We start from the raw sequence: 144,179 nt of genomic DNA, 5'->3' as shown, positions 1-144,179 counted from the left end.
ATATCAGGTCCATCACCACACTCAATACTCTCCTCCTTTTGCCCAGTTACCACAGAAGAAGTTGATAAACTCCTCTCCATGGCCCACCTCACTACATGTCCCCTGGACCCTGTCCCCTCTCAATTACTGCGACCACCTTCCCACTCTATCCTCAACTCCCTAACCCACATCTTCAACCTCTCCCTCTCCTCCGGCACCTTTCCTTCCCTGCTCAAACATGCACTGGTTACCCCCATACTCAAAAAACCCTCACTAGACCCCACCTGTTTGAATAACTTAAGACCCATCTCCCTGCTCCCGTTTGCCTCCAAGCTCATCGAACGCCTTGTTCATGACCAAATGAGTCACTACCTCACGGACAACAACCTTCTCGACCCCCTACAGTCTGGCTTCCGCCTACAACATTCTACTGAAACTGCCCTACTAAAACTCACCAATGACCTAATAACTGCCAAAACCAATGGCCACTACTCCATACTCATACTTTTAGACCTCTCTGCTGCCTTTGACACAGTTGACCACCTGCTGCTCCTCAGCAAATTACACTCCCTTGGCCTCCGTGATTCTGCATTATCCTGGTTCTCCTCAAACCTATCTCAGCGCACTTTCAGTGTCACTTACAACTCCATCTCCTCCGCTCCCCTTCCTCTTTCTGTTGGGGTACCCCAAGGCTCCGTCCTTGGGCCTCTCCTTTTCTCACTCTATACCTCTTCCCTGGACCAGTTGATAACCTCCCATGGCTTCCAATACCACCTCTATGCCGATGACACACAGATCTATCTCTTCACTCCTCAACTCACCCCCTCTATCTCCTCACGGATCTCAAACTTTCTGAATGACATATCGGTATGGATGTCACACCACTTCCTCAAACTTAATCTTTCTAAAACTGAGCTTGTTATATTTCCTCCTTCACGGTCCCCCTCCTGTTACTTCACCATTAATATCAACAACACAACCATTGGTCCCTCCACACATGCCAGGGTCCTGGGTGTAATCCTTGACTCTGACCTCTCCTTCAGCCCCCATATCCAATCACTGGCTACATCCTGCCTCCTTAACCTCCGCAACATCTCCAGAATTCGACCCTTCCTGACTAATGACACCACAAAGCAACTTATTCACTCCTTGATTATTTCCCGCCTCGACTACTGCAACTCTCTCCTTAATGGCCTACCTTTATGCAGGCTATCCCCCTTCAGTCTATTATAAATGCTGCTGCTAGACTAATACACCTCACTAATCGATCCGTGACTGCTGCTCCTCTCTGCCAATCCCTTCACTGGCTTCCCCTACCCCACCGTGTAAAATTCAAAATGCTAACCATAACATACAAGGCCATTCACAACATCGCCCCCATCTACATCATCAACCTCATCTGCAGATATCGCCAAAATCGCCCCCTCCGCTCCTCCCAGGACATCCTGCTCTCTAGCTCCCTTGTTACCTCCTCCCATGCTCGCCTTCAGGACTTCTCCAGAGCCTCTCCCATCCTCTGGAATTCCCTGCCCCAGTATGTCCAATCAGCCCCTAACCTGTCCACCTTTAGGAGATCCCTGAAAACTCATTTATTCAGGGAAGCCTATCCCACACCCACATACCTGTCCCTGAGCCACCCCCCATCAAATCATTCTTTGCAGCTATTACCTTTTGTACCACCACCCCCTCCCTTTAGAATGTAAGCTCTACGAGCGGGGCCCTCCTGTACCTTTTGTATTGTACTGTAATTGTGTTGTCCCCCTTATACATTGTAAAGCACTGCGTAAACTGTTGGCGCTATATAAATCTTGTATAATAATATAAACAAAAAAAGGCAGAACATTTTGAAAAAGAAACCAATATTTTTTACTTGCTGCTATAAAACATATCCAATAAAAAATGAAAAAAAAATTACATTTCTTCAAACATTTATGCCAAAATGGGTAAAAAAAAAACAATAAGTGTATAAAAAACCCCAATAAGTGTACATTGATTGGTTTGAATGAAAGTTATAGCGTCTACAAACTATGGTACATACAGTATACTGGAATTTTTATTTCTTTTTTTTTATACTAGTAATCATGGTGATCAGCGACTTATAGTGGGACTGTGATAGTGCGGCAAGCAATCTGACACTAACTGACGCTGGCTGGGGACTAACTGACACTGACATCCCCAGTGACACCAGGTGCCTGAATTACAGCGGCGGGGGTGTTTTTTTGAAGCACCGGATTAGAGCCATAATCTCTAATAGGCTTCAAAATAGGTTGGGCTCGGAGCGCAGAGCATTGCGCCATAAGCCCACCCAGGTGTTACAACAGCGAATGAATATTGTAACCCCCCCCCCCAAAAAAAAAAAAAAAATTACCACCGCCCACCACTGCAGTGATCAGTGCTAATACTATACACTGTCACTGTACTAATGATACTGGCTGGGAAGGGGTTAAACATCTAGGGGTAATCAAGAGGTTAACTGTGTGCCTAACAATGTGTAATGTGTATATTATGTGCTGCTTTTAGCCCTGATTCACTCCAGCGCGGCTTTGAAGTTGTGCTACTTCAGTGCGACTTCAAAGACGACTATCAGTGCGATTTTATGTGCGGCTTGCTGATATCTGTGCAACTTCATTGAATAGATGTCAATGCAAATCGTACTGAAATCGCACAGAATTAGTGCAGGATCCCTTTTCAAAGTCGGTGCGAAAGACTTTGAACGCTTCCATCGTCGCAAATGGGGTGCGACTTATCATGTGACTTTGAACTGACATGTCACACTGGTGTGAACCAGGGCTTACTGATAGATGCGGCTGACATTTGTAAGGAGAAAAAATCAGCCACATTTCCGCTCTGTGTACAGAGCCTGGTGTTGTTAGTAAACACCGGGCTCTGTACTGTGATTCGCTAAACAGATTTGCTGATCTTCTTCTGCTTTACCAAATCACAGCACAGACGGGGCCCCGGCCGTGTGCCCCCCTCATGAAAATGTTGGATCACGTAAGTGTCACCATATATGTGCATGGAGCGGTCCGCACGTGGTTAATAGAGTAGGAGATGGTAAAAATCTCTGTAGGACATTTTTTCTGTCTGTTTGGCTTTGGGGACACTTCTCTTCACTTCCTGTTCCAGAGTCAAAACAGGAAGTGAAAGATAATCTCCTCAGGGTGAGAAATATCTGCTTTTAGTTGTGTGTAGAGCAGCTGTCCCCACAGAAAGCTTTCCCCTTACCACCAGTTGAGGTGATAACTGTAATGCCCCGTACACACGGTCGGACTTTGTTCGGACATTCCGACAACAAAATCCTAGGATTTTTTCCAACGGATGTTGGCTCAAACTTGTCTTGCATACACACGGTCACACAAAGTTGTCGGAAAATCCGATCGTTCTAAACGCGGTGACGTAAAACACGTACGTCGGGACTATAAACGGGGCAGTGGCCAATAGCTTTCATCTCTTTATTTATTCTGAGCATGCGTGGCACTTTGTCCGTCGGATTTGTGTACACGCGATCGGAATTTCCGACAATGGATTTTGTTGTCGGAAAATTTTATCTCCTGCTCTCCAACTTTGTGTGTCGGAAAATCCGATGGAAAATGTCCGATGGAGCCTACACACGGTCGGAATTTCCGACAACACGCTCCGATCGGACATTTTCCATCGGAAAATCCGACCATGTGTACGGGGCATTACATGTAGCATTTCCCAACTCGCTGTGTCACCAGGACAAATTGAGAAGGTGAATATCTCCCACTGAGACACCGACGCTACTGTATATGAACCTGCCATAGATTCCAACCTTGACTTTGGGTTTACTTTAAGTTTATTACCCCAAGTAATTTACTAGTCCTTACAAACTGCCAGGGGCCATATTTGGGTTAACATCAAATTCCTCAAACCAGTCCCCAACCGTGCTTGTTTTAGGTAACCTCACATATATGCTAATAGAATATTTAGTTTTTAGGCCAGCCATTCTTAACCAGGGGTCTTTGGGACCCTAGGGTTCCTCCAGAGGTGGCTTGAGGGTTCCTTGATCTGTGACTGATTGACCTTCCATTTGATGGTGCCTGCACAGTTCTGAGGTCAATGCTACTTGGCAAGGCCAGCTGCATGACAACAATGATCTTTTTAGCTATCTGTAAGGGGGGCATTCTTCCCACTGACCACCAATCTAGAGAGCATTCCTCCCACTGACCACCAATGCAAGGGACATTCTTCCCACTGACCACCAATGTAAGGGACATTCTTCCCACTGACCACCAATCTAAAGAGCATTCCTCCCACTGACCACAAATGTAAGGGACATTCTTCCCACTGACCACCAATATAAGGGACATTCTTCCCACTGACCACCAATGTACGGACCATTTTTCCCACTGACCACCAATGTAAGGGATTTTCTTCCCAATGATCACCAATTTAAGGAACATTCTTCCATCTGACCACACAATGTAAGAAACATTTTTTCAACTGACCACCAATGTAAGGGACATTCTTCCCACTGACCACCAATGTAAGGGACATTCTTCCCACTGACCACCAATGTAAGGACCATTTTTCCCACGGACCACCAATGTAAGGGATTTTCTTCCCAATGATCACCAATGTAAGGAACATTCTTCCATCTGACCACACAATGTAAGGAACATTCTTCCCACTGACCACCAATGTAAGGGACATTCTTCCCACTGACCACCAATGTAAGGGACATTCTTCCCACTGACCACCAATGTAAGGACCATTTTTCCCACGGACCACCAATGTAAGGGATTTTCTTCCCAATGATCACCAATGTAAGGAACATTCTTCCATCTGACCACACAATGTAAGGAACATTCTTCCCACTGACCACCAATGTAAGGAACATTTTACCCTCTGACAACCAATGTAAAGGACATCTTTCCCTCTGACCACCAATGTAAGGAACATTCTTCCCTCTGACCACCAATGTAAAGAACATTTTTCCCACTGGCCACCAATGTAAGGGACATTCTTCCCACTGACTACCAATGTAAGGAACATTTTACCCTCTGACAACCAATGTAAAGAACATTCTTCCCTCTGGCCACCAATGTAAGGAACATTCTTCCCTCTGACCACCAATGTAATGAGCATTCCTCCCCTCCAAATGACCACCAATGTAAGGAACATTCTTACCACCAACCACCAGTTTTTTCCCCCATTGACCATTGGCAAAATGGTTTAATTAGGGGGTTCTCTGAGATCTTAAAATGTATTTTAATTGTTCCTCTAGGAACAGGTTGAGAAAGGCTGGTTTAGGCCATATCATTTATCTACTTATGTGAATAGTCACAAAATCATAAACTGCAGGCACGACCTGGGGATAGGTTTGGGAAAAAAGATGCCTCCAATCCCTGCACCATGTTATCAGAGGCTAGGACCATACTACCAGAGATAAGGTCATCCTATGTCTTCAATCTACGCCTCTCTACACTGTGTCCTGTTGGGGACTGTTTTCCACAATGCTGGTTTCCTCCTGATCTCTGCATCTCCTTCCTCTACAGACCTGTCAGAAGGGAGGGTGGCAGAGTATGTGGGCTGGGGAGGTACAAGGGTCACACACAGATTTTTTTGCTATTAGTCATCATATTATAAATGCAAATCTGAAATTCCTTATTCACGTGCTATAGGTGTGAATGACAGCTGCATGATACATGAACATTCATGAGGTTCATAATCCCGACTGTACCACAGACACAAGCTTTAAGGAAGTCACCTTGTGCCTTAATTATTCCCACCTCCCTATGTGCAGCCCACCTGGTAACACACTTACCTACCTCCTCGATCCAGCAATATTCGCTATGCAGCTCTGCCTGGCAGGGCCGCCGGGCCTATCACCATGCAGCCTTTGCTCCAGAACCTCCAGCTGCCTTCTCATCCTGCTATGCATTGTGCTGCAGCCTAATTAATTCCAATGGGACTGCTCTACTTATGGTGGCCTACAGCTGTTCTGCAGAGTATAGCTTTCCCCAAGCAATGAATGGGTAAAGGGCGTGCATGCGCAACACGAAGAGAAGCCAGTTGGAGTTTTTTTTGTGTGGTAGGCAGAGTCACACACTGAACATCCCAGGTATAAGGAGGAAGCTAAGTACGTCACCAGGTGGGCTGTCCTCAGGAGGAGAGAAATTCATTTATGAACATGTTCCTCAAAGGTCCAATGCATTCAATGCCACCAATGTAAGGCTTACATTACTGGCAGCATCAGCTTTTAAACACACTTTTGGCTGCCATGTATTCCGGCCTCCACTATCTCTCCTGCGGGACCAGGACAGGCATGGCAGGTGTTGGTGTGTAGACATGGGCGTAGCATCAGGGGTCTCAGGGGTCACAATTGTGACCCCGTCCTTAGCTCTAGGGGGCCCACAGCTCTGCTCCCTGCTGTGATATTACGTTTGATTTCCTCTACAAAATCACAGAGCCGGAGTCCAGCTCCAATCTGCCTTGTGTCCCCCAGTGCCCCAGCCAAGTTCTATAATCCAGTAATCAGCTTCCAGTTGTTTGCGCTCTCCTCAGTCCACACCCTTCCTCTTAGGGTTGCCACCTTTTCTTCAAGTCAAACACTTTAGCGGCGCACAACAATTTTTTTAAATAATATAAACTATACATATACTTTGCTTTAAATAACATTTCTAATCATATGATGTTAATCACAAGAGTCCCCCTTTACATCTGAAGCCACAGAGTCCCCCTTTACATCTGAAGCCACAGAGTCCCTCTTTACATCTGAATCTGCAGAGTCCCCCTTTACATCTGAACTTGCAGATTTCCCTTACACTGTAAAGGGGGACTCTACAGACTCTGATGTAAGGGAAAACTCTGGGGACTCTAACATAAGGGGTGCTCTGGGAACCCTGATTTAAGGGGGAACACTGAGAACTCTGATGTTTGGAGAGGACTCTGATGTAAGGGGTGCTCCGAGAACCCTGATTCACCTTCACTCACTCAGAGGGAGGAGAAAGAATGGGGGAGAGGGGAGACTTCAGTCATAAACAGGGATGGATGGTGAGCTCACTTGCCCTTTGGCAGTCACCACCTCCCATCCAGATGTATCTGTGGCTGCTGGGCTTCAAATTTACGGCCCCCACTTTCCTTTTCTGAGGCACAGCGCCATGGATTGGAGTGTGGGCAGACAGAGAGGGGTAGGAGCGGGAGGAAGAGGAGCAGATCAAGTCCTCTCTTCTCTTCCCTCTGTGTGTAAGGGGGGGGGGGGTTGTTAGTGCTGGCTTTGGGAGTGTAACAGACACTTCCGGCTTAGACAACTGCAGCCAGCAACCCTTCTGGGAAGTCATAGTCCAGTGTGAATAATGTGTCCGGGTTTCAGACAGTGTGAAACCCGGACGCATGATTTCAAACCTGAACTGTCCGGGTGAATCCTGGACAGGTGGCAACCCTACTTCCTCTGCTCTCATTGGCTGGGGACATGTGATTACTAGGATGGGGGGGGGTCATGTCATTACTAGGATGGAGGGGAGAGATAAGGTCATGTCCTTACTAGGATAGGGGAAAGGGGGCAAGGTCATGTGATTACTAGGATGGTTTCTACAAAATATTTTGAATTACCCTCTCAATATGTACATAAATCTCTGAAATAACTCTTTAGCCACTTGGAGCATCTTGGCGCGTAATTGGAGTATCTTGGCATGCAGTGGAAGGGGCGGGTAGTAGTGGGGGGCCGCAGGACAACTTTTGCATTGGGGCCCACAAGCTTCAAGCTACACCTCTGTAGAGTAGAGGAAGATCAGCACCCGACCTTTCTCTGATCTGCCCTCCAGTAAATGAACCCAGAAGCGACTAGCATTGTGTTACTTTCGGGTTCAGCGCTGTTATTCCCTGGCAGTGCTTGCTGGGTAAGAAGTTAATCAAGCGTGTTTTGTGCTTGATCAGCTTCAGTGGGACCCAGAGGTGACATTAGGGGTCTAAAAGACCCCAGATGTCTTCTTAAAGGGGACCTGTCTATTCAATTAATACCGTCACATAGGGGGCTATTTACTCACCTCTTGTTTCTCTGGAACTGGAAGTAAGATTAACAGACAGAAAAAATCCCTGGCTTTATTCTAAAAAAAATGTTTTAAGTTTTTACTAGTCATACACTTTAATTTATTTTATTATTCATTTATTTTTATTATTATTAGTAAGTGCTAATTTGGACAAAAAAAAAAATAACATGTTACAGTATGTGTGATGTTGTGTTGTATAAAATGTTTTTCTATTAAAATGGGAAAAGTGTTAAAAATGGATCTGAAAATCAGAAGCCTTCTAGTTTGTTGTTAAAGCAGCTTACCAATCTTTTTTTTTTTTTTTTATATCAGATCCTTTTTTATTTTTATATGCAAACAACATTAAGATAATACAAATAAATTGTACAAACAAAATCACATTAAACCAAACACAACCCCAAAAAAAGAGAAGGAAAATAAATAAATAAATAAATAAATGAACCCCAGACCACCCCACCCCAAGCTTACCAATCCTTAGATCTGATGGCTGCATTCATTTTTGTTACATTTTTTTCACGTAATTTTCATCTGGTTATCTGGCCAGTAAGTCTATCATTTTTCAAACGTCCTTTAGGAGACCAAGCTGTCCAAACAAAGCAGTTGTAGTAATAGTAATAGTAGTAGGGAATGAGACCAACCATATAACTATAACAGGGGTGCTTACAATGATCGACTTTTATTTATGTATGTAAAACCTTTATCCCAAAAGGGAAAAAAAACTGTTGCTGTGACTGCTTCAAAAGTGTCAGTTGGAGTTTGGCTTTGATTTGTTAGTCGAGTCCAACAAAATTTGCTAGTCCATCTGACACTACCCACTCTCCAGCCTGACAATGCTGCTGTCCAAAGGTGACTCTGTTGCTCCTCCATCCAGAGCGGAGACACCCTAAGGCCCCTTTCATACGATCGGTCCTATCGGGTCCGCCTGTCCATTTTTTAGACAGACCTGATCGTACTCTCTATTCATCCCATTCCCCTTCGTCTGGGAAGATTGGATCAGAAAGCAGTCGGGTGTCAAAGGACACGAGTCCATTTACATCCTTTCCTTACAGTCTTTTCACCTCATTAGTCTTTATACAGCAGTGCTTCAGTATTTTCACATCCATTTACATCTGCCGCTCCATAGAGATGAATTGAGGGTCCGATTGGGTCCGTCTGAAAAACAGATAGGCGGACCCAATCGATTCGAAGTCCATTTACATCCGACTGCCCATACAGCAGAGTGGGCTGTGTCCGGTTTGCATAAGTGGAGAGGACATGGACCTGTCATCCGCCCGCTCCGCTTAACGGGGGATCAGCGGCCAGATCCCCTGCTAAGCAAGCTGAGTCCACTCAGGTGTGAAAGGGGCCTAAGACAGTTATGCTGCGTGCACATGATCGTATTTTCCGATGGGAAATGTTGGATGTGAGCTTGTTGGCGGTAAGTCCAACTGTGTGTACGCTCCATCGGACATTTGTTCTCGGACTTTCCGCCAACAAATGTTGGATAGCAGGTTCTTAAATTTTCCGCCAACAAATGTGTGTTGTCGGACTTTCCGATCCTGTGTACACAAGTCCGTCAGACAAAAGTCCAAAGTACAAACACACATGCTCGGAATCAAGGACGAGCCGGAAGCGTTCGGTCTTGTAAAACTAGGGTTCATATTGGAGACATCACGTATGTCTTGTACGTCACTACGTTCGTAATTGTTGGCCAACATTTGTGTGACCGTGTGTATGCAAGACAAGTTGGAGCCAACATCCTTCGAACAAAATTCCACGGTTTTGTTGTCGGAAAGTCCGATCGTGTGTACGGGGCATAAGTGTGCCACTTGCCAGATCACCAGGGGGAAATAAAAGGAAAAAAAGGCTTAAAAAAAAAAAACGAATTGAGCCACTACATTTCACTATTGGTCAGCTGCAATATACTATATATTTGTTTTTTGGGTTTTCTACCACTTTAGGACTCACATTATTGTGTTTTTCTGAGCTTGCATTTAAATGTCCACCCAAGTTTAGCAGTGGAACAATTCACACTTCAGAGTTGGTGCTAAACTGTATTCTGCTGTATGCCACAGTTTGTGTGCACTGTACATACAGTGAGGGGAAAAAAGTATTTGATCCCCTGCTGATCTTATATGTTTTCTCACTGACAAAGAAATGATCAGTCTATAATTTTAATGGTAGGTTTATTTTAACAGTGAGAGACAAAAATATCCAGAAAAATGCATTTCAAAAAAGTTATAAATTGATTTGCATTTTATTGAGTGAAATAAGTATTGGACCCCTTCGCAAAACATGACTTAGTACTTGGTGGCAAAACCCTTGTTGGCAATCACAGAGGTCAGACGTTTCTTATAGCTGGTCACCAGGTTTGCTCACATCTCAGGAGGGATTTTGTCCCACTCCTCTTTGCAGATCCTCATAATGTTTCCACCTCCATGTTTGACGGTGGGGATGGTGTTCTTGGGGTCATAGGTAGCATTCCTCCTCCTCTGAACAGCGAGTTGAGTTGATGCCAAATAGCTTGATTTTGGTCTCATCTGACCACAGCACTTTCACCCAGTTCTCCTCTGAATCATTCAGATGTTCATTAGCAAACTTCAGACGGGCCTGTACATGTGCTTTCTTGAGCAGGGGGACCTTGGGAGTGCTGCAGGATTTCAGTCCTTTACGGCATATTGTGTTACCAGGGGAGTTGCTAGGTGGCAAAAAGACCAGGGGCTTCAGCCCAAAGTCCAGTGCCCTTACATACACTGACCTTCCTGACATACACACACACACTGACCCCTACCTAACCAGGAGACAGACTTCATGTGTCCTGCAGCAGCAGCTCAGCTCAGCCATGATGTGCGAGGCAGCCAGAGGAGAGGAGGAGAGCCGCCCGAGCGCCAAGCAGGGATCGATGTGGCGCGGCAGCCGCATTGTAATTCCGGCCTTCTGGAGCCTGCAGCGCCTATGATGGACATCACACGTCCCGCGGTCACACCATTGGGAAGTCCATCATAGGCGCTGCAGGGTCCAGAAGGCAGGACCTGCTGTGTGACTCGGCCGCACTTGGGATCAGATCGTTCCCCACTCAGCGGCGCTCGGGGCTAACAATAGAACAGTGCCCACCCGAGACCCAGGGCTTTTAGGGGACCCACTTGGGGCTTCAGCCACTGTCAGCCCCCCCCCCCCCTGCCGACGCCACTGTGTGTTACCAATTGTTTTCTTGGTGACTATGGTCCCAGCTGCCTTGAGATCTCCCGTGTAGTTCTGGGCTGATTCCTCACCGTTCTCATGATCATTGAAACTCCACGAGGTGAGATCTTGACTGGAGCCCCAGACCGAGGGAGATTGACAGTTATTTTGTGTTTCTTCCATTTGCGAATAATCGCACCAACTGTTGTCACCCTCTCACCAAGCTGCTTGGTGATGGTCTTGTAGCCCATCCCAGCCTTGTGTAGGTCTACAATCTTGTCCCTAACATCCTTGGACAGGTCTTAGCCATGGTGGAGAGATTGGAATCTGATTGATTGCTTCTGTGCACAGGTGTCTTTTATACAGGTAACAAGCTGAGATTAGGAACACTCCCTTTAAGCAAGTGCTCTTAATCTCAGCTCCTTACCTGTATAGAAGACACCTGGGAGCCAGAAATCTTGCTGATTGATAGGGGGATCAAATACTGTATTTATTGCCGTATAACATGCACTTTTTCACCCTGAAAATCGGGTGCAAATAGCGTGTGCGTGTTATACGCCAATACTTCAATTTTAGCTGCCTCGGAGGGGACAGGGAGGGGGGTGGGACGAGCGCCGTCAGATTACACACAGTGAGAATCTCCTGTTTAATTGGTGGCCTCTGTAATAGGAAGTTCTGTCTCCTGGGCCGCCATTGGACCACTGTTCTGTCTATCATAGGAAATTCTCACTGTATGTAATCTTTCGGCGCTCGTCCCGCCCCCCTCCCTGTCCCCTCTAGGCTGCAGATGAGCATTGATCAGGCTGCACTGATAGCAGTGATGAGGCTGCTGCATTGAAGGCAATGGTGAGGCTGCTGCATTGATGGCAATGGTGAGGCTGCTGCATTGATGGCAATGGTGAGGCTGCTGCATTGATGGCAATAGTGAGGCTGCTGCATTGATGGCAATGGTGAGGCTGCTGCATTGATGGCAATGGTGGGGCTGCTGCATTAATGGCACTTGTGAGGCTGCATTGATGTGAACTGATGTGGCTGCATTGATGGCACTTGTGAGGCTGCAGATGGGCATTGACCCTTATTTTGCTTCAAAGTTCCTTATTTAAAATTTAAGTTTTTTGCCTGAAACTTCCCCCTTAAAAAGAATGTGTGTGTTATATGTCAATAAATACGGTACTTGTTTCACTCATTCACTCAGGCTGCACTGATAGCAGTGATGAGGCTGCTGCATTGAAGGCATTGGTGAGGCTGTTGCATTAATGGCACTTGTGAGGCAGCATTGATGTGAACTGATGAGGCTGCATTGATGGCACTTGTGAGGCTGCAGATGGGCATTGACCCTTATTTTGCTTCAAAGTTCCTTATTTAAAATGTAAGGTTTTTGCCTGAAACTTCCCCCTTAAAAAGAATGTGCGTGTTATACGTCGATAAATACGGTACTATATTTCACTCTTTAAGATGCAAATCAATTTATAACTTTTTTGAAATGGGTTTTTCTGGATATTTTTGTTGTTATTCTGTCTCTCACTGTTAAAATGAATCTACCAATTAAATTATAGATTGCTAATTTCTTTGCCAGTGGGCAAATGTACAAAATCAGCAGGGGATCAAATACTTTTTCCCCTCACTGTAGAGGGCCGTGACAACCATCAACCCAGGACTCTTTATTATCACAATGAAACTGCAAGTCTTCTCACCCATGGTTTTAAGTACAAAAAATACAAAGAATCTGAATGATGACGTATAATCCTTGTAGGGTGGCATGTGATTAATTTTTATTTAGTTTTTTTTTTTTTTTTAGATGTCACGCAAATCATTTAGTGGCATTTGATCCTTTCCTCCACTAGATGTCACCATCTGCCTAGACCTTTTATGAGCTGTAGCGTTCAGGAGAAAGTAAAACAACAATACACAAAAGAAAAAAAATGTTTGTTGTAACTGCTTAAAAAGTGTGAGCTGGAGTTTGGCTTCAATTTGTTAAAATCCAACACTTCCTTCCCCCCAGACTAAGAGCCGGTTCACACAGGGGCGGCACGACTTGCAGGTCAACTCACCGAGGCGACCTGCACACCACTTCAGCAGCGACTTGCAAAACGACTTCTGTATAGAAGTCAATGCAAGTCGCCTGAAGTCGCCCCAAAAATACTACAGGAACCTTTTTCTAAGTCGGAGTGACTTGCGTCGCTCCTATTAGAACGGTTCCGTAGTACAGAACGGGACGCGACTTGTCAGGCGGCTAGGTCGCCTGACAAGTCGCCCCTGTGTGAGCCGGCACTGACAACGCTGCTGTTCAAAAGTGTCTCTGTTGTTCCTTCGTCTACAGTGTAGGCACCTAAGTCTACATCCACACCTGGGTGTTTTGAATCGTAGGCCGTGATTCTGCCCACGATTTGAGCAAGATAAATCAGGCTGCAATCGAGGCAAACCACATTGCATGAAACTTGTCCCCCAAAAGAAGCTCCTGATCCTTTTTTGGGTGACAAGCTTCCTGCGATGCAGTTTGCCACGATTGCAGCGTGATTTATCTTGCGATGAATCCAGCATGTCTTTGGAATGTGGGAGGAAACCCACACAGGCACAGGGAGAACATGCAAACTCCATGCAGTTAGTGTCGTGGTTGGGATTTGAACCAGTGACCCTTTTTACTGCTAGGCGAGAGTGCTAACCACTACACCACTGTGCCGCCCCACTACACCACTGTGCCGCCCACTACACCACAGTGCCGCCCCACTACACCACTGTGCCGCCTACTACACCACTGTGCCGCCCCACTACACCACTGTGCCGCCTACTACACCACTGTGCCGCCCACTACACCACTGTGCCGCCCCACTACACCACTGTGCGGCCCACTACACCACTGTGCCGCCCGGCTACACCACTGTGCGGCCTACTACACCACTGTGCCGCCCCACTACACCACTGTGCGGCCCACTACACCACTGTGCCGCCCACTACACCACTGTGCCCGCCCACTACACCACTGTGCCCACCCTACTTTAGTATCACTTTAAAGGTGAAAAACCTTGAGGCTTTAGGCTCCTTTCACAGAAAGTCGCACGATTTTGCTGCGATTTTTACAGCGACTTTGTTGCGATTTTGATGCGACTTGAAGCAATGCCTGTGTCTATGGACCTCATGTCGGACCAAAGTAGTGCGGGGACTACTTTGAAGTTGCACCGATATGAATGGTGCTCATTGGAACTTGAGGGGTACGACTTGTCATGCGACTTTGAAGTCCCGAGTCGCAGGACAAGTCTCACAAGTGTGAAAGGGGCCTTAGAACCACTTTAAGTAATTAAAAGGTTCTATATTTTTGCATTCTATTTGTATTTATTGTTTGTGGTATACATATCCTTTTGTGAGGTGTCAGAGTTCCGATATGTTAGTTGTATGTTGTAATGGACATAGAGAGGCACACGTGTTCAGTAGCGGTGTGTTCTGAGGAGAACACGTGGTCACATCACATCACCACTTCCTCCTATACCAGCACTTTCACCTTCACCGCTCTCTCCCTTATGTGCCAATACACAGGAGGCAGACAGGCAGGGGGAAGGTATTTCCTGCTGCACACACTGCTATACGGAGCGGTGTCACACATTGGATTCCTCCTGAGAGTGATGGATCATACAACACAGTGGCGTTGCTATGGGGGTGCGGGGGGGGGGTGGCCCGCACCAGGTGACACCCACCAGAGGGGTGACACCGGGCCGCCGCTAAACACTGTACTGTATTGCTTTGTATTACTGTATTGTAGTGGAGCGGTGCAAGCACGGCATCCAGCCGTGCGGGGTAGGCTGCCTGTAACACTCCTCACTCAGTCTAATATCCCCAAGTGAGCCGAAGTTGGTGGGCGGAGCTGGGGGTGTGGCTGCCTCCTCCACTCCTCCCACAGACTCCTTCACTATGGCTGATCCTGCAGCTGAAGCACATAGAGGACACAGCAGCCCCGCCTGAGTCTTCATCTGCAGGCATGAGGCATGCTATGTACAGTAAGTTACTCAGCACACTGCACAGTGTCACTACATATAACCTGCCCTATACCACCCCAGCCTGCCCTGTACCACCCCGGCCTGCCCTGTACCACCCCTGCCTGCCCTGTACCACCCCAACCTGCCCTGTACCACCCCGGCCTGCCCTGTACCACCCCGGCTTGCCCTGTACCGCCCGGCCTGCCCTGTACCACCCCATCCTGCCCTGTACCACCCCGGCTTGCCCTGTACCACCCCAGCTTGCCCTGTACCACCCCAGCCTGCCCTGTACCACCCCAGCTTGCCCTGTACCACCCCAGCCTGCCCTATACCACCCCAGCCCACCCTGTGCCACCCCAACCTGCCCTATATCATCCTAACTTGCCCTGTACCATCCCAACCTGCCCTGTGCCACCCCAACCTGCCCTGTACTAGCCCAACATGCCCTATACCACCTTAACCTGCCCTGTCCCACCCCAACCTGCCCTATACCACCCCAACCTGCCCTGTACCACCCCAACCTGACCTGTACCACCCCAACCTGCCCTGTGCCACCCCAACCTGCCCAATACCCTCCCAACCTGCCCTGTGCCACCCCAACCTGCCCTGTACTACCCCAACATGCCCTATACCACCTTAACCTGCCCTGTACCACTCCAGCCTGCCCTGTGCCACCCCAACCTGCCCTATACCACCCCAACCTGCCCTGTGCCATCCCAACCTGCCCTGTGCCACCCCAACCTGCCCTGTACTACCCCAACATGCCCTATACCACCTTAACCTGCCCTGTAACATTCTAACCTGTCATATACTACCTCAACCTGCTCTATACCACCCCCAACCTGCCACTATACCACCCTATACTATCATTTACAGGGACTGGTTTGGGGTGCGCTCCATGACCGTGCTCTGCCTGCATGGTGCTGGACAGCCTAGACAGGAGGGGGGGGGTGACACCATGTTTTACTGCACCAGGTGACACCAACCCTAGTGACACCACTGATACAACATACACTTAGTTATGAGGACTTGATCAGGGTTTCTTCTACTTGTTATCACTGACAAAGCAAAGACTTTATTATAAAAAAGGGGGCGGGGTTGTGTGAGAAGACGTTGTGGTGATTTACATGACACGGGGAAGTTGGGATGTTCTGAGGTTTTTTTGTCGGGATAGCGATTTAATGGTGAATTGTGTGTCTCCGCCCCTCCAGGTGATCTCTTGTCCCATACACTGTGTGTCTCCGCCCCTCTAGGTGATCTCTTGTCCCATACACTGTGTGTCTCCGCCCCTCTAGGTGATCTCTTGTCCCGTACATTGTGTGTCTCCGCCCCTCTAGGTGATCTCTTGTCCCGTACATTGTGTGTCTCTGCCCCTCTAGGTGATCTCTTGCCCCGTACATTGTGTGTCTCCGCCCCTCTAGGTGATCTCTTGCCCCATACATTGTGTCTCCGCCCCCTAGGTGATCTCTTGTCCCATACATTGTGTGTCTCCGCCACTCTAGGTGATCTCTTGCCCCATACATTGTGTCTCCGCCCCTCTAGGTGATCTCTTGTCCCATACATTGTGTGTCTCCACCCCTCCAGGTGATCTCTTGCCCCATACATTGTGTGTCTCCGCCCCTCTAGGTGATCTCTTGTCCCGTACATTGTCTGTCTCCGCCCCCCCAGGTGATCTCTTGTCCCATACATTGTGTGTCTCCGCCCCTCCAGGTGATCTCTTGGCCCTTACACTGTGTGTCTCCGCCCCTCCATGATGACGTCTCATCTAAAGTTTCTCTTTCTCTTCTCTTCTCTCCTGCAGGTGGTAAACTTGCAGTACAGTGAAGTCCAGGACCGGGTCATGCTCACCGGCCATCACATGGTGCGGGACGTCAGCTGCAAAAACTGCAACAGCAAGCTGGGCTGGATCTACGAATTTGCCACGGAGGACAGCCAGCGCTACAAAGAGGGGCGTGTCATCCTGGAGCACGCTCTGGTGCGGGAGAGCGAAGGCTTCGAGGAACACGTCCCGTCCGACAATTCCTGAACTCCATCATTCCATTTCCACGTCAAACTCTCTACGACGTCTTTGCATACAATGTTACCTTTGTCTCCGAGTTGCATTGATAAGATGGAGGAACTGAGAAAGGCCTGCTCAATTATTTCACGTTTTAAGTTATCTGCCACCTCCAGCAAATCTTTCTACGAATGCTGACAGTTTGATTTCACCCCAATAACCCCCCCCCCATTCTCTACAAATCTGGCAAGTGCCTTATATTATCGATTGTTTGCTCTGATTCTGTACACTCCGTAATTCAGAAACATTAGGGGTGCACCAAATGGAAATTTGAGTGCCGAAACTGAAAATGACATATTTTTAAAAAAATATTCATATTTTTATATACAATTGTATTATATTTGAATTATTACATTTAATTGAGGATATTAATTAATATGAATTTATTGTTGGCCATTATTGGCACCTTTTAGTGCAAAAAAAGCTCAGGAAAAATGCAGTCTCATGTCCTCACTCTCTGACCGTCTCTTGTATCATGTCCTCAGTCTCTGACCCTCTCTTGTATCATGTCCTCAGTCTCTGACCCTCTCTTGTATCATGTCCTCAGTCTCTGACCCTCTCTTGTAACATGTCCTCAGTCTCTGACCGCCTCTTGTATCATGTCCTCACTCTCTGACCGTCTCTTGTATCATGTCCTCACTCTCTGACCATCTCTTGTATCATGTCCTCACTCTGTGAACGTCTCTTGTATCACGTCCTCACGCTCTGACCGTCTCTTGTATCATGTCCTCACTCTGTGACCGTCTCTTGTATCATGTCCTCACGCTCTGACCGTCTCTTGTATCATGTCCTCGGTCTCTGACCGTCTCTTGTATCATGTCCTTGATCTCTGACCGTCTCTTGCATCATGTCCTCACTCTGACCGTCTCTTGTATCATGTCCTCACGCTCTGACAGTCTCTTGTATCATGTCCTCACGCTCTGACCGTCTCTTGTATCATGTCCTCACTCTGTGACCTTCTCTTGTATCATGTCCTCACGCTCACGATATATATAGATCACTCCAATAATCATAATAATATATATATATATATATATATATATATATATATATATATATATATATATATATATATATATATATTATTATGATTATTGGAGTGATCTATATATATATATATATATATATATATATATATATATATATATATATATATATATATTATTGGGGTGATATTGATGAGATATTAGTTATGAATGTGCAATCATTGTGTTTTGGGGGAGATAACTGATCAGTATGACTCCTCCCCCTCCCCTCCCCCATTAATAAAAAGCTATTTTTGTTGCAGTGGACAAGAAATCCAAATAAAAAATAAAATAAAGAAATGTTCTCTTTGTGGGGTGCAGAGGTGACATTTGGGGGAAGTCTTTAGACAGGAAGGAATGGATGATATTATTATGGGATGGAAATATTACCATAGAAACGTCACATACACAATCAGACTGTGATAGAGATCGGAGGGAGAAGGAAGGAGTTTTGTATTCTTTGCAGTTTTGCTCATTATTTGATAATATAATAATGGGGATGATTTGGATAAAGAATGTTTATCAGATACGGAATCTTCTGAACACCAACAAAGAAGGAAATGTATTTGTTATACTGGGAGTCTGGATCTTCCAGCACCTGAAATTGCCACCGAGCTTCGCTATTGGTTATTTATATATATATAAATATCACTAATGTGTGGGGGGGAGGGGGTGACATGCGTTGTGATATATGTATGTGTGTATATTATATATATATATGTGTGGGGGGGAGGGGGTGACATGCATTGTGATATATATAATATATACACACATACATATATCACATGTGTGTGGGGGGGAGGGGGTGACATGCGTTGTGATATATGTATGTGTGTATATTATATATAAATATGTGTGGGGGGGAGGGGGTGACATGCATTGTGATATATATAATATATACACACATACATATATCACATGTGTGGGGGGGGAGGGGGTGACATGCGTTGTGATATATGTATGTGTGTATATTATATATAAATATGTGTGGGGGGGAGGGGGTGACATGCATTGTGATATATATAATATATACACACATACATATATCACATGTGTGTGTGTGGGGGGGTGACATGCGTTGTGATATATATAATATACACACACATACATATATCACAATGCATGTCACCCCCCCACACACACACACACACATATATATATATAATATACACACACCAGGGCTGCAACTAACGATTATATTCATAATCGATTAGTTGGCTGATTATTGTTTAGATTAATCGATTAATGACCTTAAAAAGGAGTGATATATAATTTAGTTAATATGTAAGGTTTTATAAAAAAGGCCATTTATTCTGAAATCTCTGTATATAATGATAAATATAAAGAACCGATACAGGAGATCTCCGGGATACAAACGGAAGGAGACAACAGGAAGTGAGAGAAATCCTCCCAAAGTGACATCATCCCTGGGTGTCACCAGAACTAGTGTCCCCATTGGAGGATTTCCCCTTTAATTCCTGTTCTGGTGACAACCCAAAATCTGGAATGTTTCTTTCACTTTTGTTGGTAAATAGAGAGAATGAAGCTCCCTAAAGGGGGCGCAGACAGCAATAAAAACCTGACAGGGGTTCTAATCCCCCTCCACTCCATCTAACACCAACAATAAAAACATTTTCCTTTATTTATAATGTAACATATGGGGGAGAAATGAAAAAAAAATGATTTGGCAGTGAAAGTGGCAGTTAAAATGTGTGTGTGTGTGTGTGTAGGGGGAGGGGAGGGGGAGGGGTTACTTGGTTTGACAGTTAAAGGGTTGAAACAAATGAACAATATAGTTTGGTGGTGAAAGGGTTAAAAACTGAAAGAATTTGGCAATTGAAGAGAATGAATCTTCCTAAAGGGGGCGCAGACAGCAATAAAAACCTGACAGGGGTTCTAATCCCTCTCCACTCCATCCAACACTATCAATAAACAAGTTTTCCTTTAGTGATAATTTTACATTTGGGCAAGAAATGTAAAAAACACATTTTGGTTTTGTCGGTAAAAGGGTTAAAAATGGGGGGAGGGGAGGGTATAAAAAAAAGAAAAGAAGTTGGTTTGGCGCTGAAAGGATTAAAAATAAAAATAAAACTTACAAAAATCTGTGTTTTGAAAGGGTTAAAAATGAAAAAAATTATGATTTTGTAGTGCAAGGGTTAAAAACAAAAGGGGAGGGGAATTGGTTTCATAAATGAAAGGGAAAACATTTGATTTGGCAGTGAAAGGGTTAAAAATGGAGAAATAATTGGTGTGTAATGATGATAAAATAAAAGAAAAGATTTGATGGAGGATTTCTAAGGCTCCATTCACAATGTTATCATAAGAATAGAGATCTTTATTTCAGCCATGGGACTGTAAGGGTTAAATCTCATTCACAATAACATGTTCTTCCAGGAGCCGTATATCCCTATTAGATCCGTATACTGATCCTACAGGCTGAATTCCCAAAGCTCACAAATAAGGACGTGGCTCCTTTAAGAAAAATCGTCAGTTATTTTTCAAAAAAAAAAAAAAGGTCACCTGACTTGCACTGCGATCTGATTGGTCCATCTGCCTATGATGTCATCAGCTGAGTCTCTATATAGCCAGACGCAGGTCAGTGATCTCTCAGAAGCTGAGATCACTGACCAGTGAACACGTGCTTCTTCTTATCTCTCCTGAGATATTTCTTGCGATTTTATTGGATTTGATTTTGTTCGATTCAATTTCATTGCGATTTCTATTGTCATACATTTAAAGCGAGTTTCTTTATTCCTAATAATGAACCGATTTAAATGTAATCGGCTTCTTTCTCTGAAAAACACCAAAGAGAAAGCCAGCAAAGGAGGGGCAATGGTAGGAGGTATCAGTGACCAGCCTGCAGATACGCCAACCAAAAAGCCCCCCAAAATGAAGAGGATTGTGCGCGGCTGTTTCAGAGCCGTTGTTGGATGCTTCGGTTCCGGTTGTAAAGCCAATAGACATCACCGAGACACAGACATCGAAATTGGTAAGTGTTATGGATAGTGATAGATACAAAAAGTACTCTGGATAAGTCACCTACACTCATCGATCAAATTATTGATTATTTGTTTTCATAGAATCATAGAACAGAAGGAGATATTAAAGTGATTGATAAGCCACAATCTGATCTTTATATCATCTCCTCTGTCAGATAAAAATCTGCATCCTCATGTCTGTGCGTTATTTATAGATAAAACATTTTCTACTTGTATTAAAGAGGAAGGAATCCCATCGATTTAACACTTTCAAAAAAAATTTCTATTTCTGGCATGTCGGGAATGCTGTCACATTGGTTGTGCTCTCAACCAAACTGTCAAACCATCCAACGGCTGCTGTCATAATAAATCACATGTGCAGCATTATGGCAGTTGAAGATTCACCACTTCAATACAGGCACTTCCCCCCCTTCCTGACCAGGACAATTTTCAGCTTTCAGCGCTGTCCCACTTTGAATGACAATTACGCGGTCATACAACACTACACCCAAACTACATTTTTATCATTTTCTTTCCACAAATAGAGCTTTCTTTTGCTGGTATTTCATCACCTCGGGGTCTAAAAGAAACAAAAGTGCGGCGCTATATATCACATCCACAGCCGTGTGTATTACAATAAAGACATATATAAATGGTGAATACTACCAAAAAATGTATGACCATAATATGGATAGTGTCAATTAATCAGTGTTGATCACATATAAGGTAAATAAACAATAATACTTAGTTATCAGATGTGCCAGTGATTAGTAGAAACCCGTGCTGGTTCCATGAGCCAAACACCAAACATAAAAAAAATCATAAAACTTAACAGTCCATAAAAAATGTGTAGAAAAATAGTGAAGAAAACATCAGCAGAGTTCAAAGGGGGTGATGCATGGCCAGATGGTATTCACAGAAGTATAGTCACACCAAATCTGGCGAGTGGGCAGAAGGGAGACCACAAGTGTGCATAGATTGTACATCAGTGCCGGGGCCAACACCAGAAGTAGAGGAGGCTTACCGGAAAAAATTGTCCTGAAATGGCGTATGCCAGACAAGTCAAAAAAGCATAATAACCACTGGTTCTGAGAGATGCGTCTTGTCAGATGTCATCAACAGATGGTGGGAAGAAAAGGGGGTGCCTGCACGGCTTCCTCTCCCATAGGTAATCCAGTATAAGCCAAACGTGTAGTTTCATATGCCATGCAAGGAGCAAACAAAACTCACATAGCGTAATAACGTTTTAAAACACTAGTTTATTAAAATAATAAAAAACAGACTCACATTTTGGAAGAACGAAACAGAGCTCAAATATCAAATAGCGGCGATCGTGAGGGGTCCACCCGACATGTTTCAGCTAAGGAGCCGTCATCTGGGGTATGGACCACCCTCACCTCACCGCTCTATAAACAAAAGATGACCCCCACTGGGAGTGTCTACAAACCGGAAGTGCAACAAGTGAGAATCACTTCCGGTTTTCAGGGTCATAGGATGACTAATGGGATAGCTATATTAAGAACAATTGATGAAGCAGAGAACCATGTATCTCATGTTTCAAAAATTAAGAAATTAAAAATGGGAGATAAATACAAAAAAACGATAAGCTGCGTCCTGACTGCGTCCATCTAACAGGAACTGGTCAGAGCGCTAGCCAAGCCTCACTCTCAGTATCAGGAGGCGCTTCCCGTGCAAACATATCAGTACACATCCTATCTGGAAGGACGTCGTGACGTCATTCCGCTCGGCGTGGCGGCGTCGGCGTCGGCGTCAGCCAGCCTGCTCCTCAAGCCTCTCTCTCATATGTGATGCACTTCCCATCACACAGAGAGGATACAATACCGCTGCACTTCACAGGGAGGAAACCAAGCCTCGATCTGAGGCAAAGTGTCAGCAGAGAGGAGAAATAAGTCGGTGCACTAGAAAAGGGCATTAATATTAAAATGAAAACAAATTAAAAAAGAAAAAAAGGGGAGATAAAAATGATTACACAAGGCTAATGCTCACAATAACATTACCTTATAAAGATGATACAAGGACATTCTGCTAAGGTTAATTAGTGTTCAATATTAAAATCATGGACCATAATGTTAAAGGGACACTGCCAATGGGGGGGCATCGATAGCGTACATATCAAAAATTGCATTCTGAATTAAGCCATAATTGTCCCGGACTCCATAACATAAATTAAAACAACCAATAATCATCTTGTGTAGTAAAGAAACAACAATATTCTTTGTTATTTAGACAATAAAAGAGATCATATTCATATTTACGCTTGGTTAATAAAAGAGTTGATGTCCCACTCCACGTTGATACCCTGTGGATTGATGGTGGTGTTTAAGGGTGTTCCATCTCTCCGGAATAGGTTAGCACCTAATGTCATCAACCCACCAGAGAGACCATCCTTTTTCCATAATTTGATTGGATTTTATCCCTGTAAAAAGTGCTTGGTCTGTAAATTCAATACCTGTGGCAGAAGGGCTAGTCATATCTTTTCTTCCACCGTAACCGGCCGTACTTACAAAATTAAACATTTCTGCACGTGTGCCACCACGGGAATAGTTTATGTTTTAACTTGCCCTTGTGGCAAGCAATATGTCGGCCAGACCATCAGATCTTTTACTACACGGGTTTCGGAACACATCAATCTCATTAAAGCGGGCAGTACTAAACACACTGTCCCTAGACACTACAGGGAGGTTCACGATCGGAACCCAGTGGGCACTCAATTCCTCAATATAGATAGGTACGTGCCCCCCTGGCGGGGTGGGTCGATTCTTAGAGGTGTCTCGCGGTTAGAGACCTACTGGGTATATGAGTTGGGGTCCCATTTTCCACAGGGTATCAACGTGGAGTGGGACATGAACTCTTTTATTGTCTAAATAACAAAGAATATTATTGTTTCTTTACTATACAAGATGATTATTGGTTGTTTTAATTTATGTTATGGAGTCCGGGACAATTATGGCTTAATTCAGAATGCAATTTTTGATATGTACGCTATCGATGCCCCCCATTGGCAGTGTCCCTTTAACATTATGGTCCATGATTTTAATATTGAACACTAATTAACCTTAGCAGAATGTCCTTGTATCATCTTTATAAGGTAATGTTATTGTGAGCATTAGCCTTGTGTAATAATTTTTATCCCCCCTTTTTTTCTTTTTTAATTTGTTTTCATTTTAATATTAATGCCCTTTTCCAGTGCACCGACTTATTTCTCCTCTCTGCTGACACTTTGCCTCAGATCGAGGCTTGGTTTCTTCCCTGTGGAGCGCAGCGGTATTGTATCCTCTCTGTGTGATGGGAAGTGCATCACATATGAGAGAGAGGCTTGAGGAGCAGGCTGGCTGACGCCGACACCGCCACGCCGAACTGAGAGTGAGGCTTGGCTAGCGCTCTGACCAGTTCCTGTTAGATGGACTGAGTCAGGACGCAGCTTATCGGTTTTTTTGTATTTATCTCCCATTTTTAATTTCTTAATTTCTGAAACATGAGATACATGGTTCTCTGCTTCATCAATTGTTCTTAATATAGCTATCCCATTAGTCATCCTATGACCCTGAAAAACCGGAAGTGATTCTCACTTGTTGCACTTCCGGTTTGTAGACACTCCCAGTGGGGGTCATCTTTTGTTTATAGAGCGGTGAGATGAGGGTGGTCCATACCCCAGATGACGGCTCCTTAGCTGAAACATGTCGGGTGGACCCCTCACGATCGCCGCTATTTGATATTTGAGCTCTGTTTCGTTCTTCCAAAATGTGAGTCTGTTTTTTATTATTTTAATAAACTAGTGTTTTAAAACGTTATTACGCTATGTGAGTTTTGTTTGCTCCTTGCATGGCATATGAAACTACATGTTTGGCTTATACTGGATTACCTATGGGAGAGGAAGCCGTGCGGGCACCCCCTTTTCTTCCCACCATCTGTTGATGACATCTGACAAGACGCATCTCTCAGAACCAGTGGTTATTATGCTTTTTTGACTTGTCTGGCGTACGCCATTTCAGGTCAATTTTTTCCGGTAAGCCTCCTCTACTTCTGGTGTTGGCCCCGGCACTGATGTACAATCTATGCACACTTGTGGTCTCCCTTCTGCCCACTCGCCAGATTTGGTGTGACTATACTTCTGTGAATACTATCTGGCCATGCATCACCCCCTTTGAACTCTGCTGATGTTTTCTTCACTATTTTTCTACACATTTTTTTTGGACTGTTAAGTTTTATGATTTTTTTATGTTTGGTGTTTGGCTCATGGAACCAGCACGGGTTTCTACTAATCACTGGCACATCTGATAACTAAGTATTATTGTTTATTTACCTTATATGTGATCAACACTGATTAATTGACACTATCCATATTATGGTCATACATTTTTTGGTAGTATTCACCATTTATATATGTCTTTATTGTAATACACACGGCTGTGGATGTGATATATAGCGCCACACTTTTGTTTCTTTTGATTTTTTTTTGCCTTGAGTCTATAGGTGTGTTGGCTGCTTCTTCACTTTTTTTTAAACGTAGCGCTGTACTCAATTTTTTATTTTTTATTATCACCTCGGGGTCTAAAAAAGACCCAATTTTTGAACAAAAAAACTTTTTTCTTATTTTGTCATAAAATGTTGTTTTCTCCTTCACTGATGAGTTGGCACTGATATGCAGCACTGATGGGCACTTATAGGCAGCACTGATGGGCACTGATTGGCACTGTGGTGGGGACTGTGATGGGCACTGATGGGCACTGTGGTGGGCACTGACTGGCACTGTGGTGGGCACTGAGAGACTTTGAGGGGGCACTGCTGGCAGTTGTTGGGCACCTCTCATGGGGGCTGCACTGATAATCAATGTGCTGATTATCAGCACAGACCCCCCCTCTGACAGAGAGAGCTGCCGATTGGCTCTCCCTGTCAGCGCGAACCGAGGAATGCCGTTTCCCGGCACTTCCAGGTTCACGCGATGATCACGTGGTAAGAAGCCTCTGTCAGGACTCCGGTGTCAGGACTCTGCAGCGCTGATACATGGGAGTCAGCGCAAAGGGGGAAGGGTAGAAACTGGTAGGATCAGCCAGCTATTTCATACACAGCACAAGCACTGTGCTCTATAACAGGCTTTAAATGAACAGGATCTTCTTTAATGGTGCAAAAAAACACACAAAAATATATTTTTTTATAAAAACATCGTTATTGGAGTCCAAAGTTTTAAAAGAAACGGGGGGACAATGAATGTTGTCCACATTTCATAAAGACAATTCAGTGCACATGTACAATATACACATAAAGTAGTTACTGTAACCAGCGTGATGCTTGTTGCTTGACATGTTTCACTTTTCAGCTTCTTCAGGAGCTTATAAAGCAATATGTAGCTACAAAAAGACAAATACAATCAAAATAAAAAATAAAGAACAATAATTCCAAAAATTTGCATAAAGAATTTTTAGTAAGTATGCATGTCCGTAAATTAACATTTCTGTTATCAAAGTAAATGTGTATCAAAAAGATATAACAACATAAATATGTTCAATGAATATTAGGGATGCAACGGATCGTCACTGATCAACCTCCGCGGATCGGGACACCCGCGATCCGCAGAGCGCTCTGTGGCCTCGACCATAGGAAAGGCCGCAGCTTCGGCCTAGCTCCGGAGCAGCAGCCATCTTGGTACACCTGGCGGCCGTTTACCACGTGATCGCTCCGTCAAATGACGGAGCGATCACTTGTAACAAACCGGCGTTATGTCATGACGCCGGTTCCTCTCTCCCCTCTGTGTACTGATCTGTACAGTGGAGGGGAGAGTTCGGATGGCAGCAGTGCCAATACTCTGCAATGCCCTGACAATACTCTGCAATGCCCTGACAATACTCTGCAATGCCCTGCCAATGCCCTGACAATACTCTGCAATGCCCTGACAATACTCTGCAATGCCCTGACAATACTCTGCCATACCCTGCCAATACTCTGCCATACCCTGCCAATACTCTGCCATACTCTTCCATACCCTGCCAATACTCTGCCAATACCCGCCAATACCCTGCCAATACCCGGCAATACCCGGCAATGCTCTGCCATACCCTGCTAATATATTACAGTGGGGGAGATTGTAGATATTACAGTGGGGGAGATTTTTTTTTGTTGATCCGAACCGTGACTCCTGCCAATACTCTGCAATGCCCTGACAATACTCTGCAATGCCCTGAGAATACTCTGCAATGCCCTGAGAATACTCTGCAATGCCCTGCCAATACTCTGCAATGCCCTGACAATATTTTGCAATGCCCTGACAATACTTTGCAATGCCCTGACAATACTCTGCAATGCCCTGACAATACTCTGCAATGCCCTGCCAATACTCTGCCATACCCTGCCAATACTCTGCCATACCCTGCCAATACTCTGCCATACCCTGCCAATACTCTGCCATACCCTGCCAATACTCTTCCATACCCTGCCAATACTCTGCCATACTCTGCCAATACCCTGCCAATACTCTTCCATACCCTGCCAATACTCTTCCATACCCTGCCAATACTCTGCCAATATACCCGCCAATACCCTGCCAATACCCTGAAATACTCTGCCATACCCTGCTAATATATTACATTAGATACGGTGAGTTTTGAGTATACGCATGGTAGGTTTGATCTTCAGGCCCTTCTTATGTGTATGTTGGTCATGCTGATGGGTGTATGATCTCTATTTGTTATCAGATGGGACACTGTAGGTGTCCTGGGGGATGCTATTTATTAAATATGTCCGCTTTCATCATCACGGGTGTTTAATAATAAGAAACAGAAGCACTGCAGATTACTCCACCGCACCCGAAAGTGAAGAATCAGACCCCTTTTTCATTTTAGTGGGTCGGCATAACTGCCAGGCAACCAAAATTTTCATATGAAGGCCATTAGTCATCCCTGTGTCCCTGTCATGTTGGGATTATTTATTGTCCCTTGCACTGGAATTTTGAACTTTTCTCTCCATAATTTTATGTTGTGTGTGTATATATATATATATATATATATATATATATATATATATATATATATATAATGTAGGTGAAGGTGCTAAGTCTGAATCGTCTTTTTTATTGCAGATGTACGCGGTATTTACTGCAGACACAGCTCACAAGGCAGGACTACCCCAGTGAGCGAGACAAAATATGAAAGCTACATTGAGTCTCCACCAGCATGTGACGTTCACAAGGAGTCCCCACCAGCATGTGACGTTCACATGGAGACACCACCAGCATGTGACGTTCACATGGAGACGCCACCAGCATGTGACATTCACACGGAGACGCCACCAGCATGTGACGTTCACACAAAGACACCATCAGCATGTGACGTTAACGTTAACACGGAGACTTCACCAGCATGGGATGTTCACATGGAGATTCCACTAGCATGTGACGTTCACACGGAGACACCACCAGCATGTGACGTTCAAACGGAGACACCACCAGCTTGTGATGTTCACACGGAGCCTCCACCAGCATGTGTAGTTCACACGGAGACTCCACCAGCATGTGACGTTCACACAGATACTCCACCAGCATGTGACGTTAACACGGAGACTTCACCAGCATGGGATGTTCACATGGAGATTCCACCAGCATGTGACGTTCACACTGAGACACCACCAGCATGTGACGTTCAAACGGAGACACCACCAGCATGTGACGTTCACACGGAGCCTCCACCAGCATGTGCAGTTCACACGGAGACTCCACCAGCATGTGACGTTCACAAGGATACTCCACCAGCATGTGACATTCACACGAATACTCCACCAGCATGTGACATTCACATTGAGACACCACCTGAATGTCACATTCATGTTGAGACTACAGCACAATGTGAGGTTCATGTTGAGAACCCACCAAAATACCAGGGCAGCCATTTGAATATCTCCTCCCATGAAGATGAGGGCAAGCTTAAAGAAAAGGATAGGCAGATCCTGGTAATAGGGGACTCTGTTATTAGAGGGACAGAGAGGGCAATCTGTCAGAATGACCGCGATCAACGAACAGTATATTGTTTCCCAGTCGCACGAGTTCGGGACATTGCAGATCGGATGGACGGATTGTTGGATGGGGCTGGGGAGGATCCAGTTGTCATGGTACATATTGGAACCAATGACAACATTAGAAGAAAATGGAGCACCCTACAAAATGATTTCAGGGACTTAGGGGCTATATTGAAGAAAAGGACCTCCAAGGCAGCATTTTCAGAAATACTGCCTGTACCTCGAGCCACACCAAGGAGGCAACAGGAGCTTAGGGAGCTTAGCAAGTGGCTGAAGAACTGGTGCAGGAAGGAGGGGTTTGGCTTCATGGAGACCTGGACTGACTTTTCAATTGGTCACTTGCTCTACAGCAGGGATGGACTGCACTTAAATGAGCAGGGTGCAGCTCTGTTGGGAAAGAAAATAACCAAAAGGGTGGAAAAAATGTTAAATCCACCACAAGCATGTGGGGTTCACACGGAGACGCCACCAGCATGTGACGTTCACACGAAGACTCCATCAGCATGTGACGTTAACATGGAGACTTCACCGGCATGAGATGTTCACATGGAGATTCCACTAGCATGTGACGTTCACACGGAGCCTCCACCAGCATGTGCAGTTCACACGGAGACTCCACCAGCATGTGACGTTCACAAGGATACTCCACCAGCATGTGACATTCACACGGATACTCCACCAGCATGTGACATTCACATTGAGACACCACCTGAATGTCACATTCATGTTGAGACTACAGCACAATGTGAGGTTCATGTTGAGAACCCACCAAAATACCAGGGCAGCCATTTGAATATCTCCTCCCATGAAGATGAGGGCAAGCTTAAAGAAAAGGATAGGCAGATCCTGGTAATAGGGGACTCTGTTATTAGAGGGACAGAGAGGGCAATCTGTCAGAATGACCGCGATCAACGAACAGTATATTGTTTCCCAGTCGCACGAGTTCGGGACATTGCAGATCGGATGGACGGATTGTTGGATGGGGCTGGGGAGGATCCAGTTGTCATGGTACATATTGGAACCAATGACAACATAAGAAGAAAATGGAGCACCCTACAAAATGATTTCAGGGACTTAGGGGCTATATTGAAGAAAAGGACCTCCAAGGCAGCATTTTCAGAAATACTGCCTGTACCTCGAGCCACACCAAGGAGGCAACAGGAGCTTAGGGAGCTTAGCAAGTGGCTGAAGAACTGGTGCAGGAAGGAGGGGTTTGGCTTCATGGAGACCTGGACTAACTTTTCAATTGGTCACTTGCTCTACAGCAGGGATGGACTGCACTTAAATGAGCAGGGTGCAGCTCTGTTGGGAAAGAAAATAACCAAAAGGGTGGAAAAAATGTTAAATCCACCACAAGCATGTGGCGTTCACACGGAGACGCCACCAGCATGTGATGTTCACACGAAGACTCCATCAGCATGTGACGTTAACATGGAGACTTCACCAGCATGGGATGTTCACATGGAGATTCCACTAGCATGTGACGTTCACACGGAGACACCACCAGCATGTGACGTTCAAACGGAGACACCACCAGCTTGTGATGTTCACATGGAGCCTCCACCAGCATGTGTAGTTCACACGGAGACTCCACCAGCATGTGACGTTCACACAGATATTCCACCAGCATGTGACATTCACATTGAGACACCACCTGAATGTCACATTCATGTTGAGACTACAGCACAATGTGAGGTTCATGTTGAGAACCCACCAAAATACCAGGGCAGCCATTTGAATATCTCCTCCCATGAAGATGAGGGCAAGCTTAAAGAAAAGGATAGGCAGATCCTGGTGCTAGGGGACTCTGTTATTAGAGGGACAGAGAGAGTAATCTGTCAGAATGACCGCGATCAACGAACAGTATATTGTTTCCCAGTCGCACGAGTTCGGGACATTGCAGATCGGATGGACGGATTGTTGGATGGGGCTGGGGAGGATCCAGTTGTCATGGTACATATTGGAACCAATGACAACATTAGAAGAAAATGGAGCACCCTACAAAATGATTTCAGGGACTTAGGGGCTATATTGAAGAAAAGGACCTCCAAGGCAGCATTTTCAGAAATACTGCCTGTACCTCGAGCCACACCAAGGAGGCAACAGGAGCTTAGGGAGCTTAGCAAGTGGCTGAAGAATTGGTGCAGGAAGGAGGGGTTTGGCTTCATGGAGACCTGGACTGACTTTTCAATTGGTCACTTGCTCTACAGCAGGGATGGACTGCACTTAAATGAGCAGGGTGCAGCTCTGTTGGGAAAGAAAATAACCAAAAAGGTGGAAAAAATGTTAAATCAACCACGTGTCATTCACATCGAGACTCCTCCAGCATGCAACGATTCTGTTGAGACTCGGGCAGAATGTAACTTTCCCACTAAGACACCGGCAGATTATGGCATTACCACTGAGATTCTGGCAGAATGTGACATTCATCAGCAGCTTCTGAATCACAGACTCAACTAAAAGTCTGAGGAACCCTCCCAGGGACCAGGTACGGCTTTACCAACACAGGTCCCTACACTGGTGGCGGCTGCCACTCCAGTATCCAGAGGGCCTTCCCATCAGCCCTCTATTTCCCTTTTTGGAGCTTCTGAATCACCAACTATGAATGTAAATGGACAAACAAGATGATTGACTGTTCCTAGAAGAAGACTCAACAAAAATTCTAAGGAACCCCCCCGAGGGACCAGGTATGGCTGTACCAACACAGGTCCCTACACTGGTGGTAACCAGAGGGTTTTCCCATCAGCCCTCCATTTTCGTTTTTGGAACTTCTGAATCACCAACTATCAATGCAGCTGGACAAACAAGACAATTGGCTGTTCCTAGAAGAAGACTCAACAAAAAGTCTCCCTGGGACCAGGTACGGCTGTACCAACACAGGTCCCTACACTGGTGCGAGCTGTCACTCCAGTAACCGGAGGGTCTTCCCATCAGCCCTCTACTTACCTTTCTGCAGCTTCTGCAGAAGCTTTAAGGTTCGACAATACGTCGCCAAAACATAATCACCTGAAGAACAAGGGGAGTATGGAAGAGGGAGAGAGGGAGGAAAAGGGGGGGAGGAAAGGTTGGAGAAAGAAGGGGGTGAGGGTTGGGGGGAACCCCCACACCCCTTCCTTACCCCTAACCTCCCCTCCCCCCCTCCTTTCCTCCCTCTCTCCCTCTTCCATACTCCCCCTTGGGCGTGTGTTGGACCGGCTGAGGGGAGGTTGGAGGCCGGTATTCTTTGGGTGTGTTTTGGAGTGTTATATACATAGATTGCAGTTTAGGATAAGTTTGGATTTCTTCTGGAGGCGCTTTGAGTGGACATAATTGATGAACTCCGTTCAGCGGGGGCGGGCCTTAGAGAACAGAGGCCGCATACAGGCAGCACAGAGGCTTATGGGATAGCCTTGCAGCACTAGGGTCCATGGTTCAAATCCTGACCAGGACACTATATGCATGGAGTTTGCATGTTCTCCCTGTGCTTGCGTGGGTTTCCTCCGGGTACTCCGGTTTCCTCCCACACTACAAAGACATGCTACCTTGCGTTGGTGGTGCAGTGGTGAGCATAGCTGCCTTTCAAGCAGCTGACCCAGGTTCGATTCCCGGCCAACGCCTTCTCCAATACTTGGAGTCCTCAGAGAGAAAAGCGCTATACAAGGGTGGAATGAAGAATGAAGCGAATGTGTGGAATGTTTGAGGAAGAAAATGTTCCCCCAGAATCTATAGAAGGTGAACCCAGCAACTGATAGAAGACGCTTAGGCTGCGATCCCACCTAGGCTTTCCGGATCGCGGGCGGAATTACTGCGATTCCAGATTGTCATCCAGTTATTTTCAATGGCACCCCAATCATGGGACAATATTGTCACCTGACAAATCACACAAAAAACATTGCGGGACATTGCAGGCAACAATCGCGGCAAAATCACGCCTCGATTGGGATGATATTGAAAGTAAAGGGATCGCAAGCGTGTGCTGCGTTTTGCACCGATTCGGGAATCCAGAACACCTAGGTGTGACCAAATCCTCGCCGTGTCCATCATACGACAAGAACTTCCTGCACAAACGTCCCCCCAACATGAATAATACACCCATACCCCCCCAACATGAATATTATACCCATACTCCCCCATCAGGAATATTACACCGACAAGCCCCAACATGAATATTACACCCATACCCACCCAACATGAATTTTACACCGACACCCTCCCAGCAGGAATATTACACTCATACCCCCCCCCAGCAGGAATATTACACCCATACCCCCCCAACATGAATATTACACCCATACCCCCCAGCAGGAATATTACACCGACACCCCCCCATCCTGACAAAGACGTCCCCCCAGCAGGAATATTACACCGACACCCCCCATCCTGACACTGACATCCCCCCTGGAATATTACACCGACACCCCCCATCCTGACACCCCCCCAGGAATATTACACTGACACCCCCCATTCTGACACTGACGTCCCCCCAGGAATATTACACCGACACCCCCCATCCTGACACTGACATCCCCCCAGCAGGAATAAGAAAATAAGGATGATCCTCAGCTCCATCTAGTGGTCATAATGCAGTACATGTATGACAGGAAGCTACACAGACCAATAGGGTGGTTAGAGGGTTGGAAAGGGGAGGCCACGACGTGTCCATGCCCAGTAAGTGCCAAAATATTTCCTCTGCTCGGGGGTCCACACTTAAGGCAAGGTGATTTCCATTCTAGCAGCAGATTTGATAGAAAATAAAGTGTGTCGCTGTGGTGAAGCAGGGGCTGTTATCTGCTAGTACTTACCCTTGGAGGATCTTCCACAGGCTTTGGCACACAGCGCTCTTTGTTGCTCCACTTCATCTTTCTCTTGATATTCACTTAACAAGGAGCTGAGGTATTCTTCCTGTGACAAGAAGAAGGGAAGACGTAAGAGTCCCTATCCTGGACAAGAAGAGCTCAGCAATCAAGGCTTCATAGCAGGACTCCAGGCAGACCTTAAAGTGGACCTCTCAGCAACTTTACAAGTCTGCATGAAGATATAGAATATACCTTATTCTTCTATCCCTTCTACAAGTGCAAAAATGTCACTTTTCATCCTGCCGAAAATATACAGAGCTCAGAACTTTCTGCTCTCGTTGTCTCTGGACTGTTTTCAGTCCCAGTTCTCTATGTGGACTACAAAACATCACCTCACTATGTTATAGACAGGGGGGGGAATATTCTGTAGTCCAAACACACTTTCTGTCCTACGGTGACAACACAACGTCTCCATAGATTCAGTACAGTGAGTGTTGTCACCCTAGGACAGGAAGTTACTGGCAGGATCAAAGACAAAGGGAAAAGAAAACGAATGCAGCCACCTTATCTAAGGACTGCTCAGCTGAAGTATAGTACATTTTTGTATTTCGGATTCCCCCATAAATCAGTTGGCCCCATCCGTGTACCCCCACAAATCACTTGCCCCATCAGAGTACATATATAGATCAGTTGCCCCATTACAGTGTCCCCATAGATTAATTGCCCCATCAAACTGCCCCATAGATTAGTTGCCTCATCATCGTGCCCCCATAGATTAGTTGCCTCCATCACAGAGCTCAGTGTACCTGTAGGAGAACTCCCTATAGCCTGGCAGGCAGAAGGTGGGAGCTGGCAGGAGAAATGTGCTGCAGGGCACACAGCAGGCATGTGAAGTAATTGGTTGCTAGGCATGCCGGCATCTCTAGCAACCAATGACTGCTGCTCAATGGACCAGGACTTGTGGGTGGTCCGCCATGTTAGTGAAGGCTCCATGAACCTATCAGCCTGTGCAGGAGGTGGAGCCAGGGACTTTATGTGGGAGGAGACTCATCTTATCTCTCGGTGTAGGAGAATTCAGACTGAGGAGTGGGTGGTGCAGAATAGGTAGGGGCGGGGCGAAGGAGTATGACGTAATGTTGTGGGGGAGGTGCTAGGAGAGGGAGCCTGTCACCTGTGCCCTGCACCCAAGCATAATGCCTGGGTCATGCCCCCCCCTTGTCTTGGCCCCCTGCTTCCAGTCATATGCTCTATTGATCTACTGACCACCCTCCCCCCCATAGATCTCCTGCTCTGTATGGACAATTACTCATGCCCCATACTTGGGAAAAAGGAAAAATTGGAACAGGGAACAAAGGAATATAAATGGAAGTATGGTGGAACTTGGCATGCCGCGGTAACAACTTTCCACCATATCAGTCTCTGGTCACATCTGCGCGTTCCGGTAATGCGCACAGAAACGCACGTTTCCACGCAATCCCGGAACTCGCAAAAATATCTGCCTCACGCTTGTAGTGCCATTTATTGTAAATTTCCCCCCAAAACGTGAGACCCCAATACAAGAAATGTGGCAAAATGCGCGGGGAAATTAAAAAAAAGCGGAACGCGTCATGAGATACTTTGTCAGGCTTGTGGGGCATAGGGCAACGCACTGAAATCAATGGGGGGCGCTATGCTTGTTGGGGGTTTGTCATCCAGGTGTATGTCAGAGGAGTTACTGGGACTGGCATTGGTGTCAGCGGACGCTCTATTAACCCTCAGCATTGGTGTCAGCGGACGCACTATTAACCCCAGCATTGGTGTCAGCGGACGCACTATTAACTCCCAGCATTGGTGTCAGTGGGCACACTATTAACCCCCAGCATTGGTGTCAGCGGACGCTCTATTAACCCTCAGCATTGGTGTCAGCGGACGCACTATTAACCCCAGCATTGGTGTCAGCGGACGCACTATTAACTCCCAGCATTGGTGTCAGCGGACACACTATTAACCCCCAGCATTGGTGTCAGCGGACGCACTATTAACCCCCAACATTGGTGTCAGTGGACGCACTATTAACCCCGGCATTGGTGTCAGCGGACGCACTATTAACCCCCAACATTGGTGTCAGCGGACGCACTATTAACCCCGGCATTGGTGTCAGCGGACACACTATTTACCCCCAACATTGGTGTCAGCGGACGCACTATTAACCCCGGCATTGGTGTCAGCGGACGCACTATTAACTCCCAGCATTGGTGTCAGCGGACGCTTTATTAACCCCCCAGCATTGGTGTCAGCGGACGCACTATTAACCCCGGCATTGGTGTCAGCGGATGCACTATTAACCCCCAGCATTAGTGTCAGCGGACGCACTATTAACCCCCAGCATAGGGTTGCCACCTCATCCCTTTAAACCCGAACACATATGAATTACACAGGTTCTGGGGCTGATTTATTGCAGATAAAGCACCAAGTGAGTTTAATTACCACCTTAATCAGCCACAGAACCTGTGTAATTAATATGTGTTCGGTTTTAAAGGGATAAGGTGGCAACTCTACCCCAGCATTGGTGTCAGCGGACGCACTATTAACCCCCAGCATTGGTGTCAGCGGACGCACTAATAACCCCCAGCGTTGGTGTCAGCGGACGCACTATTAACCCCCAGCATTGGTGTCAGCGGATGTACTATTAACCCCCAGCATTGGTGTCAGCGGACGCACTATTAACCCCGGCATTGCTGTCAGTGGACGCACCATTAACCCCCAGCATTGGTGTCAGCGGACGTACTATTAACCCAGAGATTCAGTGATGTCCCCTGGTATCCCCCCCCCAGAGATTCTGCAATGTCCCCTGGTATCACCCCCCCCCCCAAGATTCAGTGATGTCCCCTAGTATCCCCCCCCCCAGAGATTCTGCAATGTCCCCTGGTATCACCCCCCCCCGAGATTCAGCAATGCCCCCTGGTATCACCCCCCCCCGAGATTCAGCGATGTCCCCTGGTATCCCCCCCCCTCCCCCAGAGATTCAGTGATGTCCCCTGGTATCCCCCTCATCCATACTTGTCAGGCTCCATGATGAATCAAACAGTCTCAGGTGACGCTGACCAAAAAAGTACACAATGGATTCCATCTGCTTCTGGTGGTCACAAATCTGCAGAATCAGAGAGCTGAACCTCCAGGAGAGGAAGTCCTTCACCTTCTGGGGGGGCGGAGACACTGCATGAAAGGGGGGGAAATACAAAACCACATCAGGAAGTAAATCGATATTATTCCCTATATATCATTATTATTCACAATAAATATACATTTTATATGGATGTGAAACCATTTTCAGGTGTGTCAATGTCCCAGAGACACCCCCCCGAGACACCCCCCCAGAGACACACCCCCGAGACACACCGCCAAAGACACACCCCCGAGACACACCCCCAGAGACACACCTCCGAGACACACCCCCAGAGACACACCTCCGAGACAAACCCCCCCAGAGACACACCCCCGAGACACCCCCCCGAGACACACCCCCAGAGACACACCCCGAGATACACCCCCAGAGACACCCCCCAAGACACACCCCCGAGACACCCCCCCAGAGACACGCCCCCAGGGACACCCCCCCAGAGACACACCCCCCAGAGACATCCCCCCCAGAGACACCCCCCCAGAGACACCCCCCCAGAGACACACCTCCGAGACACACCCCCAGGGATACACCCCCCAGAGACACACCCCCAGAGACACACCTCCGAGACACACCCCCAGGGACACCCCCCCAGAGACACCCCCCCAGAGACACCCCCCCAGAGACACACCCCCAGGAGACACACCCTCAAGAGACACACCCCTAGGGATACACCCCCCAGAGACACACCCCCAGAGACATAACCCAGAGACACACCCCAGAGACACACCCCAGAGACACACCCCAAGGGATACACCCCAGTGACACACCCCCAAAGATACACTCCAGAGACACAACCCAGAGACACCCCCCCAAAAATACACTCCAGTGACACACCCCCAGGGATACGTCCCAGTGACACACCCCCAGGGATACACCCCAGAGACACACACCCAGGGATACACCCCAGAGACACACACCCAGGGATACACCCCAGAGACACACACCCAGGGATACACCCCAGAGACACACACCCAGGGATACACCCCAGAGACACACAACCAGGGATACACCCCAGAGACACACCCCAGTGACACAACCCCAGAGACACACCCCCAGAGACCCACCCCCAGAGACACATCCCCTCCTTACACTGGTGGTCATGGCAGTACCTCCTTACACTGGTGGTCATGGCAGTACCTCTTTACACTGATGGTCATGGCAGTACCTCCGTACACTGGTGGTCATGGCAGTATCTCCTTACATAGGTGGTCATGGTAGTACCTCTTTACACTGGTGGTCATGGTAGTACCTCCTTACACTGGTGGTCATGGTAGTACCTCTTTACACTGGTGGTCATGGTAGTACCTCTTTACACTGGTGGTCATGGCAGTACCTCCTTACACTGGTGGTTATGGCAGTACCTCTTTACACTGGTGGTCATGGCAGTACCTCTTTACACTGGTGGTCATGGCAGTACCTCTTTACAGTGGTGGTCATGGCAGTACCTCTTTACACTGGTGGTCATGGCAGTACCTCTTTACACTGGTGGTCATGGCAGTACCTCCATACACTGGTGGTCATGGTAGTACCTCCGTACACTGGTGGTCATGGTAGTACCTCCGTACACTGGTGGTCATGGTAGTACCTCCTTACACTGGTGGTCATGGTAGTACCTCTTTACACTGGTGGTCATGGCAGTACCTCTTTACACTGGTGGTCATGGCAGTACCTCCATACAATGGTGGTCATGGCAGTACCTCCATACAATGGTGGTCATGGCAGTATCTCCTTACATAGGTGGTCATGGTAGTACCTCTTTACACTGGTGGTCATGGTAGTACCTCTTTACACTGGTGGTCATGGCAGTACCTCCTTACACTGGTGGTCATGGTAGTACCTCTTTACACTGGTGGTCATGGTAGTACCTCTTTACACTGGTGGCCATGGCAGTACCTCCTTACACTGGTGGTCATGGCAGTACCTCTTTACAGTGGTGGTCATGGCAGTACCTCTTTACACTGGTGGTCATGGCAGTACCTCTTTACACTGGTGGTCATGGCAGTACCTCTGTACACTGGTGGTCATGGTAGTACCTCCGTACACTGGTGGTCATGGTAGTACCTCCGTACACTGGTGGTCATGGTAGTACCTCCGTACACTGGTGGTCATGGTAGTACCTCCTTACACTGGTGGTCATGGTAGTACCTCTTTACACTGGTGGTCATGGTAGTACCTCTTTACACTGGTGGTCATGGCAGTACCTCCGTACACTGGTGGTCATGGCAGTATCTCCTTACATAGGTGGTCATGGTAGTACCTCTTTACACTGGTGGTCATGGTAGTACCTCTTTACACTGGTGGTCATGGCAGTACCTCCTTACACTGGTGGTCATGGCAGTACCTCTTTACAGTGGTGGTCATGGCAGTACCTCTTTACACTGGTGGTCATGGCAGTACCTCTATACACTGGTGGTCATGGTAGTACCTCCGTACACTGGTGGTCATGGTAGTACCTCCGTACACTGGTGGTCATGGTAGTACCTCCGTACACTGGTGGTCATGGTAGTACCTCCTTACACTGGTGGTCATGGTAGTACCTCTTTACACTGGTGGTCATGGCAGTACCTCTTTACACTGGTGGTCATGGCAGTACCTCCGTACACTGGTGGTCATGGCAGTATCTCCTTACATAGGTGGTCATGGTAGTACCTCTTTACACTGGTGGTCATGGCAGTACCTCCGTACACTGATCGTCATGGTAGTACCTCTTTACACTGGTGGTCATGGTAGTACCTCTTTACACTGGTGGTCATGGCAGTACCGCCTTACACTGGTGGTCATGACAGTACCTCTTTACACTGGTGGTCATGGCAGTACCTCTTTACACTGGTGGTCATGGCAGTACCTCTTTACACTGGTGGTCATGGCAGTACCTCTTTACACTGGTGGTCATGGCAGTACCTCCGTACACTGGTGGTCATGGTAGTACCTCCGTACACTGGTGGTCATGGTAGTACCTCAGTACACTGGTGGTCATGGTAGTACCTCCGTACACTGGTGGTCATGGTAGTACCTCCGTACACTGGTGGTCATGGTAGTACCTCCTTACACTGGTGGTCATGGTAGTACCTCAGTACACTGGTGGTCATGGCAGTACCTCCGTACACTGGTGGTCATGGTAGTACCTCCTGGTGGTGAGTGAATTCTTTATTCTGATTCCATAGAACAGTATGAGTCCCACACGAACTCTGGAACATCATATACCTTTTCTGAACACAGTGGACTTTTGATTCTTCCTGGCACAGAACGCCCTTCCAGAGATGAGTAGAGATATTCTGGAGATTTCCGCTGCACTCCTGACAAGCCGCCATTTTACTTTTAGGGAAGAGAGGTTTCCGGCTCACCACTCTCCCGTTTTTGCACAGAGTCTTTCTAATGGTTGAGTCATGAACATTCACCTGAGCCGAGGCCAGAGAGGCCTGCAGTTCCCGGGACGAGGCAGAAGGGTTCTTCTTGACTTCACTGATGATGATCCTTCTGGCCTGGGGGGAGTTTTCGCAGGACGACCACTCCTAGGTAGATTCACCACCGTTCCAAACTTCTTCTACTTGGTGAGAATGGCTCTGACCGTAGTCCGATTGAGGTCCAGGGCCTTGGAGATGGTGGTGTAACCCTGTCCAGACTGATAGACTTCAGCCACCTTTCTCCGAAGGTCTGCCGAAATCTCACTGGAGCGCGGCATGACTCCCCACACTCCGACAACTCCGCATTTCCTGGCAAAGGTTCAAACAGATAAAGATTAGAGGCTCAGTCATAGACTGCACTGGGGACATTAGAGTGTCAGCTCCTGGGCTCAGTCATAGACTATAGTGGGGACATTAGAGTGTCAGCTCCTGGGCTCAGTCATAGAATATAGTGGGGACATTGGAGTGTCAGCTCCTGGGCTCAGTCATAGACTATAGTGGGGACATTGGAGTGTCAGCTCCTGGGCTCAGCCATAGACTATAGTATGGACATCAGAGTGTCAGCTCTTGGGCTCAGTCATAGACTATAGTGGGGACATTGGAGTGCCAGCTCCTGGGCCCAGTCATAGACTGTAATGGGGACATTGGAGTGTACATCTACAGAGAGTACACAGGTCACATCTCTATATCTGGGTATATACGGGGGATATAGTATATAGAGACTGAGGCCTAAGCCTTATTATTGGCCTTTATTACAGGCTTACCTGTAGGTTGAGGTGGTGTAAAAGAGTTTACAACCACTTTAACAAAAAAAATGTATTTACATATACATTGTATATTCACATCAGTCCCTACCCTCAAGGAGCTTACTCACATTCATATACTGGGGCCAATTTTAGACAGAAGCAAATTAACCTACGCCAATGATCGTGGCAGAACCGCACTGGATTTTTAGGTGCCGTTAAAATGAATGGCATCTGAAATTCAAGTTGTACGATTTGTAATTTAATCAGATCGTCTGCCTGCTATTCAAAACGCCCACTTAAAGCTATGTTTTTTTTTATCTGACCTGCAAAGTAAAGGCATAATGTGCTAGTATTCCTTGTAAACGAAGCCCTTGTTGTCACCACTGGAGGCTGCATCCATCTTCGCCCGCCTTCCTTCCGGGTCCGCGGACTCCGGCTGTGTACCTGTCCGGAGCCGCGAGGGAGCCACCACTCATGGCACAGGACTCTGAAGAAACGGCTCGGCTGGTAGTTCCTTCAGAGCACATGAAGTCATTGGCCGCATATACAGTAAATATCTCCTAAATGGCGCATGTTTAGGAGATATTTAGAGTACCTATAGGTAAGCCTTATTATAGGCTTACCTATAAGGTACAAGTACAGTGGAACCTCGGATTGCGAGTAACGCGGTAAACGAGCACTGTATTTCTAAAAATCCTAACCCGGTTTGCGAGTGTTGTCTCGCAAAACGAGCAGGATTCAGGCCAAAAGCGGTGTGCAGTACCGCTTTTGGCCTGAGATGGGGGGGGGGGGGGCGCCGGAGCCGACCAGCACCGATCGACAGCGTTCGGAAATGCACGGAAAGGCCCGAGAACAGTTCAGCTGACCTCGGCAAACCTCGGAAAAACTCGTGAACGGAGTCTTTCCGAGGTTCGCCAAGGTCAGGCGAAGTGTGCTTGGGCCTTTTCAACCATTCCTGAGGCTCACTGGCGCCCCCCTCTGGCCGCATGCGGTATTGCATCCCATTGAAGTCAATGCGGAATTAATTATTTTCGTTTCCATTGACTTCAATGGGAAAACTCGCTTTGATATGCGAGTACTTTGGATTACGAGCATACTCCTGGAATGGATTATGCTCGTAATCCAAGGTTCCACTGTATTAGATAGAAGTTTACTTCCACTTTAATGCATCCTAATGCAGGAGGTGTGTTACTGTCCAGATCACCAGGTGAAAACAGATGTGAAAAAAGCCTAAAAAAAGAAAACTAATGCAGCCACCACATCTAATGATTTGAAAGCTTAAAGGTTTGGTTTTAGGTTTAATACTGCTTTAACCACTTGAGCTCCAGAAGGTTTTACCCCCACCATGACCAGGCCATTTTTTGCTATCCAGCACTGTGCTACTTTGACTGGCAAAAAATCCCAATAAGTGTATATTAATTGGTTTGTGCAAAGGTTATATCATCTACAAACTGTGGTATATATACTGGAATTTACTCAGCTATGACACTATACTGTGAAGGCGGTGATCAGCGACTTATAGTGGGACTGTGATGGCAGGCAATCTGACACTGGCTGGGAGGGTCACTAACAGACTAACTGACACCGACATCAATAGTGACACTAATGCCGCGTACACACGAGCGGACTTTACGACAGACTTTGTCCTGCAGACTTTTCGACTGACTTTTCGACGGACTTTACGACGGACTTTCCGAATTAACGGATTTGCCTACACACGATCAACCAAAGTCCGACGGATTCGTACGTGATGACGTACGACCGGACTAAAACAAGGAAGTTCATAGCCAGTAGCCAATAGCTGCCCTAGCGTTGGTTTTTGTCCGTCGGACTAGCAGCGGATTTTCGATTTTTCGACCGGACTCAAGTCCGTTGGAAAGATTTGAAACATGTTTCATTTCTAGGTCCTTCAAACTTTTGAGAAAAAAAAGTCAGCTGGAGCCCACACACAATCGAATTGTCCGACGGACTCCGGTCTAACGAACCAAGTATGCCGTAAAGTCCGGTCGTGTGTACGCAGCGTAATACAGTGATCAGTGATAATACTATGCACTGTCACTGTGCTAATGATTCAGGCTAGGAAGGGGTTAACATCTAGGAACAATCAAGGGGTTAACTGTGTGCCTAACAATGTGTAATGTGTGCTGATTTTACTAAAAGTGATACTAAAGTCTAATTTTTTTTTTTGTTTAAAAATAACAAACAGGTTGCCCTGTGTAGTGGTTTTTCACAGAGCAGCCCCAATCCTCCTCTTCTCGGGTCCCTCTTCGGCTCACCTGGCCCCTCCCTCCTGTTGAGTGCCCCCACAGCAAGCAGCTTGCTATGGGGGCACACGAGCCGAGCCGCTGCTCTGTGTGTCCATTTAGACACGAAGCCGTGGTCTGGCCCGCCCCCCTCTCTCCTCATTGGCTTACTGACTTTGATGGATTGACAGCAGCAGGAACCAATGGCGCTGTGCTGCCATTTCAGTCAATGAGGAGGGAGAGACCTGGGCAGGCGAGACACTCCTGCAACATCGCTGAATCGAGATGGGGCTCAGGTATATATTACAGGGGCTGACGGGGGCTGCTGCACACAGAAGGTTTTTTATCTTAATACATAGAATGCATTAAGATAAAATACCTTCTGCCTTTACAAACAATTAAATAACTGGCTTGTTTTTTTTTCTCCCTGCTTTGCAGGAAGAAGAAACAGCCATATCACTGTTCACAATACACAGAGTTCTGCGTTTTTGTAAACACAGAACTCTATGTATAATTGGCCACAGCCGACCAGCTGACAGCCCACATCATTGGCTGAAATCAGCTGCGAAACTCACGCTGTGTCCAATCATAGCACAGTTCAGCAGGGGGGGCGCACATGTGTGCCCCGAACCAGCAAGAAAAGTGCGACTTACCACTAATCACAGCACAGTCCACGCGCCCCCTGGAAATGCCAGAACACGTACTAGATACATGATCCAGCACAGGAGAGCAGCTCTGCCGCCATCTTCCTATGTCAGGCAGTCAACAAGCAGTTAAGTATAGTTATCAACCGCTATAAAGGATATAAGTCCACTTTGTGTACATGAAATGCCTTTGCAAATCCAGATATTGCCTTGTAAAAGTAGCAATGACTGTGCTATATCTGCATAGCTCCCAACTGTCCCTGATTTCGAGGGACTGTCCCTGATTTGGAGCAATGTCCCTCTGTCTCTCTTTCCTCCTCATTTGTCCCTCATTTTGGTCTGATCTATATAGTTGTATATGAAATGCACTTTTTATCTATCAAAAAGTGTTTCCCAGTGCTAAACTTTTCATCCCATTTCTAAACTGCTGCATTTGTACATTTTAAAAGCCAATATAAAGGAATAGTAGTGGTAAAAAAGCCCTTTTGGATTTAATTAACCTGTTTTTTGGTTAATTCTCCTTTAAGGGGGTGTGGCAGGAGGGGGGTGTCCAATGCCTACATACATTTGTTAGTAGGTGTCCCTCATTCCCATCTCAAAATGTTGGGAGGTATGTATCTGTGCTGTACATAGCCTGTGCAGAGAGCAGAGCTGTGGGAGGAACCCAGCAGACCCCACCCACTACAGGCTGTCTGCAGAAAACTATAGGAGGGGCGGAGACCAGACCACTCACCCTGCACAAGGAGAGAGAGCAGCAGTGACTGGTCTTTATTAAAAAAAGCTCCATCATAGAGGGAATCCAGGAGTTTTTTCATTCTGGATTACTGCACGTATATGGAGAAAATACACGAAGGACACCAAGATTCACCTAACAATACACAGACTGTTTGTTTTTAGACAATATTTGCTTAGCCTGGACTTCAGCTTTTGGGATTAGGGGTTGGTTAGAGGTCAGGGACATGAAGAGAGTCTAGTTTCTGTGGAATTCATAAAGACTCTTTAGGGGGGAGGGGGTTTGACCTTTGCTAGGTCTTATTTACCCGCATGGGAATGCACAAGTGTTCCGCACATCCTCGAGCAGGCAGCTCTATTGCTGTCAATTGGGACACAGCCACTGCTTCCATTTTGACATCTGTGTGGGTGCGTGTCCCCGAACTCATACTGTCTGCATTTGGGGCAGTGCACCCTCAAGGATATCAAATTGGGAGCAGTGTCTGTGTCCCAATTGACAGCAATGAAGCTGCCTGCACAGGTATGCATGGAGCACATGCATCGCATGGGCAAATGCTGTAGTACGTCCCATGTGAAGGAGGCCTTAGAAATCCAGCATAGCCCCACATGACAAATGTTGATGGGTAAGACAGATTTATGTGTCACAAACAGACACACAAATCTTTCGTTGCTTGTCCTAACAATGGCTGACATACAGGGCCAGGGCAAAGGGGTGGGTGGGAGGGATGTCTGCCCTGGGCACAATGGTCTACTGGGGGCGCCTTCCTTCTGTTGCAAGGCTGATAGGATTAGTGACAGCGACAGTGATTTTTGACAAGTGACTGCTTTGTGAAGCTTGCACATCATGAGCGGGTTGAGGGGCGCAGTTTGGAATCTTTTCCCTGGGCGCTGGGTGACATTGTCCCGGCACTGCTGACATATCCCAGCCTCATTCCGCCGCCTGCCAGTGGTGCCCCAGTAAAGAAGGGATTGGGAATGTTGGTGATGTCATTGACCAAATATGGCAATGGTCAATGATGTCACAGCCAGTACCTGAAAGCAGAGACCATAGAGAATGAAATAGTGGTAGTTCCAATGTCTTAAGTCACACAATAATTGCGCAATGGTTTATCAAGCACAAAGCACATTCCCGTAAAATATGCATTAACCACTTGCCAACCGGATCACAAGGATGTACAGCGGCAAAGCAGCTTTCCTGCGCCAGATCATGTACCTGGTACATGATTCAGCACTTCCGGGTAGGAGGCGCACCGCTTCTGGTGTGATTCGCCACAGCAGAAGCTTATCAGTGGGTGCCGGCGAATGGATGTCCGCAGGTGTCTTGCTGAGAAAGTTCCCCCAGCAGATAAGGACCCCCCTGTACTGCACAGGCGCAGCGCTTGTGCAGTACGAACGACTACGGAGCCGCTGAAAATAGCCGAAGCTGAAAACCTTGAGTCTGCTGTACATGACGCCTGCGCCCTGAGTCCAGGTTCAAGCCCCACCATCCAAGTGGACATGGAGGTAGAATAAAAAAGTGCCGAGCGAAGCGAGGCTGTGCCTGAAGCATGGTGAGCGAAGCGAGCCCGCGAGGGGCCCTGCTACAGGCGCCGTGTACAGCTGACTTACAACTATTCAGCTTCGACTATTTCTGGCGGCTTGTACTGCGCAAGCGCTGCGCCTGCGCAGTACAGGGGGGTCCTTATCCGCCGAGGGGAACTTTCTCGGTAGAACACCGGCACCCGCCAATTGTTGGGAAAACACACATAACAGAGCTCTGCCTATGTACACAAGGCAGAGCTTTGTTCTGAGGGGGGGGGGGATAGCTTTGCTTTCCATCTCTTCCCCTAGTAAAAGCACCTCACACAGTTCACATAAACACTGGTTAGGCACACATTTAACCCTTTGATCGCCCTAGCTGTTTAACCCCTTCTCAGCCAGTGTCATTAGTACAGTGAAAGTGCATATTTTTAGCACTGATCACTGTATTAGTGTCACTGGTCCCCAAAAAGTGTCAACTACTGTCAGAATGTAAAGCAATATTGCAGACCCGCTATAAATCGCTGATCACCACCATTACTAGTATAAAAAAATGAATGAATGAATAACTACTACTAAATAACAATAATAAATAACAACTACTGTCAGAATGTAACGCAATATTGCAGAACCGCTATAAATCACTGATCGCCTCCATTACTAGTATAAAAAAATGAATGAACAAAAATTCCAGCACATATCCCATAGTTTGTAGACACTATAATGCCTCGTACACACGATTGGACTTTACAACAACAAAACCGTGGAATTTTGTTCAAAGGTTGTTGGCTCCAACTTGTCTTGCATACACATGGTCACACAAATGTTGGCCAACAATTACGAACGTGGGAACGTGGTGACGTACAAGACGTACGACGAGCCGAGAAAGAGGAAGTTCAATAGCCAGTGTGGCTCCTTCTGCTCCTTCCTGAGACCTGTTTCCCGATTGCATAGCTCCAAACTGTCCCTGATTTCGAGGGACTGTCCCTAATTTGGAGCAATGTCCCTCTGTTCCTCTTTCCTCCTCATTTGTCCCTCATTTTGGTCTGATCTATATAGTTGTATATAAAATGCACTTTTTATCTTTCAAAAAGTATTTCCCAGGGGCTAAACCTTTCATCTGATTTCTAAATTGCTGCATTTGTAAATTTCAAAAGCCAATATAAAGGAATTTTAGTGGTAAAAAAGTCCTTGTGGATTTAGTTCATCTTTTTTTTTGGTTAATTCTCCTTTAAGGGGGTGTGGTAGGGGGCATGTCCTATGCCTACATACATTTGTTAGTAGGTGTCCCTCATTCCCATCTCAAAATGTTGGGAGGTATGTGATTGGCCAAAGCGACAAGCAATCCTATTGGACCACGATGAGGAGAGAGGAGGAGGGAGGAGACGTGGAGACCGCTGGAGGAGACGCAGGGGACGAAGCCACCGCCCTTGGGGCTCATTGACCAACCAATGGTTCTGGTGGTTGTGTGCTGACCCGACCGACCCATCAGGGTGGGTGGATGCGGGTAACCCGACCAACCAGGGGGAGGGGGGTGGGGTGGGGTGGGTGTGGGTGCATTGTTTGCCCCCCCCCGCCCCCAAATATACCACTAGCCGCCACTGCTTGGTTATTTAAATTACAGTTACCTTTCTATCATCAGGAACCAGTCTGCCCATTCTTCTCTGACCTCTGACATCAACAAGGCACGTTCCTCCACACAACTCCGCTCATTGGATATTTTCTCTTTTTCTGACCATTCTCTGTAAACCCGAGAGATGGTTGTGCGTGAAAAATCCCAGTAGATCAGCAGTTTTTGAAATACTCAGACCAGCCCGTCTGGCATCAACAACCATGCCACGTTCAAAGTCACTTAAAGTGATACTAAACTCACAGCAGTAAAACCAGTCTGTATATGCAGTAAAGCGTGCTTGTTATACCCACTGTGGAACCTAAAGCCTGGTATACACGATGAGATTATCGGACGAATGATTGTCTGTTTTCTTTTTTTGCATGTTAGTCTCCATATCGAAAACAAACGGGTTAAGTCTGAAAATTCTCATACAACAGAATAAAAATTCAGAAGTGATGTAATGTGCTGTAATGTATTTGTATTGTATTTTTGGACAAAAACTGTACTGATTAAACGAAGATTGTATGATCTGGTATCGCGCGAGAAAAATGTCCGTGTTTGTCCCTTCGGACAAACACAAACAGATTATCGTAAGATCGCTTTGAAAGCGGTATTTTCTTTTACGAATATTCTGATCGTGTTAAGAGTTAATCCTCTGCATTGTGTAAAAAGGCTGTTTGATCCTGTCTTCTATGATCCTCCCGTTCTTCCACTGTCCCCAATTCATCTTCTGATAAGGCAGAGCCTTTGGAGTCACTCTGCACATGCCCAGTTTGGTGTATATTGTTTAGAGAATTTTTTACATTTTTTTCTTGGGAGAGTGCATGTGATCAGCACAGGGTCAATCAACACTGTCCAGACAGAGGGTGAGGGCTCATGCAGCCTCATAGAACCTTGTCACCTCCTCTCATGCTCGTCTCCAGGACTTTTCCCGAACCTCTCCTATCCTATGGAACTCCCTACCCCAATCTGTCCGACTATCCCCTACTCTGCTTGCTTTTAGATGATCCCTGAAAACCCTTATTTTCAGAGAAGCCTGTCCGGCCCTCACCTAACAACTGTACTTTTATTTTCTCCATCAGATCATCCCCCCTTTCATATCACTTGATCCTCCCTCTTATGCCGCGTACAGACGATAGGATTTTCCGACAACAAATGTGTGATCGGAGCTTGTTGTCAGAAATTCCGACCGTGTGTAGGCTCCATCGGACATTTTCCGTCGGAATTTCCGACAAACAAAATTTGAGATCTGGATCTCAAATTTTCCGACAACAAAATCTGTTGTCGGAAATTCCGAACGTGTGTATACACAATTCCGACGCACAAAATTATATGCATGCTCGGAATCAAGCAGAAGAGCCGCACTGGCTATTGAACTTCATTTTTCTCGGCTCGACATAAATGTTGTACGTCACGCGTTCTTGACGTTCCGAATTTCCGACAAGATTTGTTTGACCGTGTGTATGCAAGACAAGTTTGAACCAACATCTGTCGGAAAAAAATCCATGGATTTTGTTGTCGGAAAATCCTATCGTGTGCACAGGGCATTAGATTGTAAGCTCCAAGGACCAGGCCCCTCTGATTGAATTGTATTGTAACTGTACTGTCTGCCCTCATGTTTTAAAGTGCTGCGCAAACTGTGGGCGCTATATAAATCCTGTATAATAATAATAATAATAAGACAGGAAAGGGAGAATCAAAGCTCCTCCTACAAGCTTTAACCAGACACTGATAGAAGTCACAAGACTGCTATATACTGCTGATGAGAAAAGGTATTCAGCAGTTTATATTTAGGCCACTTTCACACTGAGGCATTTTACAGGCGTTTTTGCGCTAAAAATAGCGCCTGTAAACTGCCTTTTCTACAGTCCTGAGTGCTTTCACACTGGAGCAGTGCGCTTGCAGGACAGGAAAAAAAAGTCCTGCAAGCAGCATCTTAGTGTTGAATACACCGCCCCCAAAACCCCACCTTCCATTGAAATCAATGGCCAGCGATCCCGAAGCGCCTGTGAATCAATTCAGCAGCGGCACTTTGCGGGCGCTTTAAACCTTTTTTCGGCCACTAGCGGGGGTTAAAAGTGCCCCACTAGTGGCCGAAAAGCACCGCTAAAACGACGGTAAAGCGCCGCTAAAACTAGTGTGAAAGTGGGCTTAGTAAAATAATCGCATTTCCCTGTTCTGTGTATTGTGGGTGATCAGATATAGTGAATGCAGGGTCCTGGGTTTAGGAACAATTTAAATCCCCTTTCTTCCTCATTCAAATGCCTGGTTTGAACTTCAGCAAGTCATCTTCACCATGTCTAGATGCCTAAACGCGTTGAGTTGCTGCCATGTGATTGGCTTATTAGCAATTTTTGTTACTTCCCGACCACCCGCCGTCATTATACTGTGGTAAGGTGCCTCGTTCCCGCAAATCACCGTAGCTGTACGTCGGCGTGTGAACTCGCTTCTGTGGGCGCGCGTGCGCTCCCAATTGTCCAGCTGGGGGGAGCCAATCAGCAGGTCCGGCGAACTCCATATCCGCTGGCCATCCGCGATTGTTCCCCGCAGTGACAGAACGGTGATCTGCCTGTGTAAACAGGGCAAATCTCCATTCAAACAGTGAAGATCCTGCTAAGCAGGAAGACAGATCTGTGTGTTTCTCCTGGCACACAGTCCCCCATACAGTTAGAAAACACAAACTCGTAACACATTTAACCCCTTGATCGCCCCTGATGTTAACCTCTTCCCTGTCACTGTCATTAGTACAGTGACAGTGCATATTTTTAGCACTGTAATAATGTCACTGGTTCCCAAAAAAAGAGTAAAAAATGTCAGTTAGGTGTCCGATCTGTCCGCTGCAATGTCGCAGTCCTGCTAAAAATCACTGATCGCCGCCATTACTAGTAAAGAAAAAAATAATAATTAAAATGCCATAAACCCCCTATTTTGTAGACATGATAACTTTTGCGCAAACCGATCAATATACGCTTATTGCGATTTTTTGATTTTTTTACCAAAAATATGTAGCAGAATACATATTGGCCTAAACTGATGAATACATTTGTTTTTTTTTTTATTTTTATTTATTTTTTGGGGAATTTTTTTTTTAGCAGAAAGTAAAATTTTTTTTTTTTTCAAAATTGTCGGTCTTTTTTGTTTATAGCGCAAAAAAATAAAAAAAACGCAGAGGTGATCAAGTACCACCAAAAGAAAGCTCTATTTGTGGGAAAAAAAGGACGTCCATTTTGTTTGGGTACAACGTCGCACGACCGCGCAATTGTCAGTTAACCACTTACGGACCGCCCGCCGGCATTATACAACGGCTGTTTGAAGAGGAATACCGTTGTTATGGCAGCAGATAGCTGCCAAAACCCCGGTATCCTCTTCTTCGGCGGGCGGTCCGCTTCAAGATAAAAGTGGTCTCTGCGGCGGACCTCCTCTGTAACTCAAAACTGGTAACCTGTAGAAATGTTTAAACGTCGCCTATGGAGATTTTTTAAGGGTAAAAGTTTGTCGCCATTCCACGAGCGGGCACAATTTTGAAGCATGATATGTTGGGTATCAATTTACTCGGCGTAACATTATCTTTCACAATATAAAAACATTTTTTTTTAAATTGGGCTAACTTTACTGTCTTATTTTTTAATTAAAAAAAGTGTATTTTTTCCAAAAAAAAGTGCGCTTGTAAGACCGCTGCGCAAATACGATGTGACAAAATGTATTTCAACGACCGCCATTTTTTATTCTCTAGGGTGTTAGAAAAAAAATATATAATATTATATTTTTTAAATTTTTTTATGGTTGAACTAGATGGATCTGTGTCTTTTTTCAACCTGACTAACTATGTAACTATAATAATTTTCTAGCAAAAAAGAAATGATTTTAACTTGTAAACACCAAGTCTAAAAAATAGGCCCGGTCCTTAAGTGGTTAAAGTGACGCAGTGCTGTATCGCAAAAAATGGCCTGGTCAGGGAGCGGGTAAATCCCTCCGGGGCTGAAGTGGTTAAAAACGATGCATGTGAATTAAGACACTGGGTGTGCATGTGACCCGACTAATGCTGAATTTTATGCATGGATGTTGAAGGATCTGAACACGGCACGGCGATACTCTAAACCCCATATGCGGGAGAATGATTTAATCATCAAAGGGATGATTGGTAATAAAGTTGCAGCGTAAAATGTCCATGTATTAATGTTTAATGACAGCGCTTGTGTGCGAGTGTGTAGAGACAGGCGGCGTGTAGCCGTGCACGCCACTCCTGCACAAGGATAATGAATTTAATTGGCCGGGTTGCTAGGTGGCAGTGCTGCTGCTTTTGTGAGAATGTGAGAAAACAGCTTTTCTCCTCGGAGAGGCAAAGAGCGGCAGGGGGAGCGCAGAAAAAAAAAAAAATGGAAGGAGGGGGGAGGAAGCTGAATGCGGCGTAAGCTCAGCTGCTCGCTTCGAGGGATATCAGCTGAGCCGGAGCGAATGAGGATGTTGTTGGGGGCCACAAAAGACCCCATGTAAAAAAAAAAAAAAAAAAAACAAACAAAAAAAAAAAAAGCAAAGACGATTGTTGGACACACTATGGCATCAGATGCCGAAGACCCGGTCGATGTATCGGCTGTGGCGGACGACTCTCTGCTGGGAACCGGAGACGTAGCTGGAGATGGGCGGCTGGAGACAGAGGAAGAGGAGACAAGGACGGAAGGGTCCTCGGTGCTTTGGGGTGAATTTCAAGGCACACAGCAGAACGGTGGAGAGGAAGAAGGTGACTGGCTCACAAGGGGTCTACATGCATGCCAGCCTGATGGTAAGAACCTCTGATAAAATGTCTCTTCTATATGCATATCTATAGATATATAATAGACACATGCTAAGAGATAAGCTTCGGTCTTCCATCCATAGAGGAACCACAACTCCAAGCTTGGCCGGTTAGCTAGCAAAAGAAAACATGGCTCAGGCCTTGGGTAATACAATTTTAGCTCCATGACCAGAATACAGGTAAGGATAATATTATTTTTGCCTTAGGTAACATAGTTCTAGATTTAATAATATACTGCTGGTCCGGATAATGTGGTTCTGGCTTCTTGTAACAAGGTCTGAATGCTAGTAAAAGACTTCTGTTTACACGATTGTGCCTCAAGAAATATGGCTCCATTTGTGGCTGCATGACTCTGGCCTTTGGTGATATGATTTTGGCCTAGTACTATAGCTTCTGATCGCTTCTGGTTCTGATAGTGTGGTTCTGGCCTTCGGTAATAAGGTTCTAGTATGGTATGGATCTTGTGATATGATTTAGGTCTTTAGTAAAACAAGCGTTTGCTTTTTTTAAATATGGTGGTTCCGATAGCACGGTTTTATTGCCCCATGGTTTGATGCTTTTTTATATGATTTCAGCATTAGAATTAAGTTCTGCCCCTGATAATGTGGCACTGGCCTTTGGTAATATGGTTCTAGACTGCATGATATGGCTTTGGGGCTGGTCATGTCAATGTGGTTTTGGTAACAAGGTTCCAAATCGCATGATATGGCTTTGGGTTTTTGCGAGGTTAATGTGGTCTCTGATAACATGCTCCTATATTGAATAATATGGATTGGGTTTTATTATATGAATATGGTCTTTGATGACAAGGTTCTAGATTGCATGATATGACTTTGGGTTACGTGATGTAATTTCTGCTTTTTGGTAATGTGATTCTAGATTGCATAATATGGTTTTGGGTTCTGTGATGTCATTCTGATGTTTAGTAACATGGTTCTAGATTGCGTTTTATGGCTTTGGGCTTTTCTGATGTCATTCTGGTCTTTGGTAAGAAGGTTCTAGATTGTATGATAAGACTTTGGTTTTCTGATGTTATTCTGATCTTTGTTAACAAGGTTCTAGATTACATGATATGACTTTTGTTTTCTGATGTTATTCTATTATTTGGTAGCAAGGTGCTAGATTGCATGATATGATTTAGGTTTTGTGATGTTATTTTGGTCTTTGGTAACAAAGTTCTAGATTGCATGATATGATTTTTGTTTTTGTGATGTCAATGTAATCTTGGTAACGTGATTCTAGATTGCATAATAGGGCTTTGCGTTTTGTGACATCATTCTGGTCTTTGCTAACATGGTTCTTGATTGCATAATATGGCTTTGTGTTTTGTGATGTCAATGTAATCTTCGCTAGCAAGATTCTAGATTGCATGATATGGGTTTGGGTTTTGTGATGCCATTCTGGTCTTTGGTAACATGGTTCTGGATTGCATAATATGGCTTTGAGTTTTGTGATGCCAATGTTGTCAATGTAATCTTTGGTAACAAAGTTCTAGATTGCATCTGTTTTGTGATGTCATTTATGCATTTGGTAAGACACCCCTAGATTGCATGATATAGCTTTGAGTTTTGCGATGTCATTGTGGTCTTTGGTAAAAGGTTCTAGATTGCATGATATGATTTTTGTTTTTGTGATATTAGTGTAATATTTCGTAACAAGGTTCCAGATTGCATGATATGGGTTTGGGTTTTGTGATGCCATTATGGTCTTTGGTAATGTGGTTCTGGATTGCATAATATGGCTTTGGGTTTTATGATGCCAATGTTGTCAATGTAATCTTTGCTATCAAAGTTCTAGATTGCATGATATGGGTTTGGGTTTTGTGATGCCAGTCTTGTCTTTGCTAACGTGGTTCTAGATTGCATGATATGGCTTTGAGTTTTGTGACATCATTCAGGCATTTGGTAACAAGGTTCTAGATTGGATGGTAGGATTTTGGGTTTTGTGATGTCAATGTTATCTTTTGTAACAAGGTTATAAATTGTATGTAATGGCTTTGGGTTTTGTGATGTCATTCTGGTCTTTAATAACAAGGTTCTAGATTGCATAATATGGCTTTGGGTTTTGTGATGTCAATGTTGTCAATGCAATCTTCGGTAACAAGGTTCTAGATTGCATGATATGGCTTTGGGTTTTGTGATGTCATTCAGGCATATGGTAACACACTCCTAGATTGTATGATATGGCTTTGAGCTTTGTAATGTCATTCTAGTCATTGGTAATACGGTCACAGATTGCATAATATGGCTTTGGGTTCTGTGATGTATTTCTGGTCTTTGGTAACATGGTACCAGATTGCATGATATGGCATTGGGTTTTCTGATGTCCATCTAATCTTTGGTAGCAATGTTCTATCCTTTTTAAATTGGCTTTGTTGATATTGTTGTGTCCTCTGGTTACAAGTTGCAAGCTTTCATAGCGTGACTTTAGTTCTAGTTATGTGGTTTGGGCTTTTGGTAACTGGTTCTGGTTCTTGTTATATGACTCGGGTTCCGATAAAAATCTTCTGGCTCTATTAACATGAGTTTAACCAGCAGAGTTCTAGGACTGAAAACACATTATTATCTATCCCAAAAAAATTCTGACCTCCATCGACATGGTTCCCTTGCGATGATGGACCTCGTTTCTGGTAATTTGTCCTGAATGTTCCAGCCCTTGACAACATCCTATTTGATCTAAGGTTTACAGTTCTGATCCTGGAAATGTTTCTAGCCTATGGTAACAGGATTCTAGCTCCAGGTATAGGGTTGCACCATAGTAACATAATTCTGGGTTCTGGCAATACGGTTTTGGTAAGATGGTTCTGCTAAAATTATGATTAACTTTGGAATCATAATTCTAGCAGTAGTAATAGTCTTTACGTTGGTAGTGTTGCCTTGGTCTAAGAAAGGGGTCTCCAAACTTTCTAAATAAAAGTTTATTATTCTTCAAACTTTAGGGGGGGGGGGTGGCCTGGACTGTGGCCAACAGTGGACATTTTTCTGGTATTAGGGGGACTAATGCCCTGTACACACGGTCGGATTTTCCAACGGAAAATGTGTGATAGGACCTTGTTGTCGGAAATTCCGACCGTGTGTGGGCTCCATCACACATTTTCCATTGGAATTTCCGACACACAAAGTTTGAGAGCAGGCTATAAAATTTTCCGACAACAAAATCCGTTGTCGGAAGTTCCGATCGTGTGTACACAAATCCGACGGACAAAGTGCCACGCATGCTCAGAATAAATTAAGAGACGAAAGCTATTGGCTACTGCCCCGTTTATAGTTCCGACGTACGTGTTTTACGTCACCGCGTTCAGAATGATCGGATTTTCCGACAACTTTGTGTGACCGTGTGTATGCAAGACAAGTTTGAGCCAACATCCGTCGGAAAAAATCCATGGATTTTGTTGTCGGAATGTCCGATCAATGTCCGACCATGTGTACGGGGCATAACAGTGTCCCATCATTGGAATCATTGGGAGTAATAGTACCCAATTGTTGGTGTCAGCGGGAAAAATATTGCCCCATTGGTGATATCTGTTGGTAGAATAATGGCTCGTATCAGTGGGAGGAATAGTGCCCCAAGGGCCAGATAAGGACAAGCATCTGGCCCCCAGGCCACAGTTTGGAGACCACTGGCATACATGGCCGGGACAAGGGGTGGTCAGGAGGGGTGGTGGTCAGGAGGAGTGGCTGCCCTGGGCATTGTGGTATCATGTTTGGGAGGGCGCAAGGAGATTGGGGGAAGGGAGATTTGTGTTTGGAAGGGGAATTTGGAGGGCAGCATGAAGTGAGTGTTATTCTAGGAGGGGAAATATGGGGGGGATTTGTGTTAGGAGGGGGGATGGGGGGAAGAAGGTTTGTGCTAGAAGTGGGCATTTGAGGGGCAATTTCTGCTGGGGGGGGGGGGGATTTGAAGTGGAGGAGGGGAAAAGATGTGTACCAAGAAGGGAAATTTTAGGGGTAAAGGATTTGTGCTAGGAGGGGTGAATTTCTTTTGGGAGGTATTTGTGTTGGGAGGGGGGTATTTCAGCAGGGGGGTGGATTTGCAATGGAAGAAGGGGGAATTTATGCTTAGGGGATAAGCATGCAGGTTACTGCTCAGTGTTTTCCTGGCGGGATTTCGGGGAGGGGGGTGGGGGGGCAGTTTGATATGTTCGCCCTGGACTCTAGATGACCTTGTCCCGGAACTGCTGGCTTACCTCCCAACTTTTTGAGATGGGAATGAGGGACACCTATTAGTGAAAGTATGTAGGCATAGGACACACCCCTTGCCACGCCCCCTTCAAAAATGAATTATACAAAAAAAAAATATTAGTTAAACCCACAAGTGCTTTTTTTTGCCACTACTATTCCTTTATATTGGCTTTAAATTGGATGAAGGTTTAGCACTGGGAAACACTTTTTGAAAGATAAAAAGTGCATTTTATATACAACTATATAGATCAGACCAAAATGAGGGACAAATGAGGAGGAAAGAGGGACATTGCTCCAAATCAGGGACAGTCCCTCGAAATCAAATCAGGGACAGTTGGGAGCTCTGCACTGGTCCAAGGTAAAAGGTTCATAGACACGCTAAACATCCGAAATCTTTTGGCGATAAAAAATGTAATGATAACAGTTTATTGTCATTTCAGGCAGCAGCGTTAAACACAGTTTCTCAGATCTACTGAATATACAAATCCTGCGCTTTGCCCTCTTAATTCCCTATAATCTGGATATAAATTCCTAAGCTGGCGGTTGTGCTGTGGGCTGGTAATGTTACTGTTTACATAGAGTAACATGCTGTACCGCTATACGACACACAGAGATCCTGTCCATAGGAAACAGGTGAAGTTTTCATTTGATCAGGGAAAAAAAAAAAACCTAAAAGTTTTACGTACTCCAGTCTGATGCTGTTACTCCAATCATATCCAGGTTTTATCTTGGATAAAATGTTTGCATTTGCTTTTGTGCAGGAAGGGAATTGTAGTACTTTAACTACTTAAAGCGTAGTTCCACTTTTGCAGACAGATTTGAGAACCCCTCACTTGGGGTTGATTTATCAAAGGCAAATAGACGGTGCACTTTGCAAACGCAGTTGCACTCATTCCCCCCGAGCTTAGTAATTGTGGTGAAGCTCTGCTGATTTCCATCATCCAATCACGTGCACGCAAAAATGTTTTTTTTTTTTTTTCTTTTTATTATTTTCCTTGCACCTGATTGGGTATTCTTTACAAAGTGAAGCTTCACCACATTACATTTAAAGTGAGTGCAACTGCACTTGCCAAGTGCCCCAGTCTATTTGTCTTTAGTAAATCAACCCCTATATGTTTTTTTATATGAGATCTAGCCCCGATATATGAGAACGTTATTAAGAGAAACACTTTTTTTTTTGGCTGGGAAATTGATTGATTCAGCCTACCCCTCCTTCAGTTCATAAGGGCGCACGGGCGCCGCCCCCTCTCTCCAGCCACCCCCTCTATCACTGATAGATAGATTCATGCATTGCATGAATCTATACATGGCCACCGCTGCCACCCCCTATTCAGGCGCCCGGCCCCTTTTCGGGCGCCTGAATTACAGTGGCGGGTTTTTTTTAAGCACCTGATTAGAGCCATAGGCTCTAATAAGCATCCAAAAGGTAAACAGCGAGCGCCAAGCAGTTCACCCAGCTGTGTTAGAAAAGCAAATGAATATTCACTTTCCTAACACTGAACCGCCTCTCCGCCAATCAGGTGTTTGGGTCTCTTACCTGTCACCTGATTGGCTGAAATGACAGGAACTGTGATTGGACGCCTATCATAGGAGAGGACGGGAGGACAGGACAGGAGAAGAAGACATCGAGGACATGGAGGAGTGGAGCACACTGCCCGTCGCCGTCACCCGCTGCCACACCGAGACAGGGTAAGTGCCAGGCAGACGGCGGGCGGGGGGGGTACACTGGCAGCATTTGATGGGCACAGTGGGAGCATTTGATGGGCACAGTGGGAGTGTTTGATGGGCACAGTGACAGCGTTTGATGGGCACAGTGGCGGCATTTGATGGGCACAGTGGCGGCATTTGATGGCACAGTGGCAGCGTTTGGGCACAGTGGCGGCATTTGATGGGCACAGTGGCAGCATTTGATGGCACAGTGGCGGCATTTGATGGCACAGTGGCGGCATTTGATGGCACAGTGGCTGCGTTTGATGGGCACAGTGGCTGCGTTTGATGGGCACAGTGGCTGCATTTGATGGGCACAGTGGGTGCATTTGATGGTACAGTGGCTGCGTTTGATGGGCACAGTGGCTGCGTTTGATGGGCACAGTGGCTGCATTTGATGGGCACAGTGGGTGCATTTGATGGTACAGTGGCTGCGTTTGATGGTACAGTGGCTGCGTTTGATGGGCACAGTGGCTGCGTTTGATGAGCACAGTGGTTGCGTTTGATGGTCACAGTGGCTGCGTTTGATGGCACAGTGGCTGCGATTGATGGGCACAGTGGCAGCATTTGATGGCACAGTGGCTGCATTTCATGAGCACAGTGGCTGTATTTGATGTGCACAGTGGCACCATTTGATGGGCACAGTGGCTGTATTTGATGGGCACAGTGGCAGCATTTGATGGGCACAGTGGCTGCGCTTGATGGCACAGTGGCTGCGTTTGATGGCACAGTGAGGCTGCAATTGATGGTGGGGGGGTTCAGAATTTTTCAGTTTGTTTGCACCCCCCCAAAAATTTTAAGCACCAGCCGCCACTGTTCAGTTCACCAATGGATACAATCGGTTAATCAAATTCTGCCCTATGAGAAATTGGTGTTTGAACAAAGGGCATGTCCAAAAATAGTACAACAAAATTTGGGATATTTGGAGCTCTTCAACCCTGACTATATAGATTTACCTTCCATGATCTGGAATTTTCTTGCCCAATACTCAATGTTAATAATAGTTAAAACTATAGTCATTGCATGTCATATATGCACTCACTGCCTATACCTATCGTTGCACCTGACCTGTTTTATTTTTGATTGGTCTCTACGGTTTTGAGACACATTGTTTTCATTATTTTGTCTTGTCATTGCAATACCTTTGATGAATAATAAGCATTGTTCAATAAAAAAAATAAAAATAAAAAAAAAAGAATGAAAAAAAAAGTACCTTTTTAATTGTTCCATTAAAGCAGGCCTTTGGACATACTGCAAGCTGCTCTGAACAATTTGTAAGAGAAAGTGGAGGAAAAAAAGGGAGGAAAGTGTAGGGACAGGTTTAGTTTCCTCTTATTAAAGCTGAACTCCGGAATAGGAAAATATTGTCTAAATACGTTTGTCATGTATATTCTTCCTTGAATCTTGGTGTGTTTTGTGTATTTATTCCAGATCTGTGTGAGATCCAGTGTGAGACTTTTCCTCTATGCAGGAGCTTCCTGTAATAAAGACCAGTCACTGCTGCTCTCTCTCCTTGTGCAGGGGGACTGGTCTTGTCTCCGCCCCTCCTATAGTTTTCTGCAGGCAGCCTGTAATGGGTGGGCCAGCCGAGCCCCTCCCACTGCTCTGCTCTCTGCACAGGCTATGTACAGCACAGTGATGATGCAATTAATACTTTTACAAGGTAATAAATGAGTTTGTAGAGCATATGAGAAACAAAAAGTGGCTATGGAGGAATATATCCCGGAGTTCAGGTTTAACATATAATGCAGAATTCATGCTTTGAGATCTTTAATCCTTTGCTATAGACAGTGTTCAAATCTAGTTTACTAAACTGATAATGAGATCTTCCAGTACAGACAGACAGAGTTAGCCACTTGACCTCCGGAAGATTTACCCCCCTTCATGACCAGGCCGTTTTTTGTGCTACGACACTGCGTTACTTTAACTGACAATTGCGCAGTCATGCAACGCTGTAGCCAAATAAAATTTATGTCATTTTTTTCCCACATTTTTTCTTTTGGTGGTACTTGATCACCTCTATGGTTTTTAGTTTTTGTGCTATAAACAAGACTGACAATTTTTTTCTTAATATATATACTAGTAATAGCGGCGATCAGCGAATTATAGCAGGACTGCAATATTGCGGTGGACATGCTGACACTAACTGACGCTTTTGACACTTTGTGGGAACCAGAGACACTAATACAGTGATCAGTGCTAAAAATTTACATTGTCACTGTACTAATGACACTGGCTGGGAAGGTGTTAAACATCTAGGGCGATCAAAGAGTTAAATGTGTGCCTAGCCAGTGTTTGTGTTTACTATGTGTGCTGCTTTTACTAGGGGAAGAGATGGATTTGACTCCTTGCTTTGCAGGAACACAGGATCAATCTCTTCCCCCCTGTCAGAATGGAAGTATGCCTTGTTTACATAGGCAGAGCTCTGTTCTGCATCTCTGCCCGATAATCGGTGGGTGCCGGCGGACATTGAATGCCCGCAGGCCAGCAGAAGCGGCCCGCTTGCGCTCCCTGCAGGCAGAAGTACTGGATCATGTATATATAAAATATATAAAACTGCTATGGGGCAGATGGAAAGTGGTTAATATACAATGCAGGTTCCAAGCCTTGAGATCTTTAACCCTTTGCAAGGATAGACAGTGTTCAATAATAGTTTACTACAAAGATAATGAGATCTTCCAGTACAGTACAGACATGGTTTATTATGGAAAAAAACATTAACACTCCAGCCCCCTCCATAACCTCTTACCACCTGCCCTGGAATCCCTTTAAAAAGGTTCTGACCACAAGGGGACAGGAAGGATTGGCAATCATGTGACCAATGTGATTGGAGGAGCCGGTCCTGCCCACTACCAATGGTTAGTGGGAACCGAGAGCTTTCTTTGAGTCTTTGTGCTGGAAACTCGTAACGGGGAAATGTCAGTTTTGGAGTTTTCAGAAAAGATCAAGTAAAAAGGTAACCAATCATTGGTAAATATTATTTTTAGGGTATGCTATATGAATGAGAACATGTAACAAATATAAAGTAGGTATTATCCCAATCTGGCTGCAGAAGTGGAAATATACTTTAAAGCACCATAAGGGTGTTTAACCACTAAGCCACCGCCCACCGTCATATGACGGCGGGACGAGGCTTCTGTTGTTCTGGGAGGACGTCATATGACGTCCTCGCCCTCCCGAGCCACTAGGGGGCGCACGCGCGCCGCCGGCGACGCGCGCGCGTGCCCGCTGCGTCGCTCGGGACCCGGTGCGCGTGCCCGGCGGCCGCGATGCCCGCCGGGCACCCGCGATTGCCGGGTAACAGAGCAGGAGCGTGGATCTGTGCATGTAAACACAGATCCACGTCCTGTCAGAGAGGAGAGGAGACTGATGGCTTGTCCCTTGTACATAGGGACAGCGATCGGTCACCTCCCCCAGTCAGTCCCCTCCCCCCACAGTTAGAATCACCTCCTTAGGTCATACATTAACCCCTCGAATGCCCCCTAGTGTTAACCCCTTCCCTGCCAGTCACATTTACACAGTAATCAATGCAATTTTATAGCATTGATCGCTGTATAAATGTGAATGGTCCCAAAAATGTGACAAAAGTGTCCGATGTGTCCGCCGCAATATCGCAGTCACAATAAAAATTGCAGATCGCCGCCATTACTAGTAAAAAATAAATAAATAATAAAAATGCTATAAATCTATCCCCTATTTTGTAGACGCTATAACTTTTGCGCAAACCAATCAATATACGCTTATCGCAATTTTTTTTTACCAAAAATATGTAGAAGAATACATATCGGCCTAAACTGAGGAAAAAATTTGTTAAAAAAAAAAATTGGATATTTATTATAGCAAAAAGTAAAAAATATTGTGTTTTTTCAAAATTGTCCCTCTTCTTTTGTTTATAGCGCAATAAATAAAAACCGCAGAGGTGATCAAATACCACCAAAAGAAAGCTCTATTTGTGGGGAAAAAATGATAAAAATTTCATTAGGGTGCAGTGTAACATGACCGCGCAATTGTCATTCAAAGTGCGACAGCGCTGAAAACTGAAAAATGGCTTGGGCAGGAAGGGGGTGTAAGTGCCCTGTATTGAGGTGGTTAAAGCCCATGTCTGGGGGGGGGTTGCAAAGGAACATATTCGGTTAAATATTCATTTATATCTAGGGACTGCAAAAAGCACACCCAATTCTCTGATTCTGAGCATTCAGCGCTCTCTTCTACTCCCCTATGCTCCAGTATTGAACTTTACCTTGGTGTCCTTATGTTCAGTGCAAGCCTATGGGCTCTGTGTTGGATTTGATGACATTGGAGAACCTGTGACTGCGGGGTCAAAAAGAAGAAGAAGCTGTGGGAATTGGTCTTTGCTATACAGAGAGAGCCTGTAGGAGTGGAGAACCCCCTAGACCTGCAGGGAACATTTTTATGTAGCAAAGTCCCTGGCCCCTCGAGGCCTAATGGTGACCTCCAGAGTTTGGGACAGCTGACATCCTTCCATGTAGAGTGGGTTGCAAGGCATGGTGGGTGTAATGCAAGATGAAAGGGTGGGTGCTAGACACTTTTAGAATGCAAAAAGAGCTTTATTGTCTCTTAAACAGAATTGTAGGATAGAGGGTAAGGGCCAGGACACCCTTAAGTGGTTGCAAGGTTAATTGTCAGACTCCGAGACTTCTATAGGTAGACAACTATACAGGTGAAGGCATCCAGCCGGACACCACTTCTGTATAGGTACGACCGCTGTCTCCTATGGCAACAAGCTTGTAGTCATTACTAACGGCAATTGAAGTCAACTATTTGCAACACTTGAAGTCAACTATTTGCAACACGAACAGTTCTTAGTTTACCCCACCGTCACTCATTGTGGGTCTTCACTCAACGAGCTCCCAGTCTCTCTCACTAGACTTTAGATGCACCAGCCACTGGATCCCCTGAGCTCTTCCACTGGTAGCACTCAGTATCTTCCTCAAGCGTCACCCCCGCCTCACTGCTGGGTCCCTGGCTTGGCAATCACAGATACTCTTCAAGCTTCACCCCTGCGGACACACTAGGTCCCTGGCTTGGCACTCACTGATGCTCCACAAGCGTCACCTATGCTGTCCCGCTGGGTCCCTAACTTGGCACTTGCTGAAGTTTTCTCACTTCTTCACCGTCCCCGGCTGGTGAAAAGTCTGCCCTGGATCTGCCCTCAGCTTACTCACAGTAGTCTACGGTAACAAGGTGGATGGTCCCTTAGTGGTGACAGCTTCCCCTCTACCTCCACCCACAATGGGTTCCCCAGGCCAGCGAAACCGTTACTTCTGGTTGGACTACAAGCCTGCAGTCCCAACCCTACGCTGCTTTTCTTGCTTCTGGATAGGCCCTCAGACAACCTAGCAGCCAGATGTCCCCGGGATAGGCCTTAGGTTTCGGGCCTAGCAGCCTGGGGCAATATGACACACGTCCACCCAGACAGCCGTCCGGGTGGCACAGAACCCTGAGCACCTGACTTCACTCAAATAAACAGGCTCTCCCAGCAGGCCATGGGACCCAAGAAAATCCCTGCCCATTGGCTGAGATACCCCATTCATTCATAATATGTCCTTGCTATGCCCTTGTCTTATCCAATGTCACCAGCTACCAGGCCACCTAGTGACAAAAGAGAGAGGTGCAGCAATTCCAGAATTAGGGGGAAATCAATTGATCTCCTAACAATTGGCTAAGGCAACTATCGCCTGGCAACTAAATTTATTAGCAGCCCTGCCTTAACATCAGGGTGCTACATGTATTTCCTCTAGATTAGCTTTAGATTAGGTACTTGGCGGACACATCTCCCGCAATCAATTGGGTGGCCCATAAAGTAACTATCTGGGGTAAATTGATTCAACTAGCGGCCAGAGCAAAACAGCACAGAGAGCAAACAATTAAAGAATTAGAAGCGAATCTAGACTCGCTAATGGATGAACACCATAGGCTCCCTCAGATTGACATTAGGCATAAAATAGACGAAGCAAGACTGGCACTTAACCTGAGTCTGACGACCCAAGCGGAGAAACATATTAGTTGGTCCAAACATAAGTATTACACAATGGGAGACAAACTGACTACAATGTTAGCCAGGAAGCAAGTACCCCGACCATACACACCAACTTTACCTAAACTGCACCTACCCACTGGACACCCCACTCAAAACCCTGAATTAATTCTCAAGGAATTCCATAAATTTTACGCCAGACTGTATAGTCCACCGACCAAATACAAGCCATCTAAGGCCGAAATGTTCTTTTGCGAAATCCAACTGCCCAAACTGACACAAGCCCACAAGGAACTGATGGACAAAGATCTTACAGAATTAGAGATTAAGATGGCGATCAAAACCATCCATCCCTTTCCGGCCACTACTATAGAAAGTACTAAGAAACACTTGCTCCCCACTTATGTTCTTATTTTAATGACCTTAGGCGGGGAAATAAAATACCCAATCACGAAAATGCTGTTTACCTGAATGTAATACCGAAACCAGGGAAAGATCACGGGGAATGTGCCAATTACCGTCCGATTTCTTTAATAAATACGGACCTAAAAATATTAACTAAAGTACTGGCCCTTCGATTAAATACTTTCCTCCCACATTATATTCACCCAGACCAGGCTGGTTTTGTCCCGAACTGACAGGCATCAGATCAAACCCGCAGGATAATAGACCTAATTTTAGCGGTCCAGTCTGATTGGGACTGCAAAGGACCTAGACGGGGAATGCTGCTTTCATTGGACATCCAGAAAGCGTTCGATTCCCTCTCCTGGGATTATTGGTTCAATGTATTACATCGCTTTGGATTTGGCAAGCGCTTTCTGGCCCTCCTCCGGACGCTGTATGACACCCCATCGGCATCATTAATGCTGAGAGAGTACTCTTCCCAACCCCTTGCTATTAGGAGAGGTACTAGGCAGGGATGCCCATTATCCCCGCTGTTATTCGCTCTAGCAATAGAGCCCCTGGCTATCAGGATTCGTACATGTCAAGATATCAGAGGGATAGTTTGTGGAGATTATGAACATAAATGCCTACTCTTTGCCGATGACTTACTGCTTACTCTATCATCATCAATCACTTCCCTCCCCAATTTATATGCAATATTACAACCATTTTCTGATATCTCAGGACTAAAAATTAATCATAGCAAATCCAGGGCATTGAACCTCTCATTGCCGAGTTCCAATCAGAAAACGCTAGAACAGTCCTACCAATTTCTATGGGAACCCGAGGCCCTTCCATCCCTTGGGATACATTGGACCCCATCAATTCAAATGTTATATAAAAGAAATTACCCTGCCCTGTTTAAACGATTGACTGAAGATCTAGCTTGATGGCAGACCCACTCCATCGTGGTTCGGCAGACTACACTCAATAAAAATGAATGTGTTACCAAGGATACTATATTTATTTCGTACTATACCTGTAACTTTGGCTCGAAATGACCTCCAAACATTTCAAAACAAAATACTCCAGTTTATCTGGGGAGATAAGAGGCCTAGGGTGAACAAAGGGACAATGTACACTCCAAAACAGAAAGGGGGACTTGGCCTGCCTGATTTATGGAAATACTTCTACGCAGCCCAATTGGCCCAACTCACTAGTTTTCATTCCCAACAACCCCATGCAATTTAGATGACTATGGAATCTTATTCCTGTCGCCCTGAACCAATTAACCAATCTCTCATATTATGTGGTTCTCAATGAAAGAAAGACCGCTTATATTATGTCCTACTCTCTCCTTCTCGTTAGAAATATGGGATAGACTCTCAAGGACTCAGAACTTTAAGTCACCCCACAATCCACTAGCACCTCTATTAAAAAAGTTCACCCCGGGCCTCAACCCCTATATGTTTGAATGGTGGACCAACAAGGGCCTAATACGAATAGCTGATCTTTGCGACCACAAAGGTATGCTATCCGAACGATCTCTGATAGACAAATATCAAATGCCATCCGCTGAACGCTATAGATACACTCAACTGCACCACTATATACCAACTGTAGCTCGTAAGGGCGATATAACGACATTGACTCCCATGGAACATTTATGTAGACAATATGATAACATCAGAGGTCACATATCTGCTATGTATACAATATTGATGTATGTCTCGAGGAAACTGAACTACATGATCCAATGGGAACAAGATTTTCAGGAAACCCTTGACCTTGGAGAATGGTACACAATATTAGAAACAACATCCCGATCGCTCATCAATACCTCTATTATTGAGGCCAACTATAAGGTCTTATTGAGATGGTACATGCTTTAGAGGACGTGGCCAAGTGGGTTCCACCTATCACATATGGTGGACATGCCCAGGAGATTTTGTATCAGGGTATACAATTTTATATATACTCTTACCCAGATTAACCTGACGAAATCAGCAAAACATGCACTCCTGGGTGGCAGGATAGCGGAAGCCTCCAGATTCCAAATACGACTCCTTACATTTATATTTATTTCAGCTAAAATAACTATAGCCAGAAAGAATATTTAAAAAAACAAAAAACAAAAAAAAAAAAAAAACTATAGCCAGAAATTGGAGGTCCGCTGCCCTGCCATTTGATCAGCTTAAACACAAAATGTCGTGGCTTATGTTGAATAAAAGGTTAACAGCTATAGCACAAGATAAGATGAAATGGTTTCACAAAGTATGGGACCCACGGACTAAATACCTGACAGATGACCCCAGGACACTTACAAACTAGATTTATTCACAAAAGTTGGGTTTGTGGGCACGGAACCACAGTCCCCCCCCCCTCCTCCCTTAACTTTCCCTTCTTTGCCCTCTCTTCTGCACCTTTTCACTAAAATTTTTAATTATTGGGTTTCAATCTTTGTTTCATTTATTATGTTCTCTCATTCATTCTCGACGGACCATTACCAACTTGGGCTATTGAGGGAGAAACCTGCGCGACCGGAAGAGCCAGACTCCCCCGATAGTCAGATGGGGAGCTGGTTCTTTCCAGTGGGTAGAACGTACGTTAGGGTCTAGGATTGGAAATATACATTAGGTCGTAGATACTGTGGTACTGTGCACAGGTGAATATCCTTAAGTGATAAAGGCATGTATACCACACTTATCTAAGTAAAGATGTTATGGTTAACATCAGGAGACGATAATGGCCCAAGTAAGCTATAAGAGGAAGAATCTTCAAGTATGTTATAATATTCAATGTATGACTCCCTGAACAAGTTGTATCCTGTACAATGAAAAGTTGAGATATTAGTTCTTTGTATTGTAAAACTCTAATAAAAACAAATGAAACATAAATTAGGTACTTGGAACATGCTTTTGAACACTATACGATGGAAGAATGTTCCCCATGCCCAGGGCAGGTAAAGTTTATCCAGCTAACTGGCTGATGGTGAAGCAATGGGTTCTAGTTGCTCTGTATCAAAATGAACCCACACTTCAGAAGTGTGTGGCTAAATTTGATGGTGCAATGATTCCTTTTTGAATTTCTAACATCAGTAATTGACCACCAGCTAGGAGATTTAACGAGGACCTATTTTGTGGAATTTGAGCTAAAAAAAAGGCAGGCATTGGGCAAAGGACTAGTCATCAGTATTATCTGTGGTCTTCCTGCATTTGACTTACTTCATATGCCTTGTTCTGCACTGCGTCCCTGTTTGGAGGCAGCCATCTTAGTAAAGGAAGGGCTTTGTTTCCTCCTGTCAGGGCTTCCTTTCTAATGACTGGTAGTTTGATAACTGGTGGATAATGATCAAGAAGTACCATACTATCCCATACTCATTCACATGGGGGTGGGATCTGGGGGCTGATAATAAACCCCCGCGGGCAGACCCCCTTAACCACCGCCAGGGTTGTGGGGAAGAGGCCCTTGTCCCCATCAACATGGGGACAAGGTGCTTTGGGGTGGGAGGGGCAGAGCCTCCCCTGCCCCAAAGCACCCCCCCATGTCGAGAATATGTGACCTGGTATGGTTCAGGAGGGAGGTGCTTGCTCTCCCCCTTTTCTGGCATGCCATGCTGCATGCTCAGATAAGGGTGTGGTAGGGATTGTGGGGGGGGGCACTTTGTTTTTTTTCTTAATTTTGGCATGGGGTGCCCCTTAAAATCCATACCAGACCCGAAGGGCCTGGTATGGTGGGGGGGGGGGGGGGGGGGTCCTCATGCAGTTTTCTTTTATCTTTTATTTCTGTTGCGGGCTAATTTTTGCAATGTTTTATTTTTCATTCAGCTGTCAGTGGGGAAGCCTGCTGACAGCTGACAACTCAACCGTTGTTAAGGACGCCGCTGCCTTTTTCCCGGACCCGCTCCTTAACAACCTATTGACTGTGCGCTTGGCGGACGAACATCCTGCCGAGCGCACAGAAAATTCGGGCTGAGCTTATGCTTGGCTCTAACTGTTCGCCCATCCCTAGTTGTTGCATTGGTCACTAGACCTTGAGTTACAATCCCAGGTGAGCTTACCCTCTGATTATGACACAGTGAGCAGAACAGTAGCGACATCACCAAATCTTACTCTAAATCTCACGAGACGCTAGTCCAGAGGCACAGTGCCTCAGATTGCCTCACAGTACATATCTACAGAAAAAATTAGAAAAATTAGCCCGCAACAGAAATAAAAAATAAAAAAACTGCATGAGGCCCCCCCCCATACCAGGCCCTTCGGGTCTGGTATGGATTTTAAGGGACACCCCATGCCAAAATTAAGAAAAAAAACAGAGTGCCCCCCCACCCCCCAAAATCCCTACCACACCCTTATCTGTAGAATCGGCTGTAGAATGGAAGTGCCTAGGCAAAGGAAGTGCACTGCTTTTTCAGGATAATTTCAAGACAAAAAAGGGAGCATTTTCAGGGAGAGAATTTTTCCTACAATAGTTTGTGCTTCACCACCACAATTGATATCACTATTGCAGCAAGGCAACCAATTATTTGTATAGGCTATACAATGGAGAATCTATTTAGAAAGCAAGAAAACACCATATGGCTTTGTAATGACTACAAAAAGATGGTGTTGATGGGGGTTAGTCTCTAGTGCAGCTGGCAAGCATGCAGTCTAGAAACCAAAGACAGTTGACTTGAGAGGTCCTGTTCACTATAAGTTCCAGTTGTGTAACTGTGACTTCTCATTTGGTAATGATGACACACTGGTACAATCTTTTTGCTTCACCTACATCTAAGTACATTATTCAGCGCATGCTGTAGAACAACTATTCCCAAATAGGGACCATGAAACTTCAGGGTTCTTACAGAGGTTTCTACAGGTTCCTTGAGCTGTGGCTGATGGACCTTCTATTTGATGATGCCTGCATGACATCTGAGATCTTTTTTTAGCTGCCTGTAATGCCGCGTACACACGCCCGGAATTCCCAACAGAAAAAGTCCGATGGGAGCTTTTGGTCGGATATTCCGACCCTGTGTATGCCCCATCTGACTTTTTCTGTCGGCATTTCTGATGGACTTAGAGAACATGTTCTAAATCTTTCCGTCGGAAATGCCGACAGAGGTTATCCCATGGGCAAGTCTGACCGTGTGTACGGGGCTTTAGAGTGGCTTTCTGACCACTAATGTAAAGGGGGCATTCTTTTTTATTCACTACCGATGTAAGTGGTATTCTTTCCATTAACCTGCAATTAACTTTTGTTTTTTTAGCAGGGGTTCTCTAAGACCTCCAAATTTTTCAAGGGGTAAGACGGTTGAGAAGGTCTGTTCTAAATAAGCTGTGACCAGCTGCATCCAAGAGTAACCAGCAAGTAATGAGAATTTTTTTCCAACATACCCAAAAAGGATAAAACACAAAGGATCAGACACAAATTTATGTCAAAAGATGTGAATGCTCTCAAGAATCTTCTCTTTCCTCTGTTTACAGACAGCTGGGTGGCTTTCAGAGACAGCGAGGAATCGCATAGCGATAATCAGGCGGGACTCTTAACACAATGCGGTGGCCGATGGTGGTGTGAAAGTAGCACAACGCTCTGTACAAGAGAACATTCTCCAAACAAAGTAAGCTTGGATTAATATAAATTTGTAATCTGCCATTTTATTCCATCAGTTTCTTGAACCATGGGGGGCAATAATACAAAAAATTAATGTGTAGGGACCTAACAAATAGCTACATAACGGTGTACATACGCATCATTCTTGTCGTTTATGTCTTTTAATTTAAAGTGAAAAGCCAGCTAAATAGTAAATACAAGGCTGGAACTCATATATAGGAAAGAGTTGATTTGTCAAATCGATTACTATTCGATCCAACCACCCCTGTTGTGCTTAGTGTCTGCATAGCATAAAGAAGGCAATAATGCATCATCACAGTTTGCTTTTCTGCAGACATAGGATTTGATTTACTGAGTCCCCGTTCACACTGATGCGGTGCCGGATTCGCAGTGATTCCTGTGCGTTTACCGCACCGCATCACAATCGCACTGCATTCATGTGAACCATGGTGGGTGTCAATGTTACGTTAACAACACCCCAAAAATGGTTAGCAAAATTCCGTGTGAGTGACTGAAGTGGATCGCATGGGTATGAACACTCATGTGATCCTATTCTAGTGCTGCCTTATAAACTAAAGATCTAATGCCCCGTACACACGAGCGGAATTTCCGTCAAAAAAAGTGTGATGGGAGCTTTTGGTTGGCTATTCCGACCGTGTGTATGCTCCATCCAACTTTTTCCGTCTGAATTTCTGCCAGCAAAAGATTGAGAGATGGTTCTCTATTTTTCCGACGGAAAAAGTTCTTGACGGAAATTCCGTTCGTCTGTATGCAATTCCGACGCGCAAAAAAACACACATGCTCGGAAACAATTTGACGCATGCTCAGAAGCATTGAACTTCATTTTCTCGGCTTGTCGTAGTGTTGTACGTCACCGCATTCTTGACGGTCGAAAGTTCAGAGAACTTTTGTGTGACCGTGTGTATGCAAGGCAAGCTTGAGCGGAATTCCGTCAGAAAAACCGTCCAAGATTTTTCCAACGGAAATTTTGCTCGTGTGTACGGGGCATTACTTTACTGCAACAAGCAATCATCACTGGGGCTGTAATGAAGAGGTGAGCCCCCTCGAAACGCATCAGCCGTATAAGTCTAGAAGGTATCTTCCCTAGATCGGAATACTGTATGTACAGCGGATCAGGCAGTATGGATCGCTGTTGAATTGATGTTGATGAGCTTGATATTTCTAGCTGTTTGTGAGTACACATCTGTTTTATCACTTGAATAAAAGAATCCAAGGCTGATGCGCCTACTTGTTTTGTTCTTTCAGCCTTCATCACTGCTTCTGTGGTATGTATTTACTAAAGGCAAATAGAGACTGTGCACTTTGCAAGGGCAGTTGCTCCAGAGCTTAGTAAACGAGGTGACACTTCACTTTGCAAAGTGTACCCAATCACATGCAATGAAAAAAAAAAAACAACATTATTTTTGCTTGCACGTGATTGTATAATGAAAGCTCTGGAGCAACTGCACTTGCAAAGCACACAGTCTATTTGCCTTTGTTTAATCCACCGCAGTGTTTTATTTTACTACAACACTAGAACCAATCATGTGATTATAGTATGCAAATTCTCCCACATAACACTTCACCTCGCTTTAATAAAATAAAATACAATAAAATAAACTGTTACCTAGTAAAGAAGACTATAAAGGCTTACCTTTCCCTGTGCTAATGCCATCAAACGTCGCTCCATTCACAAGTTCTTGTCCCCTGAATTAGGAGGGGAAATTGACACGTCCGGGAATGTTAATTTCTAGGGTTGTCCGCAGCCAGCCAGCTGGAGCGAGCGCTCTGACAATGGCTGGCAAGGGTGCCATTCACAGAACACTTTGCATTTTTTCAATGAATGCAAACAGCATTTTAATTGGATGATGTGAAACTGGTGATGTCACCACCCTGCCTCTCCATTTCCTCCAATCAGAGAACATGTCCGCTTAGAAAATGCAAAGTAGCCTATGAATGGCACTCGTGCCAACTGAGCGACCTCCTGTGCTCACAATACAGAAAGGCAGCCATTCGACACTGTACCCAGAAGCCAGTGGAGATCATTGTAGTGACGGTGCCTAATACAGTGATTTCCAGCTTCTGTGGTGATCAGTCAGGTATAACACATACATAATTACATTGGTCCAAGTTGGACTATAGTAACAATGAAAAAAAACCTTGAATTCAGCTTTAAATCAGAAGAAAAGAATGCCAAGATTACTTTCTGGCTTTGTTTGATGACATTTTAAAATTGATTTTAAATTATTGACAAGGGTTGTCTTTATCCCTCTTTCAGTCTATAGCAGGGGTCTCCAAACTTTCTAAACATAGGGCTAGTTTACTGTCCTTCAGACTATAGGGGGGTTGGAGTAACTGGTGGGGTAGAAAATGCCTCAGCATCAGTGGGAGTAAGAAAATTACATAAAGCCTGTAGTCAGTAGAAGGAGGAATAGTCCCCCATCATTCATAACTTTGGGAGGAATAGTGCCCCATCATTGGTATTAATGGGAGGTATTGTTCCCCATCATTGGTATTAACGGGGGAATTGTGCCCCATCATTGGTATTAAAGGGAGGAATTGTGCCCCATCATTGGTATTAATGGGAGAAATAGTGTCCCATCATTGGTAATAATGGGAGAAATAGTGTCCCATCATTGATGTCATTGGAAGAAAAAAAGCCCCATTGTTGTTATCAGTGAGAGGAATGGTTCCCCACTGTTGGTGTCATACTGTCAGTGGAAGGAATGGTGTTGTCTTGTTGGTGTCAGGAGGAGGAAAAGTGCCCCAAGGGCTGGATAAAGGCAAGCAAAGGGCCGCAGTTTGGAGATCACTATAGAAAAAAACATTTCAGCTACACAGAAGACCCTCCGTATATACCACCATCTAATATACACATGTACTATTGGTTACAATGTAATGGTATGCTCTCCTCTTCTCGTCATGTTGTAGAGCAGTGTCGGACACATATTTGAACACTGTTTTCCTCCAATATCCCATCCACATACAGAAGAAGACATAACACCACTGGAGTCATTATTACATGACATTGGATTGCAAGGGCACAGACAGACTAATACCAGGTAAGACGCACCTGTATTGGGATGTAAGGTAAACATACACCCCGTTTTTTTGTGTTCATGCATGGCCATTCAGATATGTCTCCTATGTGTTTTGAAGGACCCTATTCAGTTGGCTTTAGTAGGAAAATACTATCCAACGCTTAAAAATGCATGATGTAGAACCTTTCTTAACAAACCTCAATGCAGCCCATTGGTCTGACCAGGGCCTATTGAAATCTTAATGGATTTTCTTATATCCATGTATTTCAAGTTGAAATCCAGGCAGATTTATATATATATATATATATATATATATATATATATATATATATATATAAAACACATTAAAGGCTAAAAAATAAACTGACGCTAAACTCTGGTCTAAGAAATAAAAAATGCCATTTAAAAGTAAGTATTCTGTTGACATTGAAGACTGTGACCATGTTACTACGATACGTCCTAGATGTGGGTGTAATATGCACATTGTCAGAGAGGTGGACTTCGCCTTTAATGCAGCTCTGTATTCCTTAATACATCATAAATGTATCTGTGCAAGTGCAAGCAGTGTACATACCTGAATTTAACTTGATATCAGCTTGGTGCAGTGTCTGTACTGCAGAGCTCATGCTTGGAGGGGGAGAAGCAAGGAACAAGGAACATGCTCATAGGAAGAGAGAGCAGACTGACAGAGACATAAGCTCATCAGTCTGTTGCTTCTCCTGTTACTGAACAGGTCTTCTGCCTTGCCAGTAGAGCTATGCTGCGTTGCAGAGCTGTGTAATTCTCAGGACTGGAAGGACTGGCAAAAAATAAATCCTTTGGCAGGTAAAACCATCCCATTATGGAGGAGCAAAGTTCTATTCAAGTATATGGAACATTGGTGGAGATAGCAGTCCTCGGAGGAAAAAAATATGACCCCAAACCTTTCCTGTGATGATTCTCAGGCAGGTTTAGGGTGAGTTTGGCTTTTTTTATGGGCTTAAAAAATTGCACAAATTGCACCATATTCTTATGGCTCAACTCAAATGGAGAGGGGACTCTTTCCATTACCACAGAGTCATATACATGGCCAGTCAGGATCTTGGATCAGTGTAAACATGGGGCTGGCAAGTGGTGGCTTTAACTATTACAATAATCCACCCATATTCTTCTTGACATGGGGAGCAGATGTCCCACTCTCTTTTATGCCACCCACTGATTGGCAGAACCCATAAATTGTTCTGTTCTAATAGAGAGCACATTCATGTCCCTATTAGCACATTCATGTCCCTTATGGTAATAGGGAATTCTTGACTGTACTTTTAATATCCTCATTGATTGCCTGGAACATTTCTACTCACCTAATATCTATAGGGAGTTTCTAGAAATTCAGACCTTAGCTGACCCTCCAATGCCCTTGTACACTGATCTACAAGTTCAGCATTTTCTTATCAGATGTTGGGAAAACATTGATATTTACCCCCTCTGACTGAGCTTGAGACCTTATGTGGCGTGAGCTCCCCTATCTGACACAGCCTATCCATCTAATACTCTATACCAGGGTTTCTTAACCAGGGTTCTTTGGAATTCTAAGGTTCCTCCAGAGGTTGCTAGGGGCTCCTTGGGCAATGAGCAATTTCTCATAATCATAACGTGATCCCGCGCTACAGCAGAAATATATAAAAGAGATTCTTCCCTAAAAATATTAATGAACCTTATATATAACTAATAAAATAATTAAAAAAACAGCAGTGCAAGTGCAAAAAATTAATAAGTCCAAAAATAAATAAATCAATCACGGGGCATATGATTCAAGGTGATGTTAATCTCTTAAATAAATCAACTAAAAATGTCCAAAAGAAGGAAATCGTGTATAAAAAGTTCCAGCAAAAACGGTGGATAGGGAGAAATTTAAATCCAAAAAATTAGCTCATAGAACCCTCACCTTCATATCTTGATAAATCAGCATGTAGTAACAAATGGGGATCAGTTCCGTTATTCCAACTTCTACCACCAGGGGGTCCTCCGTTCCACTATAAATATGACTGCCTAAAGTGCCAGCATAAACCCAATAAGAAAAAATTCCGTTATATCGATATCCACCACTAGGGGGTCCTCTGCTCCACCAAATAGGACCCCCTCCACCATCTGAATAAGACTCCACATCCAAGTCCTCATATGGCCTCGTCACCTCCGCATGGGGGGGGGGGGGGGGACGAGGGGGAAGAGAAAAAAATGGTGGGAGAGAGAGAAAGCTCCAATAGTGTAGTATATTATAAGCATAAAGGTTTATTTCAAAGATAAATAGGACTCTTACAATAAAAGTTTAAAAAACCAGCATCAATCAGCTACTAAGGCGTCTGGACGCCAGTCTCACATCACTTCCGGTCTACTTCAACCTACAGCCACTCCCTATGCGTTACGTCATCAGGTGACTTCATCAGGGGATGCCCTGATGAATTTCTGCCTTTCAGACAAGCTCACACTGAAACCATTTTGATCTTTTTAGCTATCTGTAATGCCCCGTACACACGATCAGATTTTTCAACGGAAAATGTGTGATAGGACCTTGTTGTCGGAAATTCTGACTGTGTGTAGGCTCCATCACACATTTTCCATCGGATTTTCCGACACACAAAGTTTAAGAGCTTGCTATAAAATTTTCCGACAACAAAATCCGTTGTCGGAATTTCCAATCGTGTGTACACAAATCCGACGCACAAAGTGCCACGCATGCTCAGAATAAATAAAGAGATGAAAGCTATTGGCTACTGCCCCCGTTTATAGTCCCGACGTACGTGTTTTACGTCACCGCGTTCAGAATGATCGGATTTTCCGACAACTTTGTGTGACTGTGTGTATGCAAGACAAGTTTGAGCCAACATCCGTCGGAAAAAATCCTAGGATTTTGTTGTCGGAATGTCCGAACAAAGTCCGACCGTGTGTACGGGGCATTAGGGTATAATTCTTCCCAATGACCACAGATGTAAGGAGAATTCTTCCCACTGACTATCACACTAATGTATCATGAGTTGTAGCTATAGTAATTTTTAGCGGGGGTTCCCTGAGACCGGAAAGTTGTTTCAAGAGTTCCTCTGTGTTGAAAAGGTTGAGAAAGGCTTTTCTATGCTGTCAAACCCACCAGGCCATTATGCCCCCCGTATATTGACAAAAGGGAGAGAGAATTGGGGGTCACCTTTTTGGAACAACAAATACAGAAACAGATTTTGAAGCTCACACACAGTGCATCTATTTCCAGCTAGGTCCAGGAAATGGGTTTTAAGATTTTATTGCTCTGTTATAAAGTCCCTAAACTGCTCCACAAAGTCCCATTGAGTCTAAATCCGCGTCCACACGAGCGGAATGTCCGACAGAAAAAGTCCGACGGAAGCTTCTCATTGTCTATTCCGATCGTGTGTGTGCTTCATCTGACTTTTTTTTTCGAAAATTATGACGGACCTAGAAAAAGAACATGTTGTAAATATTTCCGATGGAACCAATTCCTATCGGGAAAACCAATCGTCTGTATGCTGTTCCGACGGACCAAAAACGACGCATGCTCTGAAGCAAGTACGAGACGGAAGCTATTGGCTACTGGCTATTGAATTTCCTTTTTCTAGTCCTGTCATACGTGCTGTACGTCACCGCGTTCTAGACGGTCAGACTTTGGTCGGACTTTGGGTTGGCCATGTATAGGCAAGACCGCTTGAATGGAATTTCGTCTGAGTTCCGTTGGAGAAACCCTCTGAGTTTATTCCGACGGCAAAACCGGTCATGCGTACACAGCATAAGCGATGATAATAGTGATCTTATTTGTAAAGACACAGGTATATACAAGAACCTTACACTGGCGTCAGTGTTTTAGCTCTTTGGTTAGAATAAAAATAAGAAGGAATAAGATCTTAGAGGTGTATCATTTAACTTACCTGGATATGATTTTTTGTTCCTGTGTTTGTTGAAATTAATATTTTGTGTTATATTCCAGAGACACATGTGATCACAGATCGGCAGACTGTCTATGGGGGGCTACACCTGACCATACGCAAGATCCTGATATGCTGTATAAATGGGAAGGATCCCAACTAAGAAGCGCCTACCTCTCATCCCTAAACATCAAACCTAATGACAAGGTTATTTTTCCCTCTGCTATGATCTTGAACTGACCTAAACTTGATAGGGCAAATTCAGAAACAAGCTACTTTTCTTCTTTGGGTGGGGTGGGCATGGTTCTGTACTGGACCATTGAATGTTTCTAGGGTTTCCATGATTCCCCTGGTACTGTAATGGCGGGCTGCTTTTTATCTGAGTTTGTAGTCACTGGATTTTCCCTAATAACACCCAAGAAATGCTCCTTCACTCGCCTCCTAGAGCAGCCATTCTCAACCAGGTATTTGTGGAACCCAAGGGTTTCTCCAGAGGTTGCTAGGGGTTTCTTGAACTGTGGCTAACTGAACTCTCACTTGATGGTACCGGCATAGTTCCAAGGTCAAAGCCACTTGGTATGTCACCTATGACTTTTTTAGCTGTCTGTAAAGGTGTCATTCTGACCATCACTGTAAGAGAGACATTCTTCATACTGACCACCAATGTAGGATGCATTTTTTCAGCTAACCCCAAATTAATTGGTTTTAGCAAAGGTTTTCCAAGACCTAAAAATTATTTCAAGGGTTCCGCTGGGGTAAAACTGTTGAGAAGACTGTCCTAGAGGATTGTTCATTGAAATATGTGAATAATATTTTGAGGTATATTTTGTGTGCTTGTGATAAAGGCAAACCAAACTGGAAGATATCCAGAGAAGTTGCAAGCCCTATGCTTACCCTCCTCATCAGGAACCTTTTCCTGTCACTAGTTCTGTCCATACCAGGTGGGGTACCTGTCCCTACTCTACCCCCTCGCAAAATACATGCCAAGCCTTGGAGCCAGGGCCTTAAATAGGCTCTGCCTTACCCAAGATGGCTGCTAGAGTCACATGGTGGCAGCAGCATCCTATTGGATCGCTTCCCCAGTGATGCAGGAAACCATAGAGGAACCATGTTCCGCTTACATTTCTCTCCAACTACAGTGCCGTTGCAGAAGAGTGCCACCTTCAGTGGAGAAAGTAGACTGCACCTGCCTACATACCTAGATCACAGGAAACACTGCACATTTGCCACATATCTGTTGCATTCTATTGGTTATCTTTTGCAGATATTTACCATGTTTAACCACTTCCCTACCCGCCCATTGTCATATGACGTCCACAGGAACACTCTGTCCCTCCGGGCGGGCGTCATGTGACGTCCTTGGCCGCCTGGCGGTATAGGGGGCGCGCGCGCGCGCCGGGTCACTCAAGAGACGATGCACGTGCCCGGGGGCCGCGATGTCTGCCGGGCACCTGCGATTGCTGGTGAGAGAACAGGAACGTGGATCTGTGTGTGTAAACACACAGATCCATGTCCTGTCAGGGGAGAGGGAAACAGGTCATGTGTTCCTAGTATATAGGAACACCGATCGGTCTCTTCCCCCAGTCAGTCCCCTCCCCCAACAGTTAGAATCACTCCCTAGGTAACACAGTTAACCCCTTGATCGCCCCCTAGTGTTAACTCCTTCCCTGCCAGTGACATTTCCACAGCAATCAGTGCATATTTATAGCACTGATCGCTGTATACGGGTCACTGGTCCCAAAATAGTGTCAAAAAGTGTCCGATCTGTCTGCCGCAATGTCGCAGTCACGATAAAAATTGCAGATCGCCGCCATTACTAGTAAAAAAAAAAAAATTAATAATGAAAATAGCATAAACCTATCCCCTATTTTGTAGGCGCTAAAACTTTTGGTCAAACCAATCAATATACGCTTAGTCGCTTATTGCAATTTTTTATTTATCAAAAATATGTAGAAGAACACATATCAGCCTAAACTGAGGAATTTTTTTTTTTTTTTTTTTTTTAAATGGGATATTTATTATAGCAAAAAGTAAAAATATTGTGTTGTTTTTTTTTCAAAATTGTCGGTCTTTTTTTGTTTATAGCGCAAAAAATAAAAACCGCAGAGGTGATCAAGTACCACCAAAAGAAAGCTCTATTTGTGGGGAAAAAAATTATAAAAATTTAATTTGGGTACAGTGTTGCATGACCGCGCAATTGTCATTCAAAATGTTACAACGCTGAAAGCTGAAAATTGGCCTGGGCAGGAAAGGGGTGAAAATGCCCAGTATTTAAGTGGTTAACAATGATAACCTTCACATTTGCTAGTTTATAAATTACAGGAATTTTTTCTGGTGAGTGGCTAGTTCTGGGTGAATCTGGGAAGGCAAATGTTTCCGGTTCCACCCAGTCTCCCAGACTTTTATATGTAGATCCCTACAAATTAGGGTTGCCAACCTCCCGTAGCATTTTTTACTGACAAAACATAAATTAAACTGGCAAAGCACATTTTTGACTGGCAACCTGAAAAATTACAGAACTCCTGTTGAAAACTAACACAGTGAATATTTGAACAGTATAAACACGATATGGAAACACTGACAATACCTAGAACAAAGTCATTTACACTTAAAAAGTCAACACAGCATGAAATTATCAGCCCCTGATATTTACTGGCAGTTGCAAAAAAAATCACAGATTTTCAAAACTGTCAGTAAACTTACTAGCGGTTGGCAACCCTGCTACAACTGTGCCATTAAAGCTGAACTTGACCAATATGCAACATAGATCATTCCTGGAGTTCATCATTAACCACTTGCCGCCCGCTGGCCGTCAAATGACGGCTGGGCGGTGTGGCTTTTGGGGTCGCGCATCGCGGCGATCGGTGATATGGTGTGTCAATCATTGCCCAGGCAGCTGCCAATCAGTGCCAATCAGTGCCCGTCCCCAATGCCTGCCAGTGCCATCAAGGATGCCTATCAATGCCATCTATCAGTGTCACATATCAGTGCCCATCAGTGCCACGTATCAGTGCGACCTTTCAGTGCCCATCAGTACTGCCCATCAATGCCCATCAGTGCTGCATATCAGTGCCACCCATCAGTGCCCCCTACCAGTGCCCATCCGTGCTGCCTATCAGTACCCATCATCATTGGTTTGGGTACAGTGTAGCATGACCGCGCAATTGTCATTTAAACAGCGACAGCGCTGAAAGCTGACAAAATGGCTTGGGCAGGAAGGGGGTGTAAGTGCCTGGTATTGAAGTAGTTAAAGATCTGCACTCCATTGAAGTGCTATAGGTCAGTGATTGGAGCCTTTTTGTGTGATGTGTTTCTTATTTAAAGTGAACTTTCAGTTTTTCTTAAAATTATCTACGCTATATGCGAAAATTTTGGATTTTGCATTCTTGTTCATGAACATAACAATATTTTTGTTTCTTAGATGCAGTATGTGATATATTCTGTAGTTTGACTTCTTCAGATTTTAACTTTTGTCAGGTTTTATTTTGCGCAGATCCCGCCAAACAAAACTCGGTCCTCTCCAGCTCCTAAACAGAGGATCCAGCCACACAAAATGAGCACAGGACTGGGACGAGAGCTCAAACTAATGAAGGTAAGTGCTCTCTAGTACTTCTATTCTGGATTTTTTTCAATTTATTTTTTAACCACTTTTCTACCAATGTTTGTCTTTTAACGGCGGGTAGGCAGCCCTTTATTTACCCAGTGACCTTTTATGAATGGTGCTGGATAAATAGCTGTTGGGTGGCAGATCTGCCTGGTATTTGCTGTGTACCCAGCCGTCATTAGACAGCTTGGTACACTAAGACACTGTACCCAGCTGATCCAAATGGCTGGGTACCATAAGATGGCTGTGATTGGCTGTGATTGGTCATCACATGGTACCATTTACAATGTTGATCCCTCCCCTTCCCTTTACAGCAAGGGAAAGAGACAGATGAGCACTTGTCAATGGGGGAAAGAATAAATGGATCAGCAGCTGAAGCTTCATTCTTTCCATTTCAGTGTCGCAGAGAATGTTTTTTTATTAACCCTTTCATGCCCGCCTCCTCTCCTACACATGCTAGTTCTATGCTGTCTCCATGTGACCTGTATATGAACCATGTCACCTCTTTTATTTTGCCCATATGAACACATATGGCTGACTAGGGGAGGAGACCGATCGGTGTTCTTATATACTAGGAACACACGATTTGTCTCCTCTCCCCTGACAGGATGTGGATTTTTGTGTTTACTGTATGTGACCAGTACATTAACCCCTTCACTTCCTTCTTCTTCTGTGTATGACCTGAACATTAACCCCCCTAGCGGTACTCCTGAGTCTGGCCCCGGGTGGATTTTCAATACCAAAAGCGGTATCCCCGAGCCAGACTCGGGATCGCATCGCAGGATCCATGTAGAGGTTACTTACCTTGTCCCCTGGATCCTGCGATGTCTCCCCACTGTGATCTGCGAGCCGCCGTGTCTCGCTCGATTCACAGTGCCAAGCTCTGTTCCCTGAGAGCGTTGCGACGCACGGGGACGGAGTTCGGCGCCAAATTCAAAAAATAAAACACACAGTACAGATACAGTATACTGTAATCTTACAGATTACTGTAATCTTACAGATTACAGTACTGTATCAAATAATTACACATCCCCTTTGTCCCTAGCGGTTTCTCCAGTGTCCTGCATGCAGTTTTATATTATAAATACTGTTCCTTCTGTCAGGAAACTGGAGATTGTCCATAGCAACCAAAAAATGTCAGTTTACGTCAAAAGTGCTTTTAGACCAGCTAGAAAACAGCGATAATAAATTAGAATCACTTGCAGAATTGAGTGATAGTGATTTGTGGGGAAATCCGTCATCAAACACTGAAAGTAACGAAAGTGACAATTCTGCAACTGAGCAAATTTCAGTGTTTTTGATTTGATTACATTATGGAATAATTTTTATTATTATTTGTTATAATTATTTATAGTTATTTATTATATTATAATTTTTGATTTCGTTTTTCAAAATTTATCATACCTGAGGTGTCTACTAGACTCTTGTTTGGACAGATTTAAGTGAGTTATTGCTAAGAATTACAGGCCTGCAATATAAAACGCCAAATTTCCAAGCAAAATAATTGTACCGCTTTCAGCATCAAAAATCTGAAATAATCATACTGCCAGGGAGGTTAATGTATCTAGTGCACCATTCTCTTTGTTTAACCCCCTCACTACCTGCATGTTTCTTCATTTCCAAAAAATCGTATCAAAAATTTAGATCATCTTGGGGTGCCTAATTTTCAAAAAATTGTGTTATATCAGAGGGGGGCCTTCACTGGATCTAAGGATCAAACAGGTTCCGTGTGTGTGTATCACAGAAACCACAGCACTCTACAACCAAGAACGTCAAGAAAATTGTAAATGTATGGTGTCCGCCACCAATTCGTGACCAAAAACTATAGTGAAGAAAACAACCATAGATAAACACAAAGTAAATGATAAATATTCACTAAATGAATGTGGGTAGCCTAGATCTTATAATAAATGGACTGATCTAACCAGGGCCAGGACAAGGGGTGGACAGCAGAGGCGGCTGCCCTGGGCTCGGTGCGGAATTGGAGGGAGGATTTCTGTTAGGAAGGGGGATTTGGAGTGGAAGATTTGTGCTAGCAGGGATGATTGGGGGGATTTTGGGGGGAGGATTAGTTCTAGAAGAAGGGATTTAGAAAAGATTTGTGCTGGAAGCGGGGGATATGGAGGGTGGAAAGGATTTATACTCAGAAGGGAAATTTAAGGGGTAGAAGATTTGTGCTAGAAGGGGGGGATTTGAAGAGGGAGAGGATTTGAGGTGGGAGGGGGGATTTGTGCTGGAAGAAGGGGAATTTTTGTTTGGGGAGAATTTTGGCTTAAAAAGGAATTTATGCTTAGCGGGTAAGTGTGAATTTTAGTGCTCAATTTTTTTTTGGGGGGGGGGGGGGAGCTGTTGGCATTTTTGCCCAGGGCACTAGATAACCTTGTCCCTGCCCTTGATCCAACTATAAGGGTGTTGCTGCCGAGTCACCAGGAGGGGGCACTCTATTCAGGAAACAACTAGAAAAGGAAAGACATGGTGTAGACACTCCATAGTGTAGTATTAAAAACTATTAAAAAAATTATCATGTAAATTTATTGAATGAATAAAAATGCAATCACAAAAGTGGAGGGGTGGGTTGGCATTTATGAGATAAGTACTGGGAAAACGTAAACCAGAGGAAGGGAATACACAGCCCTGGCCACCGGAATGAGGAGATGGACCAGACCCAGACGGCAGCAATCTCAGATGTCAGTACTGCTGTGGATAGTGTATGATACCCAGAATGAGAGACACAATCTGAAGACCTCCTCCACCCGATGTGACCTATGGTGCATGGAAAGCAGGGGCGGATCCGGGGGGGGGGCAACGGGGCAATTGCCCCAACCCCCCCGAAAATAGTACTGACTCCAAGGCTTTCTCCCTCCGCCACCTTACCAGATTTGCATTACGAGGCATCTAAATGCAGCTGCAGGGACTTTATTTCTGCTTACCCTGGCTCTCCCAGGTGGCCTAAAATATATTCCCTGGGCCCCATCAGTTCATTTAGGGGGGGCCAGTGGCGTCACTATGGGGGTCTGGATCGATGTGACACCGGGGCCGCTGCTATGCGCTGGCAGAGTTGCAGCAGAGCGGTGCGAGTGTCACTTCACTTCCCTGTCATGCGGAGTGATCTCCACCCGACAGGAGCTTCCTAGTCCCGGCTGGTGTGACGTCACGATTCAGAGGCGCACAGGATTGACGACAAGATGCTGCGATAGGACTTGTAGCCAGCTCAGTGCACTGCAAGTGAGTGATCATTTAGCTAAGGCATTGTTATGTTAATGAGCTACAGCGGGCATTGTCTTACATGTGAAGTGGTTAACGCTTGGGGGGGGGGGGGTTAAATAATTTACAATGGTAATTGTAATATGGCACATGGAGGGGGTTAATGTACTCACTCATGTATTAGTGACCAGTGGCAATTAACCCCTTTGTGCTGCATTAAGCACCATCAGTGTTAATTAACCCCTTTTATGCTACAGCATGAAGGGGTTTATAAACACTGCCACTAGTGCCACTAATGCAGCACAAAGGGGTTAATTAATTGCCACTGGTCAGTAATAAATCAGTGAGTACATTAATCCCCTCCATGTGCCATATTACAATTACCAATCATCATCATTATCATCATGATAATCACACAGTACAGGTGAGTTGAGCCACAGCACCTGTATTGTGTGATTATCATGATGATAATGATGATAATTCATTCACACAGGGCGTCCTGCAGACATGCGTCTAACATGCAGGGCTGTCTTTTACTGGCTTGTTGAGGCATAAAGTGTTACATGCATCCCAATGCCGGCATCCAATTTAATCCTACTGAGACACACAACCGCTATATCCCAATATGTCATGCGTGCGATCCCAGGATGCATGCAGGGTTCTTTCAAGGACCTGCACCAGCACGTCATATTGGGATATAGCGGCTGTGTGTCTCAGTAGAAATAAATGGGATGCCGGTGTTCTGTCGAGAAGTGCCCGGTATGTACTGCGCATGTGCCATACGGAACAGCTGATTTGCCGATCAGCTGGGCTGACGTAACCACAACGCATGCGCACATCGTAGGAGGTATCTCTCGATGGGAGATACCATTTCACAGGCACAATTTAAACCTTTACAAACAGCAGGGGGAGACCTTAGTTCTCAGATTGTGTATCGCTGCTGCTGGAGGGCGGCTAGTGGCTGTGTCAAAGAGCTGGTTTTGTCTGTGTTGCAAGCTGCCCTTTGACACAGGCAAAACCGGCCGTTCAACACAGCAAACCCGCCCTGCAACACAGACCAAACCAGAGCATCAGCCCACTGTAAAGCCGCCCCGCAACAGCGAGGCACAATATGAGAACTACCGTCTCCCCCCACTGTTTGTATAGGTTTCAATTGTGGCTGTGAAATGGTATCTCCCATCGAGAGATGCCTCCTACGATGTGCGCTTGCGCCCTGGTCACGTCACTCCAGCTGATCGGCAAATCAGCTGAAGTGTGGCTCCGTCCTGCGCATGCGTGAGCACTATTCGATGGGAAGCACTTCTTGACAGAACACCGGCATTGGGATGCATGTAACACTTTAAAACAGTGTCACTGTTTTAAACAAGGTTGGGACTGTATGATACGTTAAATACAGTTCTGCAAGCAACACCTTAAGCTACTTTCACACGGAGGCGCTAAAAATAGCGCCTGCATAGCGCCTGTAAAGAGCCTCTCCTGTCTCGGGCTTTCACACTGGAGCGATGCGCTTGCAGGACGGTAAAAAAAGTCTTGCAAGCCGCATCTTTGCAGCACTGTAGGAGCGGTTTATACACCGCTCCTAAAGCACCCCTGCCCATTGTAAACAATGGGGCAGCGCCACCAAACCGCCAGCATTGCGCCGCTACAATGCTGGCAGTTTTAACCCATTTTCAGCCATTAGCGGGGGTTAAAACCGCCCTGCTAGCGGCGGAATAGCGCCGCTTAAAACGGCGCTGAAAATAGCGCCGCTTTACCGCCGACGTCCGCCCTCCCCAGTGTGAAAGTAGCCTTATTTTCTGGCAGTGCCCCTCCCGAGACTAGACTCTGGATCCGCCCCCGATGGAAAGTTAAAACACGAATAGTTATAGCTATGATATATGTGAAAAATTGTGCTGGTCTATGGAGGGGGTGGGAGCGGCTGGCTCAGGCTCTCAGTGGCGTGCTGAGAGGCTAAGTCAGCTGCCAGTTCAGGCATCTGGGTGGATCCTAACATTAAAGTCAGGACTGATCCAGAGCCTGGACAGGCTGAGCGATGTCAGCCAATAGTGGCTTTAGCCTGCTGTCGGCTGAATCAGAGCTGTAGAACTAAGTGCACTCCTGTGATCCATGGGAGAAGTAGGACCAAAAGAGCTGTGGTTCTACATCTCCTTTTGGGTGAAAAAAGGTAAAAACACCAACCAAACAAATCAACACTCATGGTTCACCTCAAATCCATGGTGGCGGTGAACTTGAACCTCATCCCTATTAATCTGTAGTTAGTGTGTGAACAGGTAAATCATTTTATCAGTGCGTTTCCAATGTTTTAAAAGGATTTGCTTTAAAAAGGTTAGAACTGCCATTTTGTTTTTATGATCAGGTTTAGAAGCAACCGCATATTTCTTACATGACTGCTTCTTTCTCCTCAGGTGGCCTCCGTATCTGTCCATGTCACTGGATTTAACCCTTCCCACCATCTCCAGTCCCTCTTCCAGCATTGGTCCCAACCCAGCGGGAAAACAAGGCTGAAAGTGGCCTATGACTTTAACCGCAGCCTCCTGGTGTAATGATCCCTTGGACTTTCAATTTGGTAATATTGGGTGGCCATGTCAAGGATTTTTATGTCACAGAAAAGTATATTTTCTACAATAAATGCTAGTGATTGAATGAGTGATAGTTTTTCTGATATATGGTGAAAAAACACATCACACCAGAGCTTAGTATGAAGTTACCATGGTAAGTAATCATTTCTCAGATTGTCATTTGTAATTGTATCTAAGGAAATAACATTCTCAGGTATACTGCATTACCCCTGAGCAACCAAAACTTTTTTCCTTTTATACCAAAAGTTGATACACACTGACCAGCTTCTACAGATGTTACGGTGCCCACAGACATAAGATGACGATATCTAAAACAGGGGTCTCAAACTGGTGGCCCTCCACCCGTTGCGAAACTACAAGTCCCATGAGGCATTGCAAGGCTGACAGTTACAAGCATGACTCCCACAGGCGGAGGCATGATGGGACTTGTAGTTTTGCCACCAGTTTGAGACCCCTGATCTAAATCCACTGGGATCAGAAGAGAATATAATATCTATGTTATGGTGCACCCTGGCAGCCGATGTGGACACACTCAAGGCGAGGAGTGACAGTTGGGCTTCAACAGATGTTGGAGAGGGGCTGGGAACCCTGAAGGCCCCAGTTTTCTTTGTTGCAAACTGACACCAGCTAGCGGCTGTCAGTATGCCCCATCAATGGGATTGAAAGGCCACGATGTGGAGAGTGGTCACAGAGCTGTAGACAAGAGAGTATTATTAAAGTCCAATGATTGTCAAGGTGCCACGTCCCTAATTAATTACAATAAAAAATTACAAAATGGATCGTGATTTTTTTAGGCACCAAAATCACATAAATTGTTGAAAAGGTATTATTAATTATTTTACTGAAACATGATTAAAACTTTGCCCATAAAACCACTAAAGGAGAAGTACAGCCAAAGCTCATCTGGCCGTACTTCTGGGGATCACAGGAGTGCAGTTCGTTCTGCACTCCTATGACCCGTTGTCAGCAGACAGCGGGCTGAAGCCCGGTCCAGGGCCAGGAAAGATCACAACAATGGAGTAGGGATCCGCCCACATGCCCGGACGGGCACTGGCTCAGCCTCGCAGCAAGCCGCTGAGAGCCTGGGCCGACCTCTCCCACCCCCTCCACAGCCCAGCGCTCCAGAAAGAAAGAATAAAAAAGAAAGAATGAAAGAAAGAGAGAAAGAAAGAAAAAAGAGAAAAAGAAAGAAAGAGAAAAAGAAAAAAGAGAAAGCAAGTAAAGAAAGAAAAAAAGAAGAGAAAGATCATTTTTTAAAATCTGTAGACAAGGGAGTAGTCATGTCCAGGCAGAGGTCGAGGAAAATGCCAGACTGAGGCTGGCAACAGGCAAGAGAGTAGTCAGATCCAAACAGAGGTCTAAGCAGGCGGCAAGCAAGAGAGTAGTCAAGTGAGTCTGGGTCAGCAACAAACAGACAACTGGCAGGTATTATAGTGCTTTTGCTCTCAGCTGGCGAAAGACACAGCACCCGCCACTTCAAAGGCTAATTCTTAATTCCCTTCTGGCCAGAGGACAGGCCCAGCATTGTTTCAGGAATCACTGAAAGTCCTTGAAGACTCCATATGGGCTCTGTGAGTATTGGAAATCCTAGGAACCCTGAAAATCGTGGATGACCCAGCAGCGATCCTGTGAGTACTTTAACATGCACACTGCAGATGCACACGATGGGACATGCCCCTGATTGTGCATACACAGATCTTTGGGGTACTATACCAGTCAGGGCGGTCTTTAATAGTGATTGTACCCTGTGCAAACATTTTCTTGGGCCCCCTCCATGCAATTTCACTCTCCATCCCAACATACAAACAAACACACACATGGACCACCCTCCTCTAGCATTACACAGGACCCCTACCCCATACTACTCCCATCATTACACAGGGCACCCTTCTCCGTACTACCCCCATAATTTCACATGACCCCCTCCCCCATATTACCCCCATCATTTCACAGGGCTCCCCTCCTCCATCATTACACAGGACCCCCTTTCCCCATGCTACCCCCATCGTTACAAAGTTCCCCCTCCCTCATACTACCCCCATCGTTACACAGGACCCCCCCTCCCTCATACTACTCTCATTGTTACAAATGACCACTACCCCATACTACTCCCATCATTACACAGGGCACCCTTCTCCGTACTACCCCCATCATTTCACAGGACTCCCCTCCTCCATCATTACACAGGACCCCCTTTCCCCATGCTACCCCCATCGTTACACAGGACCCCCTCCCTCATACCACCCCCATCGTTACACAGGACCCCCTCCCTCATACTACTCTCATCGTTACAAAGGACCCCGTCCCCCATACTGCCCCCATCATTACACAGAACCCCGTCCACCATCATTACACAGGACCCCCTCCCCTACCTATACAGACTCCTGCTTTGCCCCTCTCCCCTCCAGCGGTCTCACCTTGATAGTGTCCAGAGGATGTCAGGCAAGCACCAAGCACACCCCACCAAACCCTCCGGCGAAGAAGATCTTCAGTGGGCCAATGGTCTGTGGGTTGTCTAACATGGTGAGGGAGAGGGGTCAGTGTGACTGTGCCCGGGACTGACAGGCACTGTCCCCTGACAAAGTTTACCTTACTGAGCTGGCCAATCACTGCACAGGCTGCAGACAAAACACCAAACGATAAAAAACAGTGGTACACTCAAGATAATATCTAATTATAGCAACCGACTCACCAAAGCTGTAGGTGGTGTTCCTGGAGCCTATGTTTAATGGAAAGAGAGGGGATGAAAGCACAGAGAAGTGCCCATCAATAGGGCTCCAAAAAAGGTACAAACTGCGGTATCTCGAAAGAGAAAAATGCAAGTTTTTTCATCACAAAATATGAGAAAAGTCACCATACCTTCACTACACTAGGATAAAAAATACCAGTATGACAACGTTGTCATACTGGTATTTTTATCTTAATGTGGTGAAGGTATGGTGACTTTTCTCATATTTTGTGATTTTTCTAAGAGATACCGCAGTTTGTTCCTTTTTTGGAGCCCCTTTGTTGGGCTTTCATCCCCTCTCTCTTTCCTGCAGACAAAACACCCAACCAATCATCAGGGCCCCCAACATTCAATTCCTTCCTCATCTGAGTGATAACCAAATCAGCAGCTGCCCCTTTTGCCCCGTGTTAAAGACTGCCCTGGTAACAGTCTATGGACACCAGCAGACATTACTGACCAAGGTTTGTAAGAGGGGAAGTGAGAAAATTGATCTAACCACTCCTGTTTGTCCCCTGCCAGAGGCTGCCTCCCCTGCACCTGTCCGTAGGCTGAACTACTCAATTGTCTGTGTTTAGGAATAGAAATACCTGAGGGCAATCGGATCATGTCTGCATAATTGACCATCCTGTAATGTATATGGCTGCCTTTAAACAGAGAAATCTGATATGAGGGACCAGAAAAAGATCATCTGATGCAAAAGAACAAGACAAGGTTTTCGGCTATGGAGGGGCAAGAAAAGGTGTTTATAGCATGAAGGAACCGATCAAGGTATGAAGGAACCGATCAAGGCATGAAGGAAGAGATCAAGGCATGAAGGAAGAGATCAAGGCATGAACAAACCGATCAAGGCATGAAGGAACCGATCAAGGCATGAAGGAACCGATCAAGGCATGAAGGAACCAATCAAGGCATGAAGGAACCGATCAAGGCATGAAGGAACCGATCAAGGCATGAAGGAACCGATCAAGGCATGAAGGAACCGATCAAGGCATGAAGGAACCAATCAAGGCATGAAGGAACCGATCAAGGCATGAAGGAACCGATCAAACGCATGAAGGAACCGATCAAGGCATGAAGGAACCGATCAAGGCATGAAGAAACCGATCAAGGCATGAAGGAACCAATCAAGGCATGAAGGAACCGATCAAGGCATGAAGGAACCATTTAAGGCATGAAGGAACTGATCAAGGCAAGCTCTCTGGAAAAGAAGAATAACACAAGGCCTTTCATTTCATAGTGGTATAGGAAAAGAGACTGAATTAGCAATGCCTTACACAAGGATAAGGATCTCATGTGACTGTAATTTTAAATATCTCTTACCTGTTTGTTTAAAAAGAAATAAGGATCCTTGTCCTGGTGCTTTGGCTTTGTGAATTGAGCTTTACAGACAGAGATAAGGATCTCTATTATAGTCAAGTGACAGCAATTTTCAAATTTCATTGGACAGTTTTCGCAACTGCCATTTTTCAGATTCAACTTACATTGGAAAATAATAAAAAAGATTTACTAAAGCGCTGATATGAACCTGATTAATGTGTAAGAACTGGTTCAGCTGCAACTATTTAAATGTGCCCTGTTGCCACATTCAAAATAATGCAATAGTAGTAAGAGTGCGCTTAAACCCAACTATACATATTAGATGCACAACAATGTGATAATCAATAATCCACAGATGTGCTAAATAACCAATTACTAATGCTCCTTCCTCTATGAGTAGAGGTAAAATCCAAATACACAAACAGTGATAATAATAAAAAGTGAGAAAAGAGTTCCAACGAAGAAAACCCCCCACTTAGGAATATAAGTCCTATTCACCTTCAGAAAATGAATAAAACAAAAAACAGTCAAATGACACTTTCCAGAACATGGAACTTCGCTCCAATGAGCTTGAGCTTTTAAGTTTTCCGTGATTCAGATGGTCTGTTTTTCTCCCAAACTGATGATATCTAAAAAATTGCTCTCAAAGATAAAAAGACATCATTGCGCAAGATTGCTGTGTATTCACAATTTCCCGATTACTATAAGCTATCAACTCACATTTGGTTCGGTTAAGAAACGCTGATTGAACGATCAGTAGTGCACGCAGCTTTCCTCCTCACTGCACATCCGGTATAGCAGAACACCGGAGGTGATGTTACTGGCTCCTTCGACGCGTTGCGTCACAGGTCACGTGACTTTCTGCATCTAATATGTATAGTTGGGTTTAAGCGCTTTTGCATTACATTGGAAAATGAAGATATTAAAGTGGAACTAGATCCATCAAATTAACGATTTCCCAAGACAGTTACATTCATGGCATGCCGAAAATGGTAAATGTCACAGCTGCTTGTTCTGCAAGCAATCCAAGTGACTGGTCCTCAGCAGCATCATCTCTAAGCAGCTTCAGACCATGACTGGTTGCATGTTTGCCTCCTCCTGTACAATGCAGTGTCAATAGCCTTACTCTGCACATGATGATGCCGAGGGACCACCCACAGTACGGAGCTTGAGAACAGCGCCGGAGCCTGCCAGCCTGGGGGATAAAGGAAGTACTGCACCTTATTCCTGCACCCCTAGACTTAAGGAGTTCTTAACCCTTGTAGAGTTTGTCCCATACCTGGAGCTGGCCTGTACACCTCAAAATCTAAAGCTGATCCAAAAGAATGCAAAAGGTGTGGTTCAAATTGCCTTAATGGCAATCTGTTAAAAATCCCTGGAACAACACACCTTGTATAAGGAAGTACCTTTTATAGTTGTATGTATTGAACTGATTCATGTAGCAAGGCATTGGATTCTCCCCTTAGGTTTCTGATTCATAAAAAAGGGAACTGTTATGATTTGCATGGTACATACAAACAGTTCTTTCATGCAGTGCTGGATTACCAAATAGGCAGAGTAGGGCCCCACACCTTTTAAAGCGGAGTCCCACCTGGGTAAAATTTTTTTTAAAGTCAGCAGCTACAACTTCTGTAGCTGCTGACTTTTAATATAAGGACACTTATCTGTCCTGGAAGCCCACGATGTCGGCTCTGGGTGCAGGCGCCGGCATCTTTACTAAGGGAAACAGGAAGTCAAGCCTTACGGCTCCACAGCCTGCTTCCTACTGCACATGCGCGAGTCATGCTGCGCTTTCTGAATGGTCCCTGCTGTCTTCTGGGACCTGTGTGTTTCCCAGAAGGCAGCGGGGAGAGGAGGAGGGGCCAGACATTACGTAGTTCGCTGCACAATGTGCGGCGATCTTTCCCTGGAAGTGGGAGCAGATACCTGGATTTGACAGGTATCTTCTCCCCCTGAAAGGTGCCAAATGTGGCGCCATAGGGGGGGGAGGAATCCGATGAGCGGAAAGCGGATTTATGGGTGGAACTCCGCTTTAAAGTGGAACTTTACCCATAACAGTTTGATAACAATTAATGGACCGCCCACGTACATTTACTACAGCAGGGCCGCTCTGCGCCAGATCATGTACCTAGTACGTGATCTGAAACTTCCGGGTCTGGGGCATGCGCTGCCGGCGACCCACTCCCGCTGTGATCACGCACAGCTGGAGCCCAGCGGCGGGTACCGCAGGCAGGACGACAATCTGCCTATGTAAACAAGGCAGATTGTCATTCTGTCGGAAGGGAAGGTATCCTGTGTTTCTGCAAAGCAGGGACACTAATCTTTGCCTTCCCCTAGACAAAGCACCTCCCACACAGTGAGTAAGCACAACCTTGGCACACAGTTAACCCTTTGATCGCCCCTGATGTAAACCCATTTCCAGCCAGTGTCATTAGTACAGTGACAGTGCATATTTTTTTAGCACTGATCACTGTATTGGTGTCACTGAACCACCATAAGTGTCAAAAGTATCATGTGTACGATTTGTCCACCGGAATATCACAGTCCTGCTATAAGTCGCTGATCGTTGCCATTACTAGTAAAAAAAAAAATGAAAATAAATAAAAATATCTCATTGTTTGTAGATGCTATAACTTTTGCGCAAACCAATCAATATATGTTTATTGGGACTTTTTTTTACCAAAAATATGTAGCAGAATACATATTGGCCTAAATTGATAAAGAAATTAAATTTTTAAATTTTTTTTATTGGATGTGTTTTATAGCAGAAATGAAAAAATATTGAATTGATTTGATTTTAAAAGAAAATTACAATGAAGCTTTCCTAAATTGTTTACAAAAAAAAAAATAATAATCTCAAAGAAATAAAAACTTGACATTAAAGTGATATAAAGGCAGATTTAGCCACTTCAGCCCCGGAAGATTTGGCTGCTCATTGACCAGGCCATTTTTTGCGATACGGCACTGCGTCACTTTAACTGACAATTGCGCGGTCGTGCGATGTTGTACCCAAACAAAATTGATGTCCTTTTTTCCCCCACAAATTGAGATTTCTTTTGGTGGTATTTGATCATCTTTGCGGTTTTTATTTTTTGCGCTATAAACAAAAAAGAGCGACAATTTTGAAAAAAACACAATATTTTGTACTTTTTGCTATAATAAATATATTCAATTTTGTTTTAAAAAAACAAATTTTTTCCTCAGTTTAGGCCGATACGTATTCTTCTACATATTTTTGGTAATAAAAATCACAATAAGCGTATATTGATTGGTTTGTGCAAAAGTTATAGCGTCTACAAAATAGGGGAAAGATTTATGTCATCTTTATTATTATTTTTTTTTTTTACTAGTAATGGCGGTGATCTGCGACTGCGACATTATGGCGAACACATCGGACACTTTTGACACATTTTTGGGATCATTGACATTTATACAGTGATCTAAATATGCACTGATTACTGTGTAAATGTCACTGGCAGGGAAGGGGTTAACACTAGTTGGCGATCAAGGGGTTAACTGTATTCCCTTGTGTGTGTTCTAACTGTAGGGGGAGGGGACTGACTAGAGGAGTTGACAGATCGTTGTTCCTAGCTAGTAGGAACACACGATCTGTCTCTCCTCTCCTCACAGAACAGGCATTTGTGTGTTTACACACACACACACGTCCCTGTTCTGGCTCTCGTGTCTGCGATCTCCAACCATGCGCATCGGCACCCCCGCATTGCTGCTGGCACGCACGCCTGCTATCCCCACTTTAAGGGCCGACGTACAGCTAGGACGGTTCGCGGGAATGCGCTGACCTGCCACAGTATAATGACGGCGGCTGGTCGGCAAGCAGTTAAAAAAACAAATAACAAACATGTCATACTCACCTGCTCTGTGCAGCAGTTTTGCACAGTGCAGCTCCAATCCTCCTCTTCTGGGGTTCCTGCCGGTCCTGGCCCCTTTCTTCCTGCCAAGTGCTCCTAAAGTAAGGCGCTTGCTATGGAGGCAATCGAGCAGGCTCGCTCCCATTCACACATGGAGCATGGCTTGGCCCAGCCGCCAGCTCTCTCCTCATTGGCTCACTGGCTATGATTGACAGTAGCGGGAGTCAGTGGCTCTCGCTGCTGTCTCAGCCAATGAGGAGGGGGAGACCCGGGAGAGCCGCTGCTTTTGTGTACATTGCTGGATCGAGATGGGGCTCAGGTAAGTATAAGGGGGAGCTGCACACAGAAGGTTTTTTACCTTTGTGTATAGAATGCATGAAGGTAAAAAACTTTGAGCCTTTACAACCACTTTAAAGACTTCATAGAGAAAATGCAGTATTAATGTTTCGAATAATAACTTAATGTGGTGCTCCACCCAAAAGAAGAAGCTCCGCTTGTCTGCCTTCTCCTCCCCTCTGCTGCCACATTTGTCACCTTTCGGTGGGGAGCGGGTACCTGGTTTAGACAGCCAGAAGCCCCCTTCCCCCTATAGCCAGGCCATTCACAAAGCACAGCGCGATCTGTGCATGCGCAGTAGGAAACCAGCTGTGCAGCCACAAGACTTCACTATTGGTTTCCCTTAGCCAAGATGGCGGCGCCAGCACCTGAGAGTTGATCGGGTGAGGACACCGCTGGATGCCTGGACAGGTAAGTGCCCTAACAGTAAAAGTCAGCAGCTACAGTTCAACCCTGGATGGTTTTACCCCTTCATGACCAGACCATATTTTGCGGTACGGCACTGTGTTACTTTAACTGACAATTGCACGGTTGCGTACCCAAATAAAATTTGTCCTTTTTTTCCCACAAATAGAGCTTTCTTTTGGGGGTATTTGATCGCCTCTGCAGTTTTTACTTTTTGCACTATAAACAAAAAAAAACCCAATATTTTTTACTTTCTGCTATAAAACATACCCAATAAAAGAATGTAAAAAAATCGAATTTCTTCATCAATTTAGACCAATGTGTATTCTGCTACATACCTTGGTTAAAAAAAATTCCAATAAGCGTATATTGATTTGTGCAAAAGTTATAGCTCCTACAAACTATGGGATTTTTTTTAATGTAATTATTATTGATTTTTTTTTTTTTACTAGTAATGGCAGCGATCAGCAACTTGTAGCGGGACTACGATATTGCGGTGAACAAATCAGACATTAAGTGACACTTTTTTGGGTCCAGTGACACTAATACAGTAATCAGTGGTAAAAATATGCACTGTCACTGTACTAATGACACTGGCTGGGAAGAGGCTAACATCAGGGACAATCAAAGGGTTAAATGTGTTCCTAGGGGTGCTTTTTGTGTGTGTGTGTGTGTGGGGGGGGGGGTGGTTGTACTGTAACAAGACAGATATCACAAGATCTCTGTCTTCGCCTGTCAGTAAACAGCGATCTGCCTTCTTTACATAGGCAGACTGCCCTTCTGTCTGCCTCGGGAACGATCGGTGGGTCCCAGCAGACATCAGGTCTGCCGGACCCACTGATTGGCTCCTGCTGTGTCTAATCACAGCAGGAGCGGGTCGTTGGCGGCGTGCGTGCGTGCCCCAGATCCGGAAGAAAAAATCACGTACAGGTACGTAATTTCACGCTTAAGGGCCGCCCTGCCGCAGTATATGTACGTGGGGTGGTCCTTAAGCGGTTAAAGTACTTCAATCATAGACATCAGGTTCACATTACAGTCTCTTAAAGTGGTTGTAAATCGAGTTAAGCCACTTTTACCTACAGGTAAGCCTATAATAAGGCTTAAAATTATTTTTTGCGCTATAAACAAAAAAAGAGCAACAATTTTGAAAAAAAAAAAAAACAATATTTTTTACTTTTTGCTATAATAAATATCCCCAATTTTTTTTTTAAAACAAATTTCTTCATCAGTTTAGGCCGATATGTATTCTTCTACATATTTTTGGTAAAAAAAATCGCAATTAGCATATATTGATTGGTTTGCACAAAAGTTATAGCGTCTACAAACTATGAGAAAGATTTATGGCATTTTTATTATTATTTTTTTTTTTTTTACTAGTAATGGCGGTGATCTGCAATCTTTAGTGGTACTGCGACATTACGCTGGACAGATCAGAGACTTTTGACACTTTTTTTGGGACCACTGGCATTTATACAGCGATCAGTGCTATAAAAATGCTATCATTTTTTTTTTCTACTAGTAATGGCAGTGATTTGCGATTTTTTGTGGTACTGCGACGGGCAGATCGGAGACCTTTGACACTTTTTTGGGACCATTGGCATTTATACAGCGATCAGTGCTATAAAGTGCTATATACTGATTACTGTGTAAATGTCAGTGGCAGGGAAGGGGTTAACACTAGGGGGCGATGGAGGGGTTAATTGTATGTTTCCTCAGTGTGTTCTAACTGTGGGAGGGGGTATAGGATTGACTAGGAGAGGAGACATATCGTTTTTCCTACTTGGTAGGAACAAATGATATGTCTCCTCTTCCCTGACAGCACAGGGATTTGTGTGTTTACACACACAAATCCTCACGCTGGCGCTCGTGCACACGATCGCGCGTGACCTGTGATCTGCCAAGAAAGTTCCTCTCGGCGGATAAGGACCCCCATCTACAGTAGGTGCCGGCGGAAATAGCCGAAGCGAAATACAGAAGAAATCAGCTGTACACGGCACCTGTAAGAGGGCCCCTCGCAGGCTCGCTTCGCTCGCCACGCTTCGGGCACGGCCTCGCTTCGCTCGGCTCTTTTTTATTCCCCCTCTAGGTCCACTTGGATGGTGGGGCTTCAGCCTGGACCCAGGGTGCAGGCGCCGTGTACAGCTGATTGAAGATTTTCATCTTCGGCTATTTTCGGCGGCTCCTGGTCATTCGTACTGCGCAAGCGCAGCGCTTGCGCAGTACAGGGGGGAACTTATCCGCCGAGGGAACTTTCTCAGCAAGACACCATGCAGGCACAATCGCCGCCGGGTTCCCCCGCCGTCCACCCTCTGGTGGCCACTAAAGGAATGGATATACCCATATGGGATTTCGCCCAGGGGAGCCATTCTGCCGCATTATATCTGTGTGAGCCGGTTGGGAACCGGTTAAAGAGTGCCTTGACTGACAAAAGGTTGAGAAACACTGTTATAGACTATGGGATTTGTAATGTGCATAAAGCACAAAACAAATTTCCCAAATGAGAAATGAGGGCGGAGAAGGAGAGGTTTGGGAGCTCACAGAGGATACTACAAGGAGGCAGAAAAACAAAAAACAATTTCATAAAAAATACATTACAGGGCCATTAGGTAGTAGATGTGTACAGATTATTTTTGGAGAAAAGGGATATGTCACTTTAAGCTAATGATAGTGGATTTCATTCTCCAAAATGAGCTTAGTAAATATGGCAAAGCTGTGTTCACATGCAAGAGAAAATCCTGTATTCCTTTCAATTCCCTTACTTATAATTGGGTATTCATAAGCTTCAACTTATTTACTAAACTCAGTGAACATTCGTAGGGTGAGCATCAAGGGAATAGTCTCTACCCCTTTAATAAATCACCCCCCACGCTCTGTGGTTGTTTTGTCTTGCATGTTTTGCTCACGTGGTCACTAGTCTGTGTAGGTGAGTGACTGCATTCATCTACTGTTTGCTGGGACTGGTGCACGGGCTCCCGCTCTTGTTAGGATCTCTGGAGTTCACTGAGTCAGCTGACTAATAGCGTTGATTTACTAAAGACAAATAGGTGGTTCACAAGAACTTTTCCCACAAGGGGGAGACAGGAAAGCGCCACTAAGTGTAATATTGTATAACACAGTGGCGGCCCGTGCATTAAGGGCGCACGGGCGCCACCCCCTCTCACTCCTGCCACCCCTCTATCCCCAATAGATAGATTCATGCGTTGCATGAATCTATCCACGGCTGACGTTGCCACCCCCTATTCAGGAGCCCGGCCCCTTTTCGGGCGCAGGGCACCTGAATTACAGCGGCGGTTGTTGTTTTTGAAGCACCTGATTAGAGCCATAGGCTCTAATAGGCGTCAAAAAAGGTGACCTGCGAGCGCCAGCACTCAGCTGTGTTAGAAAAGCAAATGAATATTCGCTTTCCTAACACTAAACTGCCTCTCTGCCAATCGGGTGCTCAGGACTGTTGCCTGTCACCTGATTTGCTGAAACGACAGGTGCCGCTATTGGATGCCTATCAGGAGGAGAGGACGGGAATTGAAGATGGTAGGAGACGCATGGAGGACCCCGCTCATCGCTGTCACCCCCTGCCCCACCAAGAGAGGGCAGACGGTGAGCAGGCAGGGGTCACACTGGGGGCATTTAATGGGCACACTGGCAGCATTTTATGGGCACACTGGCAGCATATGATGGGCACACTGGCAGCATTTGATGGGCACACTGGCAGCATACGATGGGCACACTGGCAGCATTTGATGGGCACACTGGCAGCGTTTAGCACAGTGGCAGCGTTTGATGGGCACAGTGGCAGCATTTGGCACAATGGCTGTGTTTGATGGGCACAGTGGCAGCATTTGATGGCACAGTGGCAGCGTTTAATGGGCACAGTGGCAGCGTTTGGCACAGTGGCTGCAATTGATGGCACAGTGGCAGCATTTGAGGGCGCAGTGGCACAGAATAGATCAATTCCAGGGGGTGCAGCAGGGTCAGCAGAGTGGAGAACAGGGGTCAGTAGGACAGAGGGTCATTATGGAAGTGTACAGGGGTCAGTTGGGCAGAAGACTGGGGGTCAGCAGAGTAGTATACAGGGGTCAGTAGGGCAGAGTACAGGAGTCAGTAATTTGTAGGGCAGATTATAGAGGTCAGCAAAGCAGAAAATAGAGGTTAGAAAAGGCAGAGGACGGTGTCACCAGGGCAAGGTACAGGGGTCAGCAGGGTAGAGGACAATGGTCAGTAGTTTGTAGGGCAGATTATAGGGGTCAGCAGAGCATAGGACAGGAGTTAGGAGCACAGAGTATGGGGATCAGCAGGACGGAGAACAGGGGTCAGCAGCGCAGAGGACAGGGGTCAACAAGGCAGCGTGTAGTGGGTCAGCAAGGCAGAGGACACACTTTAGCAGGGCAGTATACAGAGGTTCGCCAGGGCAGAGGACAAAGGGTCAGCAGGGAAGAGGACAAGGGTCAGCAGGGTGGAGAACAGCTGTGAGTAGGGACATTACAGGGGATCAGTAGGACAGAGGGCAGGGGTCAGCAGGGCAGGGGATGAGGGTCAGCAGGGTAGAAGACAGGGGACAGTCGTTTATAGGGCAGAGTACAGGAGTCAGCAGTTTGTAAGGCGGATTATAGGGGTCAGTAGAGGAGACAACATGGATCAGTAGGGCAGGGTACAGGGGCCAGCAGGTCAGAGGACAGGGGTCAGCAGGGTGGAGAACAGGTGTAAGTAGGGCACATTACAGGGGGTCAGTAGGGCAGAGGGCAGAGGGCAAAGGTCAGCAGGGCAAGGGATGGAGGTCAGCAGGGTAGAAGACAAGGGACAGTAGTTTATAGGGCAGAGTACAGGAGTCAGCAGTTTGTAAGGCGGATTATAGGTGTCAGTAGAGGAGAGAACACGAGTCAGCAGGGCAGTGTACAGGGGCCAGCAGGTCAGAGGACAGGGGTCAGCAAGGAGGACATGGGTTAACAGGGCAGTGTATAGTGGTCAGTATGGCAGTGTATAGGCATTAGCAGGACAGTGTATAGGAATTAGCAGGACAGTGTACAGGGGTCAACAGGGCAGTGTACAGGGGTCAGCAGGGCAGTGTACAGGGTTCAGTAAGGAGGAGGATGAGGGTCAGCAGGGTACAGATTTCTAACTCCTAACAAGCAAACTACCAAAGGGCTGCATGCAGTCTCTGTGCCGCAGGCTGGGCACCAAGGATTTAGGTGCAGATATGTACCAATAGATGTGACAGGAAGGACTGTGGAGTGGTGATAAGATGGATTGTGGAGAAGTGGCAGGAGGCATTGTAGTGTGGTGATAGGAGTGATTGTGGATTGGTTATATGAGGGACTGTGGAAAAGTGGTAGGAGGGACTGTGGATCAATAATGGGAGGGACTGTTAAACAATAATATGAGGGAATGTGGATCAATATAAGGAGGGACTTTGGATCAATAAAGGGAGGGACTGTGGATCATCATAAAGAGGGGCTGTGGATCAATATAAGGAGGGACCGTTGAGAGATGATGGGGGACTATGGAGAGGTTATGAGGGGACTGTGGAGAGGTGATGGGGGATGTGGAGAAGTGATTGGGGGGGTGTGGAGAGGTGATAGGGGGACTGTGGAGAGGTGATAGGGGGACTGTGGAGAGGTGATGGGGGACTGTGGAGAAGTGATAGGGGGACTGTGGAGAAGTGATGGGGGTACTGTTGAGAGGTGATGGGGGGACTATGGAGAGGTGGTCTATGAGACTGTTGAGAGGTGATGGGGGGAACTATAAAGAGGTTATGAAGGGACTGTGGAGAGGTGATCGGGGGGGGGGCAGGGGGAGATGTGGAGAAGTGATTTGGAGGGGATGTGGAGAAAGTGATGGAAGGGACTGTGGAGAAGTGATTGGGGAGGATGTGGAGAGTAGGAGGACTGTGGAGTGGTGATGGGGGGACTGTGGAGAGGTGATAGGGGGACTGTGGAGTGGTGATGGGGGATGTGGAGAGGTGATAGGGGGACTATGGAGAGGTGGTCTGGGGGACTGTTGAGAGGTGATGGAGAGGTGGTCTATGGGACTCTTGAGAGGTGATGAGGGGACTATGAAGAGGTTATGAAGAGACTGTGGAGAGGTAATCGGGGGGGGGGGGGGCAGGGGGAAATGTTGAGAAGTGATTTGGGGGGGGGGGAGATGTGGAGAAGTGATTTGGGGGGGATGTGGAGGAAGTGATGGGGGGACTGTGGAGAGGTGATGGGGGGGGGGGGCAGGGGGAGATGTGGAGAAGTGATTTGGGGGGGATGTGGAGGAAGTGATGGGAGGGACTGTGGAGAGGCCATTCCTGCTGACTCATACATTACTATGGGACATATAAGCTGGCAGGAGGAACCACAGCACGCAGCTGGAGGAGCAAGTATTCAACTAATTTGACGGTCGAATACTTGCAGCGGATGTGGAGCAGAGATGTGGCAGATGAAAAGGTAAGTAAATGTAGCAATAACTCTCGGTGGAGCTGCTGGTTTAAAGCGGGCTTGTTACCTTCACTCTCCTTCCCTCTGTTTCACCGGCACCGGGTCTAGGGTTCCGTTGAGTTTACCTCCGGACGATACACGCACCAACACTTGAGTACGTTTTCAATGCTTTATTGAACAATTAACGAAGGAAGTAGCAGGAAAGAGGCAGAAGGTAAACTGCAGGGAAAGCTCAAATACCTTTCTGTAGGATTCGTGACAAATGTCCTTTAGAGTTGAATATTACAGTAGAATGCGCTCCCCTCGTGGGAAACACTCTTTGCTCACCTGGATAGACCCTCTCCCACTTGCCTAGCAGCCAGTACGTAGCACGAACAAAAGTCTCTGCCACAGACTTGCTTGGGATGAACCCGTACGATCCTCTGCCACAGGATGTATTAGTTTTGTGGTGAATGTCAGTCACAGTGCTTGAACCTTTAAGCCAAACCCGGCAACACTATGCTGTAAAGTTACTTTAGGATACGTCCTCCAACCGAGTCACCAGGCCCCTCTCCAGACCAGCACTCTGTGTGATCCTTCCATGACGGGTCCTCCTCTGGGATCTCCTCGGTTGTCCAGCTTCTTCACTCTGGATAGACAGCTCAGGACCATTCCTCAGTTGCTGTGGTAGGCCCCAGACAAGCTTCTGGGCCCACCCATGCGCCGCAGCGACGTGGGCCTCCGGAACGAAGGACCACGAGGTAGCACTCTAACGCATACCTGTCGGCCAGGAGGGCCAGCAGGTGGCTGTAAAACGACCCTAAAACATGGCGCCTGTCCCATAAATACCCTCTCCCAGAATCCCACTCGGAGGACCACCTCCACCGAGTTGTTTCCGGGACAGAAGAGCATCCATTCGCTTTGACACGTTGCCTTTCCAACACTGGCCGATAGTAACGACACCCACCGGCCCAGTATGGAAACACATGCAACGTCAGCCAAGCTGGAACAGAGGCAAATCTAACTTCCCCTAATGAGCAATTTACTAAATTTACCTATCAGATGGTAGATCGCAAATCTACCAGCGCTACATAAATAAAGGCTTTTTTGACAAGCCACTTATTTTGTAAAAGCGACCTTGTGGCGATAGGACAAGGACAGTTCTTGCTGTCCAAAGCAACCAGATTCTCCTCTTCAGATCTCAACTAGAGTATTTTCCATGGACGTATGGGTGAAATCATTAGCATGACTCTTCTAAAATGAACACAACAACACTGTATTGACTGCGGAGAAAAGACTATTAGTGGGAACTGGTTTAGTCGAGTTAATGCAAGCTGTGCTGGTTCTAGGAAAGGCCCCGTAGAGTCTCTTCTGTCCTCCCCCTAGTGGAGGATCCTAGAAATCCACTTCCCATGCACAGCCTTGGTCAGCACATTTGTGGTATGCCGAGGCGCAGCATTCATAAGTCATGAAGTGGCCAGAACATGAACACACCCCAGTGTTTGGATACTGCTGAGGAAAACGAAATCTCCTCTACATTTCTACAATTACACTTCTATAAAAAAAAAAAAACACGAGAAAAATCAAATGGAGTTTTTTTCGCAAACACGTTTGTAGCGTTTTCAAAACTAGTAAATTGATTTAAGATTACGCTTATAGATTCAGATTATGAAATTTGGAGTACATTCCTCCCAACATGGTAAAGAGGACCTTCCACCTAGATTAAAAAGTTCAAATCAGGCACAGCAATAAATATTAAAGGGGAACTCCAGGTATGATCTTTATTGCATCCTCACATTGGACCAGCTTGGCACGATATACATATATGTATATACCTCATACCTGGGGGGGTCGCTGGGGACAATCACTATAGTATTCTGCGCTACTACAGGGACAGCCACAATCTTCTGGGTCCTGTGTCGAATGGCTTCCCCTCTGCACAAAGAACGCTCGATTGGTCCCGCCGTCATTCACAGAATGCCTTTTTTAACTGCTTCAGGACCGCCCTATAGCAGTTTTACTTGTGCGCCAGAAGACGTATATATAAGTGCTTTATTTTAACAAAAAGAGGATGGCCACAAAATTACTCACACTCCTCTAATAAGATGATGGTTGATTGCTTGCTGCCACTCCCTGGGATATCAAATCTGTTGATCCCCCCGGGATAGCTCCTTAGATGTATATATAAGTGATCTGACACTTCCAGGTAGGGGGGCACGAATATGCGCCGCTGGCGGCTCGCTCTCGCAGACTCGATGTCTGCCACCACCTGCCGGTCATCAAGCAGAGACTCCAAACGGGGATCTGCCTATGTAAACAAGGCAGATCTCTGTTCTGACAGGGGGGGAAGGGATGCAATTTGTGTTCCTGCAAAGCAGAGAATAAATTCCGCCTCTTCCCTTAGTAAAAGCACCACCCACAGTATAGTAAAACACTGAAAAATGTGAAATAGAATAATATATGTATAAAAGATATATAATAAATATTCCAAAATTGATCTGCTGCAGTTAAAATGTCCTATACCAAAGATTTAGGAAAAAATGATTCAAATGATGTAACTGCGCTAATCCAAGCAACGTTGCACTTTCCACTTACCAACCGAGCCAATTCTGACATTTCTCTCCTACATGTAAAAATCATCATTTTTTTGCTAGAAAATTACATAGTAGAACCCCCAAACATTATATATGTTGTTTTAGCAGAGACCCTGGAGAATACAATGGTGGTTGTTGCAACTTTTTATCTTGCACGGTATTTGCGCAGCAATTTTTCAAATGCGTTTTTTTGGGAAAAAAAAAATCAGTTTTGTGCTTAAAAAAAAAAACAAAACAGTAAAGTTAGCCCAATGTTTTTGCATAATGTGAAAGATGAAGTTACGCCGAGTAAATAGATACCTAACATGTCACGCTTCAAAATTGCACATGCTTGTGGAATGGCACCAAACTTCGCTACTTAAAAATCCCCTTAGGCGACACTTTCAAATTTTTTACTGGTTACAAGTTTTGAGTTACAGAGGAGGTCTAGGACCAAAATTATTGCTCTCAATCTAACGTTTGCGGCGATACCTCACATGTGTGGTTTGAACACCATTTTCATATGTGGGCGGGACTTACGTATGCGTTCAATTCTGCATGCGAGCACACGGGGACAGGGGCACTTTAAAAAAAAAAAAAATTTTATTGTTAATTTTACTTTATTTATTTTAGCTTGATACTTTTCTTCCCCCAAAAATTTTTTTGATCACTTCTATTTCTATTACAAGGAATGTAAACATCCCTTGTAATTGGAATATGGCATGACAGGTGCTCTTTACAGTGAGATATGGGGACAATAAGACTCCACAATTCACCTCTAGGCTGGGAAGCCTGAAATAATAAAAAAAAAAAGATCACCGCTTCCCAGCCGAATTGGCGCCGTTTTTTTTAATACAGAGGCCGGGCGTGACGTCATAATATCGCGCCCGGCCTCCGAACGATCATAGAGACTCCGGCGACCATCTGGTCCGCCGGAAATCTCTACTATGAACATCCGGGGCCGGCGGATTCTGTGTCTGACTCACCGATCGTAGCTGTGAGTCGGTAGAAGCACTGGAGAACGGCAGGTCATCCCCTCTTGCCGCCCGTGAGAACGATCAAGCGGCGGAACAGCCGCTATGATCATCCTTATGGTGCACAGATTCGCCGGCTCTAAAAGACGATATCTGAATGATGCCTGTAGCTACAGGCATCATTCAGATATCCCCGCTCAAAGCCGAGGACGTCATTTGGCGTATGGCGGGCGGGAAGCAATTAAAGAGGTAGGTTGGCTTGTAAATGCACAAACACCGTATTAGTGGTAACATTGTATGAGCACTTGTTTGGATTAGCGCAGTTACATCATTTGAATCTATAGTAAAACACTGGCTAGGCACACAGGTTACCCTTTGATTGCCCCTGATGTTAACCCCTTCCCAGCCAGTGTCTTTAGTACAGTGACAGTGCATATTTTTAGCGCTGATCACTGTATTAGTGTCACTGGTTCCTGCAAAGTGTCAGTTAGCGTCAGAATGTCCACCGCAATATCACAATCCCGCTATAAAGTGAAAAGGGTATGGGGGATGAGTGTGAGACAATTATGACCCTACAAAGGTACCATCCCATAGTGAACATATACCATATTAGAGCAGAAAAAAGTGGGACTTTACATGCACCTTATAGGGTCTAATGAAAACACAAACTATGGAAATTTGTATTTGTTTATCTTTTTATACAAATTTCCATGGTTTGTGTTTTCATTAGACCCTGTAAGGTGCATGTAAAGTCCCGCTTTCCTCTGCTCTAATATGGTATACAATCGCGCTATAAGTCATTGATTGCCACTATTACTAGTAATGAAGTAAATTATTATTATACAGGATTTATATAGCGCCAACAGTTTGCGCAGCCCTTTACAACATCGGGGAAGACAGTACAAATACAATACAATTCAATACAGGAGGGATCAGAGGGCCCTGCTCCTTAGAGCTTACAATCTAGAAGATAAATATATCCCATAGTTTGTGGACGCTATAACTTTTATGCAAACCAATCAATATACACTTATTGGGATTTTTTTTTTTTACCAAAAATATGTAGCAGAATACATATTGGCCTAAATTGATGTTTTTGGTCTTTTTTTTCAAAATTGTCGGTTGTTTATAGTGCAAAAAAATAAAAAATACAGAGGTGATCAAAATACCACCAAACGAAAGTTCTATTTGTGGGAAACAGGACATCAATTTCATTTAGGTTTATTGTCGCACGACCGTGCAATTGTAAGTTAAAGTAACACAGTGCAGTATCGCAAAAAACGGCCTGGTCATGAATCTTCCGGAGCTGAAGTGGTTAACCACTTCCCACCCGGCCTATAGCAGATTGACGGCTGGGCGGTGGTTCAGTTATCCTGATTGGGTGTCATATGAGGTCCAGCAGGATAACAGCCCCGGCGCACCCTCAGGGGTGCGCATCGCAACGATCGGTGGTGCGGTGTGTCTGACACAATCACGACTGATCACGATGTCAATAGGAAAAGCCGTTGATCGGCTTTTCCTCACTTGCGTCTGACAGAGGCGAGTAGAGGAGAGTCGATCGGCGGCTCTCCTGACGGGGGGGTCTGCGCTGATTGCCCCCCCTCGGTTGCCCGCACTAGACCACCAGGGAAGCTGCCAGGACCACCAGGGAAGGGGAAAACATGTGGATGGCCAGGTATGTACCCCATGGCCATCCACATGTGCAAATTATGCCCAATCTGTGCCAATCAGTGCCCACAAATGGGCACTGACTGGTACCATTATATATCAGTGATGCCCAGCAATGCCACCCATCAGTGTCATCAGTGCCACCCATCATTGTCCATCAGTGCCCACCTATCAGTATCCATCAGTGCCCATCCGTGCCACCTATCAGTGCTATCCATAAGTACCCATCAGTGCCACCCATAAGTACTCATCAATGCCACCTACGAGTGCCCATCAGTGCCGCCTATGAGTGCCCATCAGTGCCACCTACCGTCAGTGTCACCTCATCAGTGCCACCTCATTGGTGCCATCAGTGCTGCCTTATCAGTGCCTGTCAGTGCAGCCATATCAGTGCCCGTCATTGAAGAAGAAAATGTATTTATTTACAAAAATTTTTAACAGAAACCAAGAAAAACGTGTTTTTTTTCAAAATTTTCAGTCTTTTTTTATTTGTTGAGCATAAAATAAAAACCACAGAGGTGATCAAATACCACCAAAAGAAAGCTCTATTTGTGGGAAAAAAATGATAAAAAATTTGTTTGGGTACAGTGTAGCATGACCGCGCAATTGTCATTCAAATTGCGACAGCGCTGAAAGCTGATTGGTCTGGGCAGGAAGGTGTCTAAGTGCCTGGTATTGAAGTGAATACAAGGCATTCTAAGATTGGACGGGGTAGAGAGGAGGGGTCGTGATCTCCAGCTGGACGTCCTTGGTGTCCAGTGTCAACATGACAAATTGGAGGTAAAAGAAGGTAAATGAATACAAGTCTGTTTACATCCACCTGCCCATAGATGTAACATGGGCCAGCTAAGCTCTGTTTATTCCTCCATCACATGATAAAACTGAAGGGACGCCAATACCACAAAAGTGAAATCTGTTCTGCTAATCTGCTGCTGATCGGACAGAGACTGAATTCACACATGATGTGGTGACAGGCGTTTTACCGCAGTGCCAAACACCTGCCCAAACAATTGTTTTCTGTGTGCCCCATTCACACTGCAACACAGCCCGGAGCTGAACTGCAGACATGCTGCGTTTTATAGCAGCGCACTGGACAGAACTGCATGGCACACCAACACTGTTTATTTCAAATTAAAATGCTCATATTGTATCAGGAAGCTAAAAACACAGACACAGAGTATCAAAGATGGCGGACTTCGTGTTTCCTGTTCTGGTATGTATGTTTGACATCACTTCCTTGATGCGTTTCATCACCTGACTTCACTAAAAGGATGTGGTGTCAGATCAGGAAATTTTATATACACTTTATTACCAAAAGAATTGGGACGCCAGCTTTTACATGCACATGAACTCCCAGTCTTAATCTGTAGGGTTCAATATTGAGTTGGCCCACCCTTTGCAGCTATAACAGCTTCAAGTCTTCTGGGAAGGCTATAGGAGTGATTCTATGGGAGTGTTTGACCATTCTTACAGAAATGCATTTGTGATGTCCGGCACTGTTTTTGGACAAGAAGGCCTGGCTCGCAGTCCCTGCTCTAATTCATTCCAAAGGTGTTCTATCAGGATGAGGTCAGGACTCTGTGCAGGCCAGTCAAGTTCCTCCACCCTAAACTGGCTCATCCATGTCTTTATGGACCTTGCTTTGTGCACTGGTGCGCAGACATGTTGGAACAGGAAGGAGCAATCCCCAAACTGTTCCCACAAAGTTGGGAGCATGAAATTGTACAAAATGTCTTGGTATGCTGACGCCTTAAGAGTTCCCTTCACTGGAACGAAGGCGCCAAGCCCAACCCCTGAAAAACAACCCCACATCATAATCCCCCCTCCACCAAATGATTTGGACCAGTGCACAAAGCAAGGTCCATTAAGATATGGATCAGCGAGTTTGGGGTGGAGAAACTTTACTGGCCTGCACAGAGTCCTGACCTCAACCCGATAGAACAGCTTATAGGGTTAATTAGAGTGGAGACTGAGAGCCAGGCCCTGGCTCCCAAATTGTATTTCTGTACCTGAGCGCTACTAATGATTTTTCGATATTGTCATAATAGTGGAGGCAGCGGCACCAAAGGAACAGCATTCAGTGCACAGCAGATCTTTTTCCTATGTCTGTGGAGGATTAGTGAAATGATGTCCACCTGTGTGCAATCTAAGTGTCACATGATCTGTCATTACATATACATACCTTTTTGAAAGGCCCCAGAGGCTGCAACACCTAAGAAAGAGGCACCACTAACCAAACACTGCCATGAAGACCAAGGAACTCTCCAAACACGGAAGGGACAATGTTGTTGAGAAGTACAAGTCAGGGTTAGATTATAAAAAAATATTCAAATCTTTGATGATCCCTAGGAGCACCATCAAATCTATCATAACCAAATGGAAAGAACATGGCACAACAGCAAACCTGCCAAGAAATGGCCGCACACCAAAACTCACGGACCGGCAAGGAGGGCATTAATCAGAGAGGCAGCACAGAGACCTAAGGTAACCCTGGAGGAGCTGCAGAGTTCCACAGCAGAGACTGGAGTATCTGTACATAGGACGACAATAAGCCGTACACTCCATAGAGTTGGGCTTTATGGCAGAGTGGCCAGAAGAAAGCCATTACTTTCAGAAAAAAACAAAATGGCACGTTTTGAGTTTGCAAAAAGGCATGTGGGTGACTCCCAAAATGTATGGAGGAAGGTGCTCTGGTCTGATGAGACTAAAATTTAACTTTTTGGCCATCAAAGAAAACGCTCTTTCTGGCGCAAACCCAACATATCACACAAAGAACACCATCCCTACTGTGAAACATGGTGGTGGCAGCATCATGCTGTGAGGATGTTTTTCAGCAGTCGGGACTGGGAAACTGGTCAGAGTTGAGGGAAAGATGGATGGTGCTAAATACAGGGATATTCTTGAGCAAAACCTGTACCACTCTGTGTGTGATTTGAGGCTAGGATGGAGGTTCACCTTCCAGCAGGACAATGACCCCAAACTCACTGCTAAAGCAACACTTGAGTGGTTTAAGGGGAAACATGTAAATGTGTTGGAATGGCCTAGTCAAAGCCCAGACCTCAATCCAATAGAAAATCTGTGGTCAGACTTAAAGATTGCTGTTCACAAGCGCAAACCATCCAACTTGAAGGAGCTGGAGTAGTTTTGCAAGGAGGAATGGGCAAAAATCCCAGTGGTAAGATGTGGCAAGCTCATAGAGACTTATCCAACGCGACTTGGAGCTGTGATAGCTGCAAAAGGTGTCTCTACAAAGTATTGACTTTACGGGGGTGAATAGTTATGCACATTGACTTTTTCTGTTATTTTGTCCTATTTGTTGTTTGCTTCACAATAAAAAAAAAAAAAAAAAAAAATCTTCAAAGTTGTGGGCATGTTCTGTAAATTAAATGATGCAAATCTTCAAACGATCCATGTTAATTCCAGGTTGTGAGGCAACAAAACACGAAAAATGCCAAGGGGGGGTGAATACTTTTGCAAGGCACTGTAAGTTATATAATTCTTTTTCTTTTTTAAAAACTCTCCCTAGCGAGCGCACTCCTGTCTTCAGTGTGGGCATCTGAAGCCCACTCGATACAGCATTGCTGGCTACCCAGCATGCACCTCCCAATCTCACACAAGCGCATATCGTACAAAGCGTGGCGCACTCATTGTTACATGCTACAAGCGGCGGATGCCCATTGACTTCTGGGATTGATGACACACATATACCAGGAGCCAATGGGCTGGCGGGCGGTCATGATGTACCTTGCCGCGGCGAGGTACAGTGGAAGCGGATGATTCTGATTTTTTTTTTTTTTTAAAAAAAGGTATTTACATTGAAGGCAAAAAAAAAAAGTGTCCAATGTGATATTATAATATGATTACAAACGCGGGGGTGTAAAGTTAAAAAAATGGTTGAAACTCCGCTTTAATCTAGCACTGTCTGTGAGCATCTATACCCATGTTGGGAGTTTGTGGTGAAGTTTTAGACCCTCCTGGGGATCAGAGATCTAATGATACAAACCCATGGGTCATTATCACAACGCAATCAGTGTGAAAGAGATTGTCCTCACATCCTGGTGGGGCAAGCCTAAGGACTGCGACCTGGTACTAACATGCAGCAAAACCCATCTCCACCATCAGGAGCTTTGGTGATACTGGTTAGTGCTTAGACTCCGCACCCCACATGAGCCCATGTCTTCCACCAGGGTGACCTACTTATCCAGCTGGTCGGTGGAAGCCTCTCTACTGCTATAGCTACTGGTCTCCAAGCTTGACCCCTGACAGTGTCTATACCCATGTAGGGAGTTGCTAGGGGAAGTTTTAGCCCTCCTGGGGATCAGAGACCTAATGATACAAACACATGGGTCATTATCACAAGCAATCAATCAGTGTGAAAGAGATTGTCCCATTGAATGGAAAATTGGTCACTGTATAGGCTCAATATACACCTGTTCATATAGCCAGCTGTCCACACGCATCCAGGTTCAACAGGCCCATCACTGATGCAGCAGCAGAACTAAGAGCTAACTGTGTGCCCAAAAGTAGGAACTTATTATTAACAGAGTGACCAATGGGTCCTCACCTAAACTGGAGGGCTAGTGTATCCAGACTAATAGGGCTTTGTCCCAATGCTATTGGGGCTTTAAGTATATTATCTAATTAGGGAAGATATGAGAACGTTCATTCACGTAATCAACAGCAAACCTTGCTTTATGCACTGGTGACCAGTCATGTTGGAACAGGAAGGGGCCATCCCCAAACTGTTCCCACAAAGTTGGGAGCATGAAATTGTCCAAAATGTCTTGGTATGCTGACACCTTAATGCCCCGTACACACGGTCGGATTTTCCGATGGACAATGTCCGATCGGAGCGTGTTGTCGGAAATTCCGACCGTGTGTGGGCTCCATCGGACATTTTCCATCGGATTTTCCGACACACAAAGTTGGAGAGCAGGAGATAAAATTTTCCGACAACAAAATCCGTTGTCGGAAATTCCGATCGTGTGTACACAAATCCGACGCACAAAGTGCCACGCATGCTCAGAATAAATAAAGAGATCAAAGCTATTGGCCACTGCCCCGTTTATAGTCCCGACGTACATGCTTTACGTCACCGCGTTCAGAATGATCGGATTTTCCAACAACTTTGTGTGACCGTGTGTATGCAAGACAAGTTTGAGCCAACATCCGTCGGAAAAAATCCTAGGATTTTGTTGTCGGAATGTCCGAACAAAGTCCGACCGTGTGTACGCCCTATAAGAGTTCCCTCCACTGGAACTAAGGGGCCAAGCCCAACTCCTGAAAAACAACCCCACACCATAATCCCTCCTCCCCCAAATGATTTGGACCACTGCACAAAGCAAGGTCCATAAAGACATGGATGAGCGAGTTTGGAGTCCTGACCTCAACCCGATAGAACACCCTTGGGATGAATTAGAGCAGAGACTGCGAGCCAAGCCTTCTCGTCCACATCAGTGCCTAACCTCACAAATGCGCTTCTGGAAGAATGGTCAAACATTCCCATAGACACACTCCTAAACCTTGTGGACAGCCTTTCCAGAAGAGTTGAAGCTGTTATAGCTGCAAAGGGTGGGCCAACTCAATATTGAACCATACAGACTAAGACTGGGATGCCATCAAAGTTCATGTGTGTAAGGGCAGGCGTCCCAATACTTTTGGTAATAACATTTTTGGTTTTGGGTTTACTACCACTTTAAATAGGAGAATTTCCCTCTCATCACTTTCTTCCACGCTGCCATTTTGAAATATTGTATGCATATACAGATGTGAAGCAGGTCTCTGCCTGGTATTTTGGACTTGGCAGAGATCAAGTTTTGAGTTTCTGGCAATAGCAAAATCTTTTTATGGCTACTTGGTAAGGTCAAAAAAGATAAAGTAGATCTACAGGCAAAACGTTTTACCCATTTTAGATAGAGTAAGAGAAGGTTAAAACTAGGGATGCGCCGATACCAAATTTTTAAGACCGACTACGAGTACCGGTACTTTTTCTAAAATACTCGCTAGTGCCAATTACCGATACCTATTTTTAGTAGGCCAGCAGACATAAAATCAATCATTGTCCTTGGATGCATTTATTTTTGTTTCACACCAGTGTGGCTTTGAAATCTCGCTACTTCGGCGCGATTTCAAAGCTACAAATCAGTGCGATTTGGTCCTCTGATTTCACTGCAGCTTGCGACTTCATTTAACAGAAGTCAATGCAAGTCACAATGAAATTGCGAAAAAGTAGTGCAGAAACCTTTTTTAAAGTCGCTGCGACTTAAGTCGCAACAATTTGAATGGTTCCTTTGCCAGCAATAAGGTGCGACTTCTCATGCGATTTTGAGCTGTCAAATCGCACTGGTATGAACCAGGGCTTAACTTCTTCAGAATGACGGCTACAGCTCGGACCTACTTTGCCTGAAGCATGTCAATAGACGTCCTTCCATGCACGAGCGGCCTGCGCGCCCCCTGCAGGGCGTACGTGGCGTGCTCTGTGATCAGCGAGTCTATGAGATCCCGACCCCTTACCACGTGATCAGCTGTCAGCCAATGACAGCTGATTATGTGATGTAAACAGAGCCAGTAATCGGCTATTTTTTCTCCTCGCGCTGATAGCATGAGGAGAAAAAAAAAAGCCGATCACCGGCGGCTCTCAGGGGGACATTAGTCCCCATCAAGTAGAGCTACCGCCAACTCATCTGTGCCCACCTGTGCCACCTGCCAGTGCCACCTACCAGTGCCCACCAGCGCAACCCACCAGTGCCCATAGTGCCACCCATCAATGCCCACATTGCCACCTATCAGTGCCCACAGTGCCACCTATCAGTGTCACCAATCAGTGCCTCATCAGCAGTGCTGCTCATCAGTGTCACCTACCAGTGCCCATCAGTGCCACCTATCAGTGCCCATCAGTGCCATCTATCAGTGCCACCTATCAGTGCCCTTCAGTGCCCATCAGTGCCACCCATCAGGGCCCATCAGTGCCATCTTATCAGTGCCCATCAGTACCGCCTTATCTGTGCCTATCAGTGCCGCCTTATCTGTGCCTATCAGTGCCGCCTCATCAGCGCATATCAATGAAGGAGAAAAATGACCTGTTTGCAAAATTTTATAACAAACTATGAAACATGATTTTTTTTTCAAAATTTCTTTTTTTGTTTGTTTAGCAAAAAATAAAAATCCCAGCTGTGATTAAATACCACCAAAAGAAAGCTCTATTTGTGGGAAAAAAATTATAAAAATTTCATTTTGGGTACAGTGTTGTATGACCGCACAATTGTCATTCAAATTGCGTCAGCGCTGAAAGCTGAAAATTAGTCTAGGCCGGAGGGGGGTTTAAGTGCCCAGTATGCAAGTGGTTAAAGTAGAACTATAGGCAAACATTTTTTTTTTCATTTTGGATAGTGTAAGGGAGGGTTATAACCCCTACCAGATTTTTTTTTCCCACCATCTATGTCCCATTGGGGATATTTTCCTTCACTCCCTGTCCCATAACCAAATAGGAAATGGAGGAAATCCCTGAAAATTATGGAAATTCCTTGGGGACCCCCAAGTCACAAGAACTAGCCCTATTGGAAGATTTCTTTCAATGATAATAATATACAGGACAAATGGAGAGGATGAATCTCCCTAACGGGGACACAGACAGCAATAAGAACTGACAGGGGTTCTAATCCATCTCCACTCCATCCAAAACTAAGAAAAAAAGTGTTGTCTTTAGTAATACTTTAAGGTATTGGTTTTAGTATTGGAGTATTTGCAAGTTTCAAGTACTCATGCAAATGCTTAGTATCGGCAACGATACCGGTATCGGCGCAATGCTGGTTCCAACCTCTGTCAGGTTTTTTGCCATCTGTGACCCATTGGGGAAATTTCACTTTACTTCCTGCCCCATAGTCAAAACAGGAAATGAGAGGAAATCCCTCCAAAGTGAGGAAATGAGTGTCAACAATCCAGAAGCTGTATAGAACAGAATAAAGTTTGCCAGGTCAAAAACTTTTTTCTAGTTTTGGACAGTTGGGTTTATACTGCTATAAGGGGCTCACTCTAGGGCTGCCACCTTTTCTTCAAGTCAAACCCGAACACTTTAGCGGCACACGGCAATTTTATAGTATAAACTATACATATATTTTGCTATTAAATAACATTTCTAATCATATGAAGTTAATAACAAGAGTCCCCCTTTACATCAGAGTCCACAGAGTTCCCCTTTTACATCTGAACTTGCAGAGTTCCCTTTCACTGTAAGGGGGGGCTCTGCAGACTCTGATGTAAGGGAGAACTCTGGAGCCTCTACCATAAAGGATGCTAGGGGAACCCTGATAACTCTGATGTATGGAGAGGACTCTGATGTAAGGGGAAACACTGTGGCCTCTGGTGTAAAGGGGAACTCTGATGTAAGGGGTACTCTGAGAACCCTGAATTACCTTAGTGTACTCACTCAGAGGCAGGAGAGAGAAGGAGGAGACTTCAGTCACAGCCAGGGATGGATGGTGAGCTCACTCACCCCTTGGCAGTCAGCACCTCTCATCCAGATGTATCTGAGGCTTCTGGACTTCAAATTTCCAGCCCCAACTTTCCTTTTCTGAGGCACAGCCCTGGGGATTGGAGTGTGGGCAGACACAGAGGGGTAGGGGTGGGGGGGGGAGGTGCAGATCGAGCTCTCTTTCCTCTCCCGTATGTGTGTGTGTTGGGGGGGGGGGGTTGTTAGTGTTGGCTTTGGGCAGTGTGAAAGAGTGTAACAGACACTTAGTTTAGACAACTGCAGCCAGCAACCCTGCTGGGAAGCCATAGTCCAGTCTAAATAATGTGTCCGGGTTTCAGGCAAAACCCGGACACTTGATTCCAAACCTGAACGGTCCGGGTGAATCCTGGACAGGTGGCAACTCTAGCTCACTCCCTGCCCTGCTGACAATGGTTTCCCACCAAACAGGAAGTGAGGGGAAACCTGCAACAAGGACATGCATAGAAATAAAAAACTTGTCATGTACACAATTCCTTGTACAACGTCTTACAATGTCCACATTGTATTATTTTCCCCAAAACAATAACATTTATTGAATCAAAAAAAAGAAATAAAAAACTAACAGAGGTTCTGGCCTTCCTTTATTTTACTCATATAAAGCAGTTTTATTTTTGTCTTAGTTGCTGTTAGAGAGTTTTCCTCACTTCCTGTTTGGTGAAACATTGGCAGCGGGACAGGAAGTGGGTGTCGGTTTCTGTAACTGTGCCCCTAATAACAGTAAAAACCCAACACAGGGTTCTAAACCTTCCCTGCTCTATTCAAAACGAAGTAAAAAGGTTTTGGCTTCACATACAACTTACACAACACAAGGTTGTGTCAGCTGTGGGATCAGATTACATTGTGTAGGCAGGAAATAATGGATGGGAGTTCTGTTCCCCAAGAGCGGGAGTCTCCAAACTATGGCCCTCTAGTTGTTTAGGAACTACAATTCCCATCATCCCTAGTCATGTCTGCGAATGTCCGAGTTTTACAACAATGCCTCATTGGACATGTAGTTCAGCAACAGCTGGAGGTCCATAGTTTGGAGATCCCTGCTCTAGAGTACCTGTTGTCTGTTTTTAGAGAAAACTGGAGCTGATGTACCCTGGAAACTAATATGGCAAACTACACTTTCTGACAACTGTTGGTTTTACAAAGAATTAAGGGGTGAATAGGGGGTTGTACATCAAATATACTTCTCAATATTATGATTTGAGGTCTCGAACAACCAGACTCGGTCTTAGACATATATTAGAAAATGATGGCAGTAAAAGACCAAGTGGTCCAAAAAAGTCCGCCCCTTCTTTTCCCTGCTGGTGACCCTTCTATTGAAAACTAAAGATCTATATATGGGAATCAGGTCCTTCTTCTGGTGATGCATCTAGTAATAAATAAAGATCTATATAGGGGAATCAGGACCTTCTTCCTCCAGTTGGTGACCCCTGTAGTGATAAATAAAAATCTATATAGAGGCTTCAAATTCTCCATCCTCACGTTTATGATCCCTCTAGTGATTACAGATCTATATAGGGGAATCCGGACCTCCTCCCTCCTGCTGGTTATCCCTCTAATGGTAACTAAAGATCTATATAGGGAAATCAGGACCTCCTTCCTCCTACTGGTGACCCCTCTAATGGTAACCAAACATCTATATAGGGGAATCAGAACCTTCTTCTTCCTGCTGGTAGCCCCTCTAATGGTAACTAAAGATCTATATAGGGGAATCAGGACCTCCTTCCTCCTGCTGGTGATCCCTCTAAGTTAACTAAAGATCTATATAGGGGAAACAGTTCCTCCTTCCTTCTGCTGGTGATCCCTCTAATGGTAACTAAAGATCTATATAGGGGAATCAGGACCTCCTTCCTCCTACTGGTGATCCCTCTAATGGTAACTAAAGATCTATATAGGGGAATCAGGACCTCCTTCTTTCTATTGGTGATCCCTCTAATGGTAACTAAAGATCTATATAGGGTAATCAGGACCGCCTTCCTCTTGCTGGTGATCCCTCTAATGTTAACTAAAGATCTATATAGGGGAAACAGTTCCTCCTTCCTTCTGCTGGTGATCCCTCTAATGGTAACTAAACATCTATATAGGGGAATCAGGACCTCCTCCCTCCTGCTGGTGATCCCTCTAATGGTAACTAAAGATCTATATAGGGGAATCAGGACCTCCTTCCTTCTGCTGGTGACCCCTCTAATGGTAACTAAAGATCTATATAGGGGAATCAGGACTGCCTTCCTCCTACCGGTGATCCCTCTAATGGTAACTAAACATCTATATAGGGGAATCAGGACCTCCTTCCTCCTACTGGTGATCCCTCTAATGGTAACTAAACATCTATATAGGGGAATCAGGACCTCCTCCCTCCTACTGGTGATCCCTCTAATGTTAACTAAACATCTATATAGGGGAATCAGAACCTTCTTCTTCCTGCTGGTAGCCCCTCTAATGGTAACTAAAGATCTATATACAGGAATCAGGACCTCCTTCCTCCTGCTGGTGATCCCTCTAAGGTAACTAAAGATCTATATAGGGGAAACAGTTCCTCCTTCCTTCTGCTGGTGATCCCTCTAATGGTAACTAAAGATCTATATAGGGGAATCAGGACCTCCTTCCTCCTACTGATGATCCCTCTAATGGTAATTAAAGATCTATATAGGGGAATCAGGACCTCCCTCCTCCTACTGGTGATCCCTCTAATGGTAATTAAAGATCTATATAGGGGAATCAGGACCTCCTTCCTCTTGCTGGTGATCCCTCTAATGGTAATTAAAGATCTATATAGGGGAATCAGGACCTCCTTCCTCCTACTGATGATCCCTCTAATGGTAATTAAAGATCTATATAGGGGAATCAGGACCTCCTTCCTCCTACTGGTGATCCCTCTAATGGTAATTAAAGATCTATATAGGGGAATCAGGACCTCCTTCCTCCTACTGATGATCCCTCTAATGGTAATTAAAGATCTATATAGGGGAATCAGGACCTCCTTCCTCCTACTGGTGATCCCTCTAATGGTAATTAAAGATCTATATAGGGGAATCAGGACCTCCTTCCTCCTACTGATGATCCCTCTAATGGTAATTAAAGATCTATATAGGGGAATCAGGACCTCCTTCCTCCTACTGTTGATCCCTCTAATGGTAATTAAAGATCTATATAGGGGAATCAGGACCTCCTTCCTCCTACTGGTGATCCCTCTAATGGTAATTAAAGATCTATATAGGGGAATCAGGACCGCCTTCCTCTTGCTGGTGATCCCTCTAATGTTAACTAAAGATCTATATAGGGGAATCAGGACCTCCTTCCTCCTACTGGTGATCCCTCTAATGGTAATTAAAGATCTATATAGGGGAATCAGGACCTCCTTCCTCCTACTGGTGATCCCTCTAATGGTAATTAAAGATCTATATAGGGGAATCAGGACCGCCTTCCTCTTGCTGGTGATCCCTCTAATGTTAACTAAAGATCTATATAGGGGAATCAGGACCTCCTTCCTCTTGCTGGTGATCCCACTAGTAATACACCCCAAAAATCTATTTTCTTTCCCCATGCCAAGCTGATCCATCTGTTCATTTTTCAATCATCTGTAATAAGCACCCTCAGGACCTCTTCCTGCTGGTGACCCCTCTAGTGATATTTAAAGACCTATATAATGGTATCAGGACCTCCTTCCTCATGGTGGCAATCCCTTTAGTAAAAACTAAACATCTATATAGGGGAATCAGGACCTCCTCCTCCGGCTGGTGATCCCTCTAGTGATACACTTCAAAAATCTATTTTCCCCCACTGCCCAGCTACACCATTTGCTCATTTTTCAATATTCTGAAACAAGCACCCCTAAAACTAATTCCTCTGTAGTTCCTTCCGACACTGTACCCCAAATATTGTACTCTATAGGAGAATAATTTACCCTAAGTTAATTATTTTACATGTATTAAAAATGCAAAATAATAATAAAACAAAATATTAAACTTGTTCATAATTAAAGAGTTTTTGTACAACCTTGAACTGAAAAGAAGACACTGTGTTCCATAACATTTGCCAGTCAGTTCTTTACAGAGCTCTTGTGTCAGAATTCAAACACAGCCTATTCCCTGCTCACACACCAACCTACAGCGGCACTGCACAACCGGTTCGATGACATGACTGCAAGGTGTCATGTGACACATATCACAGTGCTTCAGAGCTTTTCTGCACAGGCCGTGCTGTCTTCTGCTATGAGGAATCCAAAGGAGATAGATGAGATTGGGCAGATATTTTACAACAAGTAGGAAGTGTACATGCTGGAGAATCGGACACGATATGCAGGATGAAGGGGAAATAAGGATGATACAATGAGAATGAGAGATGGTAACAAAAGGGTTAAAGGGTAACACATATAATAGTGAGAGGTATTTATTCGATAACTATCCAGGGGAGGACTGGGCTGGTAGGCATTTGCCCTTTGGCTAGTTTACGTAAGATAGCACTTTTGCCTAACAGCACTTGGGTCGTCGGTTCGAATCCCAACCATGGCACTACCTGTCAGGAGTTTGCATGTTCTCCCGATGCCTGCGTGGGTTTCCTCCGTGTACTCCTGTTTCCTCCCACACTCCTAATACATGCTGGTAGGTTAATTGTCCCCTTTCCAACTTGGCCCCTAGTATGTGTATGTATGAATGTGGGTTAGGGACCTTAGATTGTAAGCTCCCCGAGAGCAGGGACTGATGTGAATGTATAAAAAAATTTGTAAAGAACTGCGTAAATTGGTTGTGCTACATACACTCACCGGCCACTTTATTAGGTACACCTTGTTAGTACTGGGTTGGACCCCCTTTTTGCCTTCAGAACCCCCTAATTCTTTGTGGCATAGATTCAACAAGGTGTTGGAATGATAAGATCTTGGTCCATAGTGACATGATAGCATCACGCAGTTGCTGCAGATTTGTCGGCTGCACATCCTTAATGCAAATCTCCCGTTTCACCACATCCCTAAGGTGCTCTATTGGATTGAGATCTGGTGACTGTGGAGGCCATTGGAGTACAGTGACCTCATTGTCCAGTGGTGGGATGATTTGTGATTTGTGACATGGTGCATTATCCTGCTGGAAGGAGCCATCAGAAGATGAGTACAATGTAGTCATAAAGGGATGGACATGGTCAGCAACAATACTCAGGTAGGCTGCAGTGTTTAAACAATGCTCAGGTACTAAGGGGCCCAAATTGTGCAAAGAAAATATCCCCCACATCATTACACCACCACCAGCCTGAACCGTTGATACAAGGTAGGATGGATCCATGCTTTCATGTTGTTTACACCAAATTCTGACCCGACCATCTGAATTTTGCAGCTGAAATTGAGACTCATCAGACCAGGCAACACTTTTCCAATCTTCTATTGTCCAATTTTGGTGAGCCTATACCAGTGTTTCTCAATTCCAGTCCTCAAGGTGCACCAACAGGTCATGTATTAAGGCCCCTTTCACACTGCCATGTGATGGTAGGGGCATCTTGGCGATGGTAGGGGCAGCTGGACTGGATAAGGCCTTAATCTACTTTCTTTGTACTTTCTTTGTCTCTACTTACTACTGTTACTACGTACCCCAGTGGTGGAAGACCAGCAAAGAGAGATCAGGTGCCTGCTGAAGAGCCACAATTGCTATGTAGCGAGCAATAGTTAATAACAAACTTGTAGATCTTAGCTGCTGAAGGTTACTCCTGGGAGAGTATAACATATTAAAACAAACAGCAAGTTTCCTAAAGAGCTTAGATCCACAATTCTCGTCTCAAAAGTTATTAGGGGTGAAGACTAGCAATACTGTAAAGCACACCAATAGCCATGTAAAAGCTTGATGTTTATTGAAGATATTGAAAATAAAGGGTTACTCAATTGCAAGTGCAGAGGTGTGTATCAATGGCGGTTACCTGCATTGTACCTCCACTGGGAACGGTCCGGGATGTGTCCAATTGAATGGCGGGTCTTGGCGATGGTAGGGGCAGCTGGACTGGACAGTCAGTCCTGGCTTTACTGGGTATAGACACAGCAGCAGACTAGCTTCATTTGGCTGTTAGGCGGCTATTATACAGTCCAGCTGCCCCTACCGATGCCAAGATGCCCCTACCATCATGCAGCAGTGTGAAAGGGGCCTTAAAAAATGACCTGTTGGTGCACCTTGAAGACTGGAATTGAGAAACACTGGTATAGGCTCACCAAAATTGGACAATAGAAGATTGGAAAAGTGTTGTCTGGTCTGATGAGTCTCGATTTCAGCTGCAACATTCAGATGGTCGGGTCAGAATTTGACGTAAATAACATGAAAGCACGGATCCATCCTGCCTTGTATCAATGGTTCAGGCTGGTGGTGTAATGGTGTGGGGGATATTTTCTTGGCACACTTTGGGTCCCTTAGTACCAATTGAGCATTGTTTAAACCCCACGGCCTACCTGAGTATTGTTGCTGACCATGTCCATCCCTTTATGACTACAGTGTCCCCATCTTCTGATGGCTCCTTCCAGCAGGATAATGCACCATGTCACATCCAGTCCAGCTGTGCAGCAGCCCCCCTCAGCCCCCCTCAGCCCCCCTAATACTTTACTGAACCCCTTTCGATCCAGCGATGTTGCAGGAGAGTCTCAGCTGCCCAGGACTCTCCCTCCTCATTGGCTGAGATGGCAGTGCGGCGCCCTTGGCTTCCACAAAAGCAGTGAGCCAATGAGTAGGGGGGTTGGGGCTGAACCGTGGCTCTGTGTCGGAATGAACACATTGCTTGCCGTGGGGGCACTCAGCAGGAGGGAGGGGCCAGGAGCGCCAGCGAGGGACCCGAGAAGAGGAGGATCCAGGCTGCTCTGTGCAAAACCACTGCACAGAGCAGGTAAGTATGACATGTTTGTTATTTTTTTAGAAAAAAACAGACTTTAATATCACTTTTAAGAGAAGTATGGAATTGCAAAAACAAACATACATACTCAAATATGAGGACGCAGCATCATGATCACATGACTGCTGATTACTCAGTTCTAGGTCTTCACTGAGTAGAGAGTGGTGACTGTCATTCACGGCTCTCCACTTTCTTCCTCCAGCGCTCACTGGAGCTTTGGGCTGTAGAGAGGGCGGGAGCAGCTGGCTCCGGCCCTCAGTGGCATGCTGAGAGGCTGAGCCAGCTGCTGGTCAGGAATCTGGGCAGATTCTGCTATTATTGTCAATCCCTGCAGAGCTTGGGCGTAAGGCCCTAGGCACACAGTAGGGTGGGACGGACTGCCTGTTTTTGTGACCACTGTGATTGGCTGTCACAGTGGTCACTTGATCAGGAACCTGTCCCGCATGCACCTGATCTTTACTATCTTTGATAGTTCATTCAATGTGCTCTCAGGACAGCAACCTCCGCCAGCAATGGATGCATATGTGTGGGCGTTAAAGCCTACCCTCTTTGCTGTTGCACCCATGCATTACATGGGCGGCAAGAGGTTAAAGTAGATGTAAATACTAACAATACATTTCTTTTACTTGACTCTAAAGCTGGCCATACATTAATCATTTTTTTCGCTCAACCCGTAAAAATGACCCACCTGTACAACCAGCCTGCCCATACACTGATTGCAATTTAGCTGGCCCCTGCTGAACCGGCCAAATTTCAATCCATGTATGGCCACCCATATAGTTTGTTAACTATACCATTGAATTTTGTTGCATCTGTTCAACATTTGCAAAAAAAAAAAATGTTCACCGTGTAATAACTTCCTGTGCTATCCTCCTCTGCGGACAATTATCAGTTAGCACAATTTCCCAGCTATCGCCATTGACTGAAAAACACTCCTCTCCCATGGTGAGGGGGAGGTGTTATATAGTTTTAATACCCTCCCTTGCTAGGGTGACAATGCTGCACTTCCCAGGATACAGTACAGTTGTCACCCTGGAACAGGAAGGGTGTTCCTGGCAGGATCACTCTGTGAGAATAAAAAGAAAAAAAGTGTGAAAAAAGAAAACAAATGCAGTTATCGCATATGAGGAAAAGTAAGCTGCAACCAGGTCCGTAACAAAGGGGTGGGCAGGAGGGACGGCTGCCCTGGGCACTGTGGTATCATGTGAGGTGGGGGGGGGCACCACGAGATTGGGGGAGGGGATTTGTGTTGGGAGGGTGAATTTGGGGGGCAGCAGGAAATAAGGATTGTTCTAGAAAGGGGAATTTGAGTTGGTGTGCTAGGAGTGGTGATTTAAGGGGATTTGTGTTGGGAGGGGGGATGGGGAAAATAATTTGTGCTAGGAGGGGGCTTTGGGGAGCTTGTGCTAGAAGAGGTGATATGGTAGAGGAGGGGTAGGGGAAATATTTTTGGGGGGTGAATTTGTGCTAGTAGGGGTGATTGGGGGGGGGGGATTCATGCTAGGAGGAGGAGGGATGGGGGGGAATTCATGTTGGAAGGGGAGATTTGGAGTGGGGGGGGGGACATGTGTACTCAGTGGGGAAATTTGAGGGGTAGAGGATTTGTGCTTGGAGTGATGATTTTTTTTTTGGGTTGAGCGCATCTGTGCTGGGGGGATTTGGGGGATGTGGGAGGGAGGCAAAGATTTGTGCTGGGGGGAGGGGGGATTTCACCAGGGGGTTGATTTGTACTGGGAGGAGGGGGGATTTATGCTTAGGGGTAAGCATGCAGATTAGTGCTCTTTTGTTTTTTTTGGGGGGGGTGGATTTTTGCTGTCAAATATTGCTCATACAGTATCTCACAAAAGTGAGTACACCCCTCACATTTTTGTAAATATTTTATTATATCTTTTCATGTGACAACACTGAAGAAATGACACTTTGCTACAATGTAAAGTAGTGAGTGTACAGCTTGTATAACAGTGTAAATTTGCTGTCCCCTCAAAATAACTCAACACATAGTCATTAATGTCTAAACCGCTGGCAACAAAAGTGAGTACACCCCTAAGTGAAAATGTCCAAATTGGGCCCAATTAGCCATTTTCCCTCCCCGGTGTCATGTGACTCATTAGTGTTACAAGTCTCAAGTGTGAATGGGGAGCAGGTGTGTTAAATTTGGTGTTATCTCTCTCATACATGGCACCTCATGGCAAAGAACTCTCTGAGGATCTGAAAAAAAAAATTGTTGCTCTACATAAAGATGGCCTAGGCTATAAGAAGATTGCCAAGAACCTGAAACTGAGCTGCAGCACGGTGGCCAAGACCATACAGTGGTTTAACAGGACAGGTTCCACTCAGAACAGGCCTCACCATGGTCAATCAAAGAAGTTGAGTGCACGTGCTCAGCGTCATATCCAGAGGTTGTCTTTGGGAAATAGACATATGAGTGCTGCCAGCATTGCTGCAGAGGTTGAAGGGGTGGGGGCTCAGCCTGTCAGTGCTCAGACCATACGCCGCACACTGCATCAAATTGGTCTGCAGGGCTGTCGTCCCAGAAGGAAGCCTCTTCTAAAGATGATGCACAAGAAAGCCTGCAAACAATTTGCTGAAGACAAGCAGACTAAGGACATGGATTACTGGAACCATGTCCTGTAGTCTGACCAGACCAAGATAAACTGGTTCAGATAGTATCAAGAGTGTGTGGCGACAACCAGGTGAGGAGTACAAAGACAAGTGTGTCTTGCCTACAGTCAGGCATGGTGGTGGGAGTGTCATGGTCTGGGGCTGCATAAGTGCTGCCGGCACTGGGGAGATACAGTTCATTGAGGGAACCATGAATGCCAACATGTACTGTGACATACTGAAGCAGAGCATGATCTCCTCCCTTCGGAGACTGGGCCGCAGGGCAGTATTCCAACATGATAACGACCCCAAACACACCTCCAAGATGACCACTCTAGACCTAAACCCTATTGAGCATCTGTGGGGCATTCTCAAATGGAAGGTGGAGGAGCGCAAGGTCTCTAACATCCACCAGCTCAGTGATGTCGTCATGGAGGAGTGGAAGAGGACTCCAGTGGCAACCTGTGAAGCTCTGGTGAACTCCATGCCCAAGAGGGTTAAGGCAGTGCTGGAAAATAATGGTGGCCACACAAAATATTGACACTTTGGGCCCAATTTGGACATTTTCACTTAGGGGTGTACTCACTTTTGTTGCCAGCAGTTTAGACATTAATGGCTGTGTGTTGAGTTATTTTGAGGGGACAGCAAATTTACACTGTTATACAAGCTGTACACTCACTACTTTACATTGTAGCAAAGTGTCATTTCTTCAGTGTTGTCACATGAAAAGATATAATAAAATAATAAAATGTGAGGGGTGTACTCACTTTTGAGATACTGTACATCTTGGGGGGGGGGGGGGGTGCGCAATTTGGCATGTTCGCCCTGGGCTCTGGATGATCTTGTCCCACCACTGTCTGCAGCACTTATTTTTTTGTTCTTGGGTACAGATACATTTCAATGTATAACCATGCCCCAGTCAATTCACCATTTTTTAAAGCAGATCATTTTGTTTTTTAGCCATGTCACATTTTGGATCATTTTGGTAAAAGTCAGCAGTGGTCAATAGCAAAAGGCCAGCCAAATAAAGAAAATCTAAAAGGCTGGACGGCCCTTCTTTTTATACAGCCCATTTGGAACTTGCATAAAAGAACATGCCACAGCAAGGTTCATTCACTAAAGGGAAATAGGCTGTTCACTTTGCAGGAGAAGTTGCACTTCACAAAATTATTTTCCCTAGAGCTTGCTAAAAACAATGAAGCTTCACTTTCCAAATAATCCCCAATCACGTAAAAGGAAACAAAAAAAATGCATTTTTTTCTTGTACATGATTGGATGATGGAAATCAGCAGAGCTTCACTCTATTCACTAAGCTCTGGGGATAATTGCCTCGCAGAGTGAAACTTCACTTGCAAAGTGAACAGTATATTTGTCTTTAGTAAATCAACCCCCTATATGTTTTGGGGGGTCTTTAGTGAGTTTTTACAGCCATAAGGATTTGATTTACTAAAGGCAAATAGGCTGTTCAGGGGAAGTTGCACTTCAGAAAGGAATTTTCCCTAGAGCTTGCTGAGTGCAATTCACATTCACTCTCCAAATATTACCCAATCACGTGCAAGGAAAATGAAAAACAAACAAACAAACAAAAAAACAGCATTTTTTTCTTGCACAAGATTGGATGATGGAAGTCGGCAGAGCTTCAGCCCATTCACTAAGCTCTGGGGAAAATTGCCTAGTGAGGTGCAACTTCCATTGCAAAGTGAAGAGTCTATTTGCTTTTAGTAAATCAACCCCATATATGTTTTGGGGGGTCTTTAGTGAGTTTTTACATCCACAGGGATTTGATTTACTAAAGGCAAATAGGCTGTTCACTTTGCAAGGAAAGTTGAACTTTGCAAGAGAATTGCCCTAGTTCTTAGTAAATGTGATCAAGCTTCACTTTCCAAATAATCCCCAATCACGTGCAAGGAAACAAAAGAATAAAAAAACTGCATTTTTTTTCTTGCACATGATTGGACGATGGAAGTCAGCAGAGCTTCACCCCATTCATTAAGCTCTGAGGATAATTTCCTAGCAAATTGCAACTTTACTTGCAAAGTGAACAGTCTATTTGTCTTTAGTAAATCCACCCCTATATGTTTTTGGGGGTATTTAGTGCATTTTTACATCCATCAGGCTGGGTTCACACTAGTGTGATGCCAGACATCGCATGTGATTTGCACCGCATTGCTGTGCACACTACATGTGATTTCTGTGCCATACCAATTCAGCCATACAAACTGTCTGGCTGAAATCGCACCGTATTTGCACCAAAATGGTGAAGGACCCTTTTTTTTGGTCTGCAATGAAATCAGGTCGCAAGTTCACACCCATTCGATCCGATTCCTGTCTGATTTCACAGTTCGCACTGCGATCTGCAAACCGACCTGGGGGTGTCATTATCTTTACATTGACACCCGCAACGGTTCGCAGAGAGCAGTGTGAACTGCCTGCGAGTGAGATGTGATGCGGGAACCCGCACTGGAATCGCCCTGATTCCCGCATCGCACAAGTGTGAACCCAGCCTAAGCATTCGATTTACTAAAGGCACATAGGCTGTTCACCTTGCAGGGGAAGTTGCACTTTGCAAGGGGTATTTCCCCAGAGCTTAGCGAATGTGGTGAAGGTCGGCTGACTTCCATCATCCAATCACGTACAAGCAAAAATGCTTCTTTTTTTGCATGTGATTGGGTAGTCTTTACAAAGTGAAATTTCTCGCATTCACTAAGTTATGGGGAATACAGTCAACCCCCCGCAAAGTCGCAGTTCAGAGTTCGCCGCGTCAGTCATTTGCGTATATTTTTTTCCCCAGCCTAGCATTCCCGCATCAAGACGACCTGTCAGCTTGACAAGTCGCACTCCACGCAATATTTATTTTTATTTATTTCAGGTACTTATATAGCGCCGACAATTTACGCAGCGCTTTTACATATACATTGTACATTCACATCAGTCCCTGCTCTCAAGGAGCTTACAATCTAAGGTCCCTAACCCACATTCATACATACTAGGGACAATTTAGACAGGACAATGGAAAGGTTCTAATAGGAGTAACGCAAGTCGCTCCGACTTAGAAAAAGGTTCCTGTACTACTTGGGGGCGACTTCGGAGCGTCTTGCATTGACTTCTATACAGAAGTCGTTTTCCAAGCCGCGCTGTACGGGGCGGCTTCAGAGTCGGACAGGAGTCAGGCGACTTTGAAGCCGCCCATGTGGGAACCATTTATAGGCATTTTTTTTTTTTTTACCACATCCAAAATTTGCGAATTTTCACAATTCGCAGGTGCTCAAAGAACCAAACCCCTCCCGTGAATTTCAGGGGTCGACTGTATTCCCTTACAAAGTGAACAGTCTATTTGCCTTTAGTGAATGAACCCCAGCATGACATGATTTCTTTTGTTGTTTTCAAGGGCAGGTTGGGATCCTCCATGTATTTTGTCCCTGTTTTTAATAAATATGGCGTATTACGGTTTACACTCAGGGGATCCATGATCTTGAAGGAGATGAACTCCTGAGTGCAAGAAAAAAAAAAAAAAAAAGGAAGATTGTGGGGGGGATGGAGGAAGAATGACATCAGGGGCCATCAGAGGATATAAAAAAAAAAGTCTCCAATGAAGAATTCGAAGCACGTCTGTGTCTGTCAGGGCGCCCAGGCCAGGACCACGCCTCTGATCCTGCAATCTGGACCCATAAAAGGCAGCAGTGACATCCTGAGCCAGAGAGGGGGGGGTGGGGGAGGCCTCTGTGTGCGCATTTCACAAGCAGCAGAGCAGGAAACAGGCTCTCTGCAACTAATACACAACCAGCAACCCTGTACTGTGTGTGCGCCATGACCTCCTGCTCTACATGCCTTCCCTATGCCCTTTTCTCCTTTTATAAGTTAAAAAAACTGCCAGCTGTCATTAAAATATCATAAAGAGTGGGTGAAATATACCCACATCATGGATCGAAAATGCCTGCTACTGGTTAAAGCTAGGTTCATGCTGTAAAATGCGGGCAACTGTCAAAGTCAGCTTTGGCATGGAGCGGCACAACGCGCATCTCAGCGCGTTGAATTATTACTTTGTTGTTGTTTGTTTTTTTTTAACTTTATTTAAATGCCACAATTTAAATCATGATTTAAAGGATAAGGAATAAAAAAAAATGCAGTGCTGAGAGAATATAGCACCCCCAAAGGTAACCTGTGGGGTGGATATTCACTGGTGGTATATATAATATATACCGTGAATTTACACTAACACAGCTCCCAACTGTCCCTGATTTCGAGGGACTGTCCCTGATTTGGAGAAATGTCCCTCTGTCCCTCATTCCTCCTCATTTGTCCCCCATTTTGATCTGATCTGTATGGATGTATATAAAATGCACTTTTTATCTATCAAAAAGTGTTTTCCAGTGCTAAACCTTTCATCCAATTTCTAAATTGCTGCATTTGTAAATTCCAAAAGCCAATATTAAGGAATAGTAGTGGTAAAAATCAGGGACAGTCCATCGAAATCAGGGACAGTTGGGAGCTGTGTTAGTGTATATTCACGGTATATATTATATATACCACCAGTGAATATCCACCCCAGAGGTTACCCAATCTTGTTTTTTTGTACAATTCTCCTTTAAGGGGGGTGTGGTAGGGGGTGTGTCCTATGCCTGCATACTTTTGCTGATAGGTGTCCCTCATTCCCATCTCAAAAAGTTGGGAAGTGTGCACTAATAAATAACAATAAAAGTGCTCGGTGCATAAATAACAATAAAAGTGCTCGGTGCATAAATAACAATAAAAGTGCTCGGTGCATAAATAACAATAAAAGTGCTCGGTGCATAAATAATAATAAAAGTGCTAGGTGCATAAATAACAATAAAAGTGCTAGGTGCATAAATAACAATAAAAGTGCTAGGTGCATAAATAACAATAAAAGTGCTAGGTGCATAAATAACAATAAAAGTGCTCAGTGCATAAATAACAATAAAAGTGCTAGGTGCATAAATAACAATAAAAGTGCTCGGTGCATAAATAATAATAAAAGTGCTAGGTGCATAAATAACAATAAAAGTGCTAGGTGCATAAATAACAATAAAAGTGCTAGGTGCATAAATAACAATAAAAGTGCTCAGTGCATAAATAACAATAAAAGCGCTCAGTGCATAAATAACAATAAAAGTGCTCAGTGCATAAATAACAATAAAAGTGCTCGGTGCATAAATAACAATAAAAGTGCTCAGTGCATAAATAACAATAAAAGTGCTAGGTGCATAAATAACAATAAAAGTGCTAGGTGCATAAATAACAATAAAAGTGCTCAGTGCATAAATAACAATAAAAGTGCTCGGTGCATAAATAACATTAAAAGTGCTAGGTGCATAAATAACAATAAAAGTGCTCGGTGCATAAATAACAATAAAAGTGCTCGGTGCATAAATAGAGACACAGGGTAAGCTCATATTTTCCTGACACAATCATATAGAATGCATATAGCCCATAGAATGATTACACATGAATGTTAATCAGTATCACAATGTGTCTATAATGAACATAGAAAAAGTCCATGGAGACATCTAATGAAAGGTATATAGTCTTTTAAAGATAGTTATAAAAATGTAATCGTTCTTGTGAAAAAAGATGGTAAAGATGCATTGTAGGGAGTGAGTTCCACACACGGCAATCTGGGATGTGCATCCAACACTGGGGGGGGGGGGGATGGGTACTCATACCCCAAAATGTGGACACACTCGCCAGTGGCGGTGGGTCAATCGAGCATGAAACGATCTTCCAAAACGAACTCTCCACCCAGGACTCCTACAGATAAGATGGTGTATATCTGCATCCATGTCCAAAAGGGTCGGTGATAAGTTGTCACAATAAGGGCTCCAGCAGGTGAATGTTTGTTGTCCACATGAGTCACAGGAAAAAAGAAAAAACGTAAAATGTAATCAAATAAAATAGGTAAAAAAGGTACAAAACATCATTCAAGATGTGTGCATAGCGTGATCACAAGATCAAATAAAAGAAGTGTGGTATATAGAGCCGAGCAGGGGTTGTAAAGGTTCGGGGTTTTTAAAAAAAACAAAAAAAAACAAACATGTCATACTTACCTCCGCTGTGCAGTTGGTTTTGCACAGAGTGGTCCCGATCCTCCTCTTCTGGGGTCCCTCAGCGGTGATCCTGGCTCCTCCTCTTCTCGAGTGCCCTGCTGGAGAAGCGCTCTCCTTTGTGGACACCTGTGCGGGCGCGCTCCCGTGTCCTGCTTCTTCATCTATTCACACAGAAAGCAGGACTCAGCGCTGCGCTGTATACTAGCTCATCATGCCTTTGCCTTGCAGGGTTTTTTTTTTTTTTTTTTAATGTGCGGGTATACAACCGCTTTAAGGTGAAAAACGGCAAGGGTTTACAACCCCTTTAAATCACTAGTAAGGCCCCTTTCACACTGAACACTGCCCCGCACTAGCAGTGAAAGAAGGGGTTAACAAGGGGTTAAAAGTTCAATGGGCAGGGCGTTTTGGGAGCCGTGTATATACGGCTCCCGCACCGCCCCAAAGATGCTGCTTGCAGGACTTTTTTTCCCATCCTGCAAGCGCACCGCCCCGGTGTGAAAGCACTCAGGCTTTCGCACTGGGGTGGCTTGAGAGGCGTGTTACAGGCGCTATTTTTAGCGCTAAAACGCCTGAAAAGCGCCTCAGTGTGAAAGTGGCCTAAAAAGGCTTGATTTCAATCAACTCGATTTAAATCATAATTTTTAAAGAGCAACTGTCATCTCTGTCCCGCAGTGGCTCCTCCTCTGATCCGCTGTTGACTCACCGACAGTCCCATTCACTTTAATAGGACAGCTGGTGATGCGGCAGTGACACAACAAGGTGAGGGATGTGGCGGCAGCAGTGGATGCCCGCTAACAGGCGCTGCCATGATAGATCTGAAATGACAGGTGCTCTTGAAATGTATTGACGTATTCTTGATGGTGGTTATAATCTTTAATATTTGCCAACAAAAAGGTTTCCTATTTAGAATAATAAGCTGTCAGGTTGGTAAAACCGATTCAATCATACAGTTTGTAGTGTACATAGATTTGCAAAACAATGGGATAAAGGAATATTCCTGAACTTTGTTGTATCTCATGGTTACTGTGAAATTGTGTGAATGCATCAATGCAGTGCATGTTATCTCAGCTTGGATTCATTGAATGAGTTTACCAAAAATGTAAATATTGCAGAATATACAGCCTCATGCTACATACCTAAGCTCCCTTTCACACTGAATAAACGAAATTATTAATGTATCTTAAATAGAAAACTATCTTTAGATAGATTTTTACTCCAAAAGCATTTTTTTAAAATAAGTTTAATAAAAATTAAAAAAAAAATCAGACTTAAATGAACAAAATTACATTTTTCTTCTTTTAACCACTTCCGGACCGCCACGCGCCGATATACGTCCTAACTTTGAAGAGGAATATCGTTGTTATGGCAGAGGCTAGCTACCATAACCCCAGTATCCTCTTTTTCGGCCGGCGGTCTGGTTTCCAATAATAGTGGTCTCTGCAGCTGATTCGCTTTTATCGGCGGTGGGAGAGGGGCCCTCCCACTGCACTCCGGTGCCCTCCGCCGCTTACCGGAGCCGTCGGCAGCGGCAGAGGAGATCGGATCCTCTCCCTTGCTGGGTATGGAGACGAGTGAGGGGAAGATGGCCCCCACCCGTCTCTATACCATCTTTTTTTTTATTATTGCATTTTAGTGTAAATATGAGATCTGAGGTCTTTTTGACCCCAGATCTCATATTTAAGAGGTTGTAATAGGAATAAAAGTGAAACAATTTGTTTAAAAAAAATAACAGTGTAAAAATAAAAAATAAAAGGTAAAATAAATAAGAAAACGTTTTTTTAAATGTGCCCCGTCCCGCCAAGCTTGGATGCAGAAGCGAACGCATATGTGAGTAGCGCTCGCATATGAAAACGGTGTTCAAGACCTCCTCTGTAACTCAAAACATGCAACCTGTAGAATTTTTTAAACGTCGCCTATGGAGATTTTTAAGGGTAAAAGTTTGTCGCCATTACACGAGCGGGCGCAATTTTGAAGAGTGACATGTTGGGTATCAATTTACTTGGCATAACATTATCTTTCACAATATAAAGAAAAAAAAGGGCTAACTTTACTGTTGTCTTATTTTTTAATTAAAAAAAAAGAGTATTTTTCCCAAAAAAAGTGCGCTTGTAAGACCGCTGCGCAAATACGGTGTGACAGAAAGTATTGAAACGACCGCCATTTTATTCTCTAGGGTGTTAGAAAAAAAATGTATAATGTTTGGGGGTTCTAAGTAATCTTCTAGCAAAAAAAAAACTGTTTTTAACTTGTAAACAACAAATCTCAAAAAGAGGCTCGGTCCTTAAGTGGTTAAATTTTTTTTTAAATCATTGATTTCTATCCACCTTGCCACATAGTGATACTTGATTTATGTCTATACGCAGGAGCACAGTGCATTGCGCTGCTGTGCGGCAATATGTGGTGCCATCTAGTGCACTGTAGACAAATGCAGACATGCAACATTTTTCAGCTCTGTACCTAGGGCCACATTTAGACCTTCGGGGGCCCGGGGCACTTCAGGTTGGGGGGGGGCCTCATACAGAGTTGGTTTACATTCTGAAAGACAGTCACACATTTTCAAGATGCATGACACAACGTCATTCTGAAATCATGCATGCACACACACACGCACTCATAGGCGACCTTTTTTATGTGGGGTACATACTACAAGTAAATAGGGCGAACGATCCTGCGATTTTCCTCGTTTCACAGCAAATCGGAAGAAAATTTGTACGAAAATTCTCGTACGACAAAGGCTTTTTTTTTTTGTTGTTTATTGTTTCTGCTCATGCGCAGTCTTTTGTTTCTGATTCCTCTCACCCGAAAATCGTCCGAAACCGGTACATATTAAGGTGAAAATTGTTCAATCTGTTCCCGTATGAGAAAAATTTTGGAGCTTGTCCCTTCAAAAATTTTTAGAAGGTCGAAATCAGGTGTAGAAAGTCGTGTACACACTAAAAATCGTGCGAAAGTTCTTTGGATGAAAATTCTCACCCAATTTTCTTATACCACGTTTCTCCGAAAATAAGACCTAGCGTTGTTTTTCAGGAGGGCTGCAATATAAGCCCTACCCCGAAAATAAGCCCTAGTTTAAAATGCTTGTAAAATCCTACAACCCACTCTATTACAGTAATATATAATGTACAATGTGTGTGTTTCTGTAATATAATTGCAGGGAAGAGAGCTCAAGCGGTTCACAGAAGCGCAGAGTGGCGCTATAACAAAGGTATTTGGCACAATTATATTACAGAAACACACATTGTACATAAAGACGGCACTAAAGACCAGTATTAATTTTGAAGTCAAATTTCAATTCAGTTTTAGTCTAATGCCCCGTACACACGGTCGGACTTTGTTCGGACATTCCGACAACAAAATCCTAGGATTTTTTCCGACGGATGTTGGCTCAATCTTGTCTTCCATACACACGGTCACACAAAGTTGTCGGAAAATCCAATCGTTCTGAACGCGGTGACGTAAAACACGTACGTCGGGACTATAAACGGGGCAGTGGCCAATAGCTTTCATCTCTTTATTTATTCTGAGCATGCGTGGCACTTTGTCCGTCGGATTTGTGTACACACGATCAGAATTTCCGACAACGGATTTTGTTGTCGGAAAATTTTATATCCTGCTCTCAAACTTTGTCTTTCGGAAAATCCGATGGAAAATGTGTGATGGAGCCTACACACGGTCGGAATTTCCGACAACAAGGTCCTATCACACATTTTCCATCGGAAAATCCGACCGTGTGTACAGGGCATTAGTCTTTTGACTAAAATGGCATTTTAGTTTTAGTCGTATTTTAGTCATCTCAGTTGTTTTAGTTTTAGTCGTAGTTTAGTTGACTAAAATAATATTCATTTAGTCGACTAAAATGTTTTAGTCGTTTTAGTCGATTAAATTAACACTGCCCCGCACCAGTACATAGAAAATAATTATTTTGCCCGGGTACATTTACCCAGTCTGAATGATGGGGGGGACATTGGGGTAGATTCCAGGACACCTGGGGCAATCATAACTTTATCTGAGTTTATGTGGTTGTTTTGCTTATAAATGTAGTATAACCACTTCACCCTCACAGACAGATGAGATGTTGTGACGCTATTGTGCTCCTTCCTATTGTATGTCCTGTTACCATTTCAGTATCTTGAATGGTAATTTGGTGAATTACTAATAAAGGTGTTTCTCTGCCTACCATATCTGTGTCGATGGAGGAATCTGTTCGCCTATTTTCTTCAGCAAATGAAAATAAGATTAAGCTGGTTCAGCAGAGATTAAAATTCAGCTGGTTCAGAAGGGAAAATGCTTTAAAGGAGCACAATCTATTTTTTTTGGGGGGGGGGTTAACAAACGCTTTAACAGTGTATGACCATCTTTAGAGACGTTAGCTAAAAAACAACTGTAGCTAGTGTGCACTGTGCATGGTCACATCATTATCCCTGATAGTACTTGTTCATGTTTGTTGGTGGCCAGATCTGAGATTTGTCCTTTTGCGCTTGCAACTGAATTTGATCAATCTGGACATTCAGCACAAAGTGAAAATTTAAGCTGGCCATACATGGTTCGATTTTTATGCAAACGTTTGTAGAAAAATTGTTTGTCGGAACGTCCTTTCTTGTCATTAATAGGGTGTCAGGGCCGGGCTCAGCCCTTCCTTCTCAAAGCTGGCCACTCAGCTGTCGGCTAATTGCCAGCTCCTATCGCTCCACAGTGACTCACCTGTTGATGATCCTGCTCGTCAGTCCTGCCTACTTAAGCCGTCCAGTCCAGATGATCTCTGCCTTCGCCTTGGTCACATCTCTAGAGACGCTCTTCTGTATTCCTGTTAAAGACTTGCTTGGCTGACATTCCTTCTGGCTCCAGATTCTGCTTGCTGTGCTACTACGCTCATCTCTGGCACCCTGACGTTTTCGCTTGTCTGACTATCTGTTCTGGTTCCTGAACTCTGGCTGTGTTTTGACTACGTTTACTCTGTTTACCTTTTTTTATTATTATTAAACAAGTGAGATTTAACTGTACTTCTGTCTCAGTCTGATTCATGGTTTCTGACATAGGGGTTGATTTACTATAGACAAATAGACTGTGCACTTTACAAGTTCAGTTGCTTTAGAGCTTAGCAAATGAAGGGAAGCTCTGCTGACTTCCATCATCCAATCATGTGCAAGCAAAAAATTTAGTTTTGTTTTTTTTTAATACTTCTTGTACGTGATTGGGTATTCTTTGCAAAGTGAAGCTTCCCCTAATTTACTAAGCTCTGGAGCAACTGCACTTGCAAAATGCAGTCTATTTGCCTTTAGTAAATCCACCCCAGAGTCAACTAATTTTGTTCAAAAGCCTTGAAATTCCTGCCAGTTGATTGGAATCCAAGATATATTAATCCATTTACTGCCACGCCATGAAGCTTAGGGCGGTGGCAGTGTGGGGTTTACACACCCTCCACAAGCTGTCAGCTTTCTAATGAAGGTGATCCGGCAGCTGTATAGCCACCCAATCACTTTCTGTGACCCCTGGATTGTGCCTACCCACCTCCATTCGCTGATCTCCCATAGCTAGAATGAACCCGGAAAAAACATAAAAACGTGAACACATAGACACCTAAAACTTTACTTTTGGTTTCAAGTGGCTCTTAGCCCAAAAAGGTAGTGCAGGAAGAGCTACAATGGAAGGAAGGTGAGACATCAGCAGTTAACCACATACGGACCGCCCGTCGTCATTTTACATCGATACTTTGAAGAGGAATACCGTTGACATGGTAGCTGCTAGCTACCATAATCCCAGTATTCTCTTCTTCAGCCGGCGGTCCGCTTCAAGATAAAAGTGGTCACTTCAAGATCACTTTTATCGGCGGCGGGAGAGGGCCCCCCCTGCAGCTCTCCGGTGCCCTCCGCCGCTTACCGGAGCCGTCGGTAGCGGCGGAGGCGATCGGATCCTCTCCCTAGCCTGAGAGAACAGTGTAAAAATCAAAAATAAAAGGTAAAATAAATATAATAAATATATATATATATATATATATATATATATATATATATATATATATATAAAAATATATATGGGTATAATAAATAAAGGCCCAAAGACCCATACCCATATGACACACTCAGGTCCACCTAATCAAAAGGCCCAGCAAACCCCTGATCAGCTGAGCCGACCAACAAGTACTGGGTGGAGGGCTCTTCAGAAAAAAGACCCCCATAGGTAGGGAAGGAAGGAACCTAAGGGTCGCACATCCTTAACTTAGACTTCACAGTAGGCCCAAAGACCCATATCCATATGGCACACTCAGGTCCAAAAGACCAGTCGAACCCCCTCTCCTCATGATCGGCTGAAGCCAACCAATGAGTACTAGGTAGGGGGCTCTCCCGAAGAGAGACCCCCCCCAAGTCAGGGGAGGAAGGAACCCAAGGGTCGCACATCCTCAACCTCATTCAAATTTCTTTTTGTATAGGATTTTTAAAGACAACCAATGTATCAACAACTCAGTTAAAAATAATTAATTCTTTATTAGTATCATATACTATAAAAAGTATCACATTAAAAACAATTAATTTATGTAGCTTTAAGTACAATGCATGTTAAGGTCACAATTCCTCAGGTGAAAATAAACTTGTACATAACATAATAGAATATATAGAGTACAGAGAGTGGTATTTCCCAGCTACTTGCTGTTAGATCCCACCCTATATAAGGCACAGTTGATGGTTTTAGAAGTTGGGGATATCCAACGTGTTTCGAAAGGATCAAATAGTATCATCTTCAGGGATTTTATACCACTATGGTGACCAAAATGTGCACCCATAGCTCCATATATCCAACCAATGCTGAGGTCTATACCCACAGTGCACAAGGAAAATTGGGGGGTTGGCTAAAGATGGTTGGTATAAAAGCCACCATCAAGTAGTGCAGGCCATTCCACCTCTTCCTACTGCATTGAAGAGAGTGGATCTTTTCTGCAGGAGTGGATTACAGCATATGCATGCATTTATTCCATAGTCCTATAATAAAGGAGACAATGGAGAGACACCTCTGCACTACTTGACTTGTGCAGCAAAGTTATGAGGTTACAGCTACTTTTATAAGGTAATATCTGGGTTTGAAAAGGCATTCTGTGCACACTAAGTGGATTTACTGTATATCCTCTGTGGCTACTGAGGAATATATTTAAATGAAAGTATGTATGCCTGGACTTCTGCTTTACGTATAGGGTTTCTATTGCATATATAACACAACAAAACTAAGAAGGTTCATAGGCAGAGCTATGCTGATATTGCCCCTACCGCTGACTTGGTATAGGATGAGGGCCATTCTGTTATTTTGTTTACACATTGGAGTTTATTTACTAAAGACAAATAGGCTATGTGCTTTGCATAGGAATTTGCTCGAGGGCTTAGTGAATTGAGGTGAAGCTCAATTGATGTCCATCATCCAATCATATGCAACCAAAAATGCTGTTTTAAAAAAAAAAAAAAAAATTCTTGCACGACTGGATTTTCTTTGCAAGGTGAAACTTCACCACATTCCCTAAGCTTTGGGGATAATCCCTTGCAAGGTGCAACTTCCCTTGCAAAGTGAACAGCCTTTTAGCTTTTAATAAATCAATCCCACCCATTGTTTTTAACCACTTCAGCTATGGAAGGTTTACCCCCCTTCATGACCAGGCCATTTTTTGCGATTACTTTAACTGACAATTGCACGGTCGTGCGATGCTGTACCCAAATAAAATGTATGTCCTTTTTTCCCCACAAATAGAGCTTTCTTTTGGTGGTATTTGATCACCTCTGCGATTTTAATTTTTTGCGATATAAACAAAAAAAGACTGACAATTTTGAAAAAAAAAAACACAATATTTTTTACTTTCTGTTATAAAACATACCCAATAAAATATTTTTAAAAAAACTAATTTCCTCATCAATTTAGGCCAATATGTATTCTGCTACATATTTTTGTTTAAAAAAATCCCAATAAGCGTATATTGATTGGTTTGCGGTAAAGTTATAGCATCTACAAACTAAGGGATATATTTTTGGAATTTGTATTTATTTATTTATTTTTACTAGTAATGGCAGTGATCAGCAACTTATAGTAGGTCTGCAACATTGTGGCGGACAAATCAGACACCTAACTGACACTTTTGACACTTTTTGGGGACCAGTGACACTTATACAGTGATCAGTGCTAAAAAGTATGGACTGTCACTGTACTAATGACACTGGCAGGAAAGGGGTTAACATCAGGGTCGATCAAAGGGTTTAATGTATTCCTAGGGAGTGCTTACAAACTGTGTGGGAGGTGTTTGTACTGTGGGAAGACTGAGATCTGTGTTCTTGCTTAGCAGAAACACAGAATCTCTACCTCCCCTTCTTACAGAACGGTGATCCGCCTTGTTTACATAGGCAGATGGCCGTTCTCTCTGTCTCCTGAATGATCGTCAGGTCCCAGCGGACATGTGCGCCCCAGACCAGGGAGTGCAGAAATGTACAGGTATGTGATTCTGACCAGAACGGCCGTCCTGCCGCAGTAAATGTACGTGGGGAGGTTGGCATCTGGTTAAAGTGATATATTTATTAAAACAAAAAAGAAGTTATACTTACCTGCTCTTTGCAATGGTATTGCAGAGTGACCCCATAGCTTTTCTGGAGTCCCCCACTGATACTGTCCACTCCTTCTTTTTCTTACATGTGCAGGCGTGTTCCTGAGCCGGACTGTGTGCGTCCATAGACACGCGACACGGTCCCGCCTCATAGGATTTGACTGGCAGCAGCAGGAGCCAATGGCTCCCATTGCCCTGAGTGAAGCCTGAGAAAAGAGGAGAGCGGGGCTGCCGCTGGGAACAGCACTGGATCAAGAGTGGTGTTAGGTAAGTGTTCAGAGGTGTGGAGAGGGGAAGAAAAAAATCAGCCACATCTCTGCTCCATGTACAGAGCCCTGCGCTTTTAGTAAACACAGGGCTCTGTACTGTGATTTGCTAAGCCGGTCAGCAGGTCCTGGCCATAAATCATTGCCTGGGACCTGCTGATTGGCTTGTGCCCCCTACCTGGAGATGCCAGATCAACTACATATACATGATCCGGCCGAGAGTGGCCACGCTGTCATTGTATATGTGCATGGGGTGGTCTGAAAGTGGTGAATGCAGGGAATGCATTAAGGTAAAAAAAACATTGTGTCTTTATAACCACCCACTTTAAAGCAGTTCTTCAATCTCCTCCAAAAAAATAAAAAGTCAGCAGAGGCAAATACTGTAGCCGCTGACTTTTAATATAAGGACACTTACCTGTACAGGGATCCAGCGCTGTCCTCACCAGGTCCAGTTCTTCATCAGTCTTTGGGTCCTAAGTGCCACCATTTTTACTATGGGAATCCAGCTGTGGCTCCTTTACAGCCGACTTCCCACTGCTAATGCGGGGGCCACGCTGTGCTGTGTGAATGGTCCTGCAGCCTTCTGGGACCTGTGACGTATTCCAAGAGGTGAGGTAGAGGGGGAGGTGGGGGCCAAACTTCCACTTGGTTTACAAATGTGATCCAGGTGAAAGTAGGAGCAGGAACCCGTCAAAACCTGGTACCCACTCCCCCCCAAAAAATGCAAAACTTGAAGGGGTGGGGGGGTTGGGGGTGGATGCTCCCAGCACAGAGACTGAGCTCTCAAAGACTAACAGCTCTTGGTCATGTGACCACTGTAACAGCCAATCACAGTGGTCACGTAATCGCTGATACACCCCCCCCCCCCCTTTCAGGCATTCAGAACATTTTAAAGGGATGCCAGGTCAAGTGGGAAGGGGTTAAAACTACAAGTTTTATTACGAGAACACCTGGTGGCCCAGATGTCCTTGTTCAGGCACTTCCTTTTCGGGATGAGAACTGTCTTTCAGTTACACTGTCACATGCACCGCTGGAGGAGACTAAAAGCTGCGGTACCAACATACATTGTGCAGGCATGGTCCACCATTGTCAGTATGAGGAAGCCAGTCCAGAGGAATGTTCTGGCCAACGCTGGAGTATATGCATGTAGACAGGAAGTGGCTGGAAGAGTTTGGAAAAACTTGCTACGTGGAAAAAAGGATGAAGAAATGGTTTAAACAGTATTTTATTACAAAACATAATTAAAACTAGGAGCTTGTTCTTAGTACATCCCTTTGGTAAATAGCCCTTCCATCTCCCTATCTTCATTACCATCCTACCTGATGCCTTTTCATTCCCAAGGATTCACTTTAGTCTTGACTCTCTTTCCTATGTCTTTATCTCTCTTCTCTTTCTTTTCCTGACCGCCCTTGGTCTTTCTCTCCCCTTCTTGCTTCTCTCTCTTCTTTTGCTCCCAATTGTTTTTTTATCAGGCCATGTCAATATACCTTTTACCATAGGTTTGGGCAATTAGTGCCTTATTGTTCTTTATATCTCTTATTCAACATGTGCATCATTTGTCCTTACCAGTGTGGTAGTGTGGTAGAGTACAATTTTTGTTAGAGTAGGTAAATTGTTTGGCTTGGCTGGGTCAGGGTCAGGATATGAGGGACTCAGGGAGGGCTGAATGACTCACATGCAGCATCTCTGATACCTCCCCCTACTTCTGGAGCTTGCTCGAAACTTCCAGAAGAATGGGAGTGGAGGTGAGGAGAAGCTGTCTGGAGTATTCTGAGGGCCCAGACCAATCCCCAACAGATGGGTTGGTAGGGGGCAGGCCCCCTTAAATACTTTGGGTCAGCCCAGCTGGGGCAGTGGAGTTTGGGTGGAAGATGGAGTGTTAGGCTGTTGGTGGCCCTTGAGGGTAGCACCCTAGTCTGGGAAGGGGGTGACCTCGAGCCTGGGTTCGGGTGCAGGAGGGACCCTCTTCACAACACACAAAGGTGTCCTGACCGGAGGCATGGGAGCAGGTGTGAGGACAGCAGGAGAACACTGCCGGGCAAATCTCCAGGGTGGAAGACAGCCAGGTGGGCAGGTGAGGGTTAGTCGCGGGAGGTCAGCCTGGGATTCTTAGCCAGACTGTGGATTCTTAGCCAGGAGGTCTAGTGAAAAGGGTAGCTGCGGCCAGGTGGGCTGGCAGTGCCTAAAAAGGTGGTGCTGGGATCAGTAGCCACAGAAGGAGGACAGGTGGGCACTAGAACTTTGCTACACAAACAAGGGGCCCACAATATATCCACTATATCCGGTCTCTCTCAATGGTACAACTGGCCCACTAAGATTGTATGTTATACATGTGACCTATATCTAGCAGTGGTCTCGATTCTTGATTCTCGTTTACTGTATTCCTTCTTATACAAATTGTAAAACAATAATGATATTTTCACCTCTAAAAACTAGGCACTTGTTCATAATACACATTACTTTTAATAAGGAAATCTCATCCAGTTAGGGTTTGCCAGCTCTCATCAGCCCACAAACACTTTCGGGCACACCCACTCATATGGCAAATGCCAAAATTACCGGTCTAGACATGTTTGCATACTTCATGAACCGAAGCCCTGAACCTCTAGGAGAGTCATATCTTGCCATCCCAGCTCGAACAGACCATTTCTCGAAGGTGTGCATACTTTTCGGCTGGTCATATATTGCGATGGATGGATGCCTCCAACATCTGCCCATGATCACTACGAGAGCCTGGGCCATGGGTTCAAAAACTTAGACAATACTCCTTCTGGTTGTCACCATCCTGAACAGATGACACAGACATGTCCCTGCTTCATGCATGAAAAACTCTGAGAATGTTGCTGAGGACTTTAGTCACAAACAAGCATTAGTTTGCCTGTTAACCCCGACCTGTGCCGTGGCTGAGCATGATCAAACGTGAAGCACATTGTACAAGATCTACAAAAACATAGTGCGTGGGGTGGGTTAAACGCTTCAGCTCCGGAAGATTTACCTCCCTTCATGACCAGGCCATTTTTTGCGATATGGCACTGCGTTATTTTAACTGACAATTGCGCGGTCGTGCAATGCTGTGTCCGAATAAAATTGATGTCCTTTTTTTCACACAAATAGAGCTTTCTTTTGGTGGTATTTGATTACATCTGCAGTTTTTTGTTTTTTTTTGCGCTTTAAACAAAAAACGACTAACAATTTTGAAAACAAACAACATTTTTTACCTTCTGCTATAAAACATATCCAGTAAAAAATCGAATTTCTTCGTCAGTTTAGGGTAATGTGTATTCTGCTACATATTTTTTATTAAAAAAATCCTAATAAGCGTATATGGATTGGTTTGCGCAAAAGTTATAGCGTCTACAAACTATGGGATATTTTTATGTATTTCTTTATTTTTACTAGTAATGGCGGCAATCAGTGACTTATAGCGGGACTGCAATATTGCGGCAGACAAATCGGACACTAAATTACACTTTTGACACTTTTTTGGCAACCACTGACACTAATACAGTAATCAGTGCTAAAAATATGCACTGTTACTGTACTAATAACACTGGCTGGGAAGGGGTTAACATCGGGGCAATCAAAGGGGTTAACTGTGTGCCTAGCCAGTGCTTGGTCACTGTGTGGGAGGTGCTTGTACTAGGGGAAGGCATTGATCCGTGTCCCTGCTTTGCAGAAACACAGGATCACTACCTTCCCTACTGACAGAATGGCATTCTGCCTTGTTCACATAGGCAGACTGCTGTTCTGCTTGTGTCCCAAGCGATCGGTGGGTCCTGGCAGACATCAAGTCCGCTGGGCCTGCTGATTGGCTCCCGCTGTGTTCAATCACAGCGAGAGCGGGTCGCAGGCGGCGTGTGTGCCCCAGACCCGGAAGTGCTGGATCACGTATTAGGTACATGATCCTGCACAGGAAAGCTGCCTTGCTGCTGTATATATACAGTTGGCAAGCAGTTTATCTAGGGTAGGGTATCTAAACCAGGCAAAGCATTTAAAGAGGAAGTAAACCCCGATGACGTAAACCTGCAAACCAAGCCCGCGATGTCC

At 45.0% G+C, this 144,179-nt stretch overlaps 1 protein-coding gene, 2 long non-coding RNA genes and 1 other non-coding gene across 4 annotated transcripts; 3 read left to right on the top strand and 1 right to left on the bottom strand.

Moving 5' to 3' along the window:
- Nucleotides 1–26,308: 26,308 nt before the first annotated feature.
- LOC141107164 (uncharacterized) lies at nucleotides 26,309–37,322 on the bottom strand. Its single transcript, XR_012235803.1, has 3 exons — nucleotides 37,017–37,322; nucleotides 33,984–34,083; nucleotides 26,309–26,546 (listed from the first exon to the last, which is right to left on the bottom strand). It is a non-coding gene; the product is annotated as an uncharacterized lncRNA (long non-coding RNA).
- Nucleotides 32,727–32,798, top strand: TRNAE-UUC (transfer RNA glutamic acid (anticodon UUC)). Its single transcript has one exon. It is a non-coding gene; the product is annotated as a tRNA-Glu (tRNA).
- Nucleotides 37,323–52,218: 14,896 nt separating the features above from the next.
- On the top strand, nucleotides 52,219–87,084 carry LOC141107646 (uncharacterized). The gene is made up of 6 exons (XM_073598524.1): nucleotides 52,219–52,819; nucleotides 70,564–70,697; nucleotides 73,622–73,752; nucleotides 77,696–77,840; nucleotides 81,127–81,225; nucleotides 86,847–87,084. The coding sequence occupies exons 1-6, from the start codon at nucleotides 52,594–52,596 to the stop codon at nucleotides 86,982–86,984; spliced, it is 873 nt and encodes a 290-aa protein (XP_073454625.1). The 5' UTR covers nucleotides 52,219–52,593; the 3' UTR covers nucleotides 86,985–87,084.
- Nucleotides 87,085–119,949: 32,865 nt separating this feature from the next.
- Nucleotides 119,950–136,297, top strand: LOC141107163 (uncharacterized). Its single transcript, XR_012235802.1, has 2 exons — nucleotides 119,950–120,126; nucleotides 135,908–136,297. It is a non-coding gene; the product is annotated as an uncharacterized lncRNA (long non-coding RNA).
- The last annotated feature ends 7,882 nt before the right edge of the window (nucleotides 136,298–144,179 follow it).

This window comes from Aquarana catesbeiana, linkage group LG09, assembly GCF_042186555.1.
Source record: "Aquarana catesbeiana isolate 2022-GZ linkage group LG09, ASM4218655v1, whole genome shotgun sequence".
Classification (NCBI taxonomy): domain Eukaryota; kingdom Metazoa; phylum Chordata; class Amphibia; order Anura; family Ranidae; genus Aquarana; species Aquarana catesbeiana.
This window is presented reverse-complemented; position numbering and strand designations above follow the sequence as displayed.

Excerpts from the sequence above, each read along its gene's own strand:
- LOC141107646 (XM_073598524.1), top strand. The coding sequence starts at position 52,594 with ATGGCATCAGATGCCGAAGACCCGGTCGATGTATCGGCTGTGGCGGAC. Across the intron at positions 73,753-77,695 it reads CACAGACAGACTAATACCAG|AGACACATGTGATCACAGAT; the intron begins GTAAGACGCACC and ends GTTATATTCCAG. Across the intron at positions 77,841-81,126 it reads ACATCAAACCTAATGACAAG|ATCCCGCCAAACAAAACTCG; the intron begins GTTATTTTTCCC and ends TATTTTGCGCAG.